Raw genomic sequence first — 144,179 nt, 5'->3', positions numbered from 1 at the left:
AATGAAGAGCATATGATGTTGCACAGCTGCGACAGTGGCTGCATGGTTTTGGAATTCTGGTATTTTAGTAGTTAAGTACAGATGTATTTCTGCCAGCAGCCGCTGTGTTCCGAGATTGGTTTGTGTGCCTCTGGGATTGTGGCCATTGGGAGCGGAGGAGCCATTTGTGGGTAGCCACTTGGGGTCTTGTCTGGGCAGGGAGCAGGATCAGTTCCACCCCCCACCCCTTATCACAAGATTTTCTGCACGCCCCATCACTGCAAGCTCCTACCTCTCTGTCCAATTGGCTCCAAAAGGTGGTGGTCGCCATGCTGTCGCAAAGGGGAAAAGGCCGAGGGACAAAAACCCTTCCCCTCTCCGAGTGGCATAGGGCTGTAGCTTAGTTTACAGTCCAGGAGCATTTCTGCCAGCAGCCGCTGCATTCCAAGATTAGTTTGTGTGCCTCTGGTATCATGGCCATTCAGGGGCAGAGGAGCTGTTCCTGAGCAATTTTTTGTATATCAGGAAGGGCCGCATAAGTAGCCATGGGGTTTGGAGAAATAGTCCTGGTCCCCACACACCGGAGCCATGTTTGTAGAAGTTCATGGTTGCAGGGATTCCACCTGGAGAAGGCAGAGAGACTGCACCTGCTCTATCTGGGCCCCCCCGGTGTTATCAGGTTGACAGAATTTTTATTAATAAGTTCAACACTTGGGATAGGGGTGGGAAGGTAGCAAGATCTACTCAGCTAGAGCTTAAAGCTTGCATTGGTTCTGAGCTTTTCATGGGCAGAAGTCCTAAACTGGTGCCAGATTTGATTTCTAAGCACAGAAGTAGAAAAGAAGATGGTTGGGTGAGAGGCAGGAGGGAAAATGCCAACTACAAGTTCAGGTATTTTTTCATTGGTGAGTTGGTTTAGTAGCAAATTATTTCCTTAAATGTTGGTAAATATCCAGGAGAAACTGGCTGAAGGCACACACAGACTACAGAAAGATGAAGATTCTGGTGACTTAGAGCCTCTTCCCTATGAGTCAACAGATTAGACAAAGGGGTCCATGAAATGTGGCTCAGAGATGGAGTAAACACTTTGCATACCTGAGGTTGGGTTCAATTCCTGGAACAATAAATATTAACTGTTAATAGAAAAATCATGAAATAATAACAAGGTGAAATTAAAACTTACCTTGCATAAGAAAATAAGGAACTGCTGGGCTGCATGGCAGCTCTACTTTTTTTAATTTTCTCTCTTTTTTTCTTTCTTTTTGTTGTGGGGGTAGGGGCACACCTGGCAGTGCTCAGGGTTACTCCTGGCTCTATACTCAGAAATCACTCATAGCAGTGTTCCAGGAACCATATGGGATGCTGAGGATCAAACCAAGGTCAGCCTTGTGCAAGACAAGCACCTTACCAAGTGTATATCTCTCTGGTCACTCTCTTCCCCTCCCCTTTTCCCTCCTCTCTTCTTTTCCCAGCTCTTTTTTTTAAAAAAAATTATTTATTTATTTTTTGTGAAGACACTTGACTATGGTCTGGGCTTAATCCTGGCTCTGCATTCAGGGACCACTCCTGGTGGAGTTGGGAAGACCATACGAAGTTCCGGGGATTAAATTTAGGTCAGCTGTGTGCAAGGCAAGGACCCTACTGCTGTACTATCTCTCCTGCCATTAATTCTTGCTTTTCTGAGAAATATCCTTCCTGTTTTCCATATAAATAACATGCACAGGTCTAAGGATTTTGAAGGTGTGTGTATGCTAGTCTTTGAAGAAAAAGGTTACAGGAAACTAAGAGAGTTTGAAGTCATGGGGAAAGTTGCATACCACGGCCAGTGGTGGAAGAACAGGCCAATTACTTCAGTAAAATATTAATGTGGCATATACAACATTAAGTGCTATTATAAATGCCTAAGAGTTATCAAAATTTAGCCATTAGTAGTTTTGTTTTATTTTAAAAACACACACATTAACACACACATTTCTGGGTTTGTTGCTTTCCCAGAGAAAATAACTACAGAGCATTTCTCTGGATGCCACCTGCGAAGCTTGTTAGCTGGCTTGATGCTCTGGGCTACATCTGCCTTTGGTTTGGCATCCAGCTCCTCAGCTGCAGGCACTTTCTTGTTCCCTTTGGCTAAGAATGTCTGTAGTTTCTAAAACAAGATGGAAAATCTTTCAAGTTTGTATTCTAGGACACTTTAAAACTTCGAATTTACTTTGCAGATGGTTATACATAAAATAAACAACCAAGTCCTCAGAAATTTCAGGAAAGCCTTCTGTATGCACAAAAAAAAGGAGGCTGTCAAACAAAAGCCAAGAGCATTTTGAATTGAAAGGTCATTTGACTTTACTCTCTGCACTTAAGACTGTTCCATTCGGCCCAGTAAAACAGGTTGTTGTTAATTTCTCAATTAATGCTGGCTTACACACACATGCCCAACACCCCCCCCCACTTACACATATACTTTTAATGAAAACACTTTATATTTATATGTGTAAAGGGAGCCTTTACACAAAAATTTTTAAACATTGATATATGTAAAGAGGAGTCTTTTAAAAAAAAATCTGTATGTTTTGGTGGGGGATATAGCGCAAAGGGGCTGACACACATGCTTAGCAGGATGTCAGAATTTGAACCCTAAAACTGCATAGCCAGGAGCAACCCCAAGCTCTGCACCAAATGCAGTCCCTGAACACCACTGGTGAGGCCCCAAAATCAGAAGAGAAGAAGTGAAACTAAATACCCTAACATTTATTCCCCTGAACCAGTAGGGACCACTGACTGAAGTCCACAACATATACATATATATTATATATAGATAACATATTATTTTGTATAATATATAATAGATATTTAATATAAAATACACTATATCTTATATATTAAATATATGTGGATGTATACATATATTTAATATATCTAAATAGTATATACATATGGGCTGGAGTGGTAGCACAACGGGTAGAGTGTTTGCCTTGCAGGCGGCCGACCTGGGTTCGATTCTTCCATCCCTCTCCGAGAACCTGGCAAGCTACTGAGAGTATCTCGCCTGCATTGCAGAGCCTGGCAAGCTCCCCGTGGCGTATTCGATGTGCCTAAAACAGTAACAACAAGTTTCACCTGGAGATGTTACTGGTGCCTGATTGAGCGAATCGATGAGCAATAGGATGACAGTGACAGTGACATTATATACATATATTATTTTAAAATAACAAAATATAAAGAGCCGTACCTTTCACATGGATCTTTAAAAAAAAGAATATGTCAGTATGTCAGTAATGAAATATTATTTTTATATCAATAAAAAGATTCTAACGGTTCAACTATCAGATTTTAACCTTCTGATTTCTGCTAGTAACACCAGTACCATAACCAACTTATAAAATATGAGTTTTTGTGTATCTCCAAAATTTCAATTGAAAGCAGAATCTGGCTAAATTGGGGCAAAAGTAAATGTCAGTAATGGTTAAATATATCAAGGTATGTTATAGATTACCACTAAAAATATAAGTACAATTAATTGGGACCAGGTAGATAATATAGGGGTCAAGGCACTTGACCTGAAGCAAGTGACCTTAATTTGAAACCCCAGTAACACATTGGTGTTACTTGAGCATAAGGTCAGAAGTAAACCTTGGTCACTGATGGGTCTGGCCAAAGCAACTAAAACCAACTGACAACCACAAAACACCCAATAAATTAAAGATTATGGCTTTTAAATGTAATTTTCAATTAAAAGCACCTTTGTCAGAAGAAGAAAAAGAGAAAAATCCAAGAAGTTTTTAATGTACTACAATAGTGGACAAGGCCTTCATTTGGGCATCAAATAGAATAACAACTTCAATTAAAAAAAACACATAAATATCTATAGATAACAAATTATAATTATGAACCATTTGATATTATCAAAGCAGCAATTCATTATTCAGAAAATAGACAACATAAAGAGATCATATCTTTACTCTGACTTTCTTATACAAGATGCTTTTGAGGCTTATCACAAAATGATGAAAAAATGCTTCATAGAAAAATTTCAACCTGTAAGTGCACAAAGATTAATAAACTTATAAAATTGTCATTTTTCAACTATGAGTACAATTATGGACATAGGTAACGTTCAACACTAAATGTTAAAACCATTAGGAAAAGGGTAATGGGAAAGTTTATATTGGGAAAGGAACAGACCACACTTGCACCCATCCATCAGTACCTAGGAGTGGAGGAAAGACATTCAACATTTATGCTTTCTGATGTGGTACAACAGGAGAATGCAATGCCAACTACATAGTGTTGTTGCTAAAAGAAATTAAACCTGAATCTCATCAATCCTCCACATTAAATGGATAATATAAGGCAAGGAGCTAGGGTAAACATGTGTGTAAAATGGCACCAAAAACATACAATAAGACAAATACATAAGAATGGAAATCCTATAAGGAAAACAACTTAGTTTGTTTAATAAGAAGAGGTCTTCAAGGGGTGAGTAAAGAAGTGTAATTTTTTTTTTAAGAATTCTAAGAGAACACAATAATTCAGGAGTATGCAATATTTGACATTTGAATCTTTGTTCAAACGAGCCAACGATATAAAAATATTTAGAGGGACTTGAACATGAACTAGATAGTTGATGGTTTTTAAGATTCATCACACTTTTTTTTATATTATGTTTCTGGATTTTTTTTTTGGTAAAGTAACATTAGTTGATATGAACTGGTGTAACAAGTAAGGTGCTTGCTTGCATGCGGTCAAACTGAGTCTGAACCCTGTCATCACATATGGTCCCCTAAGTCCTTACAACATTGATCAGTGAGCACAGAGCCAGAGTAAACCCTGAGCACAGCTGGACATGACCCAAAAACCAACCAGCGAACACACAAACCAAATCATTAGTTGATATAGCCCCATGGGTTTTAGAGGTATAATTTCACACTTCTTCCAAACCTATGGTACCATACCACTGACATTTTAAAAATTGAAGTTTTTAGTTAGTGACACATGTCTAAGTGTTCACTGGATAAAAAGTAACAAAGTCTAGGTCAGAGAGATAACATAGGGGTTGGTCTTGCATGTGGCCAACCTGTGTTTGAATCCCCAGCACCACATATGATTCCCCAAGCACAGCCATGAGATACTTCTTAATACAGGGCTAGCAATATCTTCTAGGCACTCCAAGCACGGCCCCCAACTCTCTCCCTGAAAAATTCTAGATTTGGTTAAATGTACCGCAGAAAAATTAAACAGTAAATTTTATTATATTGTAATGTCAAGGAAACCTATAAAAACTGTTTTCACATGAAAACACCTAATGCCTGAGAGAATGATTAAAATGCTAACTTTGTTATGTACATTAAATCACAATAAAATGAATTATTTTTAAAAGTAAATTATTTAAAAAGTAACTCTTGCATTTCAAAAGAAAAATCAATTAAAAATGGGAAAATATTTACATACATACTTCAATATAAGATATACATGTATGTATAGTATAGAAACTAATGAAAAGATGTTCAGCATCACTAAAACTCAAAATTTCAATGAAAACTCAGTGAAACATGCAGTCAGTCAGTAGTAAGCTCTATTCCTAACCATCAATAGGAGCTCTTAAAATTTAGGAGAAGGAAAAGAAACAACCATGTCAAAGATTCTATATATATGTTAAAGAGAGATTATTGGTAATAGAGTTCATCATTATTTTCTCCATCTTTGTGTATGTCTTTAAGTTTTCATATTTAGTTTTAAAATATGAAATAAATAAATAACATAGCGCCCTTCCAGCTGATGTGGAGCAATTCCCATGAGTTCTTGTTGAGTGAAAAAAGTAACTTTGAACAAATAAAGTAAGATTACATAGCAACAACACTGTGAATACATTTTTATAAAACAATGACCTGTTTTTGTAAAACAGGCACGTATATATGCATATATACACGTGCGTAAACATGCGCATATAGAAATATCCAAGTATAGCATGTCTTCAAATAGTGTTTCTTTCATTCAACATCCTTCCTAAAAATGTTGGTGAGAAAAAAAAATTCTCAGCCCACATCGACTAAACAATATCATTGGAAGACCTGATTTCCCCCCCCCACACACATGTCATTTGCAAAGTAAACACATGCATGCTTGCAATATTAAAAAAAAAAAATTAAAATATCTGTGACGTGTAATTTAAAGTATATCTATAAATGTAAATATTGCCCATAATATATGGATAAAAATTAAAAATATGTCAAGGACTTAGGGAAAATGGGTACAAACATTATTGGCATAGGGGCCAGAGTGATAGTACATCGGGTAGGGCATTTGTCTTGCATGAGGCAGACCTGGGTTTGATCCCTGGCATTCCATATGGTCCCTCAAGCACCACTAGGAGTGATTCCTGAATGCAGAGCCAAAAGTAACCCCTGAGCATTGCTGGGTGTGACCCAAAAAGCAAAAAGAAACATTGTTGGTATAAACATATAAACAAAAAATATACATATTAATGTTTATTATGTATTATATATACACATATATCTTTAAAACAGCAACTTAACAGTAAGGATTCATACCACAGAAAGACTTTCTAAGATAAATATAATGACAAACTGTCACTGTAACTGTCATCCTGTTGCTCATCGATTTGTTCGAGCGGGCACCAGTAATGTCTCTCATTGAGAGACTTATTGTTACTATTTTTGGCATATCCAATACTCACGGGTAGCTTGCCAGGCTCTGCTGTGTGGGCTTCATACTCTCAGTAGCTTGCCGGGCTCTCTGAGAGGGGCGGAGAAATCGAACATGGGTTGGCCGTGTGAAAGGCGAAAGCCTAACCGCTGTGCTATTGCTCTAGCCGATGACAAACTAGATATAAAAATTGCAATATCAAGATCTATAAACAAACTAAATATGTATTCATCAGTAATTGATAGTTTAAATGGACTACAAAGCACTGCAGTTCTAAAATGAGACTGGTATACAGCATCACTTACTGATGTAGGAAAACATTGCAAGATGTTAAATAAAAAAATTTGCAACACTTATTTTCTGATCTTGTTTTAATTTTCTTTTAGCTCAAATGTGTGTGTGTGTGCGTGTGCGTGTGTGTGTGTGTGTGTGTGAGAGAGAGAGAGAGAGAGAGAGAGAGCGAGACTGTGTGTGTGTTAAAGGAGAAATGGAACTGGCTGGTAGTATGAAAATCTTACACTATAATTGCTTTAAGGTTTCTCTATGCACTTTGTGCCATATGTAATTGCTATATAGACTTTCATACTATGCAGAAAATCTTACACTATAATTTTTATTGTCCATTCTAAAGTTACAACAGTGCCAGATGTATCTAGAAAAAGAAGATGCCCAAGAGCCTGATTCAAAACAGAACTCTAAGAGTCAGGCCTACAATATCTGATTTTTCCAAATGAGGCCCCATTGGGATTTAAACACAATTAAAACATAGTTGGGGCTTAGCAACTTTTGATAGGGTCAGGCTTCTCAATTTTAGGCATTTTAAGAGGTATGTAATGATATCTCATTATGGCTTAAATTTGCACTATGCTGATAACTAGTGGTGTTGAACATCTTTTCATTAGTTTACACTATACATAAATATATATCTTGTATTGAAGTATTTATGTAAATAGTTTTCCATTTTTAATTGATTTTTCTTTTTAAATGTAAGAGTTACTTTTTTAAATAATATACTTTTAAAAATAATTCATTTTATTGTGATTTAATGTACATAAAAAAGTTAGCGGGCTGGAGTAATAGCACAGTGGTAGGGCATTCGCCTTTCACGAGGTCGACCCATGTTTGATTCCCCCACCCCTGTTTGAGAGCCCAGAAAGCTACTGAGAGTATCGCACCTACACTGCAGAGCCTGGCAAGCTACCCATGGCATATTGGAAGTGCCAAAAACAGTAACAAATAAGTCTCACAATCGAGAGATGTTACTGGTGCCCACTAGAACAAATCGATGAGCAATAGGATGACAGTGACAGTGAACAAAGTTCGAATTTTAATCATTCTCTCAGGCATCAGGTGATGTCTCATTCTTATGTTGAGTCTCCTTTTTCTGTCTATATCAGAGTCACCGTTTTGCGGTCAGGGGGGTCCCTGGTGCATTCGGGACTGATAGATGTTCCTCAGCTGATAGATGAGGAATGGGTGGCAGAGAGATCACCAGACAATAATCAATAACCTTTATTCCCAATTCCACAGACTAGGTATAGGCCAGAGCAGCCACTGGAGAGTAGAAGGACAGTGATAGACTGGGAAACAATGCAGGGGGAGTGTAGCATAAAGGAAAAGAGTAACACAGGCACAGGGAACTGTGAGTATCCCTGGGGTATATGAGAATCGATGAGTCAAGGATTACTGCAATGGGTGAAATAAAAGGGTGTCTGGTAACTCAATTAACATAACCTCCTAGCAAAGAAGCCAAACTGAACTGCTCAAATAGAGGAGCAATGATCACAAATTATGGGGGAATCTGCGCCCTTTCTGATACTGTCCTTTGCTTATGAGGCAATGTCTCCAAAGCTCTCTGGCCTTAAGGAGAGTCACCGGATGTATAGTCAACAAGGCAGCATCGCCCAGAGCAGTACCAGAGGGATCCAACACCTAACAATGAGAGAGGGTGAACACTTTTTTGGACCTATCGGCCATCTGCATGTCTACTCTGGAGAAGTGCTTACTTAGATACTTCTATCTGTTTTCAAAATAGTGGGATTTTTACCATTGAATTTTGTGTTTTGTATAATTGCTTGTCTATTTTGATATGAATCTGTGTTAAGAATAATGTGTTCTCGGGGGCTGAAGCGATAGTCCAGCGGGTAGGGCATTTGCTTTGCACGTGGCTGACTCAGGTTCGATTCCCAGCATCCCATATGGTCCCCTGAGCACTGCCAGGAGTAATTCCTGAGTGCATGAGCCAGGAGTAACCTCTGAGCATCACCAGATGTGACCCCAAAGACAAAACAAATATATATCTAATATATACATATATTAGATATATAAAAAATATAATATATACATTATATATTATATATAAAATATAAAATATATATCTAATATATATGTATATATTAGAAGACTAATATCCAGGGTCAGGAAAAACAAGGGTTTGAAGGACTGGTCAAGGTTGGATCTAACCACAGGTATGTGGGGGGCTGAGCGTAAGTAAGATAGAGAAGAAACCGCTAAAACAATAATAGCTGGGAATGATCATGCTAGACAAGAACTGAGTGTTAAAAGTAAGTAAAGGGATATTCTTGATAGCCTTTCAGTATCAATATTGCAAAACACAATTCCCCAAAAGGTGGATAGAGAGACAGAGAGAGAGACAGAGAGAGAGACAGAGAGAGAGAGAGAGAGAGAGAGAGAGAGAGAGACAGAGACAGAGACAGAGAGACAGAGAGAGATGCTCGCCTACCATAGAGACAGGCTGGAGGATGGAGAGTGTGGGGGATGATGGGAGGGAACCTGGGAACACTGTTGCTGGGAAATGTACACTGGTGGAGGGATGGGTGTTGGAATACTGTATGAATTAAATCCAATCATGAACAGCTTTGTAAGGGTCTACCTCACAGTGGTTCAATAAAAAAGTTTTTTTTAAAAAAGAATAATGTGCAAATATTTTCATTTCTTTAGTAGGATGTCCTTTTGTTTTGATGCAAGTTTCTTTCACTGTACAGAAGCTTTTTAACGTGATTAGTCTTATTTGTTTATTCTTACTTCGTTTTCTCTTGCCATGGGAGTGAAATCTCTCAACAGACCTCTAAGAATAGTGTCTAAAAATGAATTGTAATGTATTCTTCACAGAGAAATACATAGTGTTTCAGTTTCAGGCTTCACATTAAAGTCTGTAATCTGTTTTGAATTAATTTAGTACATGGTGTTTGATAGTGGTCTGATTTAATTCATTTGAGACTGTCTAGTTTCTCAACATCATTTTTTGGTCTTGGGCCACACCCAGCAGTGCTCAGGGGTTACTCTTGGCTCTGCACTTGTGAATAACTCCTGGAGGTGCTTGGGGGACTTTATGGAGGCCAGGAGTCAAACCTTGGTCGGCAAGGTAAATGTTCAACCTACTGTATTATTGCTATGACCCTTAGCATCATTTCTTGAAGAGATTTTCCTTGTCCCATGTAAACTCTGGATTCCTTTGTCAAAAATTAGTTGCCTATATACATGTGGTTTTACTGCTGGAGTAAAAGCAGGTTTGTTATGTTCTTTCTGCTTGGTTCAAAGTCACGTTTCCAAGAAACTATTAATGACACTAAGTATGAAATTAACCTGTATATTCACCTATGAATTTTTTTTAATATTTATTATTATTTAGAAGGATTCATATTAGTCAGGTACCTAAGAGATAGTGGAGGTTTATGTGGATGTGGAACGAGGAGAGAAAATACATTTTTATAATGATTCTATTTTAAAAGAGATTATGATATGGCCCATATGGATTTATATGCAATAATATAAATGCATGTGCTTCTACATGTATAAAGAACATTGTTTTTATTTTAAAACTAGCAAATTTTGTCACAGTTCTGAATATCAGCTGCTCTCCTAATGTTAAAGCCCTAGTTGTTGCAGTAAAAATTCTGCAAGTTGGCACCTAAGCAGAGTGAGAACAAAGTGGGAGTTCTCAAGCTGCAGTGTGAGATGAGTTGAAATAAGGAGAATTGTAAAGGTGTGTGGAAACAAAATGAAATGTCAGCTGAGTATACAATGGTGGAGAATATTTTTAAGAGTCTAAGCATCAGGCATCATGCTCACTAGCCCCAGGCAGCTATGGGCCACAAGAAAAACAATGACCCAGGAATCAGCAATCTGTGGTTTAGCCATTAACTTCACTTGGTCGTGTATCAGTTGTATCGCCTTGGAAAGGAAACTTGACTCTTGGCCTCAGGATCTACACCTGTAAAAATAAGTGAGTGAGTAAATAAATAAAAATAACATCTCACCTGTAATACCAATATCAGGTCATTTATATTGTCTTTACAAAATGTTGTTAAAGGTCTTAAAATTGTGCCACATAAATAAAAAGACCCAAGAGATTACTTATCTCCCCTCCCCTCCCCCCCTCCCACAAACACATGTGCACTCCTCACCATGCATAAAGTGTTCACACATAGAAATAAACACCATACCCATATCTGTACTTTTTGTTGTTGTTGATATTGTATATCATGTTTTATGCATGACAGCAACAAATCTCTCTATCAGAGAGATGGGAGAGCCTTAAATTCTTACAAAATTAATGGTCACATAGCAATTCATGATTATGCTGGTAGGACCTAGTACAGATAGAATTTTAAAACATCTTACTCACAACTGTTAAGTATCATTTTTGATCTGGAGAGTTTTCATCTCCTCTTAGAAGATTTCTAAAGTCAAGGGTTTGGGATTGTATTATTCATACCATACCAATATGTAGTCTGAAGTACCATACCAATGTGATGATATTTTAAGATCAAGCCTTAGGAGACGATTAGGCTTGGGTGACATTGTACAGAGGATATCCTATTACTGAGATTGAATCACATAAGAGTTCTTGCTGTCTCTCTTTTATATGAGGATACAGTTAGCCAGTGGGCCTCTGCAGGAAGAGGAAGAGCCTTCACCAGAAACTGAACCTTACTGAACTTTATGTACCTCTGACATTTTTGGTTCCACAATAGTGAGAAAACGTGTTGTTTAAGAGCCCAGGCAATAGTATTTTGTTATGGTAGCTCAAGACAACTACAACATTGGGTCAGGAACCTCTGACTCATATTTTCTCAATATCCTGAACTTTCTATACTATAACACTCATGATTTTATATTGTTAGTGTTGATTCCTAGTAGTGTGGCCTTGGGAAAACTACTTAAAATATTCCTGTGTCTCTTTCCCTTTCCACACAATAGAGATAATAGTGCACCTATCTCAAGGGTTATGTAATGATTAAATGATTTAATATACAATTTCACCAAGAACAGTAACTGGCAAATGGTAAACACGAAAGATGAAGAGCTCTTGTGACTCTTGTTTTTGTCGTCCCTCATATACTTGATCAAACCTTAAACTCCATAAGGCCTAGGGACCCTGACTATCTTAAGGACAATTATTACCCTAAAATATATGAACATTAATAAATATTTTCTCAGTGAACAACTAGGTGATGGGAAAGGAGAGAATTATTCTGTGAGAGGAAAAACATTTCAGGTAATATTGCATCTATAAATAGAAACAAAAGCTATTTTCTCAGAAATTTTAAGCAGAATTGTATAATTTGCAATTTAATTGATTGAACAAGCAGCCAGAAAGTGAAAGAAGAAATAGTATAATATTTTTAAGCAACTATCCCGTGCATAATAAAATAGCTACCAAAGAATTGCTGAGGGTGTGTGCTATCATAAAACCCATGAAAACATCTTGAAAACCATTGTACAGGTTTGGCTTTTCATTAAATTTTAATAAAATATTTTACTGGAGGAAAGTTTGGGGATGTAATAGCAATGAAGTGTGTGTACTGCTTTAGGTGACATTTCATTTAATTTCTGGACACCTATGGAGATAGATATACTAATTCTAATACCTGGGACTTTGGGCTGCTGGTTATCCCCAAATGAAATGTCATGTAAAATAACTTATATTTTTTTGTTTCATATCCAACTTTCTGCCCAGCAGTCAGAATGAGAAAAACAACAGTTATTTTAGCGTGGGGTACCTCATGCATGATTAAAAGTGCATCTTGCTTAGGACTTCAGTCCTTTCTTGATGATAGATGAATAAAAAATGTGAACTTTAAAGTATTCCTCATTGCTTCCTGCCTCGGGTGATTATGAGTCTTTAATTTTATTTTGACTGAAATCATAAAGCAGAAGCAGGGATATATTGCACAGTTACAGCCCCACCATCTGCTGAACAATCCATATGTCTAGGCAAACCTTTTATAGCCTAAATAAGTCTGGGAGACAACGAGAGCAGTAAGTAAGTTAGATTTAAAATCGAGATGGTGATCGGTAGCTCATGGAAGTCAGAGCAGACAGAGTGCCTGTTCATTCTATTACTAGGAACCCCAGTTGGCTGTTTTTCAAACTTATCACACATCTCAAAACATCATCGCATAATTCTCACCTTGGACTAAATTGTCTAAAGAAATTTAGCAATATTGCCTGGCTCTTCTGAAGCACAAGTAAGTTATTCCATCGTATAATTTAGTGTCCCCAACATAAAGAGGGAAGAAAAAATTCCCTTCTGATCCATTCTCAGTAGCCTTCAGGGATATATCCTAGAGGCTCCTACCGTAACTGTAACTGTTCATATTAGACAATAACCATGTGTCATCTCTGTCAGAATCCCCCATGCACACGCAGGCCCATGGAAAAGGAGGAATGAACCAATATTTATAAAATCCTTGTGTATATTTGCCTGGGGACAGCAAGCCATACTGGAGTCATGAAGCCTTTTTGTCTCCTCTGAAAACCTGCAGTTGCTATCACTGGAGAACCATTCAAACCAGAATGATGGAAGGTTTGTTATGTTAATTCAAATTATGTTCACCTTTTAGTTTTTGTTTTGTTTTGGATCACCAAGTAGTGCTTAGGGCTAACTCCTGGCTCTTCACTCAGGAATCACTCCTGGGGGGTTCTCCAGGGACCATATGGCGTGTCGGAGATAGAACCTGTGCTAGCCATGTGCAAGTCTTTACCTGCTTTACCTGCTGTACTATCTTTCTAGTCCTTGAAGTTATGCTAATTACATAAATTTTTAATCATACTGTTATAGTGGGGTAGAATGGAGAGTCATCAAGGAATCCAGGTCTTACAAATGATCATTTTAAATCTCACCTACATGTGGGGTAGCCAGTCAGCTAGACCATGGAAATGAATCAGGAGTGGAAATAAGAATGAATACTTTCGAAGCCTAAACAGATGTCAGTTCCTGGGGTGGACATCAGAAAAAAAAAACAGCACATGTCTAAAGTACACAGAAAAGTCAAATGAACTGAGAACAACAAGCAGCAGAAAAAAGAGGCAGATGACACAGCATCAGTGACACAACAGCAGGCCATCAAGAGCACAGACATAAATATAACCAGCAAGGGACCAACGTGAGGCCTCAACACAGACTCACAGGGAATCCAAAACTAAAGTATTTTATTAAAGCTGTTAAGTAAATAACTATAACTTCGTAAATATCTGGAATTATGTATGCATATAATAATCAAGGACCCACTCTCAGGAAACACAGAAAACATCAACAGGTATGTGAAAGGATCCTCCACATCACTAATAATCAGAGAAATGCAAATCAAAACACAATCAGATCTCTCCTACTTGTTGGAGTAGCTTTTCTTTTTATTTATTTATTTATTTTTATTTTATTTTTTGATAAGTGAGTCACCATAAAGGTACAGTTACAAATTTACCCATCTTTGTCCTTGTGTTTCCCTCATATAATGTTCGAGAACCCATACAGATTCAACGTGATCCCTATAAAAATACCCATGAAATTCTTCAAAGAAATGGATCAAGCAATCCTGAAATTCATATGGAACAACAAATGCCCATGGATAGCTAAAACAATTCTTGGGAAAAAGATGATGGGAGGCATCACCCTCCCCAATCTTAAACTTTACTACAAAGCAGTAACAATTAAAACAGCATGGTATTGGAACAAAGGCAGAGCCACAGACCACTGGAACAGGGTGGAATATCCCTACACACAACCTCAAATATATGATCATCTAATCTTTGATAAGGGAGCAAGAAATGTGAAGTGGAACAAGGAAAGTCTCTTTAACAAATGGTGCTGGCATAACTGGACAACCACATGCAAAAAAATGGGCTTAGACCTCGACCTGACACACCATGCACAAAAATCAGATCAAAATGGAGTAGCTTTTCTAAAACACAATGAGCTAACACATCAGCTTTGCAAAGCATGCAGTAGAGCCTGACTTTTCATCTAGATCAAATAACTTCTCCACTTAGTTCATTTTATTCTAAATCTACTAATTTTATCAATTTACTTGTGATGTATTTGAATTAGGGCATTTGCCTTGCATGTGGCTAAGCCGGGTTTGATTCCTCCGTCCCTCTCAGAGAGTCCAGCAAGCTACTGAAGTATCCCGCCCACACGGCAGAGCCTTGTAAATTACCCGAGGCGTATTCGATATGCCAAAAACAGTAACAACAAGTCTTACAGTGGAGACGTTACTGGTGCCTGCTCGAGAAAATTGATGAACAATGGGATGACAGTGACAGTATTTGAATTAACTTTCTTCTATTTTTCTCGTGTTTATACAAAAAGTTGAGATAACTGTTAAATTGCTGATTCCAGAGACAAAAAACATTTTAAATAATTAAATGATGCCACTATTATGAAAGCATAATATGATAGGGCAAATTAGAAAAGCAGTTCTTTTCAGTCATGGTTTAATTTTTTTAATTCAGTTCATAGTACCAAAGGAAAACCATTGGAATTTTATTTTGTTGAAGTTTAGTAAAGCATCTGATGCTACTAAAGTAAGATGCCATTATCCACACTGCAATAGAACTGTAAATTGTTTTTAGAAGTTTAATCTGGACATAAGTTTACTTCTGCAGAATATATAAAGACAAATTTTGATTAATCATGGTACCTAGGTAAAACCATGCTCCTTTAGATGAAATTTATGAAACAAAAATGTGATATTTGATTAGATATGGTACAATTATAATTTCTAAGTACTCTCAAGCAAATTGCCAAAATGGTAGTACTTACTTGGGTATTTTCCTACCTTGATGTCTTGTTGCTGTTGTTCTAGTTTTAGTATTTTAATTTTTGTCTGGGGAGAGGGCGGCTAGGTTGCCCAGTCACCCAGCTGGAATATTCAGTGCTTGGTTCAGTGATGCAGTGCTACCTGGCACTGCTTGAGGACACAGGACAACCTCAAAAGTACTTAAGAGACCTCCAGGGCTATATCTGGTGACGTTTGGGGAGAGAGGAAGGAAAGAATCATGCAATGCCGAGGATAGAACTTGATTCCCTGGGTAGGCATCTGCCCTTGATATGATCTCTCCAGCCTGTCTCATTACTTTTTAAGAGCATAAGAGCCTTTGCTCCACCTGTTTGTAATAAATAAACAAAACAAACAAACAAAACTATCTCCTGACATAGACATCTCTAGATGAGAGAATTGTTAAAGGTTTCTAAGTTAATGAGTGGCAGTGCTTGACCCTGGTGTCTCCTAGCAACCTTGTAGTTCTCCTTTTCCAAGAGGCAACTGCTTCTGGGATTTCTAATGACCTGTAAGCATAAAGACAGACACCACCAGCATCCTTTTCATACCACAAATGGGAAACGACAGACAGCAGATTTGTGCCAACAGCTCCCTTTAATAGTCTGACATTCTTCTACCCAACTTATGTCATCTGATATTCTTATCTCAAGAATCTTTGACTCCTTGACTCTACCAGTCTTTAGGTACACTGGTTGTAAAAACAAACAAACAAAGAAACAAAAACAAATCCAAGAGCATCAGGGAAACTCTTTCCTCTTTTCCTCCTTTCACACTTAACAGCAATCATATTAGTCCCCCTAATATCTACTTTTCTCTCACACCATTCCTTTTACATCTCCATATGAACTTGCCATCATTTTTGCCTTGGTGTGGCTTTCTCACTCTAAGCAGCACCATTACAACCCCCCAGTAACCACTAACTACATAACTTTTTTTTTTTTCATCTAGGAAAATACTACCTCTTGACTAAATCCATTCACTGACCAAACATTCACTGAATCACAAATATATGTTAAGCACAATTCAAGATCCCGGGAATACAGTATTGAACCAGCAATCTCTGAACCCACGGAGTTTAAATCTATGGTTTTTGAAGTTCTCTTTATTGATCACAGCAGGGCTTAGAAACTTGGGATCAATTCCCGTGGTACTTGTGGGCATGCAGTTCTAAGGATCAAACCTGGACTTCCATGAGCAAAGTTATTTCTCCAGCCCCTTTCCTTTTTATGTGCTAAAAATTCCTCTGGTCCATTTCATTCTCTCCACTGACTCACCTTTAGCTTAGAACTCTCATCAGAGATTTTGGGGACTGATATGATCACCTTTACCTGCTTGCTCTGCCTCTGTTGTTGCCTCCCTCAAGTCCATCTTCCCTGGGGTTAAACAAAACTCTAAGACTATGAGACTTAGCCTCCTTCACAAATTTGAAGCCACAACTTCAATCCAAAGTGGCACCCATGCACTAAGTGTGGTCCTCATGGTTCCGTGGGACCCTAGTACCACTTCAGGGATCCTAGTACCATCTTCAGCATATCTCACATATAGGTGTATGAGATCACCACAACTAAAGATATGTGAGCAGGATAAAGATATCTGTGATCAGGAGTCTAGCCTCTGGCAAACACATGAGCAAGCCCTGCAAGTAAAGAGTGCAAACCCTGGCAAGTACCACAACCAAGTTGTGACCCTGGTCTTCTTAACGACAATAACAACAAAGGGAGTTAGATAAATTTTTAAAAAATTACTGTCCAGTCATGACCGCATGTTGTTCAGAACTATTCAAATTCCAAGCTACTAGATATGGTACATGAAGTCTTCTATAGTCTGTCCTCGTCATACAGTTCTTGCCTCAGTGCTTCATATAGTTCCTACCACATGTATGTGTCTATGTGTGAGTCTCTAACTGAGCATGCAGTTCATCTGTGACTGCCTTATATGTGTTTGTACTTGTCATGCCTTACACAATGCCTGACACATATTAACCCCATGAAAGTTATGAACTAAACTGGGTTTCTGCTACTATTGGGGATTTTTTGTTTGTTTGCTTTTCCTGTCTGGGCCACACCTGTCATTTTCAGGAGTTACTCCTGACTCTGCACTCAGCTTTCACTTCTGATGTGGTTGAGGGGGAGGGCATATGGGATGCCAAGGATACAACCCAGGTTGACTGCATGCAAGGCAAGTGCCTAACCGCTATACTATCTCTCTGGTCCCTGTTTTGCTTTTTATATGTATCTTTTATCTTAAATGATCTGTGCCTGTGTCTTTCTTCTACCATCTAATGGAGCATATGTTTGTGTAGTCATTTGGGCTATTTATTAAGTGCTTTAATTCTCTTTCTCGGAAAATTCTGGAATTCTATTTAAATTTAGAGATAGACGAGTGCCCTAGAACAGATGACTGGTTGAAGAAACTTTGGTACATCTATACAATGGAATACTATGCAGCTGTTAGAAAAAATGAGGTCATGAACTTTGCATATAAGTGGATCAGCATGGAAAGTATCATGCTAAGTGAAATGAGTCAGAAAAAGAGAGACAGACAGAAAGATTGCACTCATCTGTGGAATATAGAATAACAGAGTAGGAGACTAACTCCCAAGAATAGTAGAAATAAGTACCAGGAGGTTGACTCCGTGGCTTGGAGGCTGGCCTCACATTCTGAGAAAAGGGCAGCTCAGATAGAGAAGGGAACACCAAGCAAAATGTGGTTGGAGGCTACGCAGGGGAAGGGTGAAGCGTGCTGAATGTAGACTAGAGATTGAACACAATGGCCACTCAACACCTTTATTGCAAACCACAACACCTACTTAGAGAGAGAGAACAAAAGGGAATACCCTGCTACAGTGGTGGGGGGGGGTGGGGGGAACATGGGATTGGGAGCGTGGGAGGGATGCTGGGTTTATTTGTGGTGGAGAATGGGCACTGGTGAAGGGATGGGTTCTTGAACTTTGTATGAGGGAAACATGAGCACAAAAATGTATAAATCTGTAACTGTACCCTCACTGTGACTCACTAATAAATAAATTAAAAAAAATAAAATTAGGGATAGCCATATGACTTGTTCCGCCCAATAAAATATGAACAGAAGTACCAAGTGCTGTTTCCTTGAGAAAATGATTACTGTGTGCATGATGCCACTGCTATCTCTTCCTCTTGCAGAGGAAACAAAAGAAAATGGATGCCATCACTAGCCCGGGTACTTGAGAGACAAAGGTGACATGAGCTTCCTGCTGACTAAGTATGACATATGGAATAGAATGGGAAAGAAACTAATACCATCATCCATGGAGATTTGAGAACTGCTTAGCCTGCCTGTTCTACTCACTGAATACAGAAACTTGACCACTTGTGTCTTCATAATCCCATATTGAAAACAAACTAGAATATCAATATTCTATTTCCACCTTGAGATCTTAATTTTCTAATTCATAATGACCTATTTTAAATATTCCTCCGGCAGGAGTGAAGAAACTTTCCTTGGACATGGCTGACCCCAGTTTGATCCCTGGCACTGCATGCTCCCCCAAGCACCACCAAGAGTGACTCCTGAGTACAGAGCCAGGAGTAGCCCTCAAAGACAGCTGGATATGACTCAAAAACAAACAAATAAAATACAAACGCAATCAAGTATTCCTACCCTATCTTCTTCTGCTATCGCATTACCAGAGCACAAGTTTGATTCCATTTTGCACAATTTAGAGTTTCTAAAACAGAAGCATTAAAATCTTTAACTGGTGTATAATCCAGTGCTGATGACTCTAGTAACGTTTTGCAGAGAATAAAATGTTGGCCTTCTGGTGCCTGAACTAATCCTATATCTCAGCTGCAGCAGTGTTTTGTGTTAATGAGAGAATTGTGGCTCCGGGCACATGCACGTAACTCCGAGTGGCAAAGCCAGTGGATGAATCATCAGCTCGCTGGAAGATGTGTCAGTGTGGCAGCATTAGTCTCTATCCACGGCCCCAGCAGATGGCATCATGACATGGAAATAAATGTAATGAAAAATAGCCTCCATTTGCCTTTATATGCCTTTTGGAAAAAAAAACCAACTCACTTTTAAGCATATAAATATGTGAGAGAAAAAGAATACTTTGTGATCCTTTTTATGGTCTGTTGTTAAACAACAGAATAGCCAAAAAGAAAAGGATTCTAAAACAACTTCTTCCTAAAAGAGAAATGACTTACATGACTTTATTCTCTGTAATCCTAAAGGAACATAAGGCATATTTCTCTTTCTCATGTACATTTATTATGTATCTCCCCAATGCTATTTCATGCACAGTGGCACAGAGCTAACTACTGCATGACCCATTTCATAGATTAAAAACCAAAAAGTTACACTTTTTACTGTTTCTTCTATGTCTTAACAATACTAACTCAATGCCTGCTCTTGCCTCCCATGTCTATACCCCCATTAAGAGGAAAAGATCCAGTTAATAATATTCCATTTATTTATATACTGTCAGTTAGAATTGAGCTTTTTATGACTATGTTTTCTAAAATAAATTATATATTTTCAGCTAGAGTTAATACCAAACCTTGAATTTTTAGTTGAAGTTATAATTTTTAGAAATGTTTTATTTAGGAGGGAAATATATGTCTATATTTACTATAACTTTAATCACCTAGAAATACTTTTTCAAGGATAATAAAATCTTCTAGTTAAAAATAAACTTCTGGGACTGGAGCGATAGCACAGCGGGTAGGGTGTTTGCCTTGCATGCAGCCATCCCGGGTTCAATTCCCAGCATCCCTGATCACCGCCAGGAGTAATTCCTGAGTGCATGAGCCAGGAGTAACCCGTGTCGAACACCAGGTGTGACCCAAAAAGCAAAAAAAAAAATTAATTAATTAAGAAAAAATAAACTTCTGCAGAGCTTAAATTTTTTAACATTAGAGACATCAAAAAGTAATTCAAAGGTTTCTTTTCTTCAATGTAAACAAAGGGTTTAAGGACCACAGGAAGTATTTCCCTAGTGTCAAAATAGACCAGTCAGATATGAGGGTCCAGGTCTGAATCATGAATGGGGAGAGTCTGCTGCATGTTCCCATCTCTGCAGCTACATTTGGGGTCAGCCCCCCCATCATCTTAGCAGGGCCACTGAGTGGAGTGATGCTTTACACGTCTAAAATAATATCAAGGTACCAGCTCAGGGACAGAATGATGATATTAAAGCAAGTAGGGTACTTACCTCTCAGGCAGCTGACCTGTGTTTAATTCCCAGGACCACATATGATCTCCTGAGCACTATCAGGTATGATCTTTGAGTGCAGTGCCAGGAGTAAGTCCTGAGCATCACCAGATGTGGTCCCCCAAACAACAACAACAACAACAACAAAAGCACAAGACTGACAGACCCAAATACACAACTATCCCTAAAAGACCCACAATTGTGTAAAGTGATATTATCTAAATAATCTTTTTAAAAAGTTAAAACTAATCCTACTTAAAGGTATATGTCCAAAGGAAATGTTACTCTGAAGGATTGTCAACCTCCATGCGTAGTGCAGCATTGTTTACAACAGCCAACTTCAGCACTCAGCCCTGCCTGGTGTGATTACTGAATGTAGAGCCCAGAGTAGGCCTGAGTACCTCAGCTGCAACCTAAAAATGCCCCCACTCCCCCCACACACCAAAAGCAATTAAGTAATAAAAATAAGAAAGTATTATGAAAATTGTTGTAGACTTTGTTACCTCAATTTTAAGACTAAATTAATTTTAATAATAAGAAAATGCAATTTATTCATATAATAGTATTCACTGTATCACTTGTTATTCCATTGCTCATCGATTTGCTCGAGCGGGCACCAGCAATGTCTCCATTGTGAGACTTCTTACTGTTTTTGGGATATCAAATATGCCACGGAGAGCTTACCAGGCTCTGCCTTGCAGGGTAACTTAAAAGAGAAAAATTTGTCACTATGACAACAACTGGATAAATCCAAAGGCCATCATTCTAATTTCACTAAATTAGATATGAAAGGCACATACTATGTCACTCTCATGTGGAACTTATGCATATTATATATATATATATATACATCTATATATAATGGAAACAAAGAGTAGAATAATATTTACCAAGGTCTGAGGACCATGGCAAGTAGTGAAACAGAGATTGGTAAAGGGTACAAACTTTCATAAAATGAATAAAATTTAATTAAAGGAGGATCTAGCATAATATATGACAACTAGAGTTGAACATTTTCTATCATGTAATTAAAAATTGTTAATAGTAGAACTTAATTTTCTTTACCCCAAAGATGTGATGTAATGGATATGTTTAATTGTTCACGGGGGGGAATTCTTTTACAATATATAAGTATGTAAAATTATTTTGATGTATACTTAAAATATATTACAATTTTGTCTATTACACTCCAGTAAAAATTTCTAAAACAAATAATATTTAAAACTATAATACTAATCATGATAAATTTAAAATATATTAAAATTTAAATATTTTTAACATAAAATTTTTTGTCTAATTTTTTGGGGGGGTGCTAAATTTTTTTTGTCTATCTAGCCGTGGCGTATTCAATATGCCAAAAATAATAACAGTAAGTCTCATGATAAAGACGTTACTGGTGCCTGCTTGAGCAATTCGATGAGCAATGGGATGACAGTGATACAGTGATACACACACGCACACACACACACACACACACACACACACAGGCACATATACCTCTATCCGCCCGGGCAGAGCCTGGAAACTCTACCTGTGGTATATTCGATATGCCAAAAACAGTAACAATAGTTCTCATTCCCCTGACCCTGAAAGAGCCTCCAATCATTGGGAATGACAAGTAAGGAGAGGCTGCTAAAAATCTCAGGGCTGGGAGGAATAGAGACATTACTGGTGCCCACTCAAGTTAACAGATGAACAACAGGATGACAGTGATACAGTGATTTTGGGGGGGGGGGACTAGAGCACAGCAGGTAGGGCATTTGCCTTGCACGCAGCCGACCAGGGTTTGATTTCTCCATCTCTCTCAGAGAGTCCAGCATGCTACCGAGAGTATCCTACTTGCATGGCAGAGCCTGGCAAGTTACCCATGGCATATTTGATATGCCAAAAACAGTAACAAGTCTCACAATGGAGACATTACTGGTGCCTGATCCAGTAAATCGATGAACAATGGGATGACAGTGCCACAGTGCTATTATTTTTTTTGAGAGGGGGCTCACCCAGTGCTGCTCAGGGATTATTCCTGACTCTGTGCTCAGGGATCACTCCTGGCAGGGTTCAGGGGACCATATGGAATGCAGGGGACTGAACCTGGGTCAGCCATGTATATAGCAAGTGCCTTACCTACTGTACTACCACCACAGCCCCCACAATATAAAATCTTAACATAATGTCTTTAGATCAACTACACACAGGCATGTGCACTTGTATACATTTCCCCCCCCTAAAAAATATAAATAATGGAAGTGATTACTACATGGGACATAGTGGGAGAGCCTAGCACTGGTCAACAAAGCCTGGACTGGGTCGAGCTTCTTTTATCATAAAGAAAGAAAGTGCGTCTTAACAGAGCATAAACTATAAAACAGGTATGTATGTATGTATGTGCATATATGCATATACATGCATACATATATATAATGACTAGTAAATCTAGGCAGGAAAAGAGGGTTAGTGTCTCAAATGAAAAATTTGAACATTGAAAAAAAATTGAACATTTTTCAATTTTTAAAAAAATTATTATTTCAGTCACTGTGATTTCCAATTTTAAAATATTGTAAATGATAGTGTTTCATGCCCACAACACTCCAACACTGCATCCCTCCACCATTGTCTCAGGGTTCTCCCTCACTGCACCACCCCCTGCCTCAACAACCCACTCCCTCTTTTCCCCCCACATCTCACTGCCATTGTAAGTTCAGTTCTCTAGGCCATTCTTAGTTACTGTTGTTTTTGGCCTTTTGTTATTGTCCTATTATGCTTCTTTATATCCCACAGATGAGAGATCATTCTATATCTGTTTCTCTCTTACCAACTAATTGCACTCAGCATGAAGCCCTCCCATTCCATCCACATAGTGGTAAGTTGTGTGATTGCATCTTTTCTTATGGGCAGTAGTGTTTCATTGTGTGTGTATTACATATATATGTGATATATATATATATATATATATATAATCTTAGACACTTGGATTGTTTCCAGATTTTGGCTACTGTGCAATGTTTCACTCTTTATATATAAGCAATTATTTTTCATAGAAATAACTATTTTGAAACCAATTATAGTATTGGGGAAGGTATTTTCATAATTCTGGGGGGTCACGCACTGTTGCCATCTTTAGGAAAATTAATTTGACTACGTACATCAAAACCTCCATAAATCTGAGTTCCTTTAATCTACTAGTATTTAAGGTTTCGTCCCATTCCAATCATTCTTATGCAAGTGTTCTTAAAGATTTCTAGAAGTCTGCAGCTGCCATTATTCCTCCACACAAAGCTATTAACTATTTCAGTTCAGTAGTTTCCTCAACATTTGGTATTTTTAAATGTTCCTTTCTAATACATTCTAGTTTTTTGAGCATTCATCATTTTAGGACTGTGTCACAAGGGGATGACAGTGACAGACAGTGATAGTATAAGTCTCAGGCACACTAGTTTCTCAACTGCATAGATCACATCATACTCAAGACCAATGACATCACCATCCACCACAAACCAATAAGTGCCCTCCACTAGCTCCACTCCTTCCTGTAACCACCACTCTGATGCCAGAGTTTAAGGGATTATTTGGTTAGTTCTGTATTTGTTCATTTGTTCAAATATTTGTACAAATAGTTCATTTGTTTTGTTCTGTGTAGCTCACAGATGAACATAATCATATTCATCTTTTTCCTTCTGACCTATTTCCCTTAGTACAGACCTGTCTTTTTTTTTTTATTTTTGGTTTTTGGGTCACACCCTATGATGCACAGGGGTTACTCCTGGCTCTTCACTCAGGAATTACCCCTGGCGGTGCTCAGGGGACCATATGGGATGCTGGGATTCGAACCCGGGTCGGCCACGTGCAAGGCAAACGCCCTACCCGCTGTGCTATCGCTCCAGCCCCTAGACCTGTCTTTTTTTTAAAAAAAAATGTATTAGTGAATCACCATGGGATAGTCACAGACTTACAAACTTTCGTGCTTGCATTTCAGTCATGCAATGATCGAGTACCCATCCCTCCACCAGTGCCCATTCTTCACCACCAAAGAACCCAGAATCCCTCCTAGCATCCCCACTCCTCATTCCCACCCCACACCACCCCACCTCTGTGGCAGGGCATTCCCTTTTGTTCTCTCTTTCTTTTCGGTGTTGTTGTTTGCACTAGAGGCATCTATGCTATTGCAAATGGCAAGCTTTTGTCTTCTTTTATGGCTGAGTCCTCAGTCCATTGTATTTATATACTACATCTTTAATCATCCATCTTCATGGTTGAGATTTACATACCTTGACAACTGTAACTAGTGCCACAATAAACATAGGATTGCATGTCTTTTCCAAAAGTGTTTTCATACTCATTGAGGAAATGCCCAGTTTACTAGACTTGATGGTAGATTTATTTTTATATTTTGAGGAACTTCTACACTGTCAATAGTGTGTTCACCAATTCACATTCCTGCCAACAGAGCACAGGTCCTCTTTCTCTACTCCTTGCCAATATTTATTGCTTCTTTTTTTTTATAATAGTAATTCAAACTGGTGTGAGGTGAGATCTCATTGTGAGATCATTGAATATTGAGATGTAAAACAGCCTTTCATGTGTCTGTTAGCAGTCTGTATATATTCTTGGTGAAATGCTTATTTAAAGTCTTAAGCCCATTTTTTATGGCTGTGCTGTTGCTATTGGGATATGTGGGTAGTTTTTATATTTTGGATATTAACACTTTGTCCTTTATACCTACTTTCATTCAGCAGGTTGCCTTTTTGTTTTAATAGTGACTTCTATTGCTATGGTATTTCAGTTTCAAAATTCATTATATTTTCTTTTAGTTTCTTGTTATTGGAGATAAACACACAAAGACATCACTAAAACCTATATCAAAGAGCTTATGACCTGTTTCCTTCTATGTATTTTATGATTCAGTTATTACATCCAAGTCTTTCATTCATTTGAATTAAATTTAGTATAATAAGAAATAAAGCTGTATGACTTTATTTGCACAATTTTTCTAAGTGACATCCCTTTTTCCATTTTACACTCCTGTCTGACTTGTCTTAAATTAGTTGTTCATATGTGTGTGTTGTTACTTCTGAGCTCTTGATTCATCCCATTAATCTGTGTGCCTGTTTCTATGTCAATGCCACTTTATTTTGATTACTGTAGTTTTGTGGTCTAGTCTGATATCAAGGAGCACCATCTCTTCAGTTTTTGTCCCTTTGTCCTACTCACTGCTTTGGTTATGAGACTTATTGTTGCTTCATACAAATTTTTATAATCTTTTTGTTCTATTTTTAAAAATTGGGGGGCCACACCTGGCAATAATATGGGGTTACTTCTGCCTCTTCACTCAGAAATCACTTTTGGTGGTGCTCAGGGGATCATATGAGATGTCCAGGATTCAACCCACGTCAGGCGCATACAAGGCAAGTGGTCTACCCTCTGTACTGTATCTCTGGCCCCCTCTTTGTTTTATTCTTGTAAAGAATGTTACTGGGATCTTAATAACAGTTGCATTAAATTTGTGTTTTGCTTTAGGTAGAATGGACATCTTTAAAGTATGAATTCTATACATCCATGGCCATAAAACACCAACTTCACTTTTAACTCTTCCCTTTACTATTGTTGCAATGACTGAGCATCACATACAGAAAATCAGCTGTATTCACACAGGTAAGCTACAGTGCTTGAACCCTTTCAGTACAGTGCTTGAAAGTTTGCTGTGGATCAAACTTTCTTTTTTTGAAAGAGTGGGTTGGGTCACACTTGTCTCTGTGCTCAGGGATCATTCATGGTGCTACACAGAGAATACTAAGGATAGAATTAGGGTCAGTTGTGTGCAAGCTCAGCACCTTACCTACTGCATTATCTCTCTGGTGCTTTATCTTCTTTGTTTTTATAAGTTACTTTGATAGATCTATGTACCCCTGGGGTAAATCCCACTTGGTTGTGGTATATGACCTTTTCCATGTATTGTTGAGTCCAATTTGTTAATATTTTGTTCATAATTTTGCATTTCTGTTTATCAGAGATGGTGACTTGGAATTTTCTTTTATTGGGCTATGTCTGGTTTTGGTGTCACTGCTCTGCTGGCCTCACAAAACTGGTTAGAAGCATTTCTTCCCTTTTAGTGTGTTGAAAATATTTGAGAAAGATGAGTATTTTATAGATAAGGCTTTTTAATGCAGAAAGTTTGGATTTTAGACTAGAACAAATAAGTATCTGGAAAATACATAATAAAATTTTCATTGTGACTACCTCAAACCCTGAAAAAAATCACTAGCTTCTTCCTTTTATGACTCATCTATGAAACTAAGCTCCCAATAACAAACATCTATACTTTTGTAACAAATTGTTTTATTTTTCTTTCCGAACAAAAGAAACACTTTGAAGGGATGATAATGGTGATTGGAACTTCGGGATTCTTAGAGTTACACACAAGTCAAATTTCACTTAAGCTGATTCAACAAGACAGATTAAATGTGAAAAGTAAAATGGTAGGCACTTTTAGCCAGAAACCCTTGTTTCTGTTCTGGTTATTTCTGCCTGAGAGATAAGTATTGAAGGACAATTTATACAACCCCACACCTATTCTAGATCATTTTCTACCAAATTCAGTGTTTCTACCTGTGAGTAAGATGCACTACGGTTCAGTGGCCAAGAGCCACCTCTCCAGCCTCCTGGACTCCCTGGTGGAGTAATGAAGAGATGTGGACCACTGATGGTCAATGGACAGTGGACAGTGGATGTCTAATCAGAACTGAATAGCATACTTAGAGAACATCTAAGGAGTTTGGACATATCAGACTGCATGTAGGTGTGATTGATCATTTACAGAGGTAAAGCCTTTTGATGGAGGCAATTCTTTTGGGGGGATTAACTCAGGAGACGTTCTGGTGAGACTAAACTGAGAAATTCCACGCTTAGGGGTGACAAGCATCTCTACTGCTTTTCTTACTGCTAGTACATATTAAACAAATTTGCTTCTTACTAACATTTGCCATTATTTTGGATAAATACAGTAAGAGATAAAGATTCCAAAACTTAGTTCTCTGGGCTGGTGGGTGCAGAGGTGGAGTGGAGGATGGCAGAACTGACTGGGCTTTTACTATAAATCCTAAACTAAGTCCTCAGGCTGGTTTAGCTTTTGCTATACCATGGGGTCTTGTCTCTTGGTCACCACGGCTTGTATCAGGATTGTGCTTTAGGCTTTCTAGAATGTCCTATTGATGCCAGGATAGTTTTGCTGCTTGCCCTGAGTCCATCCAGAGGTCCCTTGGTGGGACCCAGCTTTTGGGGTGTTAGAAATTATGGCGACCGAAGCCTGAGTCAAGTAATTATGGATGTCCAGGAGTATATATATTACAGAGTCACTTAACTCCCAAATATTAGGAGCAAAGTGTTAATAGTATTTCTGCGTTTAAGCAGAGAACATTGCTCTATAGTAAAATATGAAAAGGTTATAGGGAAAAGAGAAAAGCAAGTAATTCACTACAAAGTCCAGAGTCACCAAAAGGTTTGACTTTATAAGCCTAATTTGGGGAATTTAGTAGCTAACAATGAGAGGTAAAGCACACAGAAAGGTTAAAGATAAACTCAGGGGGGCTGGAGTGATAGTACAGTGGCATGCAGCTGACCTGGGTTCAATTCCCAGCATTCCATATGGTCCCCCAAGCACCACCAGGAGTGATTGCTGAGTGCAGAGCCAGGAGACAGCCCTGAGCATTGCCAGGTGTGATCTAAAAAGCTAAATAAATAAATAATGTAGCATTGTAGCACTGTCCTCCCACTCTTCATCAATTTGCTCGAGCGAGCACCAGTAATGTCTTCATTGTGAGACTTGTTGTTACTGTTTTTGGCATATTGAATACCCCACAGGTAGCTTGCCAGGCTCTGCCATGTGGGCGGGATGCTCTTGGTAGCTTACCGGGCTCTCCGAGAGGGACAAAAAAATTGAACCCAGGTCAGCTGTGTGCAAGGCAAATGCTGGGCTATCACTCCAGTCCAATAATAAAAAAATAAAAAGAAGATAATAAATAAAAAGAAGATAAACTCAGGGAATTAGGAGTGTTCATAAGAGCACTGTATGTTTCTCTAGGGGGGAGGAAAAGGGCAATCCATTGATGAGGCCTAGAGCACTGAAACATATTATATCCAACATCTACAAATATAATTTGCTTTTTAATGAAATCTGACACCCAAACAAAATCTTAACAGAATATGGGATCCAGGAAGCAGTTGAAGGGAAATTGACTTCAGCTTCTCTGAGCATTCCCAAAGCAAAAAATAAAAATAAAAAAAGGATTTCTTCCCCTAGTGCACTCCTGGTTATGCAGTAGTAAACAGCAGCAAGTAAGGAATGCTGAGCGTATGGCTGTGGGCTGTGAGGTAGCCAGGCTGGCAGGTGGAGGACTGAAATGGCTGCATGCCACACTGGATGCCGCAACAGTCACACATTTACAATCCATTTGGCAGTATTTCCAACCCAGACTGAGGGATTTAGCTTTTCCCATAGTAAGCAATGACAAGGATTTCAAATGGACCCAACATTTTATGCTAGTGTCAACAGCACGAATGCAGCTACAGCTGGCTGAAGAGGGGGAATCAAGAGTATCTGCATTATTTACTCCAGAGAAACTAGCTGAACACCATCTGTTCTTCTACACACACACACACACACACACACACACACACACACACACATATACACACACATACACACACACACATACTGCTGTACTTTCTATACTTCATTCTTGCACTGTTCTGTGAGCCCCCAGTCTTGGACCCAAGAATCCCAAATCCCAATATTTATCTGAATACAGAGACTTGGAAAGTTAATTTCAACCGAGAAATTGGTAACACAGAAGATTTTGATGCTCCAAAGTATTATTAGTTGTGCAGCTGCAAAAAAAAAAAAAAATCATTTATTCTTCTAGGCTTTATTTTGGGACTGAATGCAATGTTTTCTTTGTAAAACATGGAGGGCTTAGAGGATGGAGTGTGCATTATGGAAAACCAATATTCCTGCACTCTACGATATATAACTGGTTTGAGGTAACAAAAGTTGAATAGAAAAACCTATTGAATAGCAATACAAAATAAGTTGCATAGAACAAAAAATTTCCAAAACAACTAAAACCATATGTGATAGCCACATTTTTCTCTAGATGATTTTTGTAACAATGATGCCCTTTCAGAAAAGTAACTGCTACTCTGAATACTCAGAGGAAAAGTATTAGTAAATCAGTCAAGATCAAAGCCCGATCCAACGGAGAAACATTTATATAGATTAGTAACAGGAATGTAAAAATGAGATACCTTAAAGAGAAAAAACAACAGAGCATTTCATTTAAAAACATAAAACCACTTAAGCAGAAGTATTTCAAAGCACTGTAGCACTGTCATCCCGTTGTTCATCAATTTTGCTTGAGCAGGCACCAGTAACGTCTCCTTGTGAGACTTGTTACTGTTTTTGGCGTACCGGATATGCCACGGGGAGCTTGCCAGGCTCTGCCGTGCAGGTGGGATACTCTCGGTAGCTTGGGGTCTCTGAGAGGGACAGAGGAATCAAACCCAGGTAATTTATTTTAAAATAGTTACGAGTATAAAAGACTTATTTTTTCCTTTTATTAACATTTTTATTCTGGGTTCAGTATGCAAGAATTAAATTTTTTAAAAGAATTCCAAAGCCTCCCTCATCCTGACCTGAGAATTAGATAAGAATGAAGTACTTCAACAGAAAAGCAGGCAGCACCCATAGCTCTAACATGAAATTAGCAAATGATTCTCTCATTTTTTTTGTCTTTTTAATGTTGCTGTAATTACGCTTTCCATACAAGGTGAAACCAATTAGAAAAATAATGTAAGATTTCACTGGCAGTCAAGATTAAATAGGAGTTCAGTAATCAGCTTCTACAAATATGCATAAAAAATGACAGGGAGAAACTGGCCATCTCTGTCACTCAGTGGAGCGGGTGGGCAGATAAAGTTGAGGTATAAAACAGTGAGGCTGAATTGAGTCATTAACAAAAGGGGTTTCAAAGGTTGATGAAGGTGTTCTTGAGGTCAGTTGACAAAAACCAGATGCAAGTAAATATTTCTCATGGACCCTGGAAGAACAGGAAAACAAATATTAGCACATGCAGCGAAACAAAATTCAAACCTTTATCGTCCCAAATAAAGCACCTTCAAAGAACTTTTATACTACACTGAGTTTAAATGACTCTTTTTAAATGATTTAAAGTCCCAGTGAAATGATTTAATTTTCAAGTCCCATCACACTTGATTCACAAAATGGTCTCTGTCAGGAACCTAATGGCTTGTTGAATGATGGCTCATCTGCTGTGTTCTTACAGAGAGGCTAGCCTGGGTCACAGATAATAGTGGCCACAAATACTTCCATGAACCTCCCTCTTTACAGCAAGGACAGGAGGAACACAATGTGGAGTAGGCAATTTAAATGGAAATGTATGGAAAAGTGTGACTTTGTATTCTGCAGCAGGAAGGCGAAGGGAAGTAGACTAAATGAATCCTCTTTCTTTCAACCCTGTGCAAAGGGTCAAGAAATCTCTAACCAGGCTCCCGGAAATCCGTGCCAAGTTTTATTGGAGATCTGGACTATCACTGTTCTAATGCTCTGGGAAACTAAAGTCTTAGGTTGTGTCCTAGGTCATAGTAAATGCTCAGCTGCCCTTGAAGACAGAATTGAGAGGTTCTGCAGCAAACCAGAGAGTTTCACCCATCGGCGTTAGAGAAAAGATAGTGATTATTTATATGGCCCATCCTAGCTGAGTCCTGGGAACTATAGAGAACTCTGAAAAAGCAAAATGCATTTTAAAATGTGAAAGTTCTTTAAATCAAAGATATAGTGACTAGAGAGATGGTTAATCTCACTGCAAAATGCCTTCCTTCCATGCAGTTCACCCCGGGTCATATGCCCAACTCTGCAAATAGCCTCCCCAAGCATCACCAGGAGTGATCCCTGGTACACAGTCTAGTAAGCTCTAGGCACCACTGGCGGTACCCTGCCAAATAGAATAGTCAGGAGTAAACCCTAGGTACTACTGGGTGTGCCCCACAAAATCAGAAGTACTTTGGGGACACTCTTATCTATGCTCAGGAGTTACTTCTGACAATGCTCAGGGGCCATGTGGTACCAGTGATCTATCCTGGACCTCCCTCATGCAAAGTATGCGCTCTAACCCATTGAACTCTCTCTCCAATTCCAATTTGATAAGAGTATAAAATGAGGGGCTGGAGCAATAGCACAGTGGGTAGGGTGTTTGCCTTGCATGAGGCCAACCTGGGTTTGATTCCCAGCATCCTATATAGTCCCCCGAGCACTGCCAGGAGTGATTCCTGAGCAATCACTGAGTAACCAATCAGTTACTCCTGAACCAGGAGTAACCTCTGAGCATCGCTGGGTGTGACCCCCCCAAAAAAATAGAGTATAAAATGACTCTTTAAAAATATGTTATAAACTGTTCAAATTTTGTGATTTTTTTTTTTAAAGATCTGTGCTTCTGTAAGACCAGACCATAATGATCTCTTTCTATACTGTCTGATTGTGATTTAAAGTTAAATTTACAAAGTAGTTGAAGAATATACCTTGATGTAATTTATCTGTACAAGTTTCTAGATATTTGGAATAATCTAGTCCTTCAACATTTAGGAGATTCCTTATATTATGGCCAACTTTGATTTTTATAGAAAAACAGTAACAAATAATTCTGCATAGTATTTGCATGATTTTCATTTCCCATAAACAACATATTAAAGAATATTATAGCCTTATCAAGAGTATACAGACAATATTATGTTTTCAATATCCAATAGATGAGAAACGGCACACTGATTTTCTTCTTTTATTAAGATGAATTTACTGAGTGTTTAGATTTCAAATTTCCTAAAACTTTTGTTTTGTTCTTTGTCAAATATTGTCTTTGGCTTTTGCAAAATTTTGCTGTTTTAAATTCAATAATTCCTTCATCAAATGTTCTAGTTACAGTCATTCCTAAATTCAGGATCATTATTTTAATATATCAAATCAATTGGTTCTAAATCTTTGAGGAGATGGTATAAAGTAGAATGCAACCAATCTTAATTACATATATATCAATTATATATATACATATATATAAATATATATATAAGCACACAAGGCTCAACCTGTAACAACATGTTAGTAATCTCTTATGCAATGGCTTAATGGCTCCAGGGTGAGATACCACAATCCTCACACACTTTCCTCTAAGGAAATTTTTGGGATCATTTTTAGTGGATTATTTATAACAAGCAGTACAAAATAAATTATTTAGGTCCTGCTTTGAGGGCAGGCTTTGGAGGGCAGTGGAAAATTTCAAAATAATAGTGGTAGGCAGGTGTTATGAAGGTGGGATTGGGGTTGGAATACTCAATATAATAAACTGTTATGAAAAACTTTATAAAAACTAAATTAAATTAAAACTAAAAATAATTTTTAAAAATCCTTGAGGATTTTGTGTCTCCCAATCACAGTCACCCTCTCTCATAGGCAAGAAGTAAGCTCTAGTCACAGTTCTATGCTTGTGGTATCTCACTAAATAGGCCGAGTATAGAACTCTGCTTTGAGGAAATAAAAAACACACAGGACCACAATGAGAGACTGAGTGAGCAGTCAACAATGCACATAAGTAAATGATGTTGGCAATTATGCTGAACTTCCAGAACGCTACAGAGAAAAAAAGATGTAAAGCCCCCAAAAAGGAGACATGAACTAAGAGGAAGAGTCACAGGGATCTAGGATGGCCAAAGAACCCTCTCTGAGGTGGAATTCAAGAAAATCCCTAGAGGAAAAAATTATACAGGCATTTTTGAGAAGTGTGAAGGGAGACCAGCCGGTTTGAAGACTACAAGGTGAGAACAAGTAGTTTCACAAGTTTTCAGAGAACAGTATGAGAAGTGTGACAAGGAGGATACACAGAAGGAGAACAGCAGAGGGAGGGCCAGAGGAAAAAGTGAGATTTAAATAATATAGCCCCTTTAATCTACTGTAAGGGCTTCTATTTCCACTAATCTGGAGATATATGGGAGCCATTGGAAAGTTTTGAGCAGAGGTGGAGCAGGATTTGACTTCCCTCTCAAAAGGTCACTCGTATGGAGAATAGATTCTGGATAGTAAGTGTGGAAGCAGGAAATCATCTATTTTCAACAATCTAGATATGCACTGGCTGGAGCGATAGCACAGTTTGCCTTGCACTCATCGAATCCGGGTTCGATTCCTCCGTCCCTCTCTGAGAGCCTGGCAATCTACCGAGAGTATCCTGCCCGCATGGCAGAGCCTGGCAAGCTACTCGTGGCTTATTTGATATTCCAACAACAGTAACAGCAAGTCTCACAATGGAGACATTACTGGTGCCCACTCGAGCAAATCGATGAGCAATGAGATGACAGTGATACAGTGATAAAGATGTGCACTGAGAGAGATTAGAAGCAGGGTAATGGTGGTGAAGGTGTTGATAACCTTCAAAAATGGACATATTTGAGTCAAGATGTGGGAATGTGAAAGAAGAGTGTGTGTGCAAAGAGGAAGATGTGTACTGAGAATAATGGATTAAGGGGATCAAGGTAAAATTGTAGACATGTTGAGGTGGAAATGTCTTCAGAGGTACAAAAAGATAACAGGAAAGCAAATAGATACACAAGTCTCGAGTTTAGAGAAATACATTCAAGTTAGAACTAGGAATTGGGGGTGGGAGCACCTAGATGTCAGTTAATTTCTTGAGGATAAATGAAACAGCTAGTGTATTAAGTGAACATAATGGTAAGAAAGTGGTCCAAAATGAGTCTTAGAGGCAAAATGTTGAGAAGACAAGGAATAGAGAGATAGTTCAGTGGCTAAGACACTTGCCCAACAAGTGAATGTCTTGGGTTCGATCCTTGACACCACCTGTTTTCTCCCAAGCCTTGCCAGAGGTGATCCCTGAGCACCCAGCCAAGAGTAAACTGTCAGCAAAGCCAGATATGGCTCAAAAATAGACAAAAGCTGGGAAGACAAAGAAGCAAAAGAATGAAAAGGTGAGGCAAACATAATAGCTACAAACCCTGACAAGAGTATGTTAATTTCCAAAAGCCAAGAGTTTCAAAGAGGAACACAATGACAAATGATGCTAATAACAAAAACATAAAGACTGAGAAATAACTTCTATTTGGTAATGTACATGCTGTTAGTGATTACCATAAAAACATTTTTTGTTGTATGGAAAAGTATAAAACCTGAATGGAGTAAAATTAAGAGGAATGGAAAGAAAAAAATTAGAGAGAGAATGGGTAGCACCTCTTGAAGTTTTAGTTCTCTCACCAAAAGATAAGACAAAAGGAGAAAGGTCATGGCCATATTTTATGTTTATTAATATGTTATGCTGATGAAAAATTTTAATCTGAGGTGGAACATCAACAATTCAGGAGGGAGGGAGGAATAGTGTTAGAACAAAGACCATTCAGTGTAGGAGAGAGATACTGGGGCACAGAGGGAAATAGGAGCAAAGGAAGAGATGTTAGTAATCCAGAATTGGAAGTGAGAGCCTGTAGAAGTTCTCACCCATCTCCCACTCTTTTTTTATTAGTGAATCACCATGGGGTACAGTTACAAATTTATGAACTTTCATGTTTGCATTACAGTCATACAATGATTGCTTACCCAGCCCTCCACCAGTGCCCATTCTCCCCCACCAATGTTCCCAGCATCCCTCCCACCACCCCACCCTACCTCAGCGGCAGGACATTCCCTTTTATTATCTCTCTCCTTTTGGGTGTTGTGGTTTGCAATAGAGGTATTGAGCGGCCATCGTGTTCAGTGTATAGTCTACTTTCGGCACGCATCTTTCAACCCAAATGGGTCCTCCCAACATCCTTTACTTGGTGGTCCCTTCTCTATCTGAGCTGCCTTTTCCTCCAGCATGTGAGGCCAATTTTCAAGTTGTGGAGCATATCTTCTGGTCCTTATCTCTACAAATCTTGGGTGTGAGACTCCCCTTTTGTTACTTTATATTCCACAGATGAGTGCAATCTTTCTATGTCTGTCCCTTTCTTTCTGACTCATTTCACTTAACATGATACTTTCCATATTGATCCACTTATATGCAAATTTCATGACTTCATCTTTTCTAACAAGTCTTCCACTCTTTTTTGATGAAAATATCTAGTAATTACTTTGGACTTGGATGTGCCTATTTCCCAAAAAAGCTCCAGACATCCTCCCTTCATCACATCATGAGAAAACAATGTACTTCTTTGTTATCTGTGAGAAATCTAAGCCGAGATGTATGGCTCACTCACATAAGTTCTATAGGCAGCCATGATATTCATTAAATTTCTCCCATTTCTTCCCTTTCAATACACTATTTTCCAAGTAACTTCTAAATTGAGGGGCTGGAGTGAAGAGAAAATGTACAGTGAGCTTCTAACTTCAAATCCTGCCCCCAAATATGAGCTTCAATCATATTTGAAAACCTGTAAATTCTATGAGTTCAGATAACTTCTAAAAATCACAATGCCTCATTTTCCACTCAACTCCTATTCACATATTTTTATGATTATCAGTAAGTTGTAAATCATAACACCTCAGGCAAAGTCATGTTTTGAATGTTTTATCCTCTCTCCCACTGTCTGATTCTGTGAATATGTCTAGTATGCATTCTCTGAAAATTTGGTTACATTCACCAATCCTAAATATATTCACCAATATACACCCACATTTGTAAAAATCTACCCACCAATTTAACCTATTAGTTTTCTTTCAAGGAAATAGGAATATAAGACTTCTAACAGCACGTCTTCTGAGAAATGGGTTTTAACTCATCAAGTATCTATTAAAGAGTAATTTTGTCTAGAGTTTGATCATTTTATTATATTTTGTCTGTAAAATGCTATCTGCTCTACTTTTAAGATAGACATATATATGCTCTTGGTCTCCAGTTAAGTTATAAACTATTGTAATTAATTTTAATTCTGTACACATTACAAATTCCACAATAATACACATTCTGAAGCTTTGGTGCTGGTTCAATGATATATTGAGTATGCAAAACTCATAAATATACAAGGTCAAGAGTGATATTATGGAGATTAGGGTGCTTGCCTTACATGTGAGTGACCTGAGTACAATCTCTGGCATTCCCTATGGTCCCCAGAGTACCACCAGTAGTACTCTGAGCACAGAGCCATGATTAACTCCTGAGCATCATTAGGTGAGGTCCTTCCCTTCAAAGTACAATATGATTGCAAGATTTTCAATATAGTTACAGTTTTCATTGCATAAATCTGTAAGAATATTTCAAAAAGTCCTCTTTCCTGTAGGGTTGTCTTTTAAATTATTTTGTAATTAAGATACTTGTTTCTTTGATATGTAGTTTCACTAAAAATATATATTACTAGAAAAGGCTGTCTATGTTTGTAACCATGTTTCACTTAAAATCTTCCTGAAATGAAAGCTCATTTGTTTCTGTTATAGGTCTGGGCAAAGGGTGATAAAAAGCCTCACATTCCAGGCAATCTCACTGAGAACTAAGGACAGGTGTCATTTTTTATTGTGATTGGCCAGAGCTGAAATCAAGACTTTCACCCTCTCTCAGAAGCTATTGTGGAATTTAAGTAATCACCCTGGCTGACTGCCCATCACACAGCTGAACAGCACACCAAAAAAATAATATCTGGGGAGAAAGCCACAACATATTTTTCAAATACTCATTGTTTTTATTCTTTAACTTTGAAAGATTTTTTTAAAAAAGAAAAGAAAAAACTCACCCAGCTGTTACCACTATTCATATTCCAATAGCCTCCAAAGCGCTCGAGGCCACCTGGTTGACTTTTGCCTTGGAGTCGGTCCAGAAAAGCATTATTTACCCTTTAAAACAATGAAAAATGTGTGTAAGCGGAAAGCTGGCTGCAGGGCTGAGAGATTTCAGAGAACCTAATGTGCTGTATGAACCTACTGTGGGGATTGTTTCTCCCCTTCAGCTTAGAAGAAATCTACCGAAACTGCTTTTTCCATTAACCATATGACATGCTATTAACAGCCCTTTGCTGAAGCTGGTGTCAATCTTGGCGAAGGCTAAAAGAGGCACGATTCTTAAATCCAGAGTTTCACTCACCTACTTTCTTTCAGTTCGGCAAGAGATTTTTGTCATCTAAGCAACCAGACCCCTAAAGGATGCCAAGGACCCCAGAGGCTAAGGAAAATCAGTCACTTGAGCAAGAACTGAAACATGAAATTGAACATAGCTTTTCTGCAACACAAATATCCCTCCCATAGGTCCCAGGAACCCTTTACCCACCTTCCTGGAGTAAATCCCATAAATGAAAGTAGACAAATATGGGAAGAGATTACGGGAAAAAGAAAATATCAGAAGAGAGATGCCCACACTTTCAAAAGAAGAAATGAGTACATTTCCCGCAAATATTGTCATACTTTTAGAAATATACTTAAGCTTAACACATAGGATATAAACTATAGAGGAAAGAACTTAATAAAAGAAAAGCTTTATTAGAAATTTTCATAATAAAATTTTAAAACATGGAAAGAATGTACTCCTAAAACAACCTGCAGCATAATAATAACTATCATTTATGTTTGAGGCTGGCTACATCCTCAAATTAATACTTTAAAATTAATATTCTATCTTGGCTTTTCTGTTTGTTTGTTTGTTTTTCTGTGAGAGGAATTCAACCCAGAGTCTCACACAAGTAAATGCCCTCTTGTAAAGAGAGTTCAATTAATCAAGCACATGGAGACAATCTATGGTGGGAGACTAAGGAGGGAGGTCTTTATTACACTGATCATCAGACAGGTGGGTCTAGGCTAGGCAAGCACCTGAGACCTTACAAAAACCTCAGCAGTCCAAGAACCTGTGTATATAGGACATTACTGCAAACTTATCATTACTTTGCTTCATGCTCAAGCAATGTGGAGGCACACACACATGATGGCATAAGGTTACGGGGAGTTTCTTCTCTGTGTGGTTACAGGGAGTTTTCTAAAAACAGTATGTACTCGGCTTGAAATAGGGAATTTCATCCCAAGCACAGACTGGGTGAGCATCTTTTAAAATTTTCCACGCACAGCAACAAGCAAAATCATCTCTTTAGCATAAGTGCTATAAATCAATTATAAAACCAGAGCCATATAATAAATTTCCATCAAAGCACTATCACTGAGTTTTAGCCCCTATTCCAACAATTAATCACTCTAAAATTTTTTACACAGACCTTTCTCGAGTGTGACAATATACTGTTGCTTACATCAAATTTTCAATGTAGAAAAGTAAAAAAAAAAAATAAGGCAGCACTTTATTTCCTCTGTGTGGCTAAGAGGAATCCAACTATGAGAGTTGGAAAAAAGGCATTGTACTAGGTTGTAATAAGACTGACACTAGGAATAAATGTCAATAGATTATTAAGGAACAGTTTCTTTAAGACCACAGGCATCTCAGTAGACACTCAGCTCTTGGCACATAGAAGTCACTCAACTCAGGCTTATGGAAGAAGATATGCAGTCAATTACTTTACTTTATAGGCATGAAGACTAGATAAGTGTGCAAGGGACATGGGAAGACAATTAAAGTGGTAGAACACATGCCTAGCATGTGCAAGACCTGGGTTTGATCGCTGGTACCACAAGCTCTTCCTCTCAGCACTGAGCAATATTGGAAGTGGACTTGGGTCCCCTGGGAACTGCTGAGTATAACATATTTACTTTTTTTTGTTTTTTGTTTGTTTGTTTGTTTGCTTTATGGGTCACACCCAGCGATGCACAGGGGTTATTCCTGACTCATGCACTCAGGAACTACCCATGGCGGTGCTCAGAGGGACCATATGGGATGCTGAGAACTGAACCCAGGTCAGCCGCATGCAAGGCAAACGCCCTACTTTCTGTGCTATAGCTCCAGCTCCTTACTTGCTTATTTTGAAATAAAATGTGGTCAAAGTGATTCTAGGAGATTGGGAGAGGAGGCACTTTGAGGAGAGAGACTGCTGGGAAGCAAACTCTGAGACAAAGGTCTGTTTACTTGGCAACTAAATTGTCAAGAGCATGTTGATCAAGTTTGAGCTCTGCTTTACCGGTTGCTGTTTTCTCAGCAACTGTTTTCTCAAATCCAATTAGGCAGTTGCTACATCTTAGTTAATAGAATGCTTCTTTCTCTTGGGACCAGAGGGATGCTAGTATAGAAGATGCAGCACTTGTTTTGCACACAGCTCAACTGACTTCAATTCCTGGCAACCCGATAGTCCCCTGAGCCCAACAGGAGTGAGCCCTGAGTGCGGAGGTAGGAGGAACCCCTGAGCACAGCCAGGTGTGACCCCAAACCAAACAAAGCTTCTTTGCCTTCTACCATCAAATCTATAGAAGTACCAAGTCTGGTGTGCCCGGTTCTCTGCAGATATCCATTCTTACGTTACTGTTTCTAGATCTCTTGGCCCATAGAGCTCTAGGGATGAACAGCATCTTACTAAGCTGGAGATCTGAATATTAGGAAAGAAAAAGCTGACCCTAACTCTAAGTATACTCATAATTGCCTTTTACCTGAACCAGGTTTTTGGGTTTTTTTTAATCCCATGAAAGTAACAGAATGATTTTGCCTCAACATCCTCCATTTCACTCTGCATCCAAACTACTTGAAAATAGTATTGGCTCTACCCACTAAACACATCCTGAATTCATCATTTTTTTTATGATCACCATGCTGGTTCAACTCATTAACTTCTCCTATGTCTTTCTGCTTCCACGATTCCACTGTGAATCCACTCTTCACAAAAATTACATTACCAAATTATTAAAAAAAACCCGGGCTTCTCTTTTCCATAACACCTTCTCAAGATTTCCTGTTAGTTTTGGAATAAAATCACTGGCTTACAAACTTTGGGTTTCTCTGACTTCTACCTACACCTTACCTCATTGACTATTATTCTCTTTTCCTTACTTTCTAAATCCGATTACTTGAGATCACAAAAGCGCAAGCTCATTCCCATGTTGCCACTTTTGTATCTGCCTCAAGGTCTGAAAGAAAGAGATGTCCAAGTACATGTTTCAGCCTCCAAGCGACTAGCTCTTCATACATACCATCTCGATCTCTCCTTTAACCATCAGCCTGTAATATGATTCTCTTAGCACCTATCCTGGTCTGAAATAATCTCACTGTTAGGTTTTTTTCTACTTCTTTTCTCCAGATGGTCATTTCCACATAACCATCTGCCTTGCTTCTCCTTGTTCCCAAATGCACAGAACAAAGATGTTTGTTCACAGATGCCTTGACATGGAACATGAACAAATCTTCTGTATCTGTGTGTGTCCATGCACGTGCATGATCTTATTGTCAGGATAATGCTCAAGCATGACCCCCGGCTTCCGCCTGCTTGAGTGATGGCACCTGCACCATGGAAACACCAAAAGCGGCTAAGTGCACAGTGCAAGACAGCTGTCAACTGCCTCAAAAACTGAGTTTTCCACAAATACAACAGATAGGACTTATTCTTGAGTGAACTAAGAGGACATAGCAGTGTTGCTGAGCTTTCTTTGCTATTTTGGCCTGCATCTGCTGCAACATGGGTCAACCAGTGATCATGGTTAATAGATTGTTTTTCTCAATTCCTGTTAAGAAAGCAAACAGGGAAAATAAAATGACAGCTCATACTGTTGTTTCTAGTTGTAGAAAGTACACATAAGTTATTGCTGTCAAGCTGGTGCTCTGGATTTCTCTAAAGAGTTAATTTGGATTGAAAAAAAGTAACTTCACACGGCCACTTTTGTGGTCATGTGACATCATATGCTCTTCATTATCAGCAATAGAAAACAAATGATCTAATGATGCCTTCCCGGCAGGTCTGATTGTTGGCAGAAAAATTCCAAATAATAATAGTGGGTTTTCTGTCAAAAACTGAATTTAATCAAAGTAAAGAGAGAGTAAAGTGAAAATCATCTGCCACACAGGCAGGGTGGGGGGTGGGAAGGGGGGGTATACTGGGGTTTTTGGTGTTGGAACATGTGCACTAGTGAAGGGATGGGTATTTGATCATTGTATGACTGAGACTTAAACCAGAAAGTTTGGTAACTGTTCTCATGGTGATTCAATTAAATAAATAAATAAATAGAAAAAAATAATTATTATTGAAAGGCCAGGAGTACATACCTTATATGTACAAGATCTCAAATTTATTCCCTGGCAACAAAGGGCCACACTGGGTGTGACCCTGATAACCAGCCCTCTCCCACCCACCCTCATCCCAGCATGAATGAGCTTGAGCAACATCATACACAGCTGCTATCAGTGAACCATCCATCCCTGAGAATGACCCAAGAATACTGCTTGGGAACCCTGACTTGAAAAACACAACCATCATTCAAGGGTGACTCAATTTCAATGAATCAACTCTGTCCATCCCAGTTTTGAGCTCTGGACCAAATTCATCTCCACTCCCTGTGTGCTTCTGTCCTTCCTCTCTGGTGTTTCTACTAATTTTTCTAACTCAAAAAATCAGAGATACTCAAGCTACTACTATTTATGATTCATAAGATGCTCGTAAGGAATCCCACAAGTTATCTATTCTAAAGTGCAGAGTTGAATTTTCTTCATGAACTTATAACCAGTAGAAAGCAGATTGTCTTTTGTATGCTAATAAAATCATGTCCCGGAGAAATGAAATGTTTGTTCCTTACACACATGCTGCATGGCTTGTGTTGTGACCCTCAACGGGAATGAATACAGCTATTTTATTTGTTAAGAGACTACCAAGAGAGTGTTTTTGTAGAATAATGTAAAGCTCACTGCAACTTTAAAGAACAAGGCAAGCACAAGCTCTCTTCAAAAGCTTATTGAAAACATAAAATATGTTTAAGGACTTAATTAGTTGTTTTGAAACTGAGTTTACTATCCAGAAACATTTCTGTGTGGATTTAAAATGTATCCACATTTGATTGCAATCAATAGAATGATAAAATAAGATGTAGAAAATAACTGCACCAATATTTATGTGGTCAGCAATATGGAACAACTTTTAAAAGGGGGAGAATCTGAATTACTCTAACAAAAAAGTAATTATTTCCACTTTTAATCACTAGGTTGTGTTTTTATTGGGGTCCCATTAATTTCTAAGTAATGTGCCCATTAATGGAACATATTACTATCTTTAAGATACTTTAAAACTTACAACTCAGTTAATTCTAAAATATTCAGAGAAATAATTGGATCCTACTAAAAAGTGTATCACTATATCACTGTCATCCTGTTGTTCATCAAGTTGCATGAGCGGACACCAGTAACATCTCCATTCATTCCAGACCTGAGATTTTAGCAGCCTCTTCTTATTCATCCTTCCAAATGGTGCCATATTGGAGGGTTTTTCACAGTCGGGGGAATGAGACCCGTTATTGTTACTGTATTTGGCAATATTGAATGCACCACGGGGAGCTTGCCAGGCTCTACCATGTAAAAAGTGTATACATATATAATTATATGAAATTATATAAATACAATATCAGAACTTTTAATAAAATACTTGTAAAATAAAAAAATGTTTTAAAAAATTCATATAGGCTGCTGGAGTGACAGCATGACCCAATTTATAGCCTACTTTTGAAAAGTCAGTGGAAGTAATGATCTCATGTACCCAGCAAGCTAGCTTAACCTATGTATCAGAATTTTTCTTTCTTTACAATCAGAGAACACATAAATTCACATTTAATATTTTGACAAACTATCAAAATGCTAAAACTTCATAAGTAATTTGGTTAACTTTGCTTATTTTGTTGGCCATTTATACCTCCTTTGTTCAGATTGGTGGGTTCTGATTCTTTGTTCCTCCTGTTGCTCTTGCTTAAATTTCAGCAATTCACCCTAGAAGCAATAAAAATTAAGATATGGCCTTTAATTAATGTGATTGTACAAAAGATACTCAAATCAATTACATTTTTAACCACAGCTTGTGTAATATTTCTTTTTGAAAGTTTAACTTAAATATAAGTTCCATGTGCAATCAATTTCCTATGTAACAAAATTCATTGTACCTTAGTCAAAAAAGAGATCAAATTATAAAATTGTGAGATAAAATAATTCAATGTTCATGATTATGGTAATAGAACAATAGATTAAAAATGCATAGAGGGGACTGAGGAAGTAGTACAGTGGATAAGGTACTTGCCTTTCACATAGCTGACGGGGTTCTATCCCCTGTATCCCAAACACCATCATGATTAATCCCTGAGCATAGAGTCAGGAGAAATCCCTGAGCACACCCAGGTGTGATCCCAAAACAAACAAACAAAACAACAACAACAAAAAACTCAACATAATCAGCAAATTAGCTCCTTAAGTAATGTCACATAATGTCATTTTTTTCTTTCTCGGGTATTTATTTCCATATATATGTAAGTACACACACATATATATATGACTCAATTCTGTAGCACAAGTTTATTAGTAAAACATTCTCCATCCTAGAGAATAAACTCTTACCTATTACTGATTTGTTACTTTTAATATTAGCAGAACTTTGGAGGGATACTTTACTTTGAATAGGATATCATATTATTCCAAATAATACCTGACTTTATATTCTAGAGAATATTTTGATGATCTTCCTGGAAGAAACATGTTACTTCCCATCTCAGTTACTTTGATCACAATATTGTACCAAAGACTAGATACAGGGATCGAATCCTGGTCAGTTGCATGCAAGGCAGTGCCTTACCTGCTGTAATATCTCTCCTTGTAATCTAACCCAATTCAATAACATCAAATACAATATCTCCTGATAGAAAAACAAAAGTATTTCAGTGATGTTCATCATTTTTACCCTGTGTCCTGACATCAGACTTTAACAGGAGTTGAGATATGGAATAGATGAATAAAATTTAAATTTTATAATGAATAAAAATGTATAAATAAAATGAATAAAAAATAAAATTTAAAGGAGAAAAATGTATGAACAGATTTTTTTCCACAAGGCACCTTTGAGACCTCAGGAGAATTTCATATCACAAATTGAGAACAACCCTCCAGAATCTTGCATCAAAAACAGGGATGACCCTATCTCCTATCAGTTAAGAGTTCAAAACTTCTGTAGTGGAGAAGCTTAAAGAGGTAAAAAAGAACTTAGAAAGGCAGGTCAAAGTGATGGAAAAAATTCATCAAAGAGACAAAATATACTGGGAAGAAATGGCACACACAAAATTTTTAAAAATTTAAAAGACTTAATAAAATGTGCACGCGTAAATTAATTCAGCTATTCATTTGGCAAGATGTGAGATGGATTAACATGATAGGGAAACAATAGCAAACAGAATAGATGAAAGTTCTGCTCCTATAAAATCTTACAGTCTAAAGAAAAGAAAACTCAAACATTGAGGTAAATATCCTATTATTATCCTATATAAAGATTCAAATTTGGCTTAGGTTTGCATACTGAAGGCCTATGTATATCAGGCTAGAGACCTGATATAAGTCGAGAAACAACTAACCACCAAACAGGAATAAAGTTTAAAGGATAAGACAAAATCTACCAAAAACCTACAGATTGGCTGCAAATTCAAAATGGCCATCATTTTTATGCATAATTAAGCATAAATCATAATAAGAACATTTTCTCCATCGTATTGACAAAAATTAGAAGAGACTAATAGAGAATCACATATATCTGGGCACGTTGGTGGAATGTTAAAATTAGAGAAAACTAATTTCATTTTGGAGAACAATTTAGTAATAAACATCAACATGAAAAATGAGCATATCCTGTGCAGAAGTTTTCAAAGATATATGTATAAGGAATAGTCACCATCGTAACTGGAACAGCAAGAAGCTCAAGACAGTCTTAAGTAACCATCCAGCAAGCAGAGTGCTATGCAATGGTTATATTAAGAGGTAGAAGCTGTGGGGGGGAGGTGAAGGAGGGTCTATTGTGAGAACTCTAAAATGCATTATATGAGTATAATAAACGATAGGTGCAGAGCACTTTCCATGGAAATGTAAAAAAAAACACACAGGTGATACATTACAGTGTATGTTGGTACATAGTATCTTAAAAATATTTCTACAGAAAATTTCACATTGTTAAGTTAATAGATTATCACTGGGAAAGAGAAATGGGGAGTAGACGGGCAAGGGAAGGAAACTTCTGTAGCATATATAACTGTTTTTAACTATTGAATCATGTATATATACATATATTGTTTTTCCTTATACTATTTACAGAATTTTATCTGGGTGAGAGACCATTTGTGCTTCCTAACACATTTGTTTGGTTTAAAGATCCTGATGAGTCTGATATAGTTTTTAACACTGAAATATGTAAAAGAGAAAAAAACTACTGTATCATAAGGCAAGAACCATTATGGAGGGGAAATAAGCAGACGGGAAGAGAGTGACAAGCACTGTCCAGGTAAGGGGTGGGGAGAGGTAAGAACACAAAGCAAGAGGGAAATAGTGATGGGGAGTTGATGAAGCATCACCATGCAAGGACATAGCTCCAGATGGTAGAAGAGGAGGCCTGGCATTGCCGCAGTCAGGAATATTCTATTCCTAGCAAAACATGTTTACACTAAGGAGAGGCTGGTTTTCCTTTGTTTGGTGCCATGACGGACAATTTCAACTAATTTGTTCTGCTAAACTGTCAGCCACAGAGGATGTGTCTGCCTGCCTTATAAGCATATTCTTGGTTCATTTACTGGGTACTCACACAAAAGTAAAACACCTAGTTGAACAGATACAAAACAAGCTGTTCTTGTTTCAAGGATTGAGCTTTGGACACTAATCAAATCAAAACACTAAGTAGGAGGGATATTATATACAGCATCTGATACTGTCAAGTCTTATTCTACTCAGCATGGATGTATTAAGCATCAACCATTTTCCTGATACCTGATTTCCTGCTGAAGCTAGAGATATAAGAAAAACACAGTTCTACATTGAAGAAAAACAGTACAATGAGAGAGAGAGAGAGATGGAGAAGCAACAGTGAAATGAAGCAGAAAGAAATGCATTGCCCACATAACTTTAAGCAACAAGAATATGAAGGAAGGGATGCCAATAAGACAAAGAACAAACGTTCCTGGGTGAGGTTTTAACACCTTAAATGCTACTAAGAAGACACAGAGAGGAAAGAGTGCAACTTCTTATTATTCAGTGCAACTTCCTACATGCAGACAGAGCTCCATACAAAGAAGGTACTTAAAATGAACAAATATCTTGGAGATGTCAAGAACTTCATATAAGTTCACTGGCTAGTGGTATTTGTGAGCGAGGACAAGGAATGGTGGTTCTGGCTAGCCCAGGCTCACCAGGCAGGGCTGCACTACACTGGCGGGAGTTTTGTGTGAGTATGAGGGAGAGGTGCTAGGAGTTCAGACTAACAGAAAGAAGTTAAAAGTTTGTCTTTTTTTTTTTTTTTGCAAGTTGCTGTAGAAATTATTTCTTTGGGTTCCAGTTTAGAAAAGGGGCCAATCAAGAATCGTGGGTGCACAAAGACAGACACTTGAGAAAACTGATGTGGCTTGACTGAAAGTCATGCTTCACTGTCAGGCTGTAGGGTAGCAGTAACTGAAGACAACAGGGTCACTTGAAAGCCCTGTTTAAATCCCAGGAGAGAGTGTTCTGATGTAGTTCAGCTTGGTGGCTTTCTGTAAATATTAAAGTGCCATGAATCAAGCAGGAAAAGATGTTCTCTTAACTCCACCAGTGAAAAGTATAAGGAAAGCAGGAGAGTTGACGCTGTGCAAAAAAATGGCTCCTTCCTGTGAGTTGGCTTATTTTTTCACATAGACTTGGAGGGGGTTAGCAGTTGAGAGAAATCCTGATCCCCAGGATCTCCTTAGTAATGCCTTTGCCAGGAGGATAAAGATGGCCTTGGCTCTGAGAAAAAGTGGAAACTATCCCCAAATGACAAAGAGTTCAATGAAACCAGGAAGTAAGATATGAAATTACATTAATAATGTAGATACTCCTTATGACTGTCATCTTTAATTACAATTGGAAGAGAAATGGACTTCCAACTTTAGTAGTAAGTGAATCAGAGTTCCCTAAGTCCCACCCAGAAATATTTCCTATCAACTTACTTGAGACTTTAAAATTTTTTCTCATAAAACTTATTCACTATAGGGCTGGAGCGATAGTACAGCAGGTAGGGCATTTGCCTTGTACGCAGTTGACCTGGATTTGATTCCCAACATCCCATATGGTCCCTCGACTACCACCAGGAGGAATTCCTGAGTGCATGAGCCAGAAGTAACCCCTGTGCAATACTGACTGTGACCCAAAAAGAAAACACACGCACACACACACACACACACACACACAAAAACCAACTTATTCACTACAGAAAATGTAAGCCACATTAAAAATTATGAAGGATTCAAAAGTTCTTCACCCATCGACAAATTTCTCTAACATGTCCACATATCCTGTGATGAACCACAGGTCACATCTGCAGGCTTACTACATGCTAGGCTTTAGGAAACACTCTCCACATGCTTTCCATCAAGTTATCCCAGAAATAATGATATGACGTAAATGACAATACAATTGGGAGAATAGATGAGGCTTGGACAAATGAATTAATTTGCACGAAGAACAACAGGAGGAAATAGGTTTCAAAACTTACCCAGATTTAATTTCATAATCTTTAATTTTGTTTCCCTGCTGCTGAGCATATTCCCATGTCATTAAAATGTTATCATAATTGTTTCACAGTATTTCGATCTTTAAAATCTCCCAATTCCCTGTTGTTGAACAAATTGTTTCAAACCTCTCATGATCAGTTTGAAAAGAGAATAGTTTGCAATACATATTCTATGCATCTTTTATTATTTCCTCAGAAAAGATATGTGCCTTTCAGACCTAATAATTTTGCAATTTGGAAACTTTTTAGAAGCAGAAATCATCAGAGGCCTCTGTTCACTGGTAACTAAAAAGAGGCTTATAGAAATGTCTAATTTACCAGCATGGGGTTCTCAGCTAACAAGTTCTTCATATTTTGTAGAGGATTTTGTTTAACTTGTAATTTCTCTCCCAGTTAAAATGTATAAAGAGTTGCAGAAATCAAGAGGAGAAGTAGGAAGACGTGGACAGAAATAACAAGGGTCGGGCAGTGAGGGAGGCAGGGGGCCAGGGCATCAGGTGGTATAGAGGAATGGTATAGCTTATATCCAGTCCACAGAGGCAATGACTATGAAAGAAGATCCAAAAGACAACAAACAAATTTAAAGATGTGCCTATCAAACAGGCAGGCTGGGGGGTGAAGGGTAGGGTGGGAGGGAAACTGAGGATACGGGTAGAGGCAAGTTGACACTGGTGATGCAGAAACATAGTATACCTAAACCTTAGCTATAAATAACACTGTGAATCATGGTGCCTTAATAAAATAAAAGTAAATAAATAAAACCTTTTTAGTCTGGCCGAAAAGAAGAAAAAATTTATGTAAAGTGCATCAAAATGGGTGGAGTGATAATATAGCAGGTAGGACACTTGCCTTGCATGAGGTCAACCCCAGTTTAATCTTTAGCACTTCATATATTCCCAACACACAATCAGAAGTGATGCCTGAGTTCAGAATTAAGAATAAACTCAGCACTTCTAGGTTATCACCTGCCTCCCCCAAAAATGTGCATTAAACTCAAGTTGATTTGGACAGAATTGTACTTATCATAATATTGAATTTTACCACTCAGGAATATATTCTATTGATAATTTTTCAGACATGAAAAATTTGAATATTTTCTTTACTTAATATTTTAGAGACTAAATAATTATTTTGCAGTTACTTTTAATTGAGAAAACAGCTATTTTAATCCTCTATATTATATTTTCTAATTAATTTTTATTAGAATCTGAGAAAATTGATTCTTCTATATGTTTTATAACCATCTCTCCTTCAGTGAATTTGTCCTAAACAATATCTGGTTAATTTTTATATGCTATGCAGGCAAATTGTTCTTATCCATAAACAACAATTTTATTTCCAATAATTATAAAAGGCTCTTTTTTACTTTGTCTTAGAAATATGAAAGCAACAATTTTATTTCCAATAATTAGAAAAATCTCTTTTATACTTTGTCTTAGAAAAATTAAATGTAATTCCCAAATTTTGTTTGGAATGATATTAAAAGGTGGGGGAGTTGAGTGAAGAGAGGCAAGTACTAAAATGTATTTCAATAAATAAATTTGAAAAGCTCTAGGTTAAATTTTCCAAAGGAATACCATGGTAGGAGTTTAAAGATATTCCAAAATTATTTACAGTTCTAATATTACTTCACTGAGGGACCAGAGGAATAGTGCAACAGTTTGGGCACTTGCCTTGCATGCAGCTGACCCAGGTTCAATCTCCATATAGTCCCTAGAGCCCACCAAGAGTGATCCCTGAGCATATCAGGTGTGGCCTCCTCCCCCCTCCCCCGCAGAAAAATTGCACCACTGAAATAATTTGTAAGATTTCACTATAACTTGATAATAGAAGTTAATTTTTAACTTTCGCACTATAAAGTACTTTTTTCTTATGATCTATTCTATTTGCAATAGGATTTTATCATATACCAATAATAGTCATCTTTATAATCCTAGAATAAACTTTACTTTGGTATATTATCTAAAAGAAAAATATCATTAATTAAAATTTTCTTTCAGATGCTAATCTCTAAAAGTTTCTATGTGTCTGTGTGTGCACAAGCACATATCAGGCTTTGACATTATGGGAATATTATATAACATTAACTCTTAAGTTATTTTATAATTTTCCCTTGCTCTACAGCAATTTTTAAAGCACATAAAATCTGTCACTTGAAAAGCATGATGAATTTTCCTATAAAATTATCTCAGTTAAACTTGGTAGGGGAAAGTTATTCTTAGAAAACTTTGGAAATCACTTACATTTTCATGTGTCTTCATATATTTTAATTATTTTTTGTCATTTTATAGTCCAATACTTTTTATAAAACAAGTAACTAAATGTTATGCTAATAAATTGAATGTGTGCAGTAATGTGCAGTAATGTAAACTTAATCTTTCTAAATCTATGATTCTAGCCCCTCATTTTTAATGTTGTTTATTTGCATTTTCACTAATCTCTTTTTGATTAGACTTGCCAGAGATTTGTTCATTTTGTTGACCTTACCAAAGAACAAGCTGTTGGGTTTTTGTAGCAGCTGTCTCTTGAAGTTTTGTTATTAATTTCTGTTCTTATCTTAATTACTTCATTTGGTATCTTTTCTTATTCTTGTTCTAAATTCTCGGATTGGATATTTTATTCATTTAGGTTTTATTAGTGCTAATTGAACTATAAAAATATTTTTCATTGAGCACAATGTTTCACTACATCTTTGCATCCGATTGTTATAAAATATCTTCCCCATAGTTTTTATGTATTCTATAATAATTTCTGATACTAAATAATCTAAACATTTTCTTATTTTGTTTTTTAGATGTCTATATAAAAACAATAACTGCAAATCATTAAGTATGCCCAGCTTATCAGAATTTTTTTTTATATTTTGTTGTTGTTGTTAATTGAATCATCATGAGTTACACAACTACAAAGGTTTTCATGATTGGGTTTTAGTCATGCAATGTTCCAACACACATCCCTTCACCAGTGCACATTTCCCACCATCAGTTCCTCCAGTGCCCCCCCCACCAATCTGTCTCTGTGAAACTGTAGCAGACACTTTTCTTCTCCTCTCTTTTCTCTCCTTTCTCCTCTCTCTCTCTCTCTCTCTCAATCTCTCTCTCTTCTCTGTCTTTCTCTCTCATTTTAGGCACTGTGGTTTTAATACTGTTACTGAAAGGTTGTCATATATTTCAGCACTCAGTTATTGTCCAGAGTGATTATTTCCAATTATCATTGTTATAGCGGTCCCTTCTCCCTATCAGAATATTTTTAATTGTGAAATATTTATTTATTGCATAGTATTTACAAAATTGACCTTTTTAACTATCATATCTGTTCTGAGTTTTCATATGATAAGGCAATCCAGTATTAAATTAAGGTAAAATGATAAAATTTAAGTTTTTATTTTTTTAAGTGAAACTCATATAGTATCACTTTATTTATTGTTTTTTTAAAAAAATTGAATCAACATGAGCTACAGTTACAAAGTGTTCATGTTTTAGTTTCAGTCATACAATGATCAACATCCATCCCTCCACCAGTGTACATTTTCCAACACCAACATCCCCATTATCCCTCCCCACCCCCATTCCACACCTCCCCCTGCCTCTATGGCAGATAACTGCCCTCTTACTCTCTACTTATGAGTAATATGGTTTGCAATATAGATTACAGATAATGAGAGGCCATTATGTTTGGTCCTTTATTTACTTTCATCACACATCTTCTGGCCCGAGCAATCTCTCCAACCATCATTGACTTGGTGATTACTTCTCTATCCCACCTGCCTTTTCCCCAACTCATAAGGCAAGCTTCCAACCATGGAACAATCTTCCTGACCCTTGTCTCTACTGTCCTTGGGTGTCAGTCTCATATTACAATATTTTATATTCCACAAATGAGTACAGTCATTCGATATCTGTCCCTCTCTTTCTGACTCATTTCACTTAGCATGATACTCTCCATGTTCATCCACTTATATGTAAATTTCATGACTTCATCTTTCCTAACAGCTGCATAGAATTCCACTGTGTAGATGTATCAAAGTTTCTTTAGCCAGTTGTCTATTCTCAGGCACTTAGGTTGTTTCCAGATTTTGACTATTGTGAACACTGCTACAATGAACATACAAGTGCAGATGTCATTTCTACTGTGCTTTTTTCCATCCTTGGGATATATTCCCAGAAGTGGTATTGCAGGGTCATATGGAAGCTCAATTTCTAATTATTTGAGAAACATCTATATTGTTTTCCAAAAGGGCTAGACCAGACAGCATTCCCACCAACAATGAAGGGCAGTCCCTTTTTTCCATGTAATCCTATCAGAATATTTTTAAACTCCAAATAGATAGAAAAGAGGACAAATGTTACAGAGAAACAAAGAAATGAATGTGCAGAATAAACTGGAGTTGAGTTAGCAGTGCTTCTGAAATAGCTCCAAGGAGGTATAGGGGGCAAGTCACTGAGATCAACTGGAGAATAATATATTAGGATAGTTTGTTAGTGGACTTTGCCCTCCCACATCTGTAGTCCATCAGAGAGCATGGACATGGCCCACTGGGTAAACAGTGGATGGAGGAGTGTTCTGACTGTATAAATAGGACAATGTCCCAGACATCTACAGACCATAGGGAAGGAGAGGCACCACACCCAGAGGCCTCTACTCTTGTCTACAGATACTTAGCAGCATACACAAAAGACACAGGAGAAGACAGCCAAGGTAATCAAACATTTAAGGATGAAAAACACTGGAAACAAAACCAAATGGGAAGGGGAAAAAACAGTTAAAAGAATTAATAGAATACTTGAATTGCTGGTATGATTTCTATTAATGAGGCGATTTGGTAAATAAAAAAAAATCTTGGTAAATAAATAAAATCGAAGCATGTATCAGGTAAACAGATTAGAAAATCATAATTTAGTGAGCAAGATTATATGTAGCTAAAGGCTTCTTCCCCACCCCAGGATGTAATGAAAAAAGGTCACAGAAATAAAAGAGGTATAAGAAGATTTAAGACTTAGAGAGGACAGATGCAGACTTTCCAAAAATCCATTATATAGAGATCCCAGAAATGAAAAGTAGAGAAAAGGAAAAATAGTAAAATAAAAAAGTGTCTAAGTTGAAGTGAGACATGTACTTTGAGATTAAATGGCCTAACCAAAAATTTTTTTACAAAAATTATAATATTTTTACAAAAATTACAATATTAAGGGGGGAATATCTCTGAACACTTATAAGATTTTGTTTTTATTTTTTTTTTTTGCTTTTTGGGTCACACCCAGCGATGCTCAGGGGTTACTCCTGGCTTTGCACTCAGGAATTGCTCCTGGCAGTGCTTGGGGGACCATATGGGATGCCAGGGATCGAACCCGGGTCGGCCGCATGCAAGGCAAACGCCCTACCCGCTGTGCTATCGCTCCGACCCCTCTGAACACTTATAAGATTTTTTTATGCTGGTCAAGAGGAAAGGGGAGAAGAAAAGTAAATAACTGGTACAGAGACAATTAGTCAAGGAAATAACAGAAAAGAAGAAAAAAATGTTGCAAAGTAAATTAAGTAGTATGAATAACATATAAAGTCAGGAGTAATCACAATAAATGAGGATATTTTAAATTTACCTAATTATAAATGATTTTTCTTTATATGACTTGCTTCAAATTAGATTTTGTGTAACAAAAATGCTTGAAAAGAAAAAGTCATTTTTAGCACTTGAAAATAATTTGAGCCAAGTCACACAAAGAAGTTAAAATGAAATTATGGACAAATATAGTGACACATAAACAAAATACTGACAGAAAATATTAGAATTAGATAAAGCATATATAAAACAAATTGAACTAAAAATAAATAATGTGGAAAACAAAGTAATCCATATTGACTGAAATCTATACTAAATCAGATTTCCCTTTGTCTCATTTGTTAGAACTACTTTCCACATGTACAGCTGAAACATCAGAGTCAAGAATAAAACTCCCATAAGTTGGACCACTGGGTTTAGAATCTGAGACCAGAATGGTCTCCTCTCTCTAAAATACAAACTATCCTAGGTAGGCTGAATACTTGAAATAACAAACTTGAGGTTTTAGGAGAAAGGCAAATAATGAACAATATTTGACACAATGCACTGAAGTTATCATAACACATAATTTGCACCTTTAAGTACTACAAAGTAAAAAGTCACTATAAAATTTAAGATGTAGTGTTGGATTTCATTTTTTTTAATACTCTGTCTTCTTATTACAAAATAAGTTTTGATGATGGGGACCTTCCTTGATGACCTGTTTAGAATTGAAATTTTGTTCCTTGTATAAGGCTCAGCATAAAACAGGATCATAATGATGCTTGTTGGTTTAATGGGTAGATGGATGGATGGGGGTAAATTACTTTAAGAAAGTAAATAATATGGGTTTATTTAGTGGGTAAAGAAACTGGGGCAAGAGTGGAGCAAAGCAGGCAATGGTGGGAGAGCGTGAGGCTGAATATTTTATTCACTGACCCCAGCCATTAACAGCACTGTAAATCCCACAGTGCCAAAAAATTTTTTTAATATAAAAAATAATTACTTTAAGGTTGTGTTTTAAAAGAATGAGTCACATCCCTGTCTTGCCAGTAGCCTGGGGGCCATGCCCACAAATTGCCTCCAGTGCCATATATATTCATTAATAGCCATGATCCAGAGACTCACAAATAAATCTCAGAAGAGAGCTACAAGCTGCAGAGATGCCTCTGGCCCCAAAGTCTTCACTAGCTGTATCATCCTATTTAAAATTTTAGAAGTCCTGGAGTGTGTGGCCTCATTCGCAGCCACACAAAATTTCATATTCTACTCCACTGATGTACCAGTAGTAGTACATCACATTTGATGGGGTGCACGCAAAGTAGAAGGCAACTGATCTCAATCAATCAATAAATAAATATTAGCAAAGTTCAACATATAACAACATGTTAGTAATCTCTTATATAGGGCTTAATGGCTCCAGGGTGAGATACAAAAATCTCACACATTTTCCTCTAAGGAGACATTTTGGTATCATTTTTAACAGATTTTTCATAACAAGCAAAACAAAATGAATTATTTAGGATCTGCTTTGGGGGCAGGCCTGGGTGGTGGTGGGAAAATTAGAAATAACGGTGGTTGGATTGGGATTGGAATATTGAAAGTAATAAGTTACTGTGAACAACTTTATAAAAATAAAATAAAATTAGGGAGAAAATAAATGAGTCACAATGGGACCAGAGACCTTGGGTGTTGCTTGTGACTGCTGCAACCCAGGTTCAATTCCCGACAACCCACATGGTCCCCCTGCACACCACCAATAATAATCCCTGAGAACGAGCCAGTTGTAGCCCCTGAGTGCCAATAGGTGTGGTTCAAAAACCAAACAAACAAACATGTCAAACTCTGTGTTTTTTGTCTTTTAACTTTTTGGGTTACACCTGGCGACGCACAGGGTTTACTCTTGGCTCTGCACTCGGGAATTACTCCTGGCGGTGCTCAGGGAACCATATGGGATGCTGGGAATCGAACCCGGGTCGGCCATGTGCAAGGCAAACGCCCTACCCACTGTGCTATTGCTCCAGCCCTAAGTACTTTATCTTTAGATAATAGTTTTAGTAAGAGTATTTTTTACTATAAGCCAGAAAATAAGGAATCAAAGATGTGATCACAAAAATGTGATTACGGTAAAATTATTTTAATTTTTTTAAATAGGGTGAAATAGGAAAGGTGATATCTCTGAAGACAGAGGAAAAAAATAAAAAAAGGTATTAGTTTGCTTATTTGAATTGGCAAGATTGAGTTCATTTATTGACCATAAAGTGCTTCAGGCAAAAAATATCTTGAAGGTACATAGAAAATAGATATAGAAATTTCTAGAATAAAAAGAAACTAAATCAACTATAAAATATTGAGAAATTTACCTATTATCCACAGAGAACAGAGCAATGGAAGAATGTGAAAGTCAAAGATGAATACAGAGCAAAATGAACGTACTGTCCTTTCAACTTAACCTAAATGACTTACTAGGTTGCTCATAGTATTGATCAATAAAACCTGATAAATGAAAGAAATGAACACAAGAATGGACACAATGGCATAAATATATCGTTTTATGCATCTTTTTATCACAAGTGCAATTCTACCAGACACAGAATACCCTCGGTGGGCACTTTCCAACAACATATTGAACTAGATATGAGAGAAGTAAAATTAAAATAATTTTATCATTAATGATTAATATCATTAGGTATTCTAATATTATTAAAAAACCTAAAAATAGCATAACCTACCATGTGAAAAAGTTATTCATTTTTTTAAAGGTTACAGTAAGGAAAATAATTGATATAAAGATTACATAATAAAAATATCTTCAATTGACAACCAGAAAAAAATAGATGTATTATATATGCATATATATACATATATATATATATACATATAATTCTAGAAGTAAAACATGATTGGGAGATAAAAAGTTTAATTTTCATTACTTAAAATAACTATTCAACCTGAAAATTAAATTCCAGATCTGATTTTCTAATCTGTTGAGCATGTTTTCTTTATGAAATGGTCTACCTTTAATGATTTTTCATGTTCCAAATATAAACAGCAAACTTTGTGAAACACTATTTAGAATGTAATAGTGTTAGTGAATACTGAATTAAGTAGTGCCTTGGAGCAATCATTGATTATCCTCATTAGTCTCATCATGCTGAGGAGCTTTTGACCCATAGTAGGCCCAGGTGTTAACTAGGCCAGTATGATTATCAGATCATAACACTATTCCCATTTACCATACCAAAACTCATCCTAATTAGGATTACCCACAAAAAAAAATTTTTTTTTGGTTTTGGGGCCACACCTAGCAGTGTTCAAGAGTTATTCCTGGCTCTGTAGTCAGGAATTGCTCCTGGCATCGCTCGAGGGACTATAAGGGATGCTGGGATCAAACCTCAGTCAGGCACATGCTTAACCTAAATGACTTACTAGGTCATTTAGTTTAAGGCAAGTGCCTATTTGCTATACTTCCTCTCCAGCCAAATTTTCCTTTAGATTCTATATTCATTTCACTGGTATCTATGAAATTCTCACATATTCATATACATGTGTAGGGTATCTTTATGTTTTTCACAAATGCATGTTTCAGGTGTGTATTTAAGCCACTTATAACTTTTCTTACTTAACTTTGTTCTAGTATTCTCTGAACATTACTTTATAATTTCATATAACTGCTTTTAAAAATGACATGGATCCCCAAACACAAGAGTTTCTATCATTCTCTCATGAACTGCTGGCACCTATTAAAGTAGACACACTATTATACCCACCAGAACACTTTATGAAGCCAAGTTCCAACAGAAATTTAATGGGAACTGCCTTACAACCATACAACTGTTCTCATAAAACATGCCCAACTCTCACACTTTTCATGATTGTATTTTTTGTTTGTTTGTTTTGTTTTGTTTTTGTGCCACACCTGGTGATACCCAGGGCTTATTCCTGGCTCTACACTCAGGAATCACTCCTAGGGGCTGGAGTGATAGCACAGCGGGTAGGGCGTTTGTCTTGCACGCGGCCAACCCAGGTTCGAATCCCAGCATCCGATATGGTCCCGTGAGCTCCGCCAGGGGTAATTCCTGAGTGCATGAGCCAGGAATGACCCCTGTGCATTGCTGGGTTGACCCAAAAAGCAAAAAAAAAAAAAAAAAGGAATCACTCCTAGTGGTGTTTGAGAGCCCTGAGGATTAAACTCAGCCAGGCTGCGTGCAAGACAAGCATCCTACCTGCTCCAGTCCCAAATGTTTGTATTACTTTATTGAAGATTTTTATGTATGTAAATATTTCATAGCCCTTCAAAATTATCTAGGACTACTAGTCAATAAATCATACTGGCTAATGCGTTCCTACACATACCTTCTGGTGTTGCTCCTCTTTCATCTTTTGTATTCTTCTATTTTCTTCTTCCTTTAAAGAATCCTTATAAGAACGGCTTCTGGACTGTAAAGGTAACAGGGGTGGGGACAGAAGGGAGAGAATAATTGGAGAAAAATTAGCAAAAATTTGCCCTACTGTGAAACTAGTTCTAACAACACAACCTCATCCTGAGCATACAGTAAGCCCTTCACACACACTGCTTATTGAGTGATTTATGCATATGTCTGAAGCCATCCCTTGGGATACATAAAAAGAAGGCTAATGCAAGCACAGTCATCCAGCATATTTCAGAAGATGATCTAAATGTTTGTTTAATTAAGCTTTTAAAATATCCTCTCAGAGACAATCAACATGGTTTATTCCTTCTAGTGAGAAGGATTTTAAATAGAAGCAAAGTCGAAAAAATTTTAAAGAATATTCCAACTAGTCCATGTCAGAGACATGCTACAGTGACACTGACTTTGAAGCAAAGCAGAGCTTATCTATTGCTCATTAATGGTATCCTATTAAACAGCTGCCAACTGGTGATTGATACCATATAATACCAAAGACTCAAGTCTTTCTAAGTCTTTGCATCCCTAATCAGGATGTGACGTTTATTTCTAGTTCTGAGAGCTTTCCATTTCCAAACAAAGCCTGTTTAAAAAGGAACGCAGGAGTCTGGCTGGAGTAGGAACTCCAGGGCAAGTCTTAGAGCCAACACACCCAGACCAGCGTCGTTCTGCCAGGGTCCCCCACACGCACACACTGAGCATGCACGCTGGGATTAATGAGAGTCCTAGTAATCTTTCTAGTAATTGTTCTACACTTTGTCTCCCACACAATGAATTGCAGCCCAGCTTCTGTAAAGCAGAGAAGTCGGCCTCACAGGCTCACGCAGAGGAAAGTTCATTCATCTCATAAAACATCCTGCAGCATCATGTATAAGGTCACGTATTTCAAATCTGGTTCCTTGGACTAATAATCTTCCAAGTTTTTTTTTTTTTGTAAACTGCACCTCCATTTTTCCTCACTGCAATTTTCTTAACTATTTCTTTTATGAAGGGGGTTCTTGAAAACTGCTCAGGAGGCTCCCAGCGATTCTTGGCCATGGAGGAAGAGGTTTTCAGTGTGAGGGTTCAAGAATGTGGTGCTGCTTCTGCCCTGCATTGCTGACAATTACCCATGCTGCTCTGGCAATCTTGCGGGTCTCTGTGATGGCACCTAATGAAGCTCAGGGGCCCAGGGGGTGCTGGCAGTTTAACATGGGTTTGCTACACACAAGACATGTGCCTTAACCCTAGACCAACTTTCTGACCCTCAAGTATTTCTTAATTCACTCCCCCCATTTTTGCTATTATAAAAACTCATATTCTATCAAACAACAATAAGCTCCTTAGAGAAAAAAGAACAAGACATTCAGACCTGTACAATCTATAGTGCCACTCATTAGAATATGGAGGTATGGAAGTGTTCAAAAGCTTCACATCACTGAGAGTCAGTAGGATTCTCACCACTGGGCCACGCCGTATGGCAAGTAAGTCAGGGAAGGGAACACTATGACAATGATGGAGGGAAGTAGACACCCTGGAGGAGGACAGATGCTGAAAGAAGGCATTAGGGATCTGCATGATTATAAGTCAAAGCGCATAAAGAGAAAAAGGTGCTTGCCACAGATCAGGTCTGGGCAGGGGGCATACAGGGAGGGAGGGAGGAGGACGTTGGTGGAGGGAAGTGAGCACTGGTGAAGGGATTGATGGAAGGGATTGGAATACTATAAACATGAAACTCAGTTATGAATTACTTTGTAACTTTATAATTCACATTGATCCAATAAAAATTAAAAGAAAAAAAACAGAAACAAAAAACGTTTCCTGCCATATTACATAGGCAAACATTCCCTGTGATGATCCCTTATCTACATCCTATACACAGGTAGAAGGCACAAACTGTGAGGGGCCTCTTCATTTTTATTTTTGAGAAGGTAAGCGGTCATCAAAATTCCATCTAGGACTAAAAGGAGGCAAAGACCACCAAGGGATACATTTTCTATTAGAGAGTGAAATATTTAGCTAAAGCCATATGATGACTTGAGTGAAGAACAAATTCTATTAGAAAGGAGAACAATATTCATACTACTCTAAATAAATAAATACTGAAAGACTCTATTTGTATATTCTAGCTGTCCCTTTGCATATAACTAACTTTTAATTCTTTTACTAGAATGTGAGTTTCAGTTTTTGACTCAAAACATAATTGTCATATAAATAAAGCATTATTTAAAAAAAAATGCCACAGAAATTGGGAAGTTGCATGACACTTTTAACTTTGGAGAGTTCCAAGTCCTTGCAGTCCTAATTGTTTGCTTACCTGACTGTGATCACTAGACAAGGCAGGAAGTTTCTGTTCAAATATAATAGGGGAAAAAACTTTCAATCACTAATTTTCTTACTTCAAAGTATAGAAATATGAATGTCATTTTTTTCAAAGTCTTCTATCATTAAATATTAATTTAATAAAATAATGCTAACATTCTTTTATTCTGCTAACACACAGACTTTCACTTATCCTCCATTCCAGCCTCTGTAGATAATAGATCCATTTAACAAACAAACAAGAGCTAAATTTCTATGGCAAGATCGGATCCCAGATACGAAGGATGTAACAGCCTCACGTGGAAGTTAGACAAGAAAATGATTACAGAGCAGGGTGTCAGGTATTATGATAGAGGACACTGCAAAGGACACTGAATTGAACTGGATCAGGACACCTTCTCCAGTGGGTGACAATAAAGTATATTTTAAGGGTAGGAAATGGATTCAGCAGGGGATAGGGCATTGCGTAAGCAATAAAATAGTAGCTTTGCAATAGTTCCCTAGAACTGCCTAGTACTGCAGGTTGGGTGACAGAAAACAGAAATGTTTTCCCTTACATTTCTGGAGCACAGAAGCCAAAAGAAAAGTGTCTGCAAGTCTGGTTCCTTGTTAGGGCAATGGGAAAAGGATCTCGATTTCTCCTCTTGGCTTATAGATGGCTGTCCTCGGAGTATGTCCCTTTACAGACTCTTCCCCACTGTGTCTGCCTCTATATCAAATTTTTGTAAGAATAACTTTTTTACTGGATTAGGCCCATCCTTTGCACCTAATTACTTCTGGAAAGGCACAATCTCCACATAAGGTGACATGCATTAGAACTGAATCAATGAATTTAGGGAGACACTTTAACCCACGATAAGAATGAAGTCCCATTTCAAAATGGTGGAGTAACAATATTTTTACTCCCATCTTTTCTCAATGGTTATTTGAAGCAGAGAATCATGAAGCAACACAAATTAAGAGAAATATGGATCCCCAGATGAAAATAGATAAAGTCAAAGTAGATGGAAGAATGAAGGGAAAAAAGCAACTAACGTATTGCTGGCAACGGCTAGGGGATGCCCATGCGAAAAGCAGGGTTCAAGAACAGGAGGTACTGACTGATGGGGAGGCTGCTCCTGACTTGGAAAAGCCAGGTGCTTATGCTCACAGCCTTGACAGAATTTTTAAATATCACAACGTCTAGATGAACTAAGCCAGGTCCACCTAGTACACAGGTAGTAAAGATCAGATCCCAAACTTCCAATAAAAGAATTGTGTAAAATCCTGCATACAGAGAGATGGGGAGCATGGAAGTTTTATTCTCCTTCCTCTCCTATGTCCTCAGAAAGGCAAAAGCTGGTGTTTTATCTATGAAATGGAACAGGTTTGTTTTTATTATTTTGTTTTGTTTTAAAGTGGCAGAGTAAACAGGAACTTTCAGAAATTTGAAATATTTTCAACGTCTCAAAAAGATGGCACTGTCATCCCATTGTTCATCGATTGCTCAAGCAGGCACCAGTAATGTCTCCATTGTGAGACTTGTTGTTACTGTTTTTGGCATATCAAATACGCCACAGGTAGCCTGCCAGGCTCTGAAAAATATTTAGGACAGAGGTCCCCAAACTTATATGGCCTACTATGCATCTTCAGAAAGAAAAGTTACTCATTGCCTACCTGGAAATCTACCCATTTTAAGCCAAGAGAAAGCCTCCCCTCCCCATACACCTGAGTCCACTACCACTTCATTCCAGCACCTCAGAGGAGCAGCAGAGATAACGTTGTGAAAGACTGCTTTAGAACATGAAGTCATACGTGATGAAAAATGTTAGATTATATATCCGAACTCAAGTACTATAGTGCAAAGCTCTGGTGGCCCCCAAAGGTGCCAGGCCTCAGCAGCCATGAGCTGTCAGGCCCAGACAGGTGGGCCCACTATTGACAGGTGGGAGTTATCCCGAGATCCCCAGAAGAAGATCCAGAAGCTCCATGATGAAGTATGCTTCTTTAAAAGGACACTCCAACACTCCTGCCTGCAAATATTATAACTTCTCGACAAATTAAAAAAAAAATAGTGAGCTAGTCCCTGGATTCACTCCACAGCACCCTTCACCTTCCCACCCCACACACATACTCCACAAAATAAGAGGAAATAAATGCAAGAAAATTATATAGAATTAGCGATGAGATTCCAAACTGAAAATGAGTTTAAATGCCTGAAAAGTACATCAGATGAAATTTGACAACAGGAGAAAACATTCAAATATTTCTAGAAGGAAATCTCAAGGACTGAAAGTTGTTTTTTTTTTACTATGGGAAAACTGAAAGTTTATACCAGGCATTTATTTATGTCAGAGGAAGAGCTAATTATACACCTTAATCCTTGAAGTATAGGAACCTACCAAATAATTTTTTAATTATTTTTAAATTTAAAAATTTTTAAATTTTTATTAAAGAAGCCATGATTTACAAAGTTACTGATAGCTGAGGTTTTGGCATACAATAATTCAACACCAATCCCTCCACCAGTATCAACTGCCCTTCACCAGTGTTCTCCGATTCCCTCCCCATGCCAACCTTCACCCCACCCCCGCTTATCAACTTGACAGGCACCTGACAGAGTTTCAGTGATTGTTGTTTGGGTCTCATGTTTTCAGTTCTGTTGAATCTGTGTTTTGGAGATAAGGCTATACCACTCACTCATTTCGCAGGTATAAATGAAGCCCTGATGCCTGTTAACCCATTACTTCTAATTTTCTTCTTCCCCACGTGATTGCTTTCCTTCTCTGTTCAAGGACTGAAATTTAGACGGACTGAGATTTCTCAGGAACTAATACTCAAGAGTCAGAAGAACAACACCTTCAATCTGACAAAGAAACATTGTCTACAATTTTGAATATGTACCAGAAAATGGTCATCTAAGTGTGAGGACAGTCTATAGTTTCAACATGCAAGGGCTGTAACATGCAGCTTCTCTTAGGAAGCCATGAAGTAATATACTCTTCCAAAACAAAGATATTAGAACCAGAAATCAAGGGACTCAACACTGGGAAGTAATAAACTCAATTCCCCAGATGGCCCTATACCCAGGCTTCTTGTCATGAGCTAGCTGTACGTTAGAATCACCTGGAGAGCCCTGAGGTCCCACAGCTGAAGCCTCAGCATAGTACAGCCTCCTAAGGGCATGACCCACTTATAGTGACTTTGAAAGCTACCCCAACTGATTGCAAACCTTTCTTTGAAGGGAAAGTTCCCAGAACAACAGATATGTAGGAGGCCTACAGACCAACCAGAACAAGTGACAGGTTAAGTCAGGAGGGGAGAGGGGCTTGGAAGCACTTTTTCAGTATAGAAATAAACCAAATCGATGTCACCTGACAGGCACCAAAGGGAAAATTATGTAGAAATATGCAGCCAAAGATATTTTGCAGTATAGTCTACACAGAAGTGTCACTTGTTGGTAGTGCAGTCACCAACACTGAAGGAAGATGGGCAAATATTCAAAGGGAACTGAGAAAAAGACTGTATCACTGTATCACTGTCATCCTGTTGTTCATCGATTTACTCGAGCGAGAGCCAGTAACATCTCCATTTGTCCTAGCCCTGAGATTTTAGCAGACTCTCTTTATTCATCCTTACCAGTGGTGCCACACTGGAGGCTCTTTTAGGGTCAGGGGAATGGGAACCATCATTGTTACTGTTTGGGGCATGTCAAATACGCCACAGGGAGCTTGCTAGGCCATGCTCTGCCATGCAGGATATCCTGCCCACACAGCAGAGCCAAAGACAAATAAATAAATAAATAAACTTTTTTAATGTAAAGAGAAAGAAAATGTAGAGTGCAACAAAAAAGGTTTGTCACTGAAAAAAATATTTACATAATTGTGGAAAGGGAATAATGATATTGAGAGATTGATTAAAGGATTTAAATTAATAAAATCTTAAATGGATTGATCACTAGATTAGCAAGATACATAATAGACATGTTAATAGATACTCAGCATCAAAGAGCAAAAGGAACAGCAAAGACAGAGTGCAGAGGTAAGCATCTGCTCCATGCTAATGGCCAAGAGCCACTGGGGCCCTTGACACACAGCAGGTGATCCTGGACGATTCAGTGAGCCTTGTCTGATCTCAAGAGTGATCAGCAAAGGAAAGTATGAGAGTGGGAGAAGGTGAAATGAGGATGGCAGATAGTGAAGCAGCTTCATACCAGGGAGCCCAAGCTGCTGGCCAAGGCATTCGACCAGCTTCCAGGCTTGGAGGACCCAGACTTACACTCACCCTGACATTTGCCAGTTTATGATTTCTGACCTGCAGAACTGTGAGAGAATAGACATGTGTTGTCCTGACAGGTTTTTTCATGAAAAAAAAAAGTCAAAGTCCCTGAGCAGTCATTTGTGACTGTAGCAGTAAGAAAGGACTGCAGTGGAAGTCAGATGGAAGGAGTGTGAGGGACAGGTGCCGGGAAGTGTTGGCACTTCAAAGAACATGTAACACATGGACAAAAACTGAAAGAGCCAACTGCATACATGTCTCAAGAAGTAGAAGTAAGAGGAAACGGCTGGAAAGGCCTGAGCTATCAAGCTGTCAAACATGACCATGCACACAAATCTTCCAAGGACCACATGAAAAATCCAAGTTCCCTTTCCAATCAGGGTAGGGCCTTAGATTTATCCGAATGTCTATGAGCTCCCAGGAGATGGCCAGGTTGCTGGGCCACAGATCAAACCTGGAGCAGCAAAGGCCCAGACTACAAGACATCAGAGTTGTGCGGGTGGAGGAAGCTGATTGGCAAGCAAACAGGGCTCTGGGCTTTAAGCTAGGGCATACTGATTTAAATTCCTGAGAAAGAGGATGCACTGGACAGCCGAATCACAGGAGGAGGTTTTTTTGTTGTTGTTGTTGTTGTTTGCTTTTTTGTTTTTGTTTGGGGGCTACACCTGGCAGTGTTCAGGGTTTACTCCTGGCTCGGCACTCAGAAGCTACTTAGGTGGTGCTCTGGGGATCACCTGGGATACCAGGGATCGAACCCAACTTGGCCACATGCAAGGTAAGCATTACCTACAGTACTACTGCTCTGGCTCCAGGCGAGGTTTTTAAAGCTTATTATTCTCTGTAGAAGAAAGGGAGAGGGCTGTAGCAAATCAAGGACTGGAAACTATGTAGTGTGCAACTGAAAATACTCAATAATAATACCTGAGGAAGCTGAGGCAATTCTACATGGACACATAGCACAAAGAACTACATCATCCAGGTTAAGTACCTTTTGTCTGAAGTCCTCTTGTTTAACCCTCCAAGGAATTTTCTTGAAGTCTTTTCACTTACGTTATTATATAATAGTTATTAAAATGCTACCAATCTAGGACCACTTCATATTGAAATAAGTGCAAAAAACTTTTCTGAGTAAATTTTAATGTATGTAGTATTTTTTTTTTAAGTTTAAAACCTGGGGCTAGGGGTTGGAGTGGTAGCATAGTGGGTAGGGCGTTTGCCTTCCACGCAGCCGACCTGGGTTTGAATCCCAGCATCCCATATGGTCCCCCGAGCACTGCCAGGAGTAATTCCTGAGTGCATGAGCCAGGAGTGACCCCTGCGCATCACCGGGTGTGACCTAAAAAGCAAAAAGCAAAACAAACAAACAAACAAAAAAACAAAAAAACACCTGGGGCTGGAGTGAAAGCACAGTGGGTAGGGTGTTTGCCTTGCATGCGGCCGACCCAGGTTCAATTCCCAACATCTCATATGGTCCTCCGAGCACCGTCAGGAGTAATTTCTGAGTGCAGAGTCAGGAGTAACCCCTGAGCATCACTGGGTGTGACCCAAAAAGAAAAAAAAACTTAAAGTTTAAAACCTGAAGCTAATCAAGAAAGCACTGTTCAATTTCATAGATGGACAGAGCACAGGTACCAACAGGTAACTTTTTTAATCTTCACCAAGGTTTGATGTATATATTTTAATTTCCTTAAACATTAAAAATGGTTCTGCACAGGATCCTCAGAGGAATTCTGTGCATATGGATTAGACAGAATATGAAGAGTATAATACAGGTGAAAATTCAGTTAACTATATGGAGCACCAACAAATTATTAATAGTTTGGTGTCAAAATGAGAACTGCTAATGAATGCAATTCACAAGAAATTGTCCTGGGTCCAATCCTGTGTCATCATTTCTATTAATATCCCTGAGGCCAGTGTGACTAATCCACAAAAAAATGCAGCTCTGGGAGACAATTACTGATGTTCCAAATGACAATATAAAATGCAGCATGATCTCGTTCAAATGAAGAAATGTGTCAAAAGTCAACAGAGCGAGTACATACAGTTCTGCCAGGTGTTTCAAACCACAGGACTCAGGAAGCGCTACAGCAGGAAGAAGACCATTCTAGCAGCCAAGCACCCAATGGGTTAAGCTACTTAACTCCTCCTCTCACCTGCCCTCTCAGTCCCAGTGGATCTAGACACAAACCAAAGACTGTCACCCACACAGGATCTAGCTATCGCTTCTCCATGCTTTCCTCCAGATCTCTGTCTTTGGATAGGTAGAGATGGCAGACTTGATATGACTTATGGCCCCTGCACTAGCGAATTTAGACTTTGGAACTGCACTCTTAGAAGTAGGAAAAAGAAAATAAGAAACACTCAAAAAGGTCATAAGTAAGAGCATAATGACCTTTTCCCAAGGAGTTCTGCAATGTCTTTCTGAGTTTTAGAACAAGGACACAGAGAAAGTGAAAATCAGGCTATCTAACCTACCACTCACCTACCCAAACTCTGGGAAAGCTGAGACTGTTTCAAAGCTTATTCCAATCTTCTCTTTGATGTGCTGTTCTTATCTGAAGTCATGCTTCACTGCATTGACTTGTTTGTCTCCAGCCAGCCAGTCAATAACCAGGCCCCGCCAGTCTCCCTTCCCTGCGGGTGACCTGGACACTCATCTCCACTCTCCCCATGTGCCTAGATCAAGCCAGGCAAGACCATTCCTCACCTAGACTAACACAGAAACCTCAGAGAGCAGTGGATTTCAACTTTTCTACACCTTCAGGGAAGTGGAAAAAGGAAAGCATTTCACAGATTGCTAAGGGAAAAAAATAATTTATAATTGAAATATTTAAATAACAATTTATATAACATTGCTACATGATCCAGGTATACAATGATTTAATCAGCTATAATTTGGGAGGGTGGAGGGGGTTGGGTGCCATACCTGATGGTGCTCAAGGCTTACTCTAGGCTCTGAGGTCAGTGATTATTCCCAGTGAGCTCAGGGGACCATATGTGGTGTCGGGGATTGAATCTGGGTTGGCTGCATGCAAGGCATACAGTACCTGCTGTACTGTCACTCTGTTCCCAGCAATAATTTGTGTGTGAATAATCAGGAAATCTCTACAGACCAGCACTGACAGTTTTGTGGACTGGTAGTTGAAAAGCACTTAGAGATCTATTACTTTAGGTTCATGCTTCAAATAGTTACCAGTGTGATCTGTCTAAAATGGAAACTTTCCATAGGAGGGCACTTGTCATAAATGTGTGAGGTCCTAGTGCTAGCCTCGGAATGTTAGTACCGACAAAATGAGATCCAAGTTTTCCAGTGTGGCATACACATTCAGACTATTGACCTTCTATCAGAGTACCATCAGCCTCCAAGGTGGAACTTTTCCAGATGGCTCAGTGTTTGGGGCAACCTACTGCTAGAATTTGGTGTGCAGATAGTAAAGATAGTAAGGATGCCAAAAATCCCGTAATAGCCAAGACACCCCACACGGCGACCCATCTCTCTCAAACTGCAACCAGATAGATTCTTCTTGTGGCACCTGCCTGCTTCACATAGATTCTTCTCCTTGTGGTGCCTGCCTGCTTCTCCAGCCCTCTCTTCATCATCTAGGCTGCATGTGCACAGCTCTTCTTCCATTACACAAACCATACTTCTTGCCTGCTTCTGTGTGTTGTTTAAATGTTGACATTCATCACTCTGCCTGGTCACCATTAAAACTTATGCTCTATGTTCATCGTTTGCCTTTACATTTCTGGCTTTTGTCCCTCCCTTGACTGAGGTACTTGCAGGTAGATATTGCATATGCTCAGTCAAACATATGTAAATATAAAAACATAAGGAATGGCTGGGTGGAAGACTGAGTGGGATGAAGGGCTTTTCAGAGGTTGCTGTGTAGTCCACAAACCCAACTGAAAGTCTCAGTTTCAGATCATCTGCCTATATTTCTATTGGGTCATTTAATGCCCTTAATATTCATTCACTGAACTCTTCACAAACTGCCAGCTGGCATTCTTCAGGACGGTCCACTTACCCAGGCTGAAGCTGCTGGTTCACCAGGAGCAATTTGACAGGTATTTTTGTTTGGTAATTCAGTGTTCAGTTTGCTCAAAAACTGAGATGTCACGCTGCAGGAACACAAATAGGAGTTAGTGCCTCCATACAAATAGAAACATTATTATTTATTGTACTTTAGAAGACTAGCCTAGAATTTTATCGACTGAGAAATAAAATTGTCTTAGATCGATAAGAAAGTTTGTGAACAAAGTATGATAGAAAATCAAAACCGAGGACTATTGCTAGACTGCACATATTCTTTCTTTTCTGAATGTCTCCCCTTCGTTTGCCTTTGTGGATGCCATTGTGGCAATGACAGATTCCCACCCATGCTTGGTTGTGGTTCTGGTGATGGTGCATGCATACTCAGTCCTGCTGCTAGCTAGGGGGTGGGGTGGGGTGGGGTCACAATTTGTGGAGTTCACACATTCTAGCCATGTTCGTTTGGGGTCATTCACACACATTCTTACCAGGGCTCCCATTCCTGACCAGTGTTTTCACCCTTTACAATGCTCACATACATTTGGCATTGATGCAGCCAGAAATCACTCCCAGTGCCAGGAATTACAGACAGCTGAGCTGCCAGGATCACACTTGACACATTTAGAGGCATTCAGGATAAACTGCAGCCTATCATCTGCAAAGAAGATACTTTAGCCCCTGAGCCCCCCTCTGGCCCCCTGCATTTTTGGAAAGCAATTGTTTGAAAGATGCCAATCTAGGTTCGCTTAATGCAAAACCATCATTTTTTATTTTTTCTCCTCCTTTGTGAATTTTGACAGGGGAATAAGTGTTTCCTCAGTTGCCACCACATGGGACCCTCCTTTCCTACCTGAACACTTAACGCTTGGCACTCAGACCTCACCTTAGCATTGTGGATTATTCCGCTCCAACACCTCCTTCCACAACAGTTTTACACCAGGCTCTTCACCCTTGTCCTCTACTCACAGTTCCCCCCTCAAAGTTTTAACTACTCTCAGGAGACACAGATGCTCTAATCCATCTGATCCAGTCACTCTCAACTACAATGGATCATGAGCCCCTCTGGGTTCCTGAAAGCAGAATGGACTCTCAATAGACACACACACACACAGACACACACACACACACACCCTTTGCATTTGACTTGTATCTTTCACAAAAAAGTAAAAAGCACGACTACTACTGCTGCTTCTGAAATTTTAGTTTTGAAAGATTGTGAAGATCTGTATCGAAATATCCTAAATTTTAATAAAAAGGTATTTGCCCTAAAAATCCAAGCCATGAGTCTCAGGAGCTAACTCTAGGCTCAAGGTTGCATGTGTTGTATGCCCAAGGACTGGCATTCAATCTGTGTCACTACATGGCTCCTGGGTACCACATAGTCCCTGTGCACTGAGCAGTGACCCTGGGTGCCCCAGTGCTGCTGGATCTGAGCACTGAACCATTCAGCCAATTGAAGTATCACCAGGAGTGATATTCCCTGAGTATTGTTAGGGAGATCTACCAAAAAATATAAACCATTGCCTCAATTTCCCTTATCACCTATAACAAGTGTAGTTTGCTGCAAAGATTTTTTCATCATTACTTAAGTGAGAGTCCACCACTCATTAGTTTAATTTTTATTCTTTTGTCCTTTTCCCAAAGGAACTGATTTTTCCTCCTTTCCTCCACATGAACAAGCAAGTACCTCACAACCAAATGCCTGATTTCTTTTGCGCCAGACACTCAGAGTCTGCTCCTGACGGGCCCCCTTCCTCTCATTACCCTGATTTTTCTCCTTAATATTTTAGGCCTAATGCTGCGATCCAATTCATCAAGCGCTCAGGACATGGGCATCAAAGAAAACACAAAAGGCCTGATAAAAACAAATGGTCTTCAGGGGGGCCGGGGGGAATCAAAAGAAGGAATTAGAATTAAACAAGGATGCCAGCATCATTTTAAATAATTCCTTCAGTAGAACATGGCATTTGAACAAGGTCAGAGAAATGATCCAGGAAAGCAAGAGCTAGAAGCTAAGCAAAGTACATAACCCTGAGAAGCACAGGCCCCAGCCGCCGAGACTAGCAGCCTTTGCATTTGTCTTGGATTGCTTATCTCGCCTGGAATAGACAAGGAGACTAATGAAGTCGCACCGTCTGGAAGCTGCCCCACTGTCTGGAGCCTTATGAAGTCATCCGTCAAAAGTGTGAAAAAGAAGAGAACTGCCAAGAGTGCAGGGAGATTTCTGAATAGCCTTAGCTGAGCATAGCTCGTAGTGAAAGCAGGGTAAAAGAAACACTGGGATAAGCAAGAAACTTCCGACAGAGCTGACTGGCAGTCCTATGTGCTGCTTGGATGTTGCTGCTAACTTGCCGATGCCAAGCCCTAAGCAGGCAGGAAAGCCAGCTCCCAGCCCATGTGCCAAGTTTTATGAGCCCACTCATGCCACAAGATTAAATCAAAATGACAAGACTATACATCTGTCATCGGAATTTGAAAGGGGCCCAGGGGGAATGTGAAGAAATCCCAGGTGATTAGCTCTGAAAACAAGACACGCTCCAAGGCAACAGGCCAGACGCATTGTTCTTAATAATAATCCTAGTAATAATCCCCTTACTTTAACGGAACTGAATCAAGATTCCGATAGGTCTTAGCATTTGGGTGAGGGAGGGTATCTTCCAAGCAGTGCTCAGGAAGCTTGGGCCTCCCTCCTGGTAATTCTTGGCCCACACACTTGAATTTCTATGTGTGAGTTGCTCCTGCAAGGCTGTTCCTTGGTCCCTGTGGATCCTGGATGATCCTGGCCACTGGCAGTGTTTAGGGGTTTGCCAGATTTTGCTCTAGGGCATTGAGGACTTGTGCAGGGTGCCATGTGGGCCGAGGATCGATCCAGGATCAGCTACAAGCAGATTACTCTGATCCCTTATCACAGCAGTTTATAAAAATAAAATACAGATGCTTCCTGAGAAGCAAGTGGAACAGGACCTGCTAGAATAAAAGTCTAACCAGACAGACAGCTAGATGCCAGTGCTCTGAGTCAACTCTTTTCCTCGAGGTTTCTTTCTCGTTGCCACTACTAGGATTCTGCTCTTTGCTGGAAAAGGAGGATCCTATCCATTTTATCATTCTGACAAGCATGAATACAGAGCTTCCTTTATTCTCTATAAAATGGATGGTGGGGCTGGAGAGATAGCGTAAGGCTAAGGTGCTTGTCTTGCACACGGGTGATCCTGGTTCTATTCTAGCACTGCACATGTCTCTGAGTGTTGCTGGGAGTGATTTCTGAGCACAGAGCCTGGAGTAAGCCCTGAGCACAGGTGGATATGCCCCACCCCTCACACAAACGAAACAAAATGTTAATGATGTTCAAGCGAATTAACTAAGATAGGGCTGAGGGGGCTTTTTTGGCTTGTTTTGTTTTTCACTTTTGTTCAATCTCCAATCTTTGGGACCAAATAGATAGTACAAGGAGTAAGGCATTTGTCTTATAAGAAGCTGGCCCTGGCATGAACCCCAACATCAAATATGATCCCCTGAGGTCACCAGGAATGATTCCTGAGGACAGAGCCAGGAGTAACCCCTGAAAAGAGCCTGGTGTGGCCCAAAAAACAACAAACACTTTACATTCTTCAGACACTCTTCCTATTTGTGATGTTGCAACTTCTTCTAAAAGGTTGAAGAAGAGCCTTTTCTTCCTGGCCTTCTCGGCCTTGAGTTTGGCCCTACAGTTGATAACTGACCAGAGGACCATGATAAGAAGTAACACTCATGCCTTCCAAGGTTATTTATAAACATCCAAGGCACGTGCTTCCATAGTTCTTTCCTTTCTGAACTGGAAGAGTGGTGACCCTGGCACAAATGTGGAAGTTATATATTTAAAATGCTAGAGCCAGGATTGGAGTGATAATACAGTGGGCTGGGTGCTGGCTTTCCACACAATTGACTGGGATTCGATCCCCCACGTCCCATATGGTCCCCTGAGATTGCCAGAAGCGATTCCTGAGCGTAAAGGTAGGAGTTAGTAGCCTCTGAGTGCCACTGACTTTAGCCAAAAAAAGAAAAATGCAAGAGCCTCTAGCAGTTATCAGGTTTGATTCCTGAATATATGAGTGGAGGTCTACCCAAACTTGTTTTAAATGTCAAGTATAGATATATCACTGTATTGCTGTATCACTGTCATCCCGTTGCTCAAGGATTTGCTCAAACGGGTAGCTTGCCAGGCTCGGCTGTGCAGGTGGGATACTCTCGGTAGCTTGCCGTGCTCTCCAAGAGGGGTGGAGGAATCGAACCCGGGTAGGCCGTGTGCAAGGCGAATGCCCTACCTGCTGCGCTATCGCTCCATATATATGAGTACTGTGGGTAAAGTATGTGTGTGTGTGTGTGTGTGTGTGTGTGTGTGTACTGTGGGCAAAGGGTGTGTGTGTGTGTGTGTGTGTGTGTGTGTGTAGAAAAGTTTTTATTATTTTATTTGTATTCGATTCCTCCACCCCTCTTGGAGAGCCCGGCAAGCTACCGAGAGTATCCCGCCCGCATGGCAGAACCTGGCAAGCTACCCGTGGCGTATTTGATATGCCAAAAACAATAACAAGTCTCACATTGGAGATGTTACTGGTGCCCACTCAGCAAATCGATAGACAATGGGAGGACAGTGATATATATATATATATATAAACAAACACATAAATATATGCTATACATATATACACACATATATATAGGTCTGTTTATTACAGTAATGTTCTTACCCAAATAATACAAAATGAAGTAATATATACAAAAGAATCATTTGTAAGTAAGTGATCCATTCCAAAAGTACATAAGAATGGACCAAGATAAGATGAGAAGAGCAGAAATAATTTTCAAGGATCTTAGATATATCACTAGGCATCTTAGATACTGCAGAAACTCAGTAGGGGAAGATGAAGATGAAAAAGAGGAGGAGCCCACTCACCCTGAAAATGTTTTCTTATGAGTCCAGGAGTTAATTAAATCTTAAGCATAAAAATAAGTAGTGATGGGGACCAGAGTACAGTACACTGGGCAGGGTACTTACCTTGCATGTGGCAACCTGGGTTGGGTGCCAGACAACCTATGGAATCCCCTGAGCTCTGCCAGGATTGATCCTTTTTTTGGGTTTTTTTTTTTTTGGTTTTTTTTTTTTAATTTTTTATTGATCACCATGTGGAAAGTTACAAAGTTTTCAGGTTTAAATCTCAGTTATACAATGCTCGAATACCCATCCCTTCACCAGTGCTCATATTCCACCACCAAGAATCCCAGTATAGCTCTACCCCGCCCCCTCACACCCCAAAAGGATTGATCCTTGAGCACAGAGCCAATGTAAGCCTTGCGCACCATCAGATTTTGCTTTCTTTTTTTGCTTTTTGGGTCACACCTGGCAATGCACAGGGCTTATTCCTGGCTCTGCATTCAGAAATTACTCCTGGTGGTGCATGGGGGGCCATATGGGATACTGGGAATCGAACCCGGTTCAGTCATGTGCAAGGCAGACACCCTACCCACTGTACTATCACTCCAGCCCCTGAGCACCACCAGATTTGGCCCCCCCCAAAACAAAAAGATAAAAACAAACAAATAAACAAACAAAAAAAAACAACTTACTTTTGATGGGGATTTCGAAAGAGAACACTGAATTATAAGAAAGTGAAAGAAGGAAAGGGATGTGATTTGCTACTCTGCAAAACCATGAAAAATTTAAAATATATTTATGAAGAGTCATCAATTAAAAACACAAAGTTTGAGGGACTGGAGCAATAGCACAGCAGGTAGGGCATTTGCCTTGAACATGGCCGACCCGGGTTTGATTCCCAGCATCCCATATGGTCCCCTGAGCACCGCCAGGAGTAATTCCCGAGTGCAGAGCCAAGAGTAAACCCTGTGCGTCGCCAGGTCTAACCCAAAAAGTTAAAAGACAAAAAAGACACAGAGGTTGACATGTTTGTTTGTTTGGTTTTTGAACCACACCTGTTGACACTCAGGAGCTACAACTGGCTCGTTCTCAGGGATTATTATTGGTGGTGTGCAGGGGGACCATGTGGGTTGTCAGGGATTGAACCTGGGTTGCAGCAGTCACAACCATATGTATGGCAAGTGCCTTAATCTTTCCTCTAGTTTTCTAATTCAAGCTTGACTTTGGGGTGGGGGTAGGGGGTGATTTTGAGTCACACCTGGTGATGCTCAAGGGTTACTCCTGGTTCTGCATTCAGGAATTACTCTTGGAAGTGCTTGGGGGACCATATGTGATGCTGGGTATCGAACCCAGGTCAGCCACATGAAAGACAAATATCCTATCCACTATAATACTATCTCTCTGGCACCCCATGTTTGACATTTTGAAAGCACAACAATCATAGGAAAGGCCGCTGAGCATAAAATTGTATGTGATTAGCCCATAATTCCTATGAGAATTTTTTAATAGAAAAAAATGCCAGGGTTTTTAATGTTCAAGGATTTTTTTTCTTTTTTCAAAAAGTTCACTTAGGCCTGTAGGAGCTTGTAACTCAGCAGCTGCCATTCATTGCACCCCAGGGCTACAAGGTGCTAAAAGCACCTGTCAACCAGGCTGCCCACATCTGCCAACATTGAATCATGACAGGAAACATAAGAACATTCTAATAAAGATGTTAAAACTAAGTGGTTGTAATTAGGAAGCTGCCCTTGCCAAAAAAAAAAAGTTAAAAATGAAAAAATCAGTTACAAAATCTCTTCCCTGTTCCTTTTTACCTTGCTGGGAGTGGATGGGCTCATTTTTCCCCCTATTTCCCTGTTAGTGACACACTCAGAAGGCTGCAGATGCAGGAAGGTAATATTAATGAGGGGGCTTGTGGTTAACGACAATGGGAGTTTAGATCCAGGACAAATAACAACTGCCACCTCAACTGAAGAAGCCCAAGAGAGTAAAGAGACTTCTGACAAAAAAAAAAGAGTGGTCTGCAGCAAGGGGTCACCTATTCCTCAGCAGCTCCAGGCAAGCAGTGCCCCAGGGGGATGCATTACCATCTGTCTAAGTTTTTATAGGCAGCACTAAAATACTAGACACTTGTGCTGTTTAATAGCTCATCAACTAAGTAAAAGTTTTATAACATTATGAGCTGACATCCTTGCTTACACACACACACACTCTCTCTCTCTCTCTCTCTCTCTCTCTCTCACACACACACACACACACACAAACACACACACACACACACACACACACACACACACACACCAACTCTGCTATTCCTTAGGTGACAGTAAGGTGAAATATCTATACACCAAAGCCATAAATATCAGCCCTGTTGCCAGCATATCACATTAAGTATGAAATTTTTCAATTGAAAATATTTTTCCAACTTATCGTTGATTCATAATTTTGTGGAATTTCAGAACTTGAACTTCAAAGTATCTGTGAAGGTCTTTTGTAATCCTATTTTATTTACCAACAGCATGACAATGCTGTGAGGGGTTCTAAAGACCAGTTTAGAGAAGTAATTCACTCAAGATCACATAGCTAGTAAAATGTCCCAAGTAGGACCATCCTGACACCAGAATCTATGCTTTAAGCCACCACCTGTGACTGCATTTCATAAGCAGCGTCTACATGAAAAGATGCAAATTAAAATTACATGCCATTTCATACCTGTCAGACTGGCAAAGAAAATTATGATAACCTTGTGATATGCTTTCAAACTTGAAACTCTTACAAACTGCTAATGGGAAGACATATTGGTGTTACTATTTCAGAGAGTAATTTGACAATACTTGGTAGAATTGAATATATCCATAAGGTCCAGATGTCTACTCCAGAGAAACCCTAGAAATGTGTCTAAAGAGAAATAAACAGTGACAGTTAAGCTAGCATCATGGGGGCCACAGATATAGTACATTGGAAAAGGTATCTGTCTTGCACACAGCTAACCAGGTTCAATCCACAGCACATATCACATATGGTTGCCTGACTTCCACTAGGAGTGATATCTGAGCACAGGCAGTGTGACTCCCAAATCAAAAGTCATCCTTGTCATCACATTATCATCAAGCATCATGGGCAAAAGCCCCAGAAGGAGAAGAAAGATAAAGGGAAAAGATGGGAGCAGAGAGAGATAAAGAAGAAGAAAGAGAGAGAGAGAGAGAGAGAGAGAGAGAGAGAGAAGAGGAAGTAAAGAGGAAAAAGGAGAAAAAAGAAATTAACTTGGTCAAAATCAATAATTGAGATTGATACATCTCAAAAACAGCAGTTTCCATTGGAAGGGAAAACTAAGTTATAAAGAACATATGACAAAGTGACAAAAAATAGTGTCTAAAACACAAAATGGCAGTATGTGAATGTACTTGGTATAAACTCTCCCTCCCCCCATTTCTGTGTGTGTGTGTATTGGGAGGGGGTATGTAGTATAGGCAAATTAGAAAAATGTGTATAATGAGAAGAAATGCAGTTCATGACATCTGAATATGCTCTGATGCATCAGGAACTTCTATTATTACAAATGGACCTAATGCCTTCACTAAGGCTTCCTCATTATTGTGAATAATCTAATGTCTGTGCTAAAACTTGTTCTACTGCCAGAAATAAATGACACCACAGAACATCCACTTTACATAAGTGCACCCAGCAAATCACCAAATACCCCTTCTCTCACTGAATGAATGGCAGCTATTCCTATGCCAATTACAGTTTGATATTTGTTCCTGTCCATCCTCCATAAAAGGAAGATTTACTGAGATAGCTATCATAGAACTGTCCAACACTCTGACATAAGCCACCTCAGACTAACCCCCTCCTATTTCTTGAGACCCTTCGTCCAATCACTCAACCAAAACCTGAATTCTAATCAGTTCTTCCCAACACTCTCTTATGGAGATATCCTAGTGTTTTTTGTGCTGTTATTTTTTTTCTGTAATAAATAATAACTTGCTCAAATGCAAATATGTTCCTCCTGGTGTGTGACTGAGAGACACTGGCAAATATTACACCAGAGTAATAGGCACTGTCAGGAAAGAAGGTGGGAGAAAGGTTGAGAGTAAATAAATGAATAACACTTCAGTTGACTCTGTGATATTTATTTTTTTAATGAACCAAATATGGGAGCCAGAGAGACAGTAAAGCAGGTAAGGTGCTTGCCTTGTACACAGCTGACTCAGGTTCAATCCCCAACAACCCATATGGTCCCATGAGCCTACGACTGCCAGGAGTGATCCCCTAGCGCACAGCCAGGAATAAGCCTGGAGCACAGCCAAGTGTGGCCCAAAAGCCAAAAGCCAAAAACAAACCAAAAAGATAATAAATAAAAAAGAAACAAGTGTAACTAGCATTTTTTTAGCACCATCATGAGAGTGTCACTTAGTAGTTAATACATATTTTCTGCAGGGCTGAAATATTTCTCAAATAGAAAGAGAAAATGGTACCAGAAAGCCCAGGAGGTAAAACACTCACAGTGCATACAGCAGTGACAGCTGTGACCTTGGTTTGATCCTCCACATGACATATAATGCCCTGAGCACTGCCAGGGACCACTGACTAGCTCCTGTGTGTCTCCACGTGGGTCTCCCCACCCATCCCCCCCAAAAAAAAAAACAGAAAATAATCTTTACGAGTAATAGCTAATATATTTTGGTGGTGTTTACTGGTGGAAAAACTTGGCATAAGTTTTTCTGAGCTCCCTAGAAAAGTGGTTTCATAAATACCAATAAGACTTATGTGTGGCTGGCACCATGAGGACCATTTATGGTGCTTCTTAGGAATTACTAGACTCAAAACTGGATGTTCTAATTTAGTGTGTCTGGAGTGGGACTGGGAATCTGTGTTTCTTAAAAGCGCCCCCGGTGATCTTGAGAACGACTACAGTACTACAGATTGATAGTTAATATGCATAATTATATGGGTCCACATGATTCTGACTTATGAATAATTTATATAAAACATTTGGAAACAAAAATCTCAATATGTCTTAAGAAACTTTTGTGTAAGTACTATTTAACAATACATTCCTTCTGTATTTGCAGTAGCTTCACAAACCTGACCGTCACTGCCTTGAGGATTAGGTGAGCAAGTAATCACTGTTGCATTTGCGAATGCATTTAAATAGGTGATAAATACTTCCTCAGTCTCTTCTCTGTGCTTAGGAATATGGGTTAGGACTATCTATATGGTTATTATTTTTCCTGAGTCAGTTGCATATAACTAGGTGTGAAAAAAGCCATTCATACATCTGTATGCACTCACAGAATTTATTTAAGTAATAGAGAGAAAATGTACTAGATAAGTAGTTCATTTTAAAATATCACACAGATAACAACTATGCAAAAGCTAACAAGGCATAAGAAAAAAGACATCCTGCAAATATCCTCAACAAAATCTTAGCAAATATTGATTAATTTGGTAATTTTATTCAATAATATATGTAAAGTAGCATGTATCATTACCACATGGAATTTATTTTATGGATTCAAGGATTCCTAGCATATGCAAATCAAAAGGAAATAAGTGAATAAATATCTTGATCATACCCACATCAGAAAATAGATATAGGGAAAAGTTTTTGACAAAATTCAATTTGCATTTATAATTAAAAAAACTCAGTTTTTCCAAATTACCAAAATTGTGTGCCATTTAGATTATAAAAAAGGAGGAGTAGATTGAAAGTGGGATTCAATGATCTGTAATGTAGGGACATTCGTAGTGGGCGTGGTATTTGGGACTCTATAATCTCACAGCATGTAAACATTTACAGTCCTGTAAACCAACTCTACTTCAATAAAAAGAAATGTAAAGGGGTGGGGGACTACACCCAGAAGTGCTCAAGATTTACTAATGGATCTTTGCTTTTGAAATCACTTCTGGAGGTGCTCAGAGGACTATCTGTGGCCCTCATGTGTGCTCAGGAGGCTGGGGGTTATTTCTACCAATACTCAGCCAATCAGGTCAGTAGTTCAATGCTAGGACCCAGGGATGCAGTACTACTCAGGCCTGGCAGTGCCTGGAAGCTTCCAAGGCCACATCTAGTGATTCTGGGAGGCCATTTGGAGCAAGGGATCAAATCCAGTTGGGAGCACACAGCAGTTGCCTCTAAACTGCTGTACTAGCTCCTAGCCACATACAAACACCCTCACAACCATATTCTGCCCTCCAAGCCCCCACATTTTCAGACCACCATTAGCTCCCACTGACTTTTATTATAGAGCATATATTCCATTGTTCAGTGTCACAATCTTTCCTTAACCAACACCATCAGTTTCTTCATCCTCTCTCTCAGCTCCATTTTCTGGGAAAACCCAAACCCAATTTAAATTAAAAAAAAAAATCTGTTTTCACTCGCTCAGTGAAAATAATGCATCATGTGTTTGGGCAATGGCTGATATAAAGAATGATAGAGGGAAAATATGAAATCTCATGAGTGCAGCTACATCCAGTCACTCTCCATTTCAGTTATAAATTCTCAGCATCTCATCCCACACAAGCCTATCAGCTGACAATCTCTTCATTCTTTAGTAAGAATAAATCACATGTCTTCCATCTTCCCTAACACTAAGTGGTCAGTTGTCCCTACATATGCACCATAATCTTCACTGTCACTGTCATCCTGTTGCTCATTGATTTGCTCGGGTGGGCACCAGTAACGTCTCCATTATGAGACTTGTTGTTACTGTTTTTTGCATATCAAATACACCATGGGTAGCTTGCCAGGCTCTGCCGTGCAGGCATGATACTCTGGGTAGCTTGCTGGGCTCTCTGAGAGGGACGGAGGAATCAAACCCAGGTCAGCTACATGCAAGGCTAATGCCCTACCCACTGTGCTATCACTCCAGTCCACCATAATCTTAAATTAAAAAAATTTTAAATACTTTATCTGTTTTAATAGCAATTTTTACTATCATTGGTTAACCCTATGATTATACATGCTCAGGAAACTATTCATGTATATATTTTCAAGAATTCCATTTCTTCTGCCAACCTCTTTCCGTCCATCAATCTCTGCCTCCTCTACTACATTACTTTTCTCAGTACACAGTCTTGCCCAATTTAAGAAAACTTTTCCTGGTTCCTATAGCTTTGGCCAGTTGCTGCTTCATTCTGCTGCTCTAGTTTTCAAATAATTCAAGAGCTTTTGATAAATGTCACATCTCTTCCCATATCCACATTTACTACAGAATCCATTCTACGCAGACTCCATCCCAATATTATGCCCAAATTATTACTATGAAGATCACAAATGACTTCATTATTGTCCTGTCCAATGATCATACTCTCTTTAACCTTTCAACAGCAATAAAGAATTGATGAATTACTCCTTTTTTGAGAATACAATGTCTTGATTTTCATGATATTATACCTCTCAGATGCTCTGCCATGCATACCTAAATTATATTGATAGAGACCCTCTAGCTTTAATACCCAGCCCTCTTTCCAAATATACAACTTCTTCTTAAATGACTTCATTCATTAGGATAGTTTCATGCTAATTTCCAAATTTCTATTACCTACATACCACTTCACTCAAGGCAAATTTATTTAACACAGTCCAAGAACAACTGCACATTTGATATCTCCCAGGCATGTCTAACTTAGCATGCTTAAAAGAAAACTTTTGGCCTTTTGTTTCCTCGACCAAGGCATCTGCTAGCCATTCCCATCTCAGTACATGGCACCACTGTACCTCTAATTTATCAAGTCAGAAACCTGGAAGTCATTTTTGATTCTTTCTTCTTTCTCATCCACAATATTGATGTACCATATTGACTCTCCATCCAAAATATAGTACTTTTTCTTTTTCTTTTACATTTTCCTGTTCAAAGTCACCACCTAGACCATTTCTGGTTTAAGCCAGTAAACCATAATATTTTTACTAGCTTCTGCCTTTCCATTCTTGCCTCATCAGTTCTACTGTCCACACAGTGAACGGGCTAGTCATTTCTTTAACCAGGAAAAGCAATCTCTCTGAAAGGTCTTCCTCTTGTGATAAGACTCAGTGTTAAAGCCCGAATGCTCTAACTCCTATTTTGTCAACTTCATGATCCTCTTTTATTCACTTCAAGTCAAACACATTATTTTCTTTCAGGCTGTTCAGCACAATGTGTGCTGTCCCCTCCCTTAGACCCTTCTTCCCAGGGTCTCAGCAAGGCTGATTCCTTCTCATGCTCCTATCTTCAGCCCAAATACCATCCTCTCCGTGTTGGGTCTTTCCTATGTGATAAGGAGATCCTCCCTCCCCCTGCCTGTCTCAGTATTCTTCATCAATGCATCCTATCTTGAGCACTGTAATTTTCTTGCAAGAATTATTATAGTCTATTATCCTATATATTTCCTTGTCAGCTTATTCTCTGGATTTCCACATTTTGTCAGGGTGCCCTGTTTGCTGTATTCACAGTACATTCCTAGGGCCTTATAATCTAAGGTAATGCTTAACGGTTTCAATATCAGGTTCTATACTAGATGTTCACTGTTTGTTTGCATGTTTGGGTTTTGGTCAGGGATTACTCCTATCTCTGCACTCAGGAATCACTCCTGATGGTGCATAGGAAGCCACATAAGATTCGGGGATCAAAAATACCCACCCACTGTACCATCTCTCTGGCACTTAGGAGCTTATTGTTCAATTCATAAGTGAAAGTGCTTTCTACGATGCTATGCATTACCAGTGTATTCACATTTTTGTCAGTGGCATAATTTTTTAAAAAAACTGTTTCTCTTGCCAGTAATGAATGTTTCTGTCATTATTTTTATTGACTTATATTTATTTTCTTTCTTTGAACATTTTTAGGGGGTTGGGGGCACATCCAGCAATTCTTGGAGATACTCATGACTCATTGCTTAAGGATCACTTCTGATGGCTCTTGGGGGATCCAGCATGCAAGACACAAACTGCAGCCCTTTGAGCCATCTCATGGCCCTAAATATTTTTTCTTAGCTTCTATTCAAATCCTTTGTTGGTTTTTTAAAAATAGTCAAAGTATGTAAGACTTTGGGAAGTTTTGTCTATTAATAATGAGGTTATTTCTTTTTTCTAGATGATGAGTCTCTTGTAAAGTTATCCACTGACTTTCCCATAATTAATATTTATATGTCATATTGCTTCTAAGTTTTTGTATATCACTTAGGAAGAAATTTTCACCACAAAATATAACACTCATTACATTCTGTTGATCAATTAAATCAACAATATTTGACACTGATTTTTAAAGACTTTTTATCAACAACTAGTGTCCTAGTAATACATTTATTCATGTTTCTAGACCCTTCATTTCTATTCATTAATATTTATATTCACTTTATAGCCACGATCCTTAGTAAAATGCTTCATTCTCAATTTTTATTGTTACTAATTGCTTTTAAGACCAAATGGGATACTTGAATTTTTAAAATTCACTTGTATCCAGTAAGTTGCAATTTCTGTTTTGGCATTAATTTTTCCTCAATAGTCACTTTGAAAGGAAAATTTCCCTTGATTTTTATTGAGGCATCATGATTTACAATACTGTTAATGATAGTTGTATGCATACAATGTTCCCGCACCACACCCACCACCATAGTGTCCACGTTCCTCCGTCAATGTCCCAAGGTACCTTTTCAACTACACGCGCCATTCCCTATTCTTAGTATAGCTGTTCCGTAGACCAACTCTTGGCTTCAACAAACACCTTTGAGCATTTGTTATTCTCCCACTCTGTTTTTCTATGTCCCATATATGACAGAGATCATTCTGTGTTTGTCTCTCTCCTTATGACTGACTTCACTCAGCATGATACCCTCTAGTTTCATTCACATAGTGGAAAATTATATAATTTCATCTGGCAAGCTACACGTGGCATATTCAATATGCCAAAGACAGGAACAACAGGTCTCACAATAGAGACATTACTGGTGCCCACTCAAGCAAATCGATGAGCAACGGGATGACAGGGATGACAGTGACAGTGACATCTTTACTTATAAAAGTGTAGGGTTCTATTGTGTTTATATGCCATAATTTCTTTACTCATGTGTCTTGGATACCTGAGCTGTTTCAGATCTTGGAATGTGAATAGTGCTGCAATGAACATAAAAGCACAAACATCATTTCAAAACAGTGCTCTGAGGCTTTGGGTAGATATCAAGAAGTAGAAAGAGTGATTTTTAGAAGTTAAAATGGATAAATGTCAGAATATCTTGTTGCCTGATATCTAATTTTACTCCATTTTCCTCAGAGATAGTGATTTCCTTGTATTTGGGAGATTGGTGAAAGTTTTAGTTATGACCAAAGGAGTACAATTAATACTTATAAAGGACATACATCTTCATATGCTGGGTGCAGCCCCTTATTAATATGTCTACAAAATCATGCTGAAACATTGCTATCAAAATCTTCTATTTCTTTGTAGTCTTTTGGTTCACTTAATCTGCTAATGTCTATAAGGAATTAGTTAATTAAAGGGGAAATTTGATAAATGCATAATCTTTGTCATGGCAGATTTAACTGCTTTATATTTTAAAATCTATGTTGATAAAAATTATGACTCAAATTTTCTTTTGGATTACATATTTTATCAGATAAAATATCCTTTATCCTCCTCATTGCTTTTCACCTTGAATTCAATTTTTTATCATATTAATATTACTAAATCTGCCTTCTTTTGTTAGCATTTATAGGTATCTTTTCCATGTCTTTACATTCAAGTCTTCTGTTTTATCAAGACCTCTTTTTTCTAATAGCACAGTTAGATTTTTAAATTTTATTGAGTTTTCTGCTACACAGGAAATTTCACCTGTAAAATGCTTAATTTATTGTCAAACTATTACTTATAATACTTCAACCTTCCTTTATGTTTTTTGAAGTAGTGATCAAATTTTCTCTGCTCTCCAATTTTTATGCTATAAATCCTATTTGTACATATAATATTATTAAAGTCATTATATTTCACTTGTAATTATTAAATACTGCTGTTTTTTTTCCATCAACATGTGGAATTTCAAAACATTCACTTATCCAACGAAAAAAATCATTTTACTTCCTGGGCCATGCTTTTCCTTGTACCTCAACTAAAATCCATTTATTTTAATTTGATAATGCTGATTTTTGTTTTGGAGAGTGAAAGATCTTCCAAGTAATGCTCAGGGGTCCCCAAATGACTTCAAGCAATGTTTGATCAATAGCCAGAGAGTTCAGTGCTTGCACCCAGCAAGGCCATGCTGGGGGTCACCAGAATCACTCTACTGGTACTTAGCAGACTATATGATGCTGGGGGTCAAACTCAGGTCCCAATCTGTACAAATATGTGTGCTAAATCTTAGAATTATCTTCCTGGCCAATAATATTAATTCTTAAAAAAAAAAGCAAAAAGAAGTAATATATTTGACTAAATGTCAATCATTTTGGGGGGAGGGATTTGAACACTCATCAATGTTCACTGGTTACTCCTGGCTCTGCAGTCAGGAATCACTCCTTGTGGTGATTAAGGGACCACAGGGGATGCCAGAGATTGAACTTGGGTCTGCCATGTGCAAGGCAAGTACCCTCCCCACTGTACTATCTCTCCAGCCCCATGACATTTTTGTTTTTTTTATTTTCCAGACCTCATTTTCTGGAAACTTTTAACAATGAGACTTCTAACAATAAGGTTTAGAACTCACATAGAAGTGATGAACATTGTCTGTGCATGTACCTTGTCTCCAGAACAGGAGAGTATATACCCCCAGGCACACTGTATTTACCAGCAGTATTTTGGGGGCTTAAGGGCCACCGTGAATCCCTTGATTCCGAAAGAGATTCTTAAGCACTTCCACTGGGGGAAAGGTCATAGTCTGCCACTGGTTTTCTGTCCTCTGCTCTCCTTGCTTGGTGATTCTTCACATCTGTTTTGATTCTTCCACTGAGCACAGTGTTCATTGCTTATGTGAATTCCAGTAATTTTGAGTTAATTCCTATTCCTGGCCTCACCTTACAATCTCCATGAGGAAAGAAAGGCTAAAGCAGTTACAAGGAGGTTAAAGACTGTTCAACTAGTATGGCAGGAAGTTTAGGTGAGCCCTGGTAGTCTAAGCCAAATTGCCCACCCAAAGGGGGCAATAATGCTGAGATAATGTAGGGATACTAAGTATAAGTCAACTTTTTCATTTTTACCAAAATTACTAATTCAAACAGAAGATACAGATGCTGTCCCTGACAGTCATAAGCTAGCCTGGCACTCTACGAGACTATGATAGCCTCCTCTAAAATTACTTTTATAAAGTTTCAACAAAGAAGCAGTCATTCAGATTGTGATAAGAATAAGACCATTCACTGAGATGTTCAAATAACAATGAAAACCCTGAACCTCATGAAGCCTGAAAAAAGACAAAACAAGCAAAAAGCCTGATAACTATGAGTGGCTGCTGCTTCTTGGTCACTTACATAATCAGTTTCACTCTGATCTTTCCTTCCTAGACAAATTTTCCTAGATAAATTAGCAAAACACATAACACAAATACCAAAACTTCCTGGTAACAGTCCACCCTCCTCCTTCCCTCCCTCCCACCCTCCCTCCCTCCCCTCTTCCCTCCCTCCCCTCTTCCCTCCCTTCCCTCCTTCCTTCCTTCCTTCCTTCCTTCCTTCCTTCCTTCCTTCCTTCCTTCCTTCCTTCCTTCCTTCCTTCCTTCCTTCCTTCCTTCCTTCCTTCCTTCCTCTTTTTTTTATGGGGTGGGGGAGGTGTGTCACACCCAAGTGGTGTTCAAAACTTACTCCTGGCTCTGTGTTCAGAGATTACACTTGGTGGGACTCAGGAGACCATTTGGGCTGCCAGGGATCAAACCCAAGTCAGTTGCATGCAAGGTAAGCACCTACCTACTCGAGCTCCCTAACCCTTGCTCCTTTAATCCTCCCCCAGCAAACCACTGGCACAGGCCCAAATCCACTAAGACTGATCAGATACTTTCTTACTAAAATGGCCCACACTTCCCCATGGTGTGGTTAAACTGCAATTCACTTGAGAAGCAATGGGAAATAACTGAGGTTTTTTGAACAAGGGACTAAGGAACCTGAAAAACCAGGACAAGCACTCAAGAAAAGATGGTTGACAATAAAATCATTCGAATGGTCCAGAAGATGGAAGGAGATAACAATCATATTGTAAAGAGCATATGACAAACACATTGGTAGAAAGGCCATGGTGGGAGGAGTGAAAAATGAGTTTGTGCACACTATCTGTGCCATCTGCAAGAGGAATGCATAGAGGATAAAAAATATGATGCCATCTTAACCACCCAGATGATTTACCATTTAGCAGGAAGAGATTTTCTTTGATCAGATCTCATATAAACTTCAGTCTAGGGCTGGAGCAATAGCACAGCGGGTAGGGCGCTTGCCTTGCATGCGGCCGACCCAGGCTGACCCAGGTTCGAATCCCAGCATCCCATATGGTCCCCTGAGCACCGCCAGGGGTAATTCCTGAGTGTAGAACCAGGAGTAACCCCTGTGCATTGCTGGGTGTGACCCAAAAAGCAAAAAAAAAAAAAAAAAAAACTTCAGTCTAGCACTGAAAATAGAGTATTATTATATCTTTAGGTTTACTTCATTAGCCTAAGATGGAAAGCTATGAATAGGATGACTTTCAATTCACCTCACTCAGATGATAAAAAGTGAGTTGGAATTTAAGCTTACCATATGGAGAAGGGACCCATTCAGCCATTAATTGTCCCGAAGAAGCTCCCAGGAAAGGCATTAGAAGTTTTGTGAGCATATTAGGAGGCAAACCTGGGGCCTAAGTGTGCACATTCAGCAGACCTGCCTGGATCTTCTGCTCTCAGGAACTAAAATAGATAAAGATGTGCCTCCTAGGAACTAATCACACTATAATTCAAATGGAAATAAAGAGATTCGTTGCTCCAAGGACAGAAATGAAATTTCTCAACGTTGCAAGCGACAAGCCAGGTGCCACGTTGAGTTTGGCACTTTAGAAATAGTCAGGTCCTGTCTGGGAATGAGCTTGATTCCAGGAATTTTTCCAGCTCAAATTTTAAGAACAAAATCTCCTCTCCCTTGGGAATTTTGGAAACTGTTACCTAGGATTAAAGTATAGCTAGAAGAGGTCACTAAAATCCATCAACCCTGTGGTAAATGTAAGCATGGTACTAATCTTAATCCAGTGTGGGAACTGGAAAAGGATGCCATTCATTTATGATGAAAACCAGACAGAGCTGGCAAACTTACCCTGTTTTTCATTCATCTACTATTGGCAAAATAAAGATAATAATAGAAAGAAACAAGTCAACTTTGCCCAAACCTCTCTCTGAACTGACTTACTCAAGGTTCACAAGTACCTCATATGTCACTCCAGAGTTTGTCACCTCCTCCAAGAAAAATAATTTTGAACTTCAAAGTACTTTGTCTCTAAATTACCTATTATTCCTCACCTCTAAAATCTCAGGTCAAGTATGTGGCTTGATCACTGTCTGTGACTATGGACAACTTACTTGACCTGAGGTAAATGAAATATTTCTAATGCATCAGGATTGATCTAAGTGTTAAATGAGAGACCTGTTCACAATTAGCCCAATACCCCTGGTACTCTACAGCTTCTCAATATAACAGCTTATTTGAAAAAGTCAAGCACTTTTTTTTAATCAAATTACTGTGACATACAGTTACAAAACTTTCTTGTCTGAGTTTCAGTCATACCATGATCGAACACCCATCCAGTGTACATTCTCCAGTGTACATTCTTCACCACCAATGTCCCCGGTATACACCCTCCCCTTTCCAATCCTCCCCCTGCCTCACTGTTAGACAATTTCCCCCATTTTCGCTCTCTACCTTCGGACGTTATGGTTTGCATTATAGATACTTAGAGGCTATGACGTTTGGTTCTCTATCTACTTTCAGCACACATCTCCCATCCTGAACAATCCCTCCAACCATCATTTACTTAGTGATCTCTTCTCTAAGCTGCCTTCTTGCCCAGATGCTTTCTCCCCCAGCTCATGAGACAGGCTTCCAATTATGGAGCAATACTCCTGACTCTTGTTGTTACTGTCCTTGGATGTCAGTCTCATGTTATTTTATATTCCACAAATGAGTGCAGTCATTCTATGTCTGTCCCTCTCTTTCTAATTCATTTCACTTAGCATGATACTCTCCATGTCCATCCACTTATATGCAAATTTTATGACTTCATCTCTCCTAACAGCTGCATAGTATTCCATTGTCGAAATGTACCACAGTTTCTTTAACCAGTCGTCTGTTCTCGGGCCCTCAGGTTGTTTCTAGATTGTGGCTATTGTGAACAGTGCTGCAATTAAGATATAGGTGCAGATGTCATTTCTACTGTGCCTTTTTGCATCCTTGGACATATTCCCAGAAGTGGTATTGTGGGGTCATATAAAAGCTCAATTTCTAGTTTTTTAAGAAACATCCATGTTGTTTTCCCAAAAGGCTGGACCAGTCGGCATTCCCACCAACAGTAAAAAAAGTCCGTTTCTCCCTACATCCACGCTGACACTGGTTGCTTTTGTTCTTTTCAATGTGTGCCAGTCTCTGTGGTGTGAGATGATATCTTATTGTTGTTGATTTGCATCTCCCTGATGATTAGCAATGTGGAGCATTTTTTATGTGTCTTTTGGCCATTTGTATTTCTTTTTTGAGGAAAGTTCTGTTCATTTCTTCTCCCCATTTTTTGATGGGGTGGAGGTTTATTTTTTCTGTACAATTCTACTGCATGGTAGCACTGTCATCCCATTGTTCATCAATTTGCTTGAGCAGGCACCAGTAATGTCTCCATTGTGATACTTGTTACTGTTTTTGGCATATTGAATATGCCACGAGTAGCTTTCCAGGCTCTGCCATGCAGGTGGGATACTCTTGGTAGCTTGCTGGGCTCTCTGAGATGGATGGAGGAATTGAACCTGGGTTGGCCGCTTGCAAGACAACAACCCTACCTGCTGTGCTATTGCTTCAGTCCACAATTCTACTAGTATCTTATATATTCTGGATATTAATCCCTTACCAGATGGGTATTGGGTAAATATTCTTTCCTATTCTGGAGGCTTTCTCTGTATTTTGGTCACTATTTTTCTTTGAGGTGCAGAAGCTTCTTAGTCTGATGTAGTCCCATTTGCTTATGTTTGTTCCACTTGCTTGGTCAGTGCTGTTTCCTCCTTAAAGATGCTTTTAACTTCAATGTCATGAAGGGGTCTGCCTACATTTTCCTCCATGAACCTTATGGATTCATGTCTGGTATTAAGGTCTTTAATCCACTTTGATCTGACTTTTGTGCCTGGCATTAGATAGAAGTCAGAGTTCATATTTTTTTGCGAGTAGCTGTCCAGTTTTTCCAGCACCTCTTGTTGAAGAGGCTTTCCTTGTTTCACTTCACATTTCTTACTCCTTTGTCAAGGATTAAGTGATCATATATTTGAGAGTCTGTGATAGAATATTTAACTCTGTTCCATTGGTCTGTGGGTCTGTTTCTAGCCCAATACCATGCTGTTTTAATTACTACTGTTTTGTAGTCCAGTTTTAAGTTGGGGAAGGTAATGCCACCCATTTCTTTTTCCCAACGATTGCTTTAGCTATTCATGGCAGTTTATTGTTCCCTATAAATTTCAGAAGTGTTTTGCCTATTTCTTTGAGAAATGTCATGGGTGTCCTGAGAGGGACTGCATTAAATCTGTATAGAAGCACTTCATATTTTTTTAGTACTAAACAAATGTATATGATATTATATTTAACAGTTATTGCTGTAAGTTAATATTTTAAACATTAAAAGATATTCATTTATTTGTTTGTTTTCCTTTAAGATCCAGGGATCAAACCCAGGGACTCACACATGCGAAGCAGAGGCTCTACCAACTGAGCTACATCACTGCCCTAAGATAGATCATTTCTTTGTTCCAACAAATCTTTAACAGAACACTTTTTATTAACACATATAAAGTGTTTTTGATTGCCCCACCAATGCATCATAACCTAAATCTGACTTCCACACACATATATGGTTAAATAATGCCAAATCTATCTCTATGCCCATATACATAAACACTACTAGATGGGCTAGAGAGATAGCCTGGATGTCCTCTGCATGAAGGCAGATTGGGTTTCATCCCTCTCCCAAATGCCACCAAGAGTAACCCCAAAGACCCCCAAGCATCACGTTTGAAGTAGCCCCTGGTACCAATGGGTACCGCCACAAAACTAAAAGCACAATTAGAAAAATATAAAAGAATGTAGTATTGTAACATTGTTTGCATGAAGCCCTACCATTAACAGTATATCAAATAACTTTTGGGGAGAAATGAGATGATGGGTGTGGTGTTGAAATTATGTGTATGGGAATAACATTAGCAATATAATAAACCAGAGTACCTCAATCAATTTTTAAAAATACAGTTTTAAAACATTTCAAAGAAAAAACTATTGTAATCTTAAATTAGCATAGGGACTGGAGAGACAGTACAGTGGACAAGGCACTTGTCTTGCTGATAGCTGACCAGGTTTAATCCCAGCACCACATATGGTCCTTGGAGCACTTCTAGGAGTGATCCCTGAGCAAGAGCCAGGTGTGGCCCCTAAACCCAAAATAAATAAGTAAATAAAGTAGCATTTAATTTTTTGTTTTGCTTTGTTGCCTGTTGTTTTGAGGTTCTAGTGATCAAACTCAGGTCTTCACAGACATGCAGTGTACCACTGAATTGCATCCCAGTCTCACCACTGAAACATTTTAATGCTTATATTTATATTTTACTTAATGTTTTAAGCAAATTCACAATATCCTCTCTTTGATTACATATATATATATATATATATATATTTGAAGCACAAAGGGACTTGTCATTACTTCACATCCTCAGATCTACCAGAAATAGTGATAAGAAAAAGCCATCTTGAAAAGTCTCAAAGTATCACATTTGACATTTCACAAGCAGTAATGAGAATAAAACTGGCAACAACACACCAGATGCCTACTTCCACCCTTTGCTTTTAGGCACAAGAATTCTAGAACCAATTCTAAATTGTGAAATTTGAGCCTGTCTCCAGACAGAGCAGCAGACTTAATGCACCATTAATCTGGTCTACTCTCAACCGCCAATTGAAATAGTCACAGTCATTCGATTTTTAAGGAAAAGATAGTACTGCAGAAGTACATTCCAGAGGTCTTTTCATAAAAGCCATCCTGTGTGCTCCATCTGCACGTGCAATCTGCTTGTGTATTTTCAGCCAGCTTGCATGGGCAGATTAATGCGTACAATTAGAAAGCAACCTCACAGGCATTCAATAAACTGCCTTCATTATTACACTCAGGAGAGTCCCTTTGGATGTCAATAAAAGCCTAGTTTTCTGCCTGTTAGCTAAATAATTGACAACACTAAAAATAATCAGAAGCAAATGAACAAAGTCAGAAACAAGGTGTTAAGAAAGAGCACATTAAGATTCTTCTGATGGTGCCCCAGGATACTATCGGGATCTTCTTCTCCAACAACTTGGATTTACTGTTTGCCCCAGCCCATGATTGCCCTTCTCTGCTGAGAAACACACACACACACACACACACACACACACACACACACACACACACACACACACACCACACACCACACACACATCCTTTTCTAGTCTATTATTTGAGCCATCTTATTATCACGGCATACTGAAACTAGCAAAGATGTGAAGTATTGACTAATTCAAAAGAATTTCTTATTTATGTTTCCATTTTACATTCCTTAGTTTTACAGCTATGAGAATCTAATTTGGGGATTAGAATAGATGGAAAGAAGCCATTAGTTTATTGAAACCTTTAAGTTATAAAATTTCAACAACTTTCCCCCACAAACTCATTTTAAGAAGATATGATAAAGGATTGTTATGTAAAGGAATCATCTTTTCTAAGATGTCCATTTTATTTTTTTAGCTAAATCCTGTTTATTCACGCCAGGAGCTATTGGTCATTTAATTTCAAAAATAGTATTTTAAAACAAAATACACTTGAAAAAACTCACAGAGATATTTCTTGTGTTTCTCAATAGGCTTTAAAAATCAATTTTAGATACTCCTCATTTTCAGCCAACTTCTCTTTTTCCTGGTTAACGGGGACTTTCAAGATAAGCCAAAGAAAGAGTGAGAGTGAAATGTGCGTGTAATTGAATTCAGCTCCACTGATAGTGTGTGAGGTGGCTGAAGGTAGAACTTATTTTTCCCTTTACAGAAAAGGGAGAGTCATCTCTTATATTTAGTAAAACACAGCTCTAGAAGCTGAAATACTATGAAAGAAAGACTGGACAGCAAAACCTCCCACTAATCTCTTATCCTGTCCAAGACTCTCCTGAGAACAGGCTTATTCAGCTTCCCAGTTCTGTACCTAACACCCAGCAGTATAAGCATAACTTTTCCTTTTCCAGTGTAAAACTGGGATGCCACGGGACAGACATTTGTTCTTGTGATTCTCGGCTCTGAATGCTCCCATGGCCTTTACTTAACTTGCTCAACTCCTCTGATTGGGCCTGGAAATAAACTCTCATTTTTAACCCTCAAAGGGGAGGTACAAATGCCCTTAGTGTCCCCTTCTGTTTTGGTTTTAGAGTCACACCTGGCAATGTTCAGGGATTACTCTCAGTTCAGTGCTCCCCCTGGCATTGCACTGGGGACTATGTGTGATGCTGGGGATTAAATTGGGTCAACTGCAAGCAAGTCAAGTGCCTTATCCCCCCAAAATATCTGGCCCCCAAACCTTAACATATTAATCTATTGTCTTCTTGCCACTTCTGTCTCTCTGTCTCTCTCCCCCTCTCTCTGTCCTCCTTCTTCCCTCTCTCCTTTCCTCTCACCCCCATTCCCCCTCCCTCCTCTCTTTCAGACAGTCCTTTTCTCCTGATGTTTGATCCCTCTAATTCCCTCACCTTAATGTCTGCTTCAAGAGAAGAGTAGAGAAAGACAGACTGACTCTAGGATTAAATAGGGCAATGCCTGTTTTACAAAGGGGAACGAACATCACTCATTAGCACTTAAACCAGCTCTGCTCCTATCTCCCACCTATTTTTCATTTTTATTTTTTGGCCTGGGCCAAGAACCTAACTTTCTAAGGGGTTAAGTGAAGATTTTATTTTCTATTTTTTTTGGCTAAAAATATTTTTCATCCTTACTTATGAATCTTAAAGTAAGAAGGAGCTGCTTAGATCTGTTAGCCAGAATCTGGAAATAAATAACCAGAATCTGGAAAAACCTGAGTGCCCAAGAACAGCTGACTGGTAAAAGAAACTTTGGTACATCTACATAATGAATACTATGAGCTGTTAGAAAAGATGAAGTCATGAAATTTGCATATAAGTGGATCAACATGGAAAGTATCATGTTAAGTGAAATGAGTCAGAAAAAGAGGGACAGACATAGAAATATTGCATTCATCTGTGAAATATAAAGTAACACAATGGTAGACTTACACCCAAGAATAGTAGAGATGAATACCAGGAGGTTTGCTCCATGACTTTGAAGCCAACCTCACATGCTAGGGGATAAGGCAGCTCAGATAGAGAAGGGAACACCAAGTAAAGGGTGCTTGGAGAGCCTACTCGGGATGGGAGATGCATGCTGAAAGTAGACTATACACCGAACATGATGGCCACTCAATACCTCTGATGCAAACCACAAAACCCAAAAGGGGAGAGAGAGAGCAAAAGGGGATGCCCTGCCACAGAGGCAGGGTGAGGGGCGGGGGGAGTACAGGATGGGGGTCATGGGAGGGATGCTGGGACCATTGGTGGTAGAAAATGGGCACTGGTGGATGGATGGGTACTCAATCATTGTATGACTGAAACATAAGCACAAAAGTTTGTAAGTCTGTAACTGTACCTCATGGTGATTCATTAATAAAAAGAAGAAGAAGTTGTAGCTGCTTATAACAGAGGCAGTATGATTTCAGTAGAAAGGGAAAACCAAGTCTTTGTACTTGGAGGAGGACATACTTTGGGAAGTCACACATATGCCCAATCCAATAACATTAGAATCTTAAATTCTGAAAATGAATGATGATGATGTGAAGAGAGAATGAAGCAGAATAATCCAAGAGGAAAATCAATTTCTAAATTTTTAGTAGAAATTTCTGGTGGGACTAAAATTTCAGTACTGTCTCTGCAAAATAAAAGTTGTATGATTCCTTCCAAAAACTACTTTTCTAAAGTTTCAAATCCCAACAAAATTCAAGCACTTCCATGACATTTATATAAGATGTTAAATTCTCACACGTGGTCTATGGCAGAGAGACTTTCCTCTCTTATTAAAAAACAAACAAACACTGAGGTCCAAAGATGTTTAGTACTTTGTCCCAGGCCACAACCATGGGTATAGTGCTATGATTTTGAACTCAGATTTGCTTGGCCTTGATAGTTATCACATTTGCTTTTAATATAGTACTTAAAATATAGTTCATTCATTTCATTTATTTTTTTAAACCTAGTGATGATAATCTATATACTTAGAACTAAGAGTTTCTCTTTATACCCTGTATTAGAGAGAAAAATAAATATACGGTAGCAGTGCTATCAGTATAACAGTAGAATTATAAAGTAACTAAAATATGTTCTATACATTTTAGGGGCTGTTGTTCAAAAACTATAATGGAAAACAATATGTAATCACCAATTTTGAGTTTTGACAATAATTACTAGAGGATTTCTCAATATTTTCCAATAAATATACAAGTGTGTAACAAGTGTGTAACAGTACTCGGTTTGTAGATTGTAGATTATAATAGATTCCTGATTCTTTTTTTTTTTTCTTTTTGGGTCACACCCAGCGACGCTCAGGGGTTACTCCTGGCTCTGCTCTCAGGAATTACTCCTGGTGGTGCTCAGGGGACCATATGGGATGCTGGGAATCGAACCCGGATCGGCCGAGTGCTAGGCAAACGCCCTACCCGCTGTGCTATCACTCCAGCCCTAGATTCCTGATTCTTTCAGCTGCTTCTTTTCAGTCACCCTTCTCCTATGTCAGTATGTTGGAAGTCAACATAATAAGAAGTACCCATAATTATTAAATAATTTATCCCTTAAATTATTAGAATAGATAATTTTTCAAATTTATTATTATATAAATTTCTAATAAATTAACTATAAAATAATTTGACAGATATAAATGTTTCTAACTTTTGAATCTCACATAATGGCAGAGTTCAACTACATAATTTAACAGCCAATGCTTCAATATTAGATGTTTCCAAAAGTTACCATCACCTAGAATTTAAAAGCAGAACCTATCAAGATACCTAGCAAAGTAGAAAGTCCTTAAACTTACTATTGTTGATGCTCTCTAAATGCCTCTCTTCTGAGGTTTTCATGAAGTCTTTTTTTCTCCTCTAGTTTGTTGCTCTGAAATTGCAAATATCAAAAAGTAGTCTGTTAGAGAATTTTAAGCAAAATCATAATTTTTTAAATCTAAAGTCCAAAATCCTTTGGACATTGGAGGCACACTGCCCTCAAGAGTCCAACGAGGGCCCGAGAGATAGTACAGCAAATAGGGTGCTTGCCTTGCACACAGCCAAACCAGGTTTGATGCACAGCACCCTACATGGTTTCCGGAGTCTGCTAGTAGTGATCCCTGAGTGCCAAAACAGGAGAAAGCTCTGAGCAATACTGGGTGTGGCTTACAAAAACAAAATAGAGTCCAATATGATACCTTACTAGCATTCTAAACTCCTCTGATTTAGAATCAAATACTTAAACCTTAGTAGCATTCCAAGAAAATACTCCTCTCCCCACTCATGGCCACTACATTGAAATCTAAGGGCCCCAAGTTCTTGCCATGGTTCCCTTCTCCAAACTGATTAGTACTATCATAGACTATTTTACATTTTTATTCTTTAGTTCAAGTGGTACCAACATGCATCTGTGTGTGTGCATATGAGTGTGTATATTATACGTGAGTGGTGTCCTCCAGTGATACTTGCCCAGTAATACAGGGCTATCTAGCACAGCAATCTCAAACTGGAGATACAATGCTTCTGGGGCCCAGATATATGAATACAGCCCACAATATAAGTATATTAGCTTTGTTTTTGTTTGAAGGTGAGGAGGAGTTGGTCCACACCTAGCTACACCTAGGGCTTACTCTTGGCTCTGTTCTCAGTGATCATTCCTGGCAGTGTCTGGGTGATTATATACAGTGCTAAGCCTGGGTCAGCCTCACGTTCATCAAGTGCCTTACCTACTGTTCTGTCTCTCCAGCCCTCACAATATGTATAGCTAAAACACTTTTTTCAACATTCTTCAAGGGAATCAAAATTTTCACACTAAATATGTTCAATGGAAATGATAACACATGGTTAAACATTACATAAAAATTTACATATACACTCACATTCCATTTAAGCATGTTGGAAAAGATTTTCAATAAGCCAACTCAACTCTCCTCTGATTTACAATCAAATACTTAACCCTAATGAAAGACTTAACAGTAAATGTCATTTTTAAAAGCTATACACTTGAATACAAAGAGTTTTCTTTTTTTTTAATTAGTTGTTTAAAGAGTCTAGAGACAAAGGATTCATATTAAATATCATTGTCACCACATCTCTGGCACATTCTACTTTAACTGGAAAAAAAACAGGAACATTTGATTTCTTCTTGCTATGATATAACCGTCATTAAAAAGAAATAAAAACCCTTTATTTCTATGAAAAACAAGTAAAATTCTTAGACAACAAATTTGTGGAGAATTGAAGTAACTTCTACAATGTAGAAGATAACTAGTTTCAAGTGACTCCAAGGAGACAGTGAACAGCTGGATTTCTTTTAATAAAAGAAGATTTGGAAAAAACCTTGAGAAGGGAATAATGGAAATCCCTTCCAAACTCTGACATAAACTTGGCTTCATCTTTGAAAGAGGGAGCGATTGCCCATATTGTTCATAGGCATGAAAGTCTTCATTCACACTTAACAATTTTATTTTGAAAGGTAAAATGAGGGATTTAACCTTTAGGATAAACAAGAAAAGAAACTACAGTAAAAGAAAACTAATATTAGTACAAATCAAATGGCTTATTGATGAAGCACAGTTCTAGGAAACAAATACAGTACTATAAATCAATAACCTAGAATACAACTAGAAAGATCTCAATCTGGAAAAATATTCTGATGCACAACATGACTATGATGCATCTCTGTGAAAAAAATAATAAAACAGTAATAAACAACAAACAAGCAATAATTACTGAAAGTAATGCTTAAGCCAGTATTTAGAAAGCTCCTTTGACAGCAGTGAGAAAAACCACATAAGCATCTAGAGATAAAGGCTGTGATCCTTTAGCAAGGTCAGAATTGGAAGACCAGTTTTAATTCCTTGAGTAAGATTATCACTGAATTCAACTCACAACAATAGTACATAAGAGCTAAATTCTCTCCAAAGATTTCTCTCTCAAAATCGGATGTGAAAGTGTTTTACAAAACACCCAAATGTCACACAAATTGCATCTGTTACTTACTTGTAACAACAGTTCCCTATTTAATACACTAAAAATTCAAACATATGGATTTAATTAAAATTAAAATCAAAAACCTGAATTTAATCAGACTGTTTCCTTTTATCATGGACTTAAGTCATGGCTAAGGTGTATATTCATAAGTAGACTCAAGTGCAGAACATAAAATAATAAGAACATAAAAAGTAGGAGAAAGAATTATAGAATGAGCCCTAGATCCACCACTAACTTAGTAACTTTGACAAATATTTAATATCACTTCACTGTATCACTGACATCCCTTTGTTCATCGATTTGCTCGAGCGGGTGCCAGTAATGTCTCCATTTGTCCTAGCCCTGATATTTTAGCAGCCTCTCTTTAGTCGTTCTTCCCAGTAGTGCCGTGTTAGAGGCTCTTTCAGGGTAAGGGGAACGAGACCCATCATTGTTACTGTATTTGGTATATTGAATATGCCACAGAGAGCTTGCCAGGCTCTGTGGTGCAGGCAGGATGTTCTCTGTAGCTTGCCAGGTTCTCTGAAAGGGAGAACTAGGCTATAAAAGGTCGTGGCCACGCACTTCTGGAGTGTTTTATAGTCTCTGGATCTTGGCTGTTGATGGATTACACGCCATGGGGCAGTTTGTGGGTATGGTTGCCAAGCTACTGGAAAATGGGGGATCTCGCCAAAGAGGCCCAGTCCCGATTTAAGCAGGCTTGGAGATCTCAGCCCTGGGTCCCGCACACCTGGATTCCTCTGTTGGTTCCTTCATATGTGAGGCTCATCCGAACGTGTGGAGAGGGACCTTGAGCATGGCTGAGGCTGGGTTCAGGAGGTCTTCAACTACTGGGGCTCTGCTTGGAGCGGGGAGGGAAACTCAACCCACCCTGCTCTGAGGGACCCTGGTGAAGACAGCCAGGCGTGGGGGCAAGAGATTCTTGATAAATCTATATTAATCTTGATTAATCTATATTAAGATTAATATCATTTAATCTTTTTTTTTTCAACAAACCTATTGTATGTTTGATGCTATATTGATGCCGGGAATACAGATTAAACAGAAAGTTTTGGAGGCTTGCTGGGAGGATAGATAAGTAAGCAATGATGTCAGTGTGATTCAAGTGCTAGAACACATGCCTATTGTATGTCAGTCCCTGAATTCAATCCCTGACACCACTAGGCCCCCTGGCACGGCTGGGTATGGCTCTGAAAGGTACCTGAGCACCTTTGTGTATGATCCCCACACCTCAATAAAAATAGATGAATACACCCAGCTGTAGTCAGGATTTCCTCCTGGCTCTGTGATCAAGGATTACTCCTGGCAGTGCTCTGGGAGTCAACCATGATGCCAAGAATGGAACCCAGATCAGGTAAGTGTATGCAAGGTAAGCGTCCTACCCACTGTACTATCTCTCTGACCCAAAAATAAACAATAAAATATATTAGGAGGTAGAGGTTTACAAATGATGTAAAATTAGCATTGAGAAAAGAACAGAAGTGGGCAGTTGAGAAGTATTCTCAACAGTTTCATCTTTATCCAGTGCTTCTATGTGTAGAGCCCAGCCTAGAAAAGGGGGATGAAAAGTTAAAAGCAACGTTCAGAATGCTATTTCTGACTTCAAGTTCACAGCTGAACACTCTCATTTTTATGCAGAGTGGTCTCATAGCTTTTTCAGAGTCCCCAAGTGATGGGCACCCAAATAAATAAAATAATGAGAACCACTGGCCTAATGAGAAAGAATAATTTTAGTCTAACCTTAAACAAGCAGGACTTTCCCAGGAGATGGGAGTGATGGGCATTACAGGAATTTTTCTCTGCCTGGGTAAGAGCAAGCAGGGGGTACTGAAAATGTTGAAGTAAAGACAGCATTCAGCATTCGATGAATATTCTCATTTTCATGCAGAGTGGTCTCATTGCTTTTTCAGAGTCTCCAAGTGATGAGTACCCAAATAAAAGAAAGAGCTTGTCCTAAAGGGTCAAGCGTCAGTGCAGCTGACATGGATTCCTCTAGAAGGTACCATCTATCATCAACCCATCCCCATAGAACTAACTGCCTGAATGGAGAATCTGTTTCTAGTTCGCACAAAGGCAATGATGGACAGGTGGAGGGAGGCCTGATTAGGAAAAGGATATCCCCGTATCTTACAATATTTTCAAATACAGAAAGGAAAAACAGAATGAGTCAGTTCAGGGATCACTAAGAAACTCGTGGATAAACTGCAAAGTGTTTGTTGTCAGATTAGTAGAAGAATTTAAGCTTGAGAAAGAGAAAGGTTATGATTAGATAAGAATCTAAGTGTTAAGTAAAGAAATTTGGACTTCACTGGAGGCAATGATGTGCCATTATGTTCTCTGAAGCAGGATGAAAGCAATGTGGAGGGTGACATTCAAAAGGCACCACAGATACAAATGCCAATGGAGTGGTTCTCACAGTAACTTAGGCATCAATTGTGAGTTCCAACTGGGGCAGAAAGAACAAAGAGGAAAGGACAAACCAAAAAATGTAAGAGACATATATGTTTAGAGATAACTAAATGGGGCTGGAGAGATAATCTAGGGGTGAAGGTGCTAACTTTACATGAAGCAGGATGGTTTGATTCCCAGCACTGTATGGTTACCTGAGCATCACCAGAAGCAGCCCCCAAGCATAGAGCCAGAAGTAGCTCCCAGTACCACAGGATGTGATCCAATCTCCTACTAAAAGCAGTGACTTAGGGCTAAAAGCAGTGATATCCCCCTTTTTCCAGTGGGCAGTCACACCCACAAACTGCCCCCAGTGCCATGTAATCCCATCAACGGCCAAGATCCAGTGACTATAAAACAAAGCTCCCAGAATTGCGTAGCCACATTTGTAGCCTCGCAACCTCTTATTGTCTATTTCTCACTCTCGGAGAACCTAGCAAGCTACCTAGAGTATCCTGTCTGCATGGCAGAGCCTGGTAAGCTCCTGTAGTGTATTTGATATGCCAGTTTCAGTAGCAATGATAGCAGCAATGATGGGTCTCATTCCCCTGACCCTGAAAGAGCCTCCAATGCAGCACCATTGGGAAAGACGAGTAAAGAAAAGCTGCTAAAATCTCAGGGCTAGGACAAATGGAGACATTGCTGGTGCCCACTTGAGAAAATCAATGAACAGTGGGATGACAGTGATACAGTGATACAGTGAAGCAGTGACATGTTGGTAAACATTTCACCATCATCTCTAGTAGAAAGGAGAGAAGGTTGATTTGTGGCAATTACTGACTCCCAGGGTCAAAATACTTCTACCATGATCCACTTCAACCCATTAATGCAAAAATCCTGAAAGTTTCACAATCCATTTTTCACAATCCACAAGAAATATAAAAACGCCATAGAATACCACAGGAAAAATATAGAGCATTCATACACTCTACTTCAGAGTATTAGAGCATCCCAAGGCCCACTCCAAATTTCTCCTTCACTATAGTATCAACTCTTTCTGGCCCCCATCAGTATGACCTGCTACTAAAGAGTTGATTGCCTCTCCTACCTTGATCTAAGAACAAACGTTGGCCAAGAAGGGCCCAAAGAAATAGAACAGTGGCTTAGAGCACAAACTTGCTCACCTGAAAAAATGCTATGTCCCCTTAGGCATATAAGCATATAAAATAGTCATACAAATAAAAGTTACTGAGAACAAATCATAAATTAATGTATTCAAAGGTATTATTCTAAAGTTATACAACCCCACATTGTGTCACTGCCCAGTTTCCAAAGCTAGAACTAAGAGTACCTGCTTTGGGGACTGAAGTGATAGCATGGCAGGTAGGGCATTTGCCTTGCACGCAACTGACCGGGGTTCGATTCCCAGCATCCCATATGGTCCCCTTGAGCACCACCAGGAGTGGTTCCTGAGTGCAAAGCCAGGAGTCCAGGAGTAACCCTTGAGCATCGCTGGGTGTGACCCAAAAATAAATAAATAAATAAAAAGAGTACTGCCTTGCAAGCATCTGGGCAGGAGTTTGACTCCCTGGTGCTCCACATGCTCGAAGCTCTGCTATTTGAAGCAGTGTGGCTGTTTGTAACCCCCAGAGCCACAAGCTATTTCCACCTGTACTTATCTAGAAACATATAGGCACTAGAATGGGGATGTGATCCCAAAAAAGCACATGTGTGAGCACTGTAAACTTCCCCATGCGCACCACAAACATAATTGTGCTTCAACTGAGCATGTGACAACTGGTGAGCACAATGCCAGGAGTGCAAACCATGGAAAGCACCATCGTCACCATCATGTGAAAACTGTAACCTGATGCTTGACCCTCAGCATCACTGCTAAATGCATGAGCATCACTGTCAGGGCATGTGTGTGACACCACCACCTTCCGCCCCCCCACCCAGTCATGAGAAAAATGAGAATGAAAGAGAAGAGGGTGGCAATAAAGAAAAGATGAATGCTGAAAGAAAAGATGAATGCTGCCTTGGTTTTTCACACAAAGAGGTGGTGTCCAATCAGAATGAGGACGAGTGTCCCCTGGCAAGCCCTCCCAGGAGAGGGAAAATGGAAAGGCCAGAAGAAAGAAAGACTCGAAGTCAAGTAGAGGCTCTTGGTGCAACAGGCTTGGATTCTACTTGGCTGGGAGGGTTTGGACATCAGCCATTTGCCTGGGGAGGAAGGCGCTATTTTGCAAGCTAGTGTCCATGTGTGTGTTTTGCTGTGCATTTTAAAAGAATTAGTGCTCCATAAGTACAACCATTATCATTTCTCACAGCCATTTTCACACTGGCAATGTGAAGTATGCCATTTCTAGATGGCTAATGTCCATTTTTCTTTTTTTCTGACACAAGTTACTCAACAGACTCACATTTAATATGAAAAGTCACAGACCTATATATGACAGGAAGAACTAGGGCGTGGTGGCAGCACAGGCCAATTAGTCAGAGAAATCAAATCTTCAGAGGGGCCCACGGCGGAGGGGGTTCTCTAAGGTAGTTTATATTTATGCACACAGATTTTGTATGTTTGTTTTGAGGCCACACTCCATGGGACACAGGGATTACTCCTGGTTCAGCACTCAGGAATTACTCCTGGTGGCACCTGGGGAACAAATAGGAAGTTAGGGATTGAATCCAGATCAGCTGCATGCAAGGCAAGTGCCCTACTCACTTTTCTCTCTCTCCAGCCTCCCATACAAATTGTTTACGTATATCGAGTGGCCTGAGAAGCTTGTTACACTCAGGACTCTGGTTGAGAAGATTTAAGAGGGACTCAAGATTCTAACAAATGATGCCAGTACTGCTAACTGAAGGACCACATTCTATTAGTTTGTGAGCTTCATCTGGCAGTGCTCAGAGGCTACTCCCAGCAGTGGTTTGAGGATAATGTGGTGCCAGAATCCAACCCAGGACTCCTGCATACAAGAACACTTAGCCCATGGAATTGTCTCCTGCTCCACTGACTATATTTCAAATAGGAAGAATCTTCATATGAACTCAGCTTTCATGCCATCTCCCACTTTTAGTCAAATTTATACCCATAATCATTATAGTTATCACATTAGAAAAGCAAAGTCAATTAATATTTCTGTGGCTAATGACCACTATATATCTAATGCTACAGCATAATTTGAAAAAGAAAAATAAATGCTGTCTTTACTCAATGGTATAGAAAGCTGTTTCAACCATAAGTATTTCTAGATAGTACACATTATCTGATCCATAAAGAAGTAAGCTATAAATGACCCACAAGTCAGTCAATTATGGTTATTAAATGATAACTAATAAATGACTCTTAATATAAGAATTTATAATGCAATAATTCTTGGTGATTGCCTGATACTTTGTCTAATTCCACCTGCAGGTAGACTATGCCCTATAAAGAGAACATCTGCTCTATAATCACAAGACCAAAGTGTAAACTCACTTTCCAAGGAGAAAATTGGGAGGTGGGAAGAGTCAGATTAAAACAAAAAAGTAGGTGGGGATAGACAGAGACAGAAGGGAAAGACAAGTTTAAAAGTTACTGTAATAAAAAATCTTTTCAATTGGGGTTGGAGCAATGGCACAGTGGGTAGGACGTTTGCCTTGCACGCAGCCACAGTCAACCTGTATTTGATTCCCAGCATCCCATGGTCCCCTGAGCACCACCAGGGGTAATTCCTGAGTGCAGAGCCAGGAGTAACCCCTGTGCATCTCTGGGTGTGACCCAAAAAGAAAAAAAAATCTTTTCACTAAAGATGTAAAAGCAGATCAACTAGAAACAGATTAATGAATCAAATTCCTTAAGCACAGCTCCTATACTTTCATCTTTACTCTACATTTCATTACAGTCCTTCTGTATAAAAAGAATCTAACCTCTTTCCCATGAGCCTATATCTTTTTAGATATAACATCATATACCTATGTATGTGTATGGAAGACCTTGGAAGAAAAATAAAGAAAACTTACAGAGGAATTTTGACTATTTTACAAGGATAATTCAGAGAATGGTAAGGGTTTGCCCATGACCATACAACACAACAGGAAACTTTCCAAGAAAATCAATATGCTTTAAATAAAGAGCAACTCAGGGAAAGGAAGGAAACTATTTCTATGTCCCAAAAGCCTTCTGCTTTGGGATTCATTAATTCTAATTGGTAAACATACCTAGTGCTTGGTAACCAGGTTGAAATCTTGCCCAGAATTTAATCTCTGAAAGAAAAGAGTGTCAGGGAGATAGCTCAAATGACAGCCTGTGTGCTTTCCATGCAATAGGTTTGGGTTCAATCTTATACCATGTGGTCTCCTGTGCATCAATGGGAGTGACCCCCAAGCACCGAGCCAAGAGTAACCCCCAATCACCTCTGAGTATGTAGAAGAAAAGAAGGGAATGAAAGGATGGAGGAGAAGGAAGCGGGAATGAAGGAAGGAAGGTTTGGAGGGAATGGTAGACAGACGAAAGGGGGAAGGAAAAGAAGAAAAAAAGGAGGTGAGTGTATAAAATCTCCCAGGGACAGGAGAGATTTTATACACTCCCCCATTGGTGCCACTCGCCCAGCTGGGGCGGACCAGGCCATGGGACAGTCGGAAGAGGAAATAAGGGCCAAGCCTGTTGATTGATCAGTTGCCGTTTATTCCATTCTCTCCACTCACCTGTTCCAGTCTCTCTGAGACGCCCTTTCTAGTCTCACACTGCCCCTCATTCCCGGCTCCTCCTGTCTCTCCCACTTATCTCTCCACGCTCCATCTCACAGCCTGGGCTCTCTCTCTCCTCTCTGGATTCTGCCTCTGACTCTGACCTCTGGATTCTAAATGCGACTGCTTCTTCCCCAACAACTCCCTGACTCCCTTTACAGCCTCTCCCCTACTCTTCTCTCCACTCACTGCCCTCTGGGGCCATGCTACACCTTGCCTGGTAGAAAAATCAACATAAGAAAGCCCTTCCTGACTGCCCAACTGGCTCAAGGGTGGAAACACCACCTGGGGCATTTTCCTCCTCCTAGCATCTTAATTAACATCTAAATAATAGTTACTTTTGTATGGGTACAGTAAGAGATACATTGAGGCTTGTAGGGCAGCTCTCCTGGGAACATCTTGCTACAGGGCTCAGGCCAGATTAACCATTCCTAACCCTAGCAGGGTCCAAATCTAGTTATTACTTTTTGGATCATAACAACATCTGTCCATGACCAAGCTCTTAACTTATAGTTAAGCATTAGGCACTTTGGCCAGGCCCATCTCGATGCCAGGGTAGCACATAGCTCACTTGCCCTGGGTCTATCCAGTCCCTCATCAGGACCCTGCTTTTGGGGGTGCTAGGAAGTAAGGGCAGCTGAGGCTTAGCTGAGAGAACAGATGCCCAGGAGGAAAATATCATTTAGAGTCAAATGACTACCAGGTTACAAAAGCATAGCATTTACTACTGTCTTCCTGTGCCCTTACAAAAGGACATGGCCCTGAATAAAATAAGCAAAGGACCTAAGGAGAAGAGAAAAACAATATTTACAAGTCAACAGAGCACACAGAAAGAAGTTACAAATAAACACAGAGAAATGGGAGCTGTGATGGGAGTAACCTAAATAAACCTAAGCTTCCTGTGGCAATGTTACCTTATGGGTGAGGTTAAAAAACAGAAGCAGGGAGACACACAAAAGAATCTCCAAATTGAGCAGCTAGCTACAGAGATGCCTCTGGACTTTAAACCAGGCAGGTTTCACTGGGGTGCCTCAGACAGGGACAGGCATCGTCCCTTCACTTGCTCCCTAAGAATCCCAGTGGATGCCAACTTTCAGACCCAATGAGAAGTGCAGGTGATGTAGGCAGATAGATAGGGTAAGGCCCTGGACAATAAAACAGGTCATCAAAACTTCTGGGAGGAAAATTTCAAGGCTGATCCACTTTGTGGATATGGATAAAACCTTGAGCAGCAGAACCTAAGGAGATTGGACCCCTCCCCATGAAGAAAATTCCTCAAATTCCCTCGGATCTCTCCCTCAATCTGATTAACTTTAGTGATTCGGCCCAAAGAAGACCATCACCACTCCCAACCTCCCTGGTAACCACCCTAGCAACGGTCTTTTACCTAGAAAGAAGCCCCACATGGGGGCAGGTTGGAGAAACCCTATAAAAGCCACCTTGAGGGCCGGAGCGATAGCACAGCAGGTAGGGCGTTTGCCTTGCACGCGGCCGACCCGGGTTCAATCCCCGGCATCCCATATGGTCCCCCAAGCACCGCCAGGAGTAATTCCTGAGTGCAAAGCCAGGACTAACCCCTGAGCATCGTTGGGTGTGACCCAAAAAGCAAAAAAAAAAAAGCCACCTTGAACAAAGGAAGGGCACATGTGTCGCCCACATCTCCCCTCTTGCGATGTGTACTTTCATGCTTTCATGTCTAGTGCTGGGATGTGTATAGGGGCTCTCTCCATCCCTGGAGAAGCCCGTGTTCTCTCTTGAGTGCGTTATTCTCTCTTTCTCACTCTCTCCCTCTCCACACTTAAAAAACCCTCCAAATAAAATCTATTTATTTCACTGCTTATCTACTCCTGAAATTCCTTCCTGCCAGGTGAGACAAGAACTCAGTAATCCTGGGTCCTGGGTGGCAGAAGCGGTTGGGGAGAAAGTGACTGTCTTCACCTCCTTGCTTCACATAAGTCACCTATAGGGCCCACCAACATCACAGGTACGCAGGTTCAGTGACAGCAAACCCCAGGTCTTAAGAGATAGGGGATGGGCCGACCCTTCCCATCCCCCGCCCCCATCCCCATGGAACCCTGGAGGTCAGGCCCACAAACTGCTTCTGGCTTGCTATTTAAACTCCATAATGGCCATGATCCAGAGACACACAAAAGAATCTTGGAACTGAGCAGCTCGCTGCAGAGATTTCTCCAGACCCTAATTATCTAAAATTTTAGAATTCTAGGAGCACACAGCAATGAGAGACAGCTTATGCTATTCATAACAAGTAATACAAAATAAATTATCTAGCATCTGCCTTTTCAGCAGGTTTGAGTGGTGGTGGGAAAATTCAAAATAATGGTGGTGGGAAGGTATAATGGTGGTGGGACTGGTGTCGAAATAGTGAATTTAATTCATTATTGTGAACAACTTTATGAAAATAAATTTTAAAAATTTAAAAAAAAAACAGAAGCAGGGAGGAAAGAAACAACAGGGGTAAGAACTGTTTTTCTGGGGTGTCTCCGGGACGAGAGACAGTACCATAAATAGAGCACTTGCCTTGCATATGGCTGAACTCGAATGATCCCTGAGCACAGAGGGGTGTGACCCCAAAGCCAAAAGATACAAATAGAAATGATTCTGTGTTTCTATGATGGCTACCTACAGCAGGTGTTCTTTGTATCTGGTGATGATACAGAGGTCATCCCCACTAGTCAGGTCTCCCCAACTCCTCATGCTGTAAGCAACTACATGGAAGACTCTGTGGTGAATAGCAGAAGGGGGTGGGGGGATAATAGTACAGCAACACATACATTTTCCCCTGCTTTCACAGATAGCCATTTTAAAGAAATTTTGTTCTCCAAGCCCCACAAAAAGAGTATCAAAACTAAAAACATCACTTTGGGTCCCACAGAGGTGGCACAGAGATGGTTTAGAGAGACAGCGTTTGTATTGAGCCCAGTTTGACCCCTGGTATCACAGTAACTATGGATTTCCTGCACCACAACAAAGTATGTAGATGCAGCAGCACCACCAAAATAAGTCAATAAAAACAGCACTCTGAGGTTTGCGATGGATCATGTCATTAGCAGTGAAAGCAAACTCACACCTGAACTTGCATTTGTCAGAAGTGTTTGTCTGCTTCCCTCCTTCGCCACCAAGTTCAGTAGTTGCACGAAAATATGGTGCTGCACCACTGTTTTCCCCTCTTGTCAAAAATGCATCCATTTTGATAAATGGTCCCAGAGGCAAGACAGAGCAGTGGTAAGAACTCTTCTTGGAGCTGGAGAGGTGGTAAGGAGCTTGTCTTGCAGGCAGCCAACTTTGTGAGCCCCTGAGATAGGTTACTTGCCATCTCTGCATAAGTTTGCGCATTTGCAAAGGTGAGTAATCAGAGTGATATATACTTCAGAGGGTTGTTGTGAGAACTCTGTCAGCTCCTCAGTGGGCTCTGTCTAGACAAGAACCAGGCACATGGGCACACAGTGAGCTCTCAGTAAATGTTAATCACACTCTCCGTCATCATACCTTCTCTCTCTGAATTGCCTTCATCTTTTGGATTTCAGCTTCTTCAGCTTCCTTTTTGATTCTGACCGATTCCTCTCTTTTCAGCTAAATTACATTACAAAAGATTAAAAAAAAAGTTACTGCTTTCAGTTTGAATCTCTAGAACAAAAAATTCTGATAAACTGCAAATGCTGATACTGTTTGTGCTCTGTCTCACTATGATTAAAGACTGGTACAGGGGATGGTCAGGCTATAAAACTTCTTTTTGTATTTCTTCTTTGATGTCTGTCTCCTCTACCCTTGCTACCCCTGACAGTGAGGGAGGAAAGAACATATAATTTTTTTAATTATAAAAATATAAGTTCATTTTAAAATTCACTGGGTTTCTTATATTTCCCCCTAACTACTTTCACAAAATGAATCCATGATCTTGAAACAAAAATATTTTTTAATAGAATTATCTTAACTTAAGCCAGAACAACATAATTTCTTACTTAAGAATCCTACCAACCAATATATAATTTGGGTAAGAAATAGCTATCTCTTCACTTCCCACTTCTTGATCTATATGCTTTTAGAAGTTTCTATTTACAAATGGTTTAAAGCTCTTATGCTTTTGGTAGAGTTGATGTATTACTTCATGGTTATGTGCAAGTGTTGGTGCTCTACTTCCTTGCCAAAATTAAATGAGAAGAGAGGGGCTCTGACCTTCTGCTGGTATTTCGACTGCATCAGCTGTAGCTGTTGTTTCTGCCTGACTTCAGCTTCTGATTGGCTTCCACCTCAAGAAAAAAGCATCAACAGGAATATTAAGCTAAAATGTCAGCCATCAAAGACTAATTAATACATGATACATCTATACCCAGAATTTCCTTAACATTTTCATGCTTCCAGAATTAAGGATATAACCAGTTGTCTTAATAAAACACTACAGAAGGAGAATTTCTTAAATGAAAAAAAGACCTGGACATAAAGATGAAATCATATTCCTAAGAGAAGAAACTCCTACTATAAATTTTCTGCCAGGTAGGTATGGCAGTTTTTAGTTAGAATAAATGATACATGGGTGCCTATGCTGAATAATAAGAAATTGTGCTTGTCTTGGAAATTCTTGAACGTTCATCCTGCTTGAGTGTGAACACTCTTTACCTTAGTAAAGATAACGATCAAGGGGATGGAGAGATAGTATAGAAGGTTAAGGCATTTGCATTGCACGTAGCCCCCTTTGGTCTAGTGAGATGGGACTGGCCCTGAACAGCACTGAGAGTAGCCCCAAAACAAAGTGGGGAAAAAAAGAGGATCAACTCAGTTTCAGTTGTTCTCATTCTTTCGACTTTATGGCTTATATGCAAATAGCAAAGTTCAGGCCATTGTTAGCTACAGCTGCTTCTAGACAAGTATGTAATCTTAAAAAGCTAGATTTTTTAAAAGTACAATGGGGATATTCTAGCTAGTAATTTCCAATCCATACTATTTCACGTTCTTTCTTTAGATATTCAAAACAAAACTATGGATGACAGATTTTTTACATCTCTCTAAAAACTAAAATATTGAGGGCCAGAAATCTTTGCAGCTTGACAATCACTTAAGAATTGCTATTTAGGGATTTCTCAGTGCTTATGTAAGTCAGTTGTGAGTATTATAAAGATTCCTTTGAAATAATTCTCTGGTGCTTTGGTCACTTAAAGTGCCAGTTTACTGAAAGATATGCTCTTACAGAAGACACATTAAAGCAATTTGCATTCAGTATAGTTTTAATAATTGGACTGATAAAGATGCCATGGAGACATTTCTTTCAAGTCTCAAAAGATCTATCAGGCCTGTTTAATTTGGATCTTCCAGTCTGTTGCAGGAGGTGGGGAACAAAAAAGAAACAGGACTACTGAATCACTTATTTAACCTTTCAGTCTTTTAAAAATCACTCTACTATTTTAAGGGATTAAGAAGTTGGGGAACACAGGATTGGAGTGAAAGCACAGCAGGTAGGGTGTTTGCCTTGCACATGGCTGACCTGGGTTCAATTCCCAGCATCCCATATGGTCCCCTGAGCACCACTGGGATTAATACCTGAGTGCATGAGCCAGGAGTAACCCCTGTGCATCGCTGGGTGTGACCCAAAAAAGCAAATTAAATAAATTTAAAAAATAAAATTAAATTTAAAATAAACAAGAATAAAAAAGAAATTGGGGAACAGAATTGGCAGGGGTGTCAGGTGAGTTTAGTACCCACCCAAACAGAGCCCAGGCAGCCAAAACCCTCCACATTCCAATTTCTGCCACGGACTCCACAGGCTCAGGACAACCCAATCCAGAAATGAATCTGTTGAAAAACTCAGGTATGTGGGTTTCATGACTGAAATCTCCAGGCTTTCACGGAGCTGGGGATGGGCTACCTTCCCCCATCTCCCTGTTCTTCCAGAAACCTGGAAGTCAAGTCCATGATCTGCCTCTGGTGCCAAATAAGCTCATTAACCGGCCATAACCCAGAGACTCATATATAAACCTCTAAAGACACCAACAAGTTTGCTGAGCTGCTTCCAAAGCCATGTCACAATGTCACAATCCAGTTAAAATTTATCTCCAGGGGCCAGAACAATAGTACATGAAGCTGACTTGAGTTCGATCCCCAGCATCCCATATGGTTCCCAAGTACTTCCAGGAGTGACTCCTGAGTATAGAGATAGGAGTAAGCCCTGAGCATTTCCAGTTGTGATTAAAAAAAAAAAAAAAAGAAAAGAAAAGAAAAAGAGAAGAGAAGAAGCAATTAAAAAAAAAACTCCAGCTGTATTACTCCATTCAAAACATTTGTATTCCTGGAGTGCACAGCCACACAACATCTCAAACTCTATACTTTTTTGATCATTTTTACCTAATTATTTATAATAAGCAATATAAACTAAATTATTCAGGACCTGCCATAGGGGCAGGCTTGAAGGATAGTTGGAAAAATTGGAAATAATGGTGGTGGGAAGGTACAAATGTGGTGAGATTGGTGTTGGAATATTAAATGTAACAAATCATCATAAACAACTTTATTAAAAAATAAAATTTAAGTAAAAGAATTTGGAGAAGTGTTAAGAATTAGAAGAAATGGAGAAAGCTGTCCAAGTATTTGTAGATTTTATCAAAACTCATCTCATAGTTGAATATGACCTAGTATTTTCTTTTCAATGCACCAGCCTCCTCTAACGCAAAAATCCTGGTTCATTACTAAAGTATATATCGAAGTGATAATGAGACTCCTATTTATTTTTTAGACTGGTACCAATATAATAGGTACCAACTACTCCAGATTCCAAATCTAGTCTGTCAAACTCCCTATACAAAATCTTCCACTGGGTGACTGAAAACCTGTTTGGAGAGTCTTTAAGATGTCTCTGTAAATTTCACTGGGGGGGTGGGTCAGGAGGGGCAGCAGGGGGGATGCAAGGGACTATGTGTCTTAGTTAACCCATGCCTTGGAAAGCCAGAGATTAAAGGCTGTTCCCAACTGGCTACTAAGATCCTCAAGCAGAGATAACCAAGACAAAGAGTCTTTTTTCCCAGTGAGTTCACAAGAAGAAAAGACACAGAAATGTGTCCTATATTCTCAATCCGGATTGTTATGAAAGAGAATGTCAATATAGAGTTCTTGTAAAGGTACTTACCCATGCAGGCAAGAGGAACTTGCCCAGAGGAACAATAGAGCAAAGATTGTCTACCAAAAGCCCACAGTGACACACTGAGCTGCCAGTAGGAAAGCATATCATCTCAATCAGAAAAATTCAGGAGTAAGAGCTATGACAGGAAGAAGACACTCAAGAATTCAAGGAACACTGGGGGCAGAGAAGGCAGAGTTCAAGAATCTACAAGATTTGAAGAATCTGGGATAACAGTACTCTAGACTTCCTACTCTGTTTGACCTTCTCCCTTTGACCCAGAAGGTGTCAGGATCTCAACAGAGAAAGATTCAATCATGCTTCATTTCCTTTGCTAACTCACTGCCTAAAACAGATCTGGGCTCGAGTGGGGAAGAACCTAAATCTCCATTAGTAACAGAGTTTAACCAATACAAGGACAGAACATTAACTATGGAAAATGACTCTATTTTATGGATAGAATTAGCTGGATGACGTTATCATTTGAGAATGATCTAAAAGATACAATTTCATCCCCAGAACATAAGAAAAAAGCAGCCCCATGATGCTGATTTAAGGGAGTATTTAGGAAGGGCAAAGCCATTTCCTGGCTATGCCACTTGCAAATCTGACTTATTCTGACATGACCACTAAAATGGCTAACATTAAGGCCTCTCATGAAATACAGTGGAATGACAATAATAATGCTATTAGTTTCACCAATGCTTTCTAAAATGGCTTATTTTACCAATATCTGAGTGTAAGGATGTTTTTTAAAAATTAGTGGAACAGTAAGTGATTCCTGGCAAATTTGTATTAATTAAGTATATGGAACCTATGTATCCAATCCTTTAAGCACTCGACTGCGGCTAGAAGAGTAAGGGGAAGAAAAGATGTGAATGACTCCCATTAGGAGGCATCTCTGCTGAATGATTCAAACACCAGGCAAAGGCAGCCCAGACAATTTATCACACTGGCAGCAAGTGCTCCAGAAGTGCAAAGGTCTCTATCCGGGGAATAAAGACACAGGTGATGTTTCTCTTTAGTCCTACCATTGGGTCCCCAGCTCACTCTTGTCTTAGTTTTGGAGTGACTCTCAATTTTTTTTTCACAACAGCATGTGACTAACATAATTAATGTATATTTGTGATGCTTTTTACTCCAGCCCTGACAAGTGCAGTGGCAGGGCACAGGCAACCCCCAGGTAAGATTTCTTCTGAGTGGATCTCCTGAGACGTTCTGAATTATTTTGGCAATTAAGTTATCACCTGATTCCTATTTCACTGTAAAAGCATTGCTGCTAGAACCTAAGGCAGCTACCATTCAAAACCAGAATAGGAAAACAATAATACAGCTGCATCCTCAAATGTTCCCACCTCAAAAGCATTCCATTCAAAGAGCCCCAAACTTCAGCAACCTATAACATGCAGTGAAAGACAGCACAGACCATGTACTAATAGGACCTTTGACTAACCCGGTCCTTCCCGCTTTCAGACAGCTGGTTTGCAGGCTTACCTAGCCGCCTCGGGAGTAGGTTAATGGGCTTGGCTCTATGCTGCTCCTTCCATTTCTCCAGGTTCTCCAACTCTTGCTCAGCAACTAAGACAGGTGAGAAATAGCAGATAGTTACTGGGATGTGAAAAGAAAACTGGCCTTTTGAGAGATTAACAAATCACCTAAGAGGATGGTTAAATCCATGTGTGCATGAGTAGATGGGTACCCAGGAAAGGCTGTTACCATTCACACCCAACACCTTGGGTCTGCTTCTCTGAGTCCAGTGAGTGGCACTTTCTTTCCAAGAGTTTCCACAAAAGGTTCTAATTTTGCAAACAACCTCAACTAAAACAGTTCCTTATTTTTTCTCATTCTGGAATTTTTAAAAATGTTTCAAAATTTTTTAATTTTTTTAGTTTTAATTTTTTTTACTCTGTATCAAATGACTGTTAAACAAATGAATGTTAATCCAATGAATGTCAGAAGTTTTCCATAGGGCCAAAGAGATACTAAAGTGTAGAGCACATACTACACAAGTATGAGGCCCTGAAATTTATTCCTGCATATTCCCCCACCACCACCCCCCATGCAACATCACTGATGTGGACCTGGCGACCCCAAGTATCCCTGGTAATACTGAGCTTAGGCACTCAAGCAACACTAGAGAAGTTTCCCATAGAGTCTGAATGTAAATTGAAAATACTCATAGATCGATAAGAACCTTGTATTCCAAGACTCATGGTTACTTTCTTTTAAATGCTCTCCAAGATTACTGAAACCACTGAGAAGGGAGCTTTTGCACTGCAGGGTTTGATGGAGGACTGTGGCTAGGAAATGTCCCTGAAATTCCCTATGAAGGAACAGTACTTATTCTGTACACTCTGAGTAACAGCAGGGGGAGCCAGAGAGATACTCACTGTTCCTCAGAGCCCCATTAAGCTGGCTTGCCTATTTTTCTATATCACTGTGTCACTGTCATCCCGTTGCTCATCGATTTGCTCAAGCGGACACCAGTAACGTCTCCATTGTGAGACTTGTTGCTACTGTTTTTGGCATATCAAATACGCCACGGGTAGTTTGCCAGGCTCTGCAATTCGGGTGAGATATTCTTGGTAGCTTGCCAGGCTCTCTGAGAGGGGTGGAGGAAATGAACCTGGGTCCGCTGCGTGCAAGGCAAACGCCCTAACCGCTGCGCTATCGCTTCTATAAGTTCATTTACATTATTTTTAATTATTAGAGAAAAAGTATATGAACATATCCAAAATCCATACCACACTGAATCTTAAATACCGGTTAAGTATTTAGAACTGAAGCCCATCCAATGCCAAAACATGAGATTCTGTTAGTCAACCAACCACCAGCAGTGGCAACTGTCCCTCTGTCAGTGGATGCCATGTTCTCATCTCAACCACCTTTCTTATGTTTCCTTTCTTATGAACACCTGTCAGAGACTTGTTTTCCTTTTGTGCCTTTATGTTCATTATTAGACACAAAAATTCAATTTCCCTTCAATGATTTCATAAGTGATACCACAGAATCTCAGCACTAACACCACAGTTAGGCTTAGAGCAAGGTTCATAACTCCTTATGCACTAAATGAACTTTAGTTCACCTTCCAACTGTACTGCATAGTTCTGTGACTTTAAATGGCAGCATTAACTGTATAGCCTTCATGAAGCTATGTTCTATATCAACAAAGTACCAGAGGCACAAAAGTGAATAAAATTTGGTATCTGTCCTCAAAAAGACTTTAATCAAGAGAAGCAACCAGAAGTACTCAAATTAAAGTGGCACAGAGTAAATCCTGATAGGTGTAAAATAGGAAAGCAGATGATGGGGAGGGTGGGATGATTTGAGAAAGACTATTTCATCATCCACTCACATAAAACTTGTTATTTCAAAAATAGCCCATAGTTCTAATATAATGCAAAACGTAAATGCTAACACTGTTTAATGCAAACATATTACTGCAACAACAATTTTAAAGATAAAAAGTCAGAGTCCTGTAAAAACAAACATCTTCAATTAATCCAAATTTACAGGAATAGCCTGAAGTATTGCAATAAGTATGAAAGTATTAAATATCACCAGGAATCTGCAATTGATGATCATGATAAAGTTCTGCTGTTAACAAACACAGAAAAACAAATTTAGAGCATTAACTATGGAATCATTTTCGAATACACTAAAAACTACAGAAGGTTTTTTTTTAAAAAAATGGAACAAAGAGCTAATACAAGAGGTAAGACACGTTCCTTGCATGTAGCTGTCCTCGATTTGATCCCTGGCACCACATATAAAGGTCACTCCTGAGTATAGAGCTAGAATAGTCCCTGAGCACCTCCAAATCCCAAAATAAGTAAATAAATAAAATACTAATGCCATCTGGCAAAGTGTATGCAAAACGGAAAATAAAAATACTTAAGATCCGAGCCAATCTACTGTATTTTGTACAAAAATGAGAAGTTATCTGAATGTTATGTAAATATAAATATACATACTCCTTTGTATCTGATTTCTTCGGCTTTCATTTGGCTTTATCAAGGTGTATGCACTTGTGCTAGAATAAAAAAAAAACATTTATTATTGGGAGAAATTACTTATGTTTATACAAAACCTCCAAGCATTCTTCCTCCTAATAAAACGCATTTACAATCAGCACCATCAAATAGGCACCAAAGAGCAGAATCATTTGTTCTCTAGAGCTGCACAATCTCATCTCAGTAAAACAAATGTGCTTAATCAAATAGGAAAACAAAGTGGTAAGTGAAAGAGGGAAACCAGGACCTGGCTTTGGGAAAACTATCTTTGTAAGGATCCGTTATTCCTCTAGGTGGCGCTTTTGAGTAAGTGCCTCTGAGAAGGTTTGGAGGCACACTCTTCCCAACACCCACTTTCGGACTATAGGAAGCACTCATGTCTTTTTTGTACCCCAGAGCCAGGAATCCAAGCCTTTTGTTATGCAACCACCACCTCTGGAGGACCCAGCTGAGTAGTAAACTGGCCCCAGTCTTGTACTCTTGGAGCCTTGGGGTTGGTACCTCCCTAATTCTTTCTCCATGGGACACTCATTGAGAATAGTCAGGAGGGAAGAGGCAGTGCAAACAGAGAGGTGAGGGGGTTTCACCAGAGAAGATTCCATTAACTCTGCAATCCCTGGCAGCTGTTTGAAGTTCTACGTGGAATAAAGGGACGGGACAAGACCAAACTGATCCTGAGCTCTGACCATGGAACTGAAGTTAGAGAGAGGGACTGAGTTGGGCAACAGACAGTGCCGTCGGGCATTGATATTTTGATTACAGGTGTGGTGGAGTACCACATATTTGGAAGAAGTGTGAAATTGTACCCCCAAAACATCTAGTCTTGTAAATGTCACCTTGGTTTTTTTAATGGGGGCCCCAGAGGATGTCTGAATGGCTTTAAAAGCCTGGGCTGTGAGTTTGAGGCTGTGTGTGTTGCAGCACACACCAAAGCAATTACAGAACCCTGTTCTTGAGTGGCCTGAATACCCGCAGCTTCTGCACAGTCCAAGCTCAGCGGAGCTGCCTGATGACTTGGGGCCACACTAAAGTGGTGCCCCTACCCGGTCTGAGAGTCTGTGTGAGGGGTCACTCTTCTTTGACAAGATGCGTGTGTCTCATGAGAGCAGGAATACCTGCCCGAGTGAAATGAGAGTCCAGCAATAGATTCAGCACGCATGTGAATATACTCTTAAGGGAAAAGCTCAGAATAAACACAATCAACTTGTAAGTGTAGATTAAACACACACACACACACACACACACACACACACTTAGGATTCTCTCTCCACACAGAATATACCATTTCAAAGGACAAATTTGCAAAGACAGAATGGTAGTGGCCACAACTGCAAATTAACAACAGCCATTTCTTCCTTATCTCATTATTTTCCTAGCAATAAGCCTTCAGCCAGCTTCAAACTGGCCTCTTAATTTTAGACTTGTAAATGGGAGGTGTGCAGTCATCTCTGCATGCAAATAGAGCTGCTGGCTGCCCAATTACCTAACGTATATCAGCAGACATTGCGCGTGTAATCTAACATGCGTACAATGTTAAGCATGCAAAAGCAGGTCCTTGCAGCTGGAAGTTAATCCCTTGCCCGTTGCATATTCTTGATCCAACCGAAGACAGTTTTTACTCCTCAACAGTCATACTTTATAGGAATTTGAAAGCTAAAACTCTGTGGGCAGTAACTGTATACTTGAAATTAGGTTCAGTAGTCAGCCACTCTGCATAACCTTATAGGTGAAAAACAAGACAATGGATTTAAAGGCCAACCATGAAATGGCCCCCTGTCGCTGATGTTCACCAACAGTGTGGTATGAGCAGCTCATCATATTGGGAACTGGTAATGCCACAATTCTCGAACTTCAAGCTTCAAAATTATCTGGAGTTTTTGGTATAGTTCCTGATTCAGCAATTCTTGGATGGAATCTGGTACTGGCATTTTTTTCATTGGTTCCTAGATAGTCCTATTCTAGATGGTTCCTAGATAATAATCTTGTTCTTGATGGAGAACTAAGCTTGGAAAACCACTGCTATATATCAATCAAGGTGACTTACAGTATTGAAAATAAATGAGGAGTTAAGATATTCATAAGCCACAGAAAAAGACACAAAAATCAGATCATATAGTTAATAATCAAGTGACAAGTTAGTAAATACATGTGGTTTGTTTCTGGGTTTTGCACCTGGAATGAAATCCAGGACCTTGCACAGACTAGGTCTGTGCTCTACCACTGAGCCATATACTCAGTCCTTTACGAATAGTGTTGAAATTTAAACCATGACTTTGAACTTTGACCAGTTGGATATCTATGGCTAATTTTTTAGCTCCATACAGAAAGCATAAAATATTAACTTCAATCTCTTAATAGGCTTCCAAACAAAATAATGTACTTAAGTGAGCATCTCTTATGGACTTAATATTTTAGGGAGTTAGGAATAGAGATGGAAGAATTCATAGTAGATAACCACTTTAACATAATTATATTTTTGTTAGAAGCAATTCATGAAAGCACACACAAAAAAATCCCCCTAAGATATACAAATATGCATCAAAATGGGATGATGTGAGTAATCAGAGAACCAACTTGGAGGAGAATCACAGAAATCCCAAAAAAATTTAAAATATCAAAGAATAGCAAGTTGAGATACATGAAAATAACAGGGAAATTTTTAAATAGCAACTAAAACAGAAAAGGTGTTTCTTTGCCAGGACATTGCTAAGAGCCACTAAAAGAGAATTTTTCCAAGTTCAGTACATTCTCTCATGAAAAATTTGAAAATTTTAAAAAAAGAGCTTGCAAAAGCTTTTATTTTACAACACATAACCTAATTGATCAAATTTGAGGACATTGTTCTAAAATCTTTAGTCTTCAGAATTTCTATTTGTTGATCTATGGCCTCAGTGTGTAACCTACAGATTAGCAGACAGGGTACAAGTCTGAGAAAAGAGGAAATTAATTCCCAACCCTGAAAACTGGGGCTTTTACCTGAAAGCACTGAAACATAACCCCAGCCTCAAGGTCAGTGTGCCCAGTAATAAATGTTTCATGTTAGAGGATTCCTTAGCAACCTTCTTGGCAATATTTTACAGCCTAGAAATGCCAAATCTGAAACTTAATATTCAGAAGAAAGCATCGCCAGATAATTGAGCTTCTATTCCTCTTATTTGCTAGAGGAAAAAGAAGTTAGGTCTAAGGATCTACACTTTGCTCTTTAATATCAGATGGCAGAGTGTAATGCCTTGGTAGACACAAATATTCCACCTTCTCCTTTAGCTTTTCCTCAACATGAATAACAAGCATAACTTATTCATGTTTCCAGCCAATTAGTTTCCACCCAATGCCAGGGTCTCTGCTGTTTTAACCTCTCTGTTAGCCCTTTCAAAAGTCTGGCTCTCAAAGCTGCTGATCAAGACAAGCCCAATCTTCCTATATTTAGTATTCCGGTCATTTCCTGATTAAGGAACATTCAAGCTTCTGAGATAAATGTATATCTTTGAAATGAGTTTCCTTAATTACCTCATTGAAATTTAATGAAATATTTCCATTTGTCAAATTATTTTTCACTTCCCCACAGTACACAGGGAGAGATAGGAAGGGAGTACATAAGAAAATAGCACCACAAAAGACAAAAATGTTTTTCTGCACCATAAAGAAACAACAAATGTATCAATGAAAAAATACACTTAAGAATTATTTTCCTTGTGAGGTCTCTCCTGAGCTACACAACCGCTTCTCCTGTGCAAGAATGAACATTTTTTGCAAAATCTCATCAATAAGCAACTATACAAAAAAAGAATGCCAGTGAAATTATGAAAAATATCTTGGCTGACTTAAAGCATTACATAAATATATCCCATGGTGTGTACAAACCACAGCAGCTGTAATTTAAATTTCTAATTAGGAACAACACTGGCTTGACTAAAAAGTAACAGTCAGGAGCAAAAAATAAGAGGCAGATTAAGTTACAAATAGAATTTCAAGCAGAGTAGTCTACTATCTTACAAAAAAAGTCTACTATCCTACACAAAAAATTGGTTGGAAGTCTTCATAGTTTAAAAAAAATAAAATCTTATCCCTGGATGCATGGGATAAGATGAGGAATTTTTTCATTAATTTTTTAAAAAATACCGTCAGATTTATTTTCTGTATATGACTTCAAATATTGACCTTGATTACATGATATTTAATGCAGAAATTTGAAGTTTCTCTTTAGCCAACACATTTCAAAACTTTTAAGACATTCCAGTTGCTCAAAATGATTTCTAAATAGACCATATTCCCAAGAAGAAAAAAAGGAACATGTAAATCAGGTTTAGTTAATCATCCTGCTCTATAAACAGCCCTGAACTCTCTCCAGAGTCGAAAGGCTCATGAATTCTCACTGGTATCAAAACCTTCAGAGACCAAGATACTTTCTACACACCTAACAGGCTGAGGTGACTCTGATTTGTTCATAATTTTTTATTTCTGTCATAGGATTAAATAAATATTCAGAAAAGATAAGCAAGAGGCCATGAGGTCATCGGGTCTTTGTTCACAAAGTCCGTTTATGGAAAGTAAAAAATGATATATATTATACAAGTGCATACAAATACATACATACATACATACGTACATATGTACATATGTACATGCATACATTATCCCAAGTTCCTTACATGTCAATAAAATACAAATCATGTACACAAATTAGAGGAAGATGCCTCTAATTCTGCTCTAGGGCACATGAATTTTTTTGTATTTCAGCTCCAATTACTAGATTAGCCAGGTAAATTTTTGCACTGCCAACTTGTAGAACAATCAGGAGACTAGCTCAATATGCATGTTTTAATAATGGAAAAAGAACTGAAGCTAAAATAAAAGACACCCTATTGATTAAGAGGAAATATTTGCACATGATGCATCAGATAAAGGACTAATATCTAAAATATATAAAGCACTCACAAATCTCAACAACATCAACAAAATACTAGCAACCCTCTCAAAAAATTAGAAGAGATTCCAGACTATGCTATGCAGAGGACATTCTGATGGCCAGTATTCATATTAAAAAGTTCTCATCAGGGCTGGAGCAGTAGCACAGCAGGTAGGGTGTTTGCCTTGCACACAGCCGACCCGGGTTCTATTCCCAGCGTCCCATACAGTCCCCTGAGCACCGACAGGGGTAATTCCTGAGTGCAGAGCCAGGAGTGAGCCCTGTGCATCGCCGGGTGTGACCCAAAAAGCAAAAAAATAAAAATAAAAAATAAAATAAAAAGTTCTCATCAACACTTAGTATCAGGAAATACAACTAAAAATGGCAATGAAGTGTCATCTTATACAAGTTAGAATGGCATATATCGGAAAAAAACAAACAAATAAACAAGTAAAAACCAACTGGAAACAACCAGTGTTGGCAGGGGTGTAGTAAGAGGAAAACTCTCATTCACTATTTGTGGATATATTTTCTGGCCCTGTTTCTATGAAAAACAGTGAGAATGGTGCTCCAATAAGACCCAACTATTCTACTTCTTGATATCTACTCCTAAAACACAAAAATATTACTTTGAAACTATGCATGCACACCTATGTTCATTGGAGCACTTAGTACAACACGAATGTCAAATGACAGAAAAATAAAGAAACTGTATAATCACAAGAAAAAACTAAATCATGCTTCTTGTAGCAACTTGGCTGGAACTGAAGTATCATGTTGAGTGAAATGAGCCAAAGACATAGAGACAAATGGTGGATAATCTCACTCATCTGTGGTTTATAGAGAGTAAGTCAAGGTTAAAGACAATATAAGTTCATATATTTATAAATAAATCCTAGACACTAATTTAAAGACTTTAGAATACCAGCTTGCAATGAGGAGGGATGGGAGTGAGAATGAGCTGGACTGGAAGTAACACAAGTGCTGTTAAAGTGAGGACAACAAAAATAAGATGATTCTAAGACAACAGAATTGCATAATTGTAACAAACAGATTAATACTTTTCACCCTTGTCCTCTCCATCAGCACTATCTGCTCCAACACATCTTCATAATCCTTCTCGAGGGCAGCCATGTCCTGACAGGCCCCAGAGAACTCTGCCTCCTCCAGGCCCTCACTCACACACCAGTGAGCAAAGGGACAGTTGGCGTACCTCAGGTCAAACTTGTGGTCCAGGCAAGTCCAGCCTTCAGCAGTGTCATCACTGCTGCCAATGCTATCAAGCACTCCTCAAGGTTATCCATAACTTAAGGAGAAAACAAACCATAAAAGGCAAAAAGGGCTTGTGTCTAAATCTCTGCATGAAGGACTTAAAAATAATATTTATCATTTTTTATTTTGAAAGAAATATGTCATGGAGCGATGGCACAGCGGGTAGGGCATTTGCCTTGCACATGGCCAACCTGGGTTCGATACCTCTGTCCCTCTCAGAGAGCCTGGCAAGCTACCCATGACGTATTCAATATGCCAAAAAATAGTAACAACAAGTCTCACAATGGAGACGCTACTGGTGCCTGCTCGAGCAAATCAACGACGATTGGGATGACAGTGACAGTGAAACAGTGATGTCACAAAAGAAAATGCAGGATGTTATTTTTATGATATTTAGAGGTCACTCAGAAACCCATTACTCAAAGATCATCAATTAAAGTTTTACTTGGGTGCTTTTCAGTTCAATCTATAATATATGCTTCTTATTTATTACACAATTGTAATTATACCTTAAGCACAATTTTATCATTTAACTTTCAAACTGTGTTTTCAATTATACATGTAACAAGCTTAATATTAAAAGTCTACCTAGTATTTCACAACATGGATTATCATAACCACTCAAGTATTTTAGTAGTTTAAATTATTAACAATTGTAAGCAATTCTAAAATATGTAAACAGTGTAAAACACAAAGGTTTACATGGGGATTTTATTCAAATTCTCCTTAAATCAGTACTCTGAATAGGAACATAAGCTTTGTTTTTCTTCCTAGATATTACATTTCCAAAATATAATGAATTTCTGCAAGTTTCTCTTATTGAACCCAAGAGATTGAACCTAAGGCCTCACTGGCCTTTGCTCTATCAGGTGGGCTATATTTCCAATCCATAACCAAGAATCTTATGCTTGATTCTTTTCAATTTTTAAACTAGGATAGAGGTTGGCCAGACATGACCATTCTTTTTTGCCTCCTTTTTTAAAGGACTCCAGTATTATTCAAGTTGACCAAAGCATGCTCAATTAAAAGAATATATTCTTCAATCTTCTTCATGGTGAGGTATCTCTGATTGAGTTTGGAGAATTGTTGGAAAGTATCATGTTAAGTGAAATGAGTCAGAAAGAAAGAGACAGACATAGAAAGATTGCACTCATCTGTGGAATATAAAGTAACAGAGTAGGAGACTAACACCCAAGAGTAGTAGAGATAAGAACCAGGAGGTCTGCCCCACAGCTTGGAAACTGGCCTCACATGCTGGGAAAAAAGGCAGCTGAGATAGAGAAGGGAACATAGAGTAGAGGATGTTGGGAGGACCCTTTCGGGTTGAAAGATGCATGATGAAAGTAGACTATAGACCAAACATGAAGGCCACTCAATACCTCTATTACAAACTACAACACCCAAAAGGAGAGAGAACAACAGGGAATTCCCTTCCACAGAGGCGGGGTGTGGTGGTGGGGATGGGTGGGGTGGTGAGAAGGATACTGAGATCACTGGTGGAGGAGAATGGGCACTGGTGGAGGGATGGGTAAACAATCACTGTATGCCTGAAATGCAAACACGAAAGTTCATAAGTTTGTAACTGTACCTCACGGTGATTCACTAATAAAAATTTTTTTTAAAAAGTTGGGGGAGTTGAGATACATGTGGAACCCACTAATTATTTCTGTGAAGGCTCAAGCAGCTATCTTGGTCAACACATCACATGTCACTGTCATCCCGTTGCTCATCAATTTGCTCGAGCTGGCACCACTAACGTCTCCACTTGTTGTTACTGTTTTTTGGCATATCAAATATGGCACAGGTAGTCTGCGAGGCTTTGCTGTGCAGGTGAGGTACTCTCGGTAGCTTGCCAGGCTCTCTGAGAGGGGCAGAGGAATTGAACTCAGGTCTGCCGCATGCAAGGCAAATGCCCTACCACTGTACTATCGCTCCAGCCCTTGGTCAATGAAACACATGAAATACAGGAGGTGGGGAGAGGAGATAGCAACAGAAATGTCAGAACAAAAAAAAAAAAAAAAAAACAAGATTCCAGGTTTGATGGTTCATTTTATATACCAACTTGACTGGGACACAGGATAGTTAAACATTATTTCCAGGTATTTTACTATTATTTTTAACTTAGAAATTTTGCCATTATTTCTGAGTATTAGGGTATCTAAAGAAGAAGTTAACATTTGAATCAATGAATTGAGAAAAGCAAATCCTCCTTCCTAAAGGGAGATAAGTTTAACCGATACCATGAGGACCTGAATAAAACAAAGGGTAAAGATTAGAGCCACCATCTGTCTGCTGAGCTGGTACTTGTAGCTTCCGCCTCTGTGCTTCTACTTCTCAAACCTTCATGCCGAGAGCAAAATCTCTACCCCCCAGCTGCCTGGATTTCAGTTCTTCGTAAACTCTTCCTCTAGCCTTCCAGCTTATATATAGCAGACCATGAGTCTTCTCAGCCTAAAAAAATGATGTGTGTTTCTTGATTCTTGAAGAATAAAGGATATTCTTAAAATATTCTTAAAATAAAATACCTAAAAATCAATGCATAGACTTGCCAAGGCTATATAAATACCTAAAAATCAATGCATAGACTTGCCAAGGCTATATGACTTCTTGATCTTTTCAATTGCAGGGTTCAATTGTTTGGGGCCACACCCAGCTCAGGGCTTTACTCCTGGCTTTGTGAGCAGAGATCACTCCTGGTAGAAATGCTGGAAAGGAGATGAGACCCAGTTCAGTTGCACACAAAGCAAGAGCTTCTCTCCGGAGAACCCTGGCTTTTTACACCCACTACTGTTTTAATAGTATTTGTAGCCTGACTCACCATTCATTACGTTGTTAATTTAATTGCTTCTTTTAAATCTCACCGACCAAGCAGGTAGTTAAATAACAGAAATGGCTGGGGGAGGGGAAATGGTATGAGACATAAAGGAAGTTGTGGGTTGGCAAGGTCCCCCTTACCACCTCACCCACACCCTACTGACAGGGCAGCAGAAGTTCTCACTCTCATGCACATGGCCATGGTGAGGAAATGAAGAAAAGCTCAGGGGACAAGGAACTGCTAGGTTATGGCCCTTGAGAGGCCCAGTGACAGGTGACGGAATAGGAAGTCCCAGTCAGGAGACACAGGTTACAAGATTCCAGCTGCAGATCTCAGACCCAGAAGCCGTGCACTAGATCAAGCTCTGTCTGGACAGGACAAAGCGCAGGTACACTGGAGGCAGGTGAACAGTGAGGGACCAGACCCAGAGACCAGGATATCATACTCTGGACCTGGGAGAGAGAAGTGACATGATGAGCAACATCGTGTACTGGTAAAGAGAGAGACCTGGACATTGGGGAAGGACCTATTATTGATATAGGCAGATAGGAGAGGACCCCCATGGTAATTGAATTCCTAGGAAGTAATAAAACAATAGTTCAACACTGCACAAAGCCCACCTGTGAGCACAGGACTTAGGTCTGATAAGACCTTCTTGGTGCCAGAGACCGAGAGAAGGTTGGATAACCAAGAGAAGCTCCAGCAGAACAAAGGCCAAAGAAAGAAGCTCCCAGCCCTACCCCCTTAGCAACCAACCTAGCAACGATCTCTTACCCAGCTAGAAGCCCTACATAGGAAAAAACCTAATAAAACCAAGCTTGGGAAAAATCCTATGAGAGACAATTTGAACAAAGGAAACTGCCCAAGACGATAACGCTGCTTGTGTCCACATGGCAAAGCACATGTGATGCCTGAGTACATGCATCACCCACATCTCCCCTCTTGAGACATGTACTTTCATTCTTTTATATCTAGTGCGGGGATGTGTATAGAGGCTCTCTCCGCCTTTGGAGAAGCCCACAGTCTCCCTTGAGCGTGTTATTCTTGTTCCCTTTTTCTCCTTCCTCCCCTTCCTCAAAACCTCCAAATAAAATCTGTTTTCACATCACTGATCAGCTCTTTAGCCTGAAATTCTTTTCTGTGAGAAAGACAAAGACCGAAAGCCCTGGATAAGGCCTAGGACTGGCTTTCTTTGTCTGCAAAGAGCACTTCCTCACTCCAGCTTGAGTCCCCGGCTCCCTGAAATATCCGGTGGTAGGAATCAACTCCTGTATTGAGAAACCCAAGTGGCCATCAAGTGTAGCTACACTTGATGGCCACCTAGTGGGTCTAGCAGTCTCTGGCCAGTGCTGTGCAAGGGCTCATGGAAGACTTTATCAGTCCTAGTCTTTCCAGTCAGTCCTGGGTGGCAGAGGTGCATCAGGAAAAAGTGGCCATCTCTTACCTCTCCACCTTACATAAGCCACCCATGGGGTCCTACCAACTTCAGTAGCATCTACTTAAACTGTACCAAAAAAATCATAATTTCATAAGCATCTGAATTGTGTATGTAAATCTTTTATACAATACTCAAGGACCCACAAGCTCAGAAATAAAACAATTTTTGTGGTGGCATATTGAAATGATATTTTCTTCATGATTGGATATTCAAATTAAACCTTTTTGAAAAAAGCACTGCATAACAGATTTTCCCAGATTCCACTGTTATAACAAAGGTACTTTCTTTCTTTTTTCTTTTTTTTTTTCGCTTTTTGGGTCACACCTGGCAATGCACAGGGGTTATTCCTGGCTCTACACTCAGGAATTACTCCTGTCGGTGCTCAGGGGACCATATGGGATTCTAGGAATCAAACCCTGCTCAGCCGAGTGCAAGGCAAACGCCCTACCCACTGTGCTATCACTCCAGCCCCCACAAAGGTACTTTCTTAATTAAACTCAATCAGAAGCCAATGTGAAAAATAGTGTCTTCCAATATGATAGCAATCACACTATAAACAAGTTACCTCCTATCATCTTCTTTCACCTTTATATCCAACTTTTCTAAGTATGGGAATTGCAAGGAAGAACTTTTGTATTGTTCTCGTGATGTTTAAATTTTCATAGTAAATATACTTTACTTCAATAATCAGAGGAAACCATTCCCAAGCTTTTTAAATAAGTATTTAAAAGAAAAATCTCTTAAAACAGGGTCTCAAACTATTTTATAAGATTAGGTAGCATAGGGTTTTTGCTCTTACTTGGTCCACAACAAAATAATAACTGGACTATATTGGCACTTCAGTTTTAATGATGGCGATGTCCTCAGTTTTTCAATAGGATATTAATGGACCACCTTTTAAGTGTTTATATGGGCATGGAGGGATGACAGACACTTCAGAACAAAGGAACCATCATCTGCTGATTCTTCTGATATATAACAGACCCTTCAAGTGCAGTCTTCTTTTGATGTTTTTTTTTTCTCTTAAGCTTTTGTTTCAGATTCAAATACTTTCTGAATAAATGCAATTAACCTTAACAATTTGTGTAACCCTACAGTACTCTGCTGACTTTGAAGTATGTAACATTACTTTGTAACTGAACTGTTTCTTTTTTTCCCTATTTTTTCTGTGCTTCTGCTGATTATTATAGGTATTATGTGTTTTCAAGCTTTCATCATTCTGTTGATTTATTGTTTCACTCTTTCTGCTGTCAAAGATATTTTGAAAAATACCCATTTTTTGATGATATTGTATGTGAACAGAAATGATTGCTTCCCAAGATTTGGCAGATTACAAATGTAGACCACAATAAGGAGCTTGAAATCTAGTCTAGAAAGTTGAAATTCATTCTAAACAGAGCCATAAATTTCTACTGTACTGCCTAATAAATAGGAAGATAAATTTGATCCAACCAACTAAAATGTCTTTTCTCTCTTTTACTTTCCAAACTAAAATGTCTTTTCCTCTCTCTACTCTAACAATTATTTCTGTCGTGCATAGAACTATGCTTTTCCTACTGGAGGTGTTAACCCACTGATGGGTCATGAAATCTATTTAGCTGATTTATTTTAGGTATGAATAAATATATCAGAACATATTGTATATAGCAAGGGTGAAATTTGTTTGTGGGTTTTTTAACTTCTTATATACTCATACATGACCTAGATTATATTACTCTAAGCTATGATCAGATGTCTAAAAGATCACAGGACTGTAGTATGCTGTCTAATTTTCTCAGACATGGAGAGAGAACCACTCTGGTGCAACCCCACCATATTATCATTTAATAAAATCAGAAGAAAATTTATCAAGTTTATAAAAGTAAAGACTCTGTAACCTTGTTTCTTAAACTATAATTAAACTTTTAAAAAATATTTTAAAATCAAAAATATAAAAGAGAATGTCCACAGAAATTTGCTCTTACAAAGTTTTGTCATTCACTATTCATTTAACAACTTTAAATAAATGACATTTCTATTTCTCCAGTACCAGTGCTGTACAAAATTTCTATTTTCTTCTTGTGAAAAATGAAAAATTAACTACACTCCCTCTACTAGCTCCACATGAAGTTCAGGATGCAGACTTTGGCAGATAAACTCAGATTTCAGGGCTGGTAATGAGATACTAGGAAATCTTTTAACCTCTCAAGACTCACTTTGAACATTCGTAAAGCAGCAAAATGCTACTGTGATTAAAAAAAAGAAGAAGAAGAAAACAAAAAAATAATACTGTGTGTGATATATACAGGTCTAGAGCATGCATAAAACATGAGTTCAAGTTATTGATCATTGTATTCATTTTAATATCTTGGGTTACCCAGGTTAATAATGTCAAGTTACAACTAATTTATTCCTTGCCATCACAGTATCACAAATGCTTCTTCACATTTCTCAATCCCAAAATCAAATAGGCAGAGCTCAGCTGGTTTATTTAATCATAGAATCTGATATCACTCAGATATTTTCCCTACTCATAAAGCAATACATATTACTATCAAGAAGCACTACTCTAGAGATGAACCAAGAGCCGCGGCACGAGAAGCAGAGCCTCCCGCCTACTGACTGTGATCCTGAGGTCTCCTAACCCATTTTGGCACCAGAGCAGATTCTTGCAGCCATGCATTTTGACTGCGAACTGAACTACAACCTCGTGCAGCCCGGGAAGGGATTTTTTTCCCTCTCCACCCCATTTTTCTGAGCGAAAATGGCGGCAGCGGCAGCAGCCACGCGGTGAGAGCCACCCTCTAAGACCCCTCCACCAGGAGGTAGGACTTTCTTTAGTGACGTAGCCTGTAGGTGATCCTGGGAGGGGAGGTGTTCCCGGCGCGCCTTCCGCCCAGAGATGAACCAAGAGCCGCGGCACGAGAAGCAGAGCCTCCCGCCTACTGACTGTGATCCTGAGGTCTCCTAACCCATTTTGGCACCAGAGCAGATTCTTGCAGCCATCCATTTTGACTGTGAACTGAGCTAAAATATCAGAAACCCAAAACCGCGCGGCCGCAATAGCGGCCGCGCGGACTCAAAGTCTTCACCTTTACCAAGGAAGAGAAATTATTAGATGATGCTTATTCAGCAGGCCTGATTGTTGGGGAAAATTTCCAATCAACAATAGTGAGTTCTGTATGGAAATATGAAATGTACTCAATATATAGAGAGAATAATGGGAATATCATCAGCTACTTAGATGGGGGGAGGGGTGGGAGGGGGGTGTATTGGGGTTCTTGGTGGTGGAACGGGTGCACTGCTGAAGGGATGGTGGTTTAGTCAGTATTTGACTGTGACTTAAACCTGAAAGCTTTGTATTTTTTTTGTTTTCACGGTGGTTCAATAAAATATTTCTTTAAAAAAAAAAAAAGAAGCACTACTCTAATATCTTATAGAACTTTGTGAATACATTGCTATTAATAAGGGTGTATTGCCTAGAAACTGAGTTAAATAATCCCCAAATGAATAATCAATATTTTGCCATCATTATAATTAATGATCCATTTTCTCTTCCTATGACTGATCTTTTCATATCACTAGAGAATTTTGGCATTAGCAAATTCTCTATTTCCAGGGTAAATAGCCTCAGACTCACATATCAGTTAGTCTACAGGCCAAGCTTATTTTCTCATAGTCATGTAGAGACATAAGAGAAATCCAGAGCATTTCAGTGATTCTGTAATGAAAGCAGTTCTTGGGCTCTTATAAGCTTATAAAAGCTTACACTAAATTAAAAAGATGTTAATATTTTATTTGATAACTTGTATTCAAACAAGATGTATCAGGAAAGACTTAAGTTCTTTGTTTACACATTCGGCAGTGCTTAGGGGTCTTCCTGGCTCTACACTCAGGAATTACTCCTGGTGGTGCTTGGGGGGACCATACAAAATGCCAGATATCAAATGAACCTGGGTCGGCCTTGTGCAAGGCAAGTACCTTGCCTGTTGTACTATAGTTCAGCCCTGGAAAGACTTAAGTTCTTGATCACCTTAGACATACAAATTGTACTTAAGATTCAGAATATATACACTCTTAATAGCAATGTTTTTGAAATTTGAACTAACACTATAACTTCAAGATTATACCATACCTTACATCCCAACATTTATTTATGAAATGCTTAATACTAAATGCACATAGTGCTTTTTATAAGAAAAAGAGAAAACAAAACAGGAATTGGCCATTAACAGATGCCTCACTCAGCTTTACTGTCACTCTCTTAAAAAATCTGAGGATGAAAAGAAGAAAAAAAATATTACAGTATGTAAATTTCTAATTTCCTTCCCTGGGGTGTGAAGACATTAGTATTCAGATATTAATATTTACAAGAAATCAGGAAGCTAGAGTGTCCAAATAGGGAGATCAGCAAGCCCCAGGCACAACAAGCCTTCATGCCCACTGTTCCCTCTTCGGCAGAAACTGGAGGGGTCCTCCAGAGACGACGCACGGGGGCTGCTCACCTCTGGAGAACGGCATGAGGCTCCTGCCACGTGTCCTCTCCACCCATTGACTTCTCAGTTCTGTTTCCAAATAAACCATGTCAATGGTTTTTTATTTGTTTCCAAATAAACCATAATTGCTTTTGTCTGAGGTCAAATAAATTAAACAAGCTGTGAAAAGTATTGAACTTAGAGTAAGGTAAACAGGAAATGGCCCCCGAGACACAAGAGCAGAAGTAAGAAAAATGTATGGTTTTCCCAGTGTTCGAGGACAGCAGAATCTGAGACTAGGTCCTTGTGATCAGGAATATGTCATATCTCAAAGTTGTACAAGAATGGGTCAATAAGATGGATTAAAGCAGCCAAGTAGATGGGGGGTGGGGGGTTGGTAATGAGACTCCCGGGGTAAGTAATAAAACCAAGACATGATATAAATAACTTTCTGTCACCAGTCCAAAACCCAGCTCAACTGCCTGAAGGCTAACTCCCTCTTTGAGGATGCAGGAACCAAGGACAGATGAGACTTATTACTATTACAGAATTACTCTCCAGAGAAGCCTGGCTTCCTTCAGGACAGGAGAAGCTTCAGCAGGAACAGAAGGCCTAAAATAAGTATCTGAAATACCACCTGAAATTCAAAGTTTTTTCCCCTTGATAATACCCTAGCAAAAGACTCTTATTTACGTGGAAAACCCCCAGCGGGAGCAGTTTTAGGGAAGGCCCTATAAAGTCAACTCTGCAAAAGCAAGCAGAGGGCATCCCCATCCTAGGGTCACTCACATCTCAACCTGGAACAGAGAATTCCTGTTTGTTTGTTGTTGATTTTTTTTTAAAGCCTCTGTTCCCTGCCCTCTGAAGAAGCCTATGTGGAATGGATTCCTTCTGGAATGGGTTCCTTCTGTTTTTTTTTTTTCTCTTTCCCCCTTCCCCTCCTCTCCCTCCATATTTTCTTAATAAAACTATTTTACTTCAGCCGCTCTCCGCCTAGATTGGATCCAAGTGGCCGCACATGTGCGGCATCTCTGTTGCTGGATTGCCATGATCCCAGAGGCCAGTTAAACTACTTTTGGTACAAGCAGCTTCTTGCAGAAATGTCTCTAGACTGTGAACTAAGCCATGGTCCCATGCCACCCCAGGAGTGGAAAGGTTTTTCTCTCTCAGCTTTTTCTTTCGGGGGAACGCATGGCAACTGCCGTCTTATAAGGACCACTAAAGAGAGGTACGAGCTTGCAATGATGCAATTACTGGCAGAAATTTCCCTGGACTTAGTTACTAGAATACTAAAATACAGAAATCCAAAACCTCACGGCCACAATAGCCTCATATTAGACCTCAATTAGACTGCAATTAGAGCTCTTATCTCTTCATTCTTGGCAATGGAAAACAAATTATCAAATGCTTCCTTTTCAGCAGGTCTGATTTTGGGGGAGAGGGGGCCTCCAAAGAATAATAGTGAGTTTTTTGTGGAAATATTGAATATAATCAAAGTAAAGAGAAAGTAAAGTGAAAATTTTCAGCTACACAGGCACGGGCAGGGGAGGGAAGCAGGTGGGAGGGGAGGTATACTGGGGTTCTTGGTGGTGGAATATGTGCACTGGTGAAGGGATGGTGTTTGATCATTGTATAACTGAGACTTAAGCCTGAAAGCTTTGTAACTTTCCACATGGTGATTCAATAAAAAATAAAATTAATAATAAAAAAAAACTATTTTACTTCACTTTGTCTCCTCCTGATATTTTTCCTGTAAGAACCTACAAGGAGCCTGGGAAAACTGGGCAGAGGTCGGGTGATTTTCCCTTTCCCTTTTTCCAACTTGAGGTCACAGGGCTCTCCCAAAATTCAAGGAGTAGGGATCAAACTCCCATGTTCTGCAGGTCGGGAGGAACTCAGGTGCAGTTTCACAGCAGCTCTAGCAGTGCTCGCTCCTCTCCTACCTCCTCCAGGCTTCCTACCTCTCCCACACATCATTTGGGGAGCCACTGAAAATACAGACTTCATGACTTTCAGATTTCAAGAGATTTTCTTGGTGTAGTCTGTGAAGATAAAAGGAAAATGACCAAAAGCAGACAAAGTCTTAAGCATGTGAGTCTGATCTCTGCAAAACTGATGGAAGAAGGACTGAGCAACGAGACCCTCATACTGCTTGGCCACACAGTTATTGGGAAAATATGGTAGGTCAGTGAAGAGTCTCAAGCAAAACTTTCTCAATGGAAAAGGTCTATATGTATCAGAAATGGGATGGCACTACTACTTTTAAATGTTCATATACTGGCTGGCAAGAGTACCAGTGTCTCTGAACTGTGTCTCCGAACTAAGGTTGTGTCATGAAACCCAAAGTCCCTATGCACTTCACAATAAGTAGTTCTGTTGAAGAAGATTTGGATAGGCAGTCTCCCTAACTGCTATATGGGCTACATAATTAAACTCAGAATAATAAAATATAAATGTTTAGCTTTTATCTCTGGTTACCAGGACAAAGATACCACAACCCTTGGAATGTCAAGTGATAAACAGTGCCTTATGTGCTCATGAGATGATTCATCTTTTGAGAGGAAAAGAGCCCTAGGTAGCTTTAGGATGTGAGCTGTTTGCTCGGAAAACATGTGAATAGATATTTAAAATTTTCAGGTCCCACCCTCTGCACTTTAGCCCCTACCCCACTACCTCCTGCCTACGAGGCACAGGGCAGGGCTAGGAATTAAGCTCACTTACTAATGACTATTGATTTGATTAACTGTGCCTATGTAATGAAATTAAAGAAGTCTTGAACTTTTGGGAAAATGCAAGATTGGAAAACACATCACAATGCTTATAAGGTAAGCCACCCTGAGAGGTGGGGTCGCTGTTAATTAATCCTTAATATTAATCCTTAATATCTTCCTCTACTTATCTTTTCCATTTGGTTGTTACTGAGTTGTAGCCTTTATAAAATCAAACTGCACTTGTAGTAGCTTCTATGAGTTCTATGAGTCCGTCTAGTGAGTTATCAAAGTTGGGGGAGGGAGGGTCATGAAAACCTCCAAATCTGTAGTCAGTTAGACAGAAATCTGGGTAGCCTGGGAATTCCATTTGCTGCTGGGGTCAGAAATATGGGCAGTCTTGTGAGACTGAGTTCTTAAATTGTGGGGTCGGCACCAACTCCGGGCAATGTCAGAACTAAATTGAATGGCAGTTAGTTGGTGCTGGAATGATGTATTTGATGTCAGAAAAAACATACAGCTCCTAATTATCCTGTAGATTGCAGCTTAAAGATTGCCTCTTGGGAAAGCTTTTTTTGTTTCCAAGACTAGCTCAGACCCTAGTTTTCCTTTATAGTACATATAGTTATTCGTGTAATTATTTGAGATGCCTGTGCCATTAGACCACATTTTATAATGGCCTCCCTCTTGTTGAGTGGTTCATATTTGTCCCTATGTTTTTAATTAAACATTCAGAATTAGACATTATGGTCTGTTGTGAGGCTTTGAATAGTTTATCTATGGAGCACTCATTTACATACCAAGCATTAAGTGTTTAGTATTATCAGTGCTCACCATCAGTCTCTATAACTCTCTGTATAAAATAGGCCACAGATGTGTTACGGTAAGGTAATCAGAGCTTATGTGTAAAATAAGTTAATGCTAACTATACCATAACTTCCACATTATGAGTTCATTTTATTTCCTTCAAACAACATCAAGTTAAGGACCACTTCCAGATATGTTTTAGACAAGTAGTTAATAGACATGAATCCTTTATTACTATCACAGTCAGAAGCCCATTGTCCAGAATTGGGTCAAACCAGGTAAGGAACCCTTCCAGAAACATCAATATCATAGTCAGTTTTCTATATATCTAGATGTGATATGAGTACAGGATGATAAGCAAGATATGGAAAAAGGTGAAAATAGGAGTTTGGGGGATAAAAGTTTGTCTCAGCTGTTTTCTCATTAAATCTGCATAGGTAGCACACAATAGAGATAAATAAATCAATTGAAGGTAACTGAAAAAAATACAAACAAGCAAATAATTACTTAAATTCAAGAGATATTCATGAAGTCAGCTTTGCCTTAGAATCTATTAAATGTTTAGAGATCTCTATTGGGACTGAGATGCTATTACAAATCATTTAGGAATTATTTTATTTATAGTTCTATGTAAATAGGTATTTTAAGTCCATCTGTTTGTTTAAGTGCCAAACATTCAAAGTTGACAGCACTTTACTATCAATAAATACTATCAATCAATGCTTATTAAATAAATTCAAGCTTATCAGTGTTTAATAGCAACATTATTTGCTTTCTGTCAGGCATAAATGTATGATTGTGCACACTAGTATATTATATACATATCTGTGTGAACACACACACACAACACACACACACACACACACACACACAAAAAGCTCCAGAGGTTAATATTCTCTCATTTTAAAGAATAAATAAATGGAGATACAAATTATCCTTTCTTTCTCATTGAAGTGAGAGAACCAGTAAGTGATTGCAGAATCAGAACTTGAACCCTACTCCGACTCAGGTGCCTATTCGCACCTTGGACTTTCCTGTTGAATGTGAAGGATGCACAGAGACATAGATTTCAATCCTCTTCCACGTATTTATAGTATAAAAGTTCACTATGTGAACTTTCTCACAAAGTGAGAAAATATTCTTCGCTATTAAACATTTACCTTTACCCTTCCTTTCACTCAACTTCCCACCAAAAAAAAAAAATGCTTATAGTGTTCCCTCCCCCCTTCAAGTAAATAAAATCTTTCTATTAACAACTTTTGTTGTCCTTGATTTTACTGAGAGGTCATTTGTGATTGAAATTTCTTCCTTGGTTTCCCATTTCCATTAAAATAGACAAGTGAGAAGAAATTGTAGCTATAAAAGTGAGTAACAAAAATGTCCCTGTCACTGTCATCCCCTTGCTCATTGATTTGCTCGAGCGGCCACCAGTAATGTCTCCATTGTGAGACTTGTTTGTTACTGTTTTTGACATGTTGAATACGCCACGGGTAGCTTGCCAGGCTCTGCCATGCATGTGAGATACTCTCGATAGCTTGCCGGGCACTCCAAGAGGGATGGAGGAATCAAACCCGGGTCGGCCGCGTGCAAGGCGAATGTCCTACTGTTGTCTATCACTCCAGCCCAACAAAAGTGTAAAAAGAACAAGTGGTACAAACAGGAACTGAGTCTGATATTGCACAGTCTGTGTTGCACTGTCATCCCGTTGTTTGCTCGAGCGGGCACCAGTAACATCTCCATTGTGAGACTTCTTGTTACTGTTTTTGGCATATTGAATACGCCACAGGTAGCTTGTCAGGCTCTACCGTGTGGGCAAAATACTCTCGGTAGCTTGCTGGGTTGTCCAAGAGGGGTGGAGGAATCTAACCCGGGTCAGCTGTATGCAAGGCAAACGCCCTACCTACTGTGCTATCACTCCAGTCCTAATTCTGCAGCCTAACTCAATAAACTTTTGCAAAATATGTAACATGCAAAGGAGAAAATATGGGCTAAAAGCATCACAAATTCATGGAGTTTTGTGGAAATGCTCTGTTTAGAGCAATTATATCACATGGGGAATAATTTGCAGTCAAATAATACAATATAGTACTATTTATAAGATGATATGAACAAATAATTATTACATCTAACTAGACTTTTTAATAGATAAAAAAACATTTAAAGGATAATCATCATCAACATGAAACTATGTCCATGACCTGTTACACATTAAGTGTTACAATTTATTCAGATACAGGTTACTTGACAATGATGAGCTTCTATTGTGTCAAGATACCTTTTATTCTGAGGAGCTGAGAAAGGCAGTAGTCTGTAATTGAAATCACCCAGATCATCCCATTCCTCTGTGGAACCCTAAATCAAATAATATTAGAAGTCTGGTATTTTATGAATTCCTTCGAAAACTAAAGGATGAGGGGCTGGAGTGATAGCACAGCGGGTAGGGCGTTTGCCTTGCACTCTGCCAACCAGGGTTTGATTCCCAGCATCCCATATGAGCACCGCCAGGGGTAATTCCTGAGTGCAGAGCTAGGAGTAACCCCTGTGCATTACCGGGTGTTACCCAAAAGCAAAAAAAAAGAGCTAAAGAATGAAAGCAAACCTGTTTGTTGGTGATCGATTGTTCCTTAGCAACCAAAGTTTGCCTTTCAGGAACTAGAAGATGAGTTAGGGAACTGAAAATGAAACCATTTGGGCAGTTCCAAGGCTGCATGTCAAAAGCAGTCAGAGTCCTTACAAATTAGACAGTTCAGTCAAAAAAGCTTTTTCAGTGGGCAGAGGTAGGATCACTGAAACTTTGCATAATAAATGTTTCCAGGATACCAACAGCACCAAAGACCAAGAATAAAAGTTATCTATTTCTTCTATGTAGAGGACCTTCAACATCTTGGACTGGAACCAGCAGCTCACTTACAGCCTCCTGTTCTCAAGTCCATGCCTCGTGATCCTGAGGTTAGCACCTCTGGGAGTCTGGGTGGGCTCAGGGGTGCAAACGTGCTCCTGGAGGCAGCATTTGAATCTTCTACCCCAGATCACACTCCCTGCCCCTGGGGAGCGAGGATTAGGGAAGCGGATGTTCAAGCTGCTAAGAGCCAGACAGCTGTGGAGCTGCGAGGGAGGTCGGTAAAACGCCCAGGTGTTCCTGCAAGTCCCCATCCTTGGATGCTGGCAGTCAGGGAACAAGAATCAGGGAAGTCTTGGAAAGAGTTTTTAGTAAATATTTACCGGATATTTGCAGAAATAGGGCTGCAGTCCCCTGCACACAGTTTCTTAGATAATTCACAGGTGCTTTTGCTGAGAACAACGGGATTTTATTTTCAGAGACCCCCCCCCGGGGCCCGGGCCCCCTCTGATGGATCTCAGAGAGCCTCAGAGTCTGTTTGGGGGGCCCTGGCAGGTGGCTGAATACTTACAGCGTCGGCGGGGGGTGCTCCTTGCTAGCCTCCGGGCCCGGCTCCAAGCCCGGGCTGGGTCGCTGCAGCGGGCCCGGTTCCCTGAGCCTCCCAGAGGGGTCCCGGGCGGGCTGCGGGGCCGGGGCGGGCTGCGGGGCGCGGAGCCCCGAGCCCAACGTCCTACTGCGGGAGTACATGGAGCAGAGCCGCCGCTGCAAGTCAGTCTCGAGATGCGATTCCCAAGAGCAGGGGCAGCGGTTTTAACAGCTGAGTTTCGATTTCCCGGGCTATCAGCAGCCCTCTCCCGCTGAGGACTTCCCCTTTCATATCTCCCGCCCTTTGACCTTTGCGCGGCTCACGGGACCCGCCCCCGAATCCACTCTCCCCCCAACTCCCCCATTTCTTATCTAGTTTGAGTTGATACCTGCAAGTATCGATTTGGTTCGGAGAACAAGGAAGCTAACTATGGTCAGGTACCTGGCGGGCAAGGGGCTGCCAGGTGAGTAGATTCTGAAAGGTACCTTAGGGGACTCTTTAACAGGTAACCCCGATTTGAGGTCACTGCTGGATAGGTGAGACTGAACAATATATGCATCTTAGACTCCGGAGATTAGGTCTATATATATTTCAGATCATCTAGACATCAACAACAGAAGTTGGAGTTAGTGTGATTTCTGCAGCTTCTTTCAATTGAAAGGAAATGGAAAGTGAAATCAAAACTGAGAGAAGAAACTCCAGGGCAGCAAGATGGCATGTGGAAGACTCATCCTCCAGGCAGTCTTGCCTAGTAATTGATTAGTGTTAGGAAATATCAATCAAATACCTTTGTTGTGAAAGATTCAACTCTCCAATGTTGATTTCTCTCTCTCGTACACACACACATACACACACAGGTCCTATATCTGTAGGTCTGGGGATGAGTTTTGGCATTCACAGTCTTTGAAATCTTCATCATTCTTTTTTTTTTTTTGCTTTTTGGGTCACACCTGGCAATGCACAGGGATGCTGGGATGCTGTGAATTGAACCCGGGTCGGCCGCGTGCAAGGCAAACGCCCTACCCGCTGTGCTATTGCTCCAGCCCCAGAAATCTTCATAATTCTGATATGTGCTCTGTTGCTCTCCAACATTGTGCAGGCTTTACCAAAGTGAAAGGAGATTCCTCCTTCCCCACATAACCTGCCTTCAGGGAGACACATGCTAATGCCACCAAAAAAACATGTGAAACAATAAGAGCATGTGTAATGCCTCGTAGATATTCAGGCTAAGGATTAGTCCTTTAAACTAATTCAATGAAAGGCAAGATTTGAGAAATAAGCCACAAGCCAGGAAGAAGACACAAGAGCTGAGAGAGAGAGAGAGAGAGAGAGAGAGAGAGAGAGAGAGAGAGAGAGAGAGTATGTATGGGGAATATTGTCTGCCATGGAGGCAGGGGGAAGGTAGGAAGTGGGGGTATACTGGGGATATTGGTGGTGGGGAATGTGCACTGGTGGAGGGATGGGTGTTTGATCATTGTGTGATTGTAACCCAAACATGACAGCTTGTAATTATTTCAGGGTGATTCAATAAAATTTTTTTAAAAAGGTAACTAGCTCTAGGTGGGTTGTAGATAGAGGCTAGGTGGGACATATGCTGTAGAACCAAGCCCTGATCAAGGATCCACAGAGATGCTTAATTACTTTACTCACAGTATCCTGCTTAGAACAGAAAAATGAATGCATGTTTCAGAGCTCATCAAAGAATGGGGCTGAAGGGTGAGCAGATGAGTTGGGTCACTGTCACTGTCATCCTGTTGCTCATCTATTTGATCGAGCAGGCACCAGTAATGTCTTCACGGTGAGACTTGTTGTTACTGTTTTTGGCATATCGAATACGCCACGGAAAGCTTGCCAGGCTCTGCCTTGTGGGTGAGATACTCTCAGTAGCTTGCCAGGCTTTTAGAGAGGGTCGGAGGAATCGAACCCAGGTTGGCCAAGTACAAGGCGAACACCCTACCCACTGTGCTATCGTTCCAGTCCATGAGTTGGGTAGGAGAAGGTAAAGGCTAGGGATGTGACAGAAAGGAAATCAGGGTTTCTCTAATGCCTTTTACTTGTTGGTCAGAGATTCATACACTTCAATGAGCATCTGACGCACCTTATGGAGGCAGCAGAGACATCTGAGCCCTAATCCCTGGGTTTATGATTCAGTAGATCTGGGGTCCTACTAGGTTGGGGTTCAGGGGTCTGCAGTCTGAAAAAGCTGCCAGGTAATACCAATGCTTCCAGTCCTAGAACCACCTTCGGAGGCACAGCAGGGGATACAACAGGTCCCTTGTGCCATTATCTATTAGAGAACACTAGCTCTGCTACCAATGGGGGAGGGGTGAAATATTGAGCCTGAAATAAGGAAGCTAAAAGAAGAGCCAAGTTATTATAACCTAGGTAGGAAATACAGATCTGGGCCAAACAACAAAGGAAATAAAACAAATTAATTTGTTTTTAACAAAAAGCAACAAATTAGTACAGTTACATGCAACTAGAAGGGAGCAGCACAGGCTCAGAGAAAAGGAGAGAGTATTTTACTGTACTAATTTCCCCTTAACTCCAAAATTAGAGACTTCCTTTGAAACTTGGCAGGAAGTCAAAATATAGGCCATGATTTTCACCTCCCTGTCCATGGACCATTGTAAATCTATAGGTGTGAAAAGGTTGAAAACCATTAGATCAACAATTAGCCCTCATCTGTGTGGAAAATAATTTGCGCCATTCAAGACCCAGAAAGTAAATCCTGCCCCCCCCAAAAGAAAAATTTAAAATGAATGTAAGCTTTAAAATAACACTGACTCAGTCAAACACACAAGACCTACCCTGTGTGAAACAGTTCCTGGGAGACTTGCTCAGGGAGTCTGCTCTGAAGCACAGGCCCTGTGAGAAAGCAGATGCAGGGCTTTACCAAGTCCTCTTTGGATTTAAGTCGGTGAAAACAGGTATGATTATAGATCTCTCGTAAAAATGAGTGCCCTAATGAGAACTCTTGAAAAACCAGGGATACCTATACTTTGACGCCCACCTCTGATACCTATGATTCAAATGGCCAAGCACCAATCTCAATGTTTCAGAGGCCCCATACGGAAATCAATTAGCAGTACTGATCTTTTGGGATATTATGAGGAACAGAAAGGCAGCCTGTATCAAGGATTATCAATGGTAGCTGATTTCACCTCCAATAGACATTTTACAATGCCTGGAGATTTTTTTCCTATTGAAAGGCAATCCAAGATGGGGGATAGAAAGGGACTACTGCTAGCTATTTCGTAGACATGTCATAATAGGAGGAATCTAGTCGCATCTAATAGGCATTGTTTGAGATTAATTGAGGGATGCTGCTAAATGCACAAGACAATCGTCCAAAGAGTTACCCACCCCCCACCATAAATATCAGTTATGCTGAGGTGGAAAAATCCTGACCTACACAATTAGCCTAGCCTAGCACCTTCATAATTTAATATTTGCTCCTTTCATGGAGACTCTCAGGCCTTGCCAGTGGAGAGATAGCAAAAGCATTAACTAAGAGAAAGGGTAACTTTTGAGAGAAGGTGAGAGTTCGATAAGAAATCTACAGGATGTTTGGTCTAATTTCAGTGTACAGTGCATGAGGGTTGTCTTTCCACAGATTTATCTTCTCCAAACTGTTGTGCTGGGAAAACACAACTGGAACATTTATTGCATAGGAGGAAGCAACCAGTTTAGTGGTGGATCAAGTTAATAAATCTAAGAAAGGTAAAACCCAAGGAAGAGGAAAACCAGTTCTCCTAAAAGAGCTAATATTGCTAATATTCAGGAATATATTTAATTTAACATTTTTCATTTTACAACAGGTAAGAGATCAAAGTTTCAAACAGTCATAAATCAAAGTTCTAAACATGAAAGTGGAGAATGAGAAGCAAAAGTAGATTTCTTATTCTTCTCATTGTGCGACATTCTCAGCATGTTTTTTAAAGGAGGGTGTGGTGTTCTGTTGCAATGGGCATGTACTTGTCACTTTATTGTACTTGAGAGTGGGCTATCCACTTATGTGGTATCCCCTCTATGTTTATACTTGCGTGGGAATATGGTCTGGTCATTTACCAGGTTGTTCTGGGAGCATGCCTCTCAAAGGTTCATTTTGAAAATGGTTTTCTTTTCAACTATGACTGCCTTTGGGAAATCATCATTCATTGCTTTAAGAAATTTGGTTTAAAGGAACTCATTCCTTTAAACTGAGCAAAAGGCATCTTGGCTGGAGAAGAGGGTATATGAGTGAATTGGAAAGAAGGATTCAAAAAGATGCACAAAAAATGTTTTAAAATAAGAAGTTGATGGGAAATAGCAATTAAGGACTTCCACAAGCAATTTTTACTAACCCACTAGGCTGAGATAACAGATAAAAGACAGGGCTTGCTCTTCAAGCTATTGTCCCTGAACATGTATGTTATTCTATGTTTCTTTGCTGCCTGCATTCCCTATTGAATAGATTTTTGTTCCTTATTTCCTCTCACATCTTTCTAGGTACGTTTCAATAAAAAGAATACCCTGCTTCACTTAAATGAAACAAAAAGATAAAAGGCAACTAGAGATATAGCTTCGTGGTAGAATATGTATCTTATATGTATGAGATCCTGAGTTCAAAACCTGGTACCACACACACACACACACACACACATTAATGATAAAATTTAGCCAAAATGAATCACCAATTTGATCTAATATGAACATATCCAGTGACTCTGACTTCCAAGGAAATAGAGATCCAATTTTTAAAATGCCTACTTTCATCAGTATATTCACCAGTATGAATCAATCTATATGGATAAAAATATATAGGTTCTCCAGGGTGATCTGATGATCTGATGGGGGGGTGTTACCAGGAGATTCCACCCAGTCAACACCCCAGCATGTGCATCCTCATCCCAAAGCCTCAGAGTGGCCACCATCCCTCTGGCTGGGGATTGCCCAATTAAATATTCTATGCAGTAGTTAACTACTCATCCCGGTAGTAGACCTGATTCGATGGGAATGTAATGTAGAAGCCAACCAATCTCATCTAATAGTAGCATTAACACAGAAAGCTTACCTTGCAGCAAAAGCTTAGTAAACTTTCAGACAAGGATTTAAGGTTCACATGAAGAGATACAAATTTTCTTCAACTGAAATATTTTTGATCATCCTGTTAGCCCTATAATGTATCAATGTATTAATAAATTATTATGGGCTTGCTACGGAGACAGGCTTGAGAGGTAGTTGAGAAAATGAAGACAATGGTAGAGGAAAGGTAACAGTGGTGATGGGATTGGTGTTGGGATATTGAATGCCTGTAACAAATTGTCATGAACAACTTTGTAAACCATAGTGTTTAAATAAAGTGGAAAATAAAAAGATGGAATTGGTGCTAGAACATTGTATGTCTAAAATTCAACTATGAATAACTTTGTAAATCGAAGTGCTTTCATAAAATAAATTCAAAATAGGCTCTAGACAATTTTTGGTCATGTGGTATCTTAAATTTTTATTAGAAAAATAAATTTGATTGAACCCAGATCTCATGCATTTCAGGCATGTGCCTAACTGCAGTCACATCCCCAGTCCATAAAGTATTTAATATAAAAAACTGAGTTGCTGAAAATTCTAAAAATTCTTGCTT

At 39.2% G+C, this 144,179-nt stretch overlaps 2 protein-coding genes across 2 annotated transcripts; both read right to left on the bottom strand.

Annotated features, from left to right (window-relative positions):
- Window positions 1-30,427: 30,427 nt before the first annotated feature.
- Window positions 30,428-114,290, bottom strand: LOC101553239 (epithelial stromal interaction 1). Its single transcript, XM_055147265.1, has 9 exons — window positions 114,213-114,290; window positions 109,790-109,863; window positions 109,103-109,186; window positions 96,301-96,374; window positions 69,090-69,183; window positions 58,430-58,513; window positions 43,690-43,763; window positions 37,681-37,780; window positions 30,428-31,007 (listed from the first exon to the last, which is right to left on the bottom strand). Exons 2-9 carry the CDS (start codon window positions 109,811-109,813, stop codon window positions 30,999-31,001), a joined length of 543 nt encoding a protein of 180 aa, XP_055003240.1. The 5' UTR covers window positions 109,814-109,863; window positions 114,213-114,290; the 3' UTR covers window positions 30,428-30,998.
- A 1,978-nt stretch (window positions 114,291-116,268) lies between these two features.
- Window positions 116,269-138,807, bottom strand: LOC129402144 (epithelial-stromal interaction protein 1-like). The gene is made up of 3 exons (XM_055127415.1): window positions 138,542-138,807; window positions 116,693-116,751; window positions 116,269-116,315 (listed from the first exon to the last, which is right to left on the bottom strand). The coding sequence occupies exons 1-3, from the start codon at window positions 138,715-138,717 to the stop codon at window positions 116,269-116,271; spliced, it is 282 nt and encodes a 93-aa protein (XP_054983390.1). The 5' UTR covers window positions 138,718-138,807.
- Between the last annotated feature and the right edge of the window lie 5,372 nt (window positions 138,808-144,179).

The sequence above is a fragment of the Sorex araneus genome, chromosome 1, assembly GCF_027595985.1.
Source record: "Sorex araneus isolate mSorAra2 chromosome 1, mSorAra2.pri, whole genome shotgun sequence".
Taxonomy (NCBI): Eukaryota; Metazoa; Chordata; class Mammalia; order Eulipotyphla; family Soricidae; genus Sorex; species Sorex araneus.
Note: the sequence above shows the minus strand (reverse complement) of the source record. Positions and strands in the feature narration are given on the sequence as shown.

Excerpts from the sequence above, each read along its gene's own strand:
- LOC129402144 (XM_055127415.1), bottom strand. The coding sequence starts at position 138,717 with ATGTACTCCCGCAGTAGGACGTTGGGCTCGGGGCTCCGCGCCCCGCAG. Across the intron at positions 116,752-138,541 it reads GAGCACCCCCCGCCGACGCT|CACAAGTGCATACACCTTGA; the intron begins GTAAGTATTCAG and ends TTTTTATTCTAG. Across the intron at positions 116,316-116,692 it reads AAGAAATCAGATACAAAGGA|CAGAACTTTATCATGATCAT; the intron begins GTATGTATATTT and ends GTTTGTTAACAG.
- LOC101553239 (XM_055147265.1), bottom strand. The coding sequence starts at position 109,813 with ATGCAGTCGAAATACCAGCAGAAG. Across the intron at positions 109,187-109,789 it reads AGTCGAAATACCAGCAGAAG|CTGAAAAGAGAGGAATCGGT; the intron begins GTCAGAGCCCCT and ends AATGTAATTTAG. Across the intron at positions 96,375-109,102 it reads AGGCAATTCAGAGAGAGAAG|AGCAACAAACTAGAGGAGAA; the intron begins GTATGATGACGG and ends TTGCAATTTCAG.